This window comes from Poeciliopsis prolifica, unplaced genomic scaffold (genome assembly GCF_027474105.1).
Source record: "Poeciliopsis prolifica strain line A6 unplaced genomic scaffold, Auburn_PproV2 SCAFFOLD007, whole genome shotgun sequence".
Lineage (NCBI taxonomy): Eukaryota > Metazoa > Chordata > Actinopteri > Cyprinodontiformes > Poeciliidae > Poeciliopsis > Poeciliopsis prolifica.
This window is the reverse complement of record NW_026562382.1, coordinates 4,823,908-4,961,595: the sequence shown is the minus strand read 5'-3', so window position 1 is coordinate 4,961,595 and position 137,688 is coordinate 4,823,908. Positions and strand designations below refer to the sequence as shown.

Sequence of the window (137,688 nt, the reverse complement as noted above, 5' to 3'; positions counted from 1 at the left end):
TCCGTGTTCATTAAAATCAGGCTCTCTGTTGTTTCTGCTCATGATCTAATTCTGCATTTGCTAAACTTAATGGTGCCATCTTTTATTATTTGTACGGTCGATGTCGGCACGCTCTGTCACAAAAGTCTGGGCTGCATCCTGTCCTTTGCTGAGAGTTCTAGTGGACCGTGGTGAGTGGGTACAAATGGTAAAACACACGGCACACTGGCTTCTCTGTTGAGAGGACACAAAGGCCTCTCGGAAGTCCTCCACTAATTTGAATAGAAGATTGTCAATGATAAATTCTTTGTTGAAAGAAACTCAAAATATTTGAACTTCTTTCTATTCAAACTGTTCAAATGAGTCCAAAATTGAATTTCTGGCCTGCGTGCAAAACTATATTTCACACATAACTAACACAGCACACCACTCCAAGTAGCATTGCTACAGTTAAACTCAGCATCATGCTGAGGGGATTTTCTCCAAGCGGTGCAGTGAATGTGGTAACAATGGGTTATGCATTTAACTACATTCTTTGGACTTCACGGTTTCCCTGCAGCAAACGGTGGCTCTAAACAATCCCGATTCAGGGAGGCTGAATTTAAAAGCACGTCACACTTTTCAGATTTTCATTCATAGAAGATAATGGAGACCATGTATATATTTTTTCCTTCCACTTTACAAGTGTGCACTACTCAGCAAAATAAAATAAAATAAAAATAAGACACACAGATGTTTGCGGTCACTGTATTGTGGATTCGTTCACGAATCTAAGCTGGATGTGAAGATGTTTCGGTTTGTTTATGTTTTTTTCCTCCATCCCAAGCCACCCAGCTGCGAGCACAGACCAGCGCACCGAGCTTTATTATACCAATCTGACATTGCTGAAGTTGGGAGAGGAGACAGCTGCACTTGTGTGGCCTCGGGCGCACCCATCATTAATGCCAGCCTCCCTCGCCACTTCCTCCGTCCATGCCTCGCTCCAGATTGCCCTGCTTCTCTCCCTCCCACCTACATTGCTTCTCAAAACAACAACACACCCCTTTTTTTAAAAAAAATATTTATTTATTCATCTTTTCAACTCACTTCTCTGTCAGCTTTCCCACCTGTCCATCCATCCATGTTCAGACTCAAATCTTCACCTCCGCTCTTCTTGCCACTAGGATACCAGAAAACAACCTGCACTGCGTCGGCGGGGAAGGTGGAATGACGTATTCCTGCCAATCAGTTTTCTTGAATAGTTTTTTTTTTCCAAATTGAATTAAACTGGGTTCACATCTTAATGGTCTGTGTGGGCTACCGATGGAATCAAGGAGATAATCTGAAGAGTGTTTTAGAGCAGATTGTTAGTGATTTTTGTGTGTGTTTATTTTTGTTTTTGTTTTTTTGACAGTCTTCTTTCTGAAATCATTTTCTTAATCCTTCATGCGAAGCTTCACCTTGTACTTTGGACAATAAATAGATAAATCTTTCGAAGGTTTGATGATCTTTGTTTTAGAAATACCATCTCTTACATTAGTCCTCTCCTTTCAAAAGACACCTTCAGGCGTCTACTTTTTTTAAAGATAACCCCTTAAATGCCAGTAAAGCAATTTACATCTATTCTTTAAAAAACAAAAAAAAACAAAAAGTCAGTTTTTTCTATTTATGTCTTAAAATTGGATTATTAAAATTATTTTATGCTTTTCTGTTTCAGGAGTGGACAGGTTGCAGGTAATCAAAGCCAGCAAATGGCAACAACACCGATTCAGATAAATTTTTGTTTCTTTGAGCTAAATTTGTTGACAAATTTCACCATTCGGATTTCTGAAGCAAAGCAAACATGCAAGTGAAACGGGCTGTATCAGAAGATTTTTTTTTTTTTTTTTTTTACATTTGTCATTTAAAGAATGCCTCAATTAGCTACAAATATCATAAATATCAATGAATTTCCAAAAAATTTCAAATGTTAAATTGCAGTTTTAGTAATAAAAAATTGTTTAATAGTCGTTACGAATGTGTTTTTAATAGCTCGTGCAAAATGGTTTCATTATATGAAAAAAATAACGATCTGGTGGACACTATGAAACAGAAATCAAGCTGCAATAATAAAATAAAATACAAAATGCATTATGGTTGTAAGCCATACACAAAGCCAAAGTTAACCAAAACTAAAACAAATCGTACATAAAGGGATCTGTGGGGTTAATTTTTCTCCTCTCTCAAAGCCTACTTCCTCCTCTTCTTCTCTATCTCTGTAACTCTCTGTCCATCTACTCTGATCTCTCTGTGACACCTTAAGGCTGATTTCCCACTGTGCTTCATTAACCTTTTCACTCTTCTTAGTTAAACCCACTGACTACATTCTGCTTTTCAAGTCCTGGGCAGACTTGGGAAGCGTGGTGCGCTCTCGGCAGCATGGTGGATCCTTTCACCTGCTGTCACAGATCCGCATCTCCTCTCTGTACATCGCATTAGGAGAAGCTCCTGAATGTCACACGGCTCCTCTCTTAGCTTAATTTCACTGCCCGCGCGCAGAAGAGGTGTCGGTGAACATTTCTATAAACGACAGCCGCCTCACCTCTTCATATCTGCCGTGTGAAGTGAGCGGCAGACAAGAGTGTGCGTGCGGGACGCAGCCATTCGACGCGACTCTCTGTGGCTTCTTGATAAGATGCTCCCTGCCTTAGGATGATCCCCGAGCACACAATAAAGTCTGTCGTCTCCCACTAAAAGTGTGTCTAATCACAATGAGTGAGGTGTAATTAATGTTCCACTGGTGGGCTGCGTGTGTGCAGCCGAGGACCGTGGGTGAGAGGATGCAGTGCGCGGTCTCTCTAACAAGCTCCCACTCACCCCAGTGGAGGCAGGCAGAGAAGGCTGGAGTGACTGCGAGGCTGTTAGAGCAAGTGGGTAGGACGTGTCCACGGCTGTGTGTGTGTGTTTGCTCGTCTGTGGGTGTGTGTTACTGTGTGAAAAAAAAAAAAAAGAGTGCATGCGTGTTCTTTTGTGTGCGCTGTACTGGGATGTGGAAATTGAATGGAGCCTTTCAGTTCTGCTGCTCGTCTCCCCGGGGGTGAGAGACCGGTTTCCATGGTTATCCTGGAATCCTGCCGCTGATGGGTGGGAGTTTGTGTAGCTCTGGCAACCTGGCCTGTCTAGGTTGGAAGACGCGCATGCGCGTGTGTGTCTGTCTGTGTGTGTACCGGGTGGGGTGTGGGGGGGTGTGGCTGGGTGGAGGCGACGTTCAGGACACTGGAGGTCACATGTTGGAGAACACGAGCTTCTATTCCTTCAACACTGTGGTCGCCATGAGCGCATGCGTGTACCATAAATCTAACAACATACGTGCAGATGAGAGTCTTGTTGTGAAGCTTCTGTAATATTAGAGTTTAGAGAATTCAACAGAATTTGCAAACTTCTGGTGATGTTTCAGGTGTTCAGTTTCTGCCGATCTTTCATTTTTGGTAAAACATAATAATGTCTAATGTTTTTTTTTTTTTTTTAAAGAGAAATCATTTTATTGTGACTTTATCTGTAAATTCGCAGCAGCAGTGAAGGGGGCAACTATTGATGAGAAGATGAATTGGGGTAAAGACATGGAAAACCTTGGTGGGTTTAAAGGACTTAAACCCACCTTTTGGCACCACGGTTAGCCAGAGTTTCAATAAAATGGCTTAGATTACACTGGCCAAGTCAAAGTCCACATACAAATGGAAATAAGGGGTTTCATTTCAGTTCAATGAATTTCATTTTATATCACTGCCTCAAGTAGAAGAGATCACTTTTAGTGGTTTCTTGTTCGTGATTGATGGCAAGACGCAGTGAGAAAGGAATAGATGGATTGGCTCCTCGTCTTCAGTAATGAGGGCAGTGTTCAGCCTGCTGTGGTGAAGAAAGAGCTCTGTACTTATTGTTCTTTCTATGTCCCAACCCTTAAATTTCGTCACCAAATAGGGATCATGACCAAAAGAACAAGATCCCAGATGCAAGTGAATGAGGAAAGTTTTCTTTGTATATTTGCTGGATTCAGAGCTCTGTCATCCAGAGATGGTGGTTCAGGCATTTAATTGCGGTACCTTCTGGGCACATCCCTTTGGAGGTTTTCTCCACCTGACACTCCTGGGATTTTCTTCGGACTCGTAAAATGAGTTGGGTTGTGACACTGCTTAGAGATATTCTGGGTTTCTGAACTGGACCTGTTTAGCTCACGACTCAATCCCAGAAAATTGATCAATTTGCTTGTCTCCAGTTGTCCGGGACTTGTGACCGTATCTAGAAATCTGGTTTGTATCTGTAAACACGGGGTTTCAGATTTTCACCAGTACATTAGGTTTCTTGCTAACGCAGTTAGCAGAAAACGGAAAACCTACACTAAACAATTCAAAGACTTTTCACGAAAGGGCTGATGGGAATTTTAAAAAATTCTGCTATTCCAATGTCCTGTAGCAACAACATTTTTTGCATCTCATCATGAGACATAATGGTCATTGCTTGTTTTTTGCGCGACTGTACTGTTGAGTCAGGATGCTGCGTCTCTTAGCTCCTAGTGGACGATGCCCGAACAAACTTCCCGTGTCACTTCTTATCTCTAGTATGTTTTAGTTTCTGAGTCATGCCAGATCAGGTGATATGAGTGAGCAACACACTGATTGGGTAAGCTACAACGGACATCTTTATTTTCATTTACAACGGATTTCAGTTTCAGGTTATGGTTGACATATGGTTGGCTGTCTGTGAAAGCAAACCCATGACTCAGATTTGGCCAAGGGGAGCCACCAGTTGATTTGCTGCTGTAAATTAATATTTTAGTAGCCGTACATGCTCCATCTCAAGTCATTGTTTACTTACTCCGGAAAGCAGCTTTCTAACGGACATCGTAATGTTGCAGTGATGAAATTATCTTTCTGTTTTGCAGCAGTGTTGCAGAGGTGTAAACTATAATACAGTGAAACACTTAAAGCCCTGTGCTCATGTCATCCCCATCATCATCTTTTTGCCCTCAGGCAAGAAGGACTCTAGAGTTAGCACAGAGACCCCAATGAATGGAAAACCAGTGGATAGTGGATAATGAGAGCCTCCATACTGAGTACATTAGTTCACTAGTGGGGAGGATATTCGGCCACTGAGTGCACCTCTTACTGCACTGTTCTAGATTATACTTGCACACTCCTGTCCACCTCTACATTTATATGTTTAATTGTACACATGCATTTCAAATTTGACTGTTGGGATAACAGGAGGAGACATGGTCTGCAGAATGCGATGTGACCAGTTAATCCCGGTTTTCCCGATCCTGGTGCTCTGGTTGCATCTCTCCCTTCTTGTCACACAGATGTCTTGGCTACTGTTGTTGCAGGAGCGATCCGTTCGCTGCTTGAACCCCCACGGATTTAAACTTGGCCCAGGAATTGTTCTCCTCTCTCTTCCAGTCATTATATACAGCCAGTTCGCTTCAGCCTGGAAACACCAGGGGGAGAGAAAAAAAAAAGTCTTTTGTACGTTGTCCAGAAAGCATAAAAATAGAGAATAAAAGCACAAGGAATATTGTGATAACAATCAGGCATGATGGTCTCAGCGTGTTTCCTGGAGGGCATGATCGTATGTCAGGAAAGCTGCCGCTGACAAGGTCCACATGGTTTGATTCGTATCTTAATGTTTCGTGAAAAGGTACACAGGTCTCCTCAAAACAAACCGAGCAGAAGCATGAAGAATGTTGGCCGGACTTGTGGTCGAATCCAGAAAGTCACGGAGGGGGAGACGGGGGCAGAGGGATGTTGTAGACCCACCTCTTGCTCCTCAGGCCAGATTTGTGCTGAACGGTTACATAATACAATAAACACTTTAAACTCTGTTGAATCCCAGCCTCAGGCTACCTTACGGAGAAACAACAAAGTTATCAGCAGCTTCACTTCTGTTGCTACTGGCTAAATTTAGAGTCTTGTGAAAAAGATAACCAGCTATCACACATTTTGGCTCATGGATTTTATTTTCAAGGCTTCTGGAGGCGCAGCATAAAATACATTTGCATGACAGCTTGTAATATTTGACTGCGTTGTTGAGTGGATGTATTGTCATCTTATGTTATGCATTCCTTCCCATTGTGCTACGTCATTATCATGCGCTGAAGAAATGATGCAAGTATAACATCCACCCAGCGACTTTATGTCATTTCTCAAAACAAAAACCTTTGACCAGGCAGCTATATTGGTTTCTCCGTCGACCTCACTTTGCATGTTTCCCACCTCCCCCCACCCCCTACCCGATTCATTGCCTTTTTTGATATTTCCACTCCCAAGCCCAGACAGCCTCAGCCTTGACTCAGGGCCACCCCATGCTCTCACTGTCCAACTATTTAACTAACCACAGGGAAACAGCTTTAATTTCAGCTTGCTGCTCAGCCTGGCTGAATGCAAGATCGCTTGGGGGTCTTTCTGGAAAGCTGTGGTGTGGGGGTCCAACAGGCCAGGCAGGCAAACAAGGGAGAACAGCAGCTCTTTGCAGTTTGAGCAGAGACGACTCAAAGATCCATAAACTCGGTCAGGGGAGCCTCCTCTGGGAGTCGTTCGGTTAGTTATGCTCCTTTTAATTGCCTGTCCCTAACTCTGTTTTGCAGACGTTACAGTGACTCGACATACGCTGGATTTAAATCTCTTTAAATGAACTGCTGTGAGGAAAATAAATGTCTTTGTGTTGCGTTTAGCGTTTACAATGAAATTGCAGAGATTTGTAGGTCACTGACCTAAAATGACATGAAGAACCAGTGAGGGTGTATTCATAGAATATGCTTTTATTAATTTAACTAAAAAATGCATTATGGTTATCATATCGCAATACATGTGAAGTGCTATAAAATGTAAATTTCCTGTCAGAAGTTTCTTTAAAGACATAAATTAGGCCGTGACCTTAAGAAATTCAACATGAAAAACAATTATTAGTATTAATCTGCCAGGAAAAGTTTTTTAAAAAGCCATTTATCAGGTTTTGGAACTCAAGTAAACCTTTGTCAACAAATTGTGTAAGCATTTTTTGGGTGTGGATGGCTTGCCAAAATTACTTTGAGTGCATCAGCCCAGCAACTCAGTCAGGTGGTCTGAGTGGCTGATCTCTGTGGTTCCACAAGAAAACATTCTGTGAACTGACAAGATAGAAGTTGTTCTTTTCATAACTTGTACATCTTTTTCTGCTCTAACGTAAAAAGAAACCTCGGATATACATCTGCACATCGGGGTCGAACTAAATCAATTCAAAGTTGCATGAAAGAGTGAGTTAAATTTCCTTCACAGGGATGTAAAACTATCGTTGATGTCATTGTTGTCACCGGTTGAAGGCTGGTGAATATTCAAGCTATATATTCTTCTTGAACATGTAGTAGATGTGATGGAGGGGATAGATAATCTCTTCATTGATAGCCTTCTGGCAATAAACAAGCATGTTTTCTGTTTCCCCATTTATTTATGACATATAGAAAATAACATACATTTTTACCAGAAGGATATAATGACATAATGCGAATTTAACCAATTCACCTGGAACAAACCGTGATGCCTAGGAAAGACTGTCAAAAAATAAGTTATCATCAGACTGCAATACGTCGTTATTCCGCAAAACACACAAAAGTACATCTGCTGTTAACAAAGCCGCTTTGCATTGAAATGAAACGCTGAGCAGCTGCAAATTCCAAAGAAGAGGAGATCACACAACCACAGCCGAGTTCACCACAAAGAGGAAGGAGCATGAAAACCAATGAAGAATGAAGGGACAGCAACGAGAAGGGGATGATCGCTTCCACCCCACCGCAGATTAATCCCATGTTCGCTTTTGTCTTTTTTCCACGGCTGACACCTACAACTCGATACAGAGTTGTCTTCAGCACATCTCAGCTGGCTTCAGTGGCGGCATGGAGAATGGATGCATGAGTACAAAGCGGGAGCGTTGAAGAAGAGTCTAAACCAGAGTTAAGGTCTTTCTACTAGATATTTTCACAAGAGACCACCAAATCTAACAAAACAAAACAAAACAAAACTTGTTCTTGTTTCTGAGTAAGTGACTGAAGCCACCAGTCTTTTCTCCCAGCCTTGCACTATAAATGTGTGGAGGGGGAAAGGAAAGCAATTGCTCTCTCAAAAAGTGGCAAATTTGCCTATCAGCATCTTTCTTTCTTTCACAGGTCTGGTGAGTTTCTGCACTCTCTGCTGGTTGCCTAGAAACTAGTTTTGTGCAAAGAAAAGTTTGGATTTCTTTGCTCAGAACCTCCAACATGTCAGATATTGAGTTGTCGGGTTTTTTCTTCTTCTTCTTTCTGTTTTTCTGAATATGAAAAGCAACGTGGCATGCAGATGATCTCGGGGTGTATTACATGGTAGATCAGTTGTTACCTTTGGAGAGACTGTTTCTGGAGCATTAAGTTAAAAATACAAAAGAAAATCTATAGAAGTTTGAAGTTCTCTTTAATTGTTTTATATTTATGATTGCAGAACTATAACAGAATGAGAGGCTTGCACCTGAAAAGGGTGTGTGGGTGTGTGTCTTTCTGCTGACACAGTGGACTTTTTGATTTGTCTGGATGAACTGGAATACATTTATGCCCTTTGAGGGCAGAGGGCCCAAACTAGCCACCCCAGGGTCTTGTTATCCTCTCCTATGCCTGTGCGTTTGGGCCAACTTTAATGAACACTGCTGTTCCTCGGCCTCTTCTGGCTCCAGTCAGGCTGTACACAGGGGCTGCTCCTCCCCGCCTTTACCTCCCTGACTGCCTCTGCGACCGAGTGCGTCCCCGTGTCTTGCAGCAACAAGAAACGTCGAGACGGCGACTGCGAGGAGGCGAGGCGATCGCGATGAATAATTCACGTGCAGGGCTCACGTGGGAAGACCTGAAGAGTTTGTCGGAAGATACAGGCAGTCAGCGCAAACACAGCGTAAACAATAAACTGTACTAAAAAAGGAAAAGTAAATAAATAAAATTCATTTGCAAACTATAATGAAATTTTTGTCAACGATTGTTACACAAAGCCAGTTGGGTGAGGGCCAGTAAATGAATCAAAATGAGGAGGATTTTAGTGGTTCTCACTGTCTGGACTGCTAGCGGAGACCAGATATCTCAAATGTCTATAAGCGACAGGGAGAAGCAACAAGTGCTGGCAGACTTCATGAGTAATGGGAGATGACAGTGTAAAACTAACACAAAACAGGAGGCAGCAGCATGAAGAACTGCTACAACACAACATCTCACAAGTTTGGGGGCTGGGAGGGAAACAATAAAAAAATAATAATAATTAAGAAAAAAAAAAACTGCTTCCACAAATGTTCCCAATCAAAGTCACATGATGTCTGGCTGAACTCTATCAAGGAAAGGAGCACAGCTTATAAATTTAGTGGAGAGCTCGCAGTGAAACAATATTGCAGGACATTTTCTGTCTCTGCCTCTTAGACCTGGGAGTCAAAAGAATGTTAATTTTGTAAAACCTTCTCTGAGCCTCACTCCCCACAGATCAGCTTCAGGGAATGCAACAACTAAATTTCTAGTCAGAATTTTCCATATCCTCATAATGGGGCATTAATGTTATGACATTTTGGGGCTTTGAAGACTCATTTTAAAATTCCCACAACAATTTCACAAGTTTGAAACATTTCAAGCTTTTGAAAATGCACACAGAGTCCAAATGTTATCTACAGGCTCAAATAAATGTATATATATATATTTGGTACAAGGTGGGTCAGCAGGTTACACATTGCACACTGTTAGCCATAAACTAATTTCTGACATTAACTCTGGCCTGAAATCTGACTACTTGTCTTCTATTTTTAGCAGAGCTCAATTAAACATTTTGGCTCTTTGGCAACAACTTTGCAAGTTTTTATACATTTTTGAGGGTGAGGCCTTTTTAGAAGCCTAATGTTAACCTCTTTCTTTTTTTTTTGTTTTGAAATTTTTCCACAGACCAAATAAAACCCGGCTGTATTCAAGTTTCAGCTAAATTGAGGCGAAGATGTAGAATTAGTAGAGTCCTGATTCTTTACTGTTTTTACTCGTTTTTTTATTGTTTTTCTCTATGTTGTAACTTTACTGGCAGCAAAAGCACAATGCTATGACCTCCATTTATACGGTTCCTATGGCGTTCTTCGTTTTGAAAGTCCCCAATTCAGTCCAAATTATTTTTGTGTGGAATCGAGGCTTCTTCCTCAGTGAGTGACCTTTCACCCCATGTTGGTAGATGACTGGTTCTGCTGTGGAAAATGGGTTCATTTCGCATACAAATACCTCCATCTCTGGGACATTCCCAGCTTGTTTATGCTTGCATATTTGTTTGAATGAATGTTGACTCTTCAGGCATCTGGTACCCAGCGATGAACCAGATCTTGCTAGATTTGATTTGACTTTCTCATCATGTCGCATAAAAAAAGCGGTGTGACTGAGGTGTTGTCTTGAAACGCATAAATAGTTGGGTTTTGATTCCACTCAAATGTTAGGAAATAAGCATGTTTTAATGCTTTGAACTCTAAAGCTATAGTAATTGTATCGATGTGGACTTCTGAATAGGAAGGCAGTAATAAAAACAAATCCCTTGTTATTCTGCCACTTAGCAAATGAAAAGGCAATTTATGTGAAAATCTGGTTTCAGCCGAACGTACCCGTTGTTTAAACTGATTATTCTGGAATCTGCGATTGTTTACAAATGACTCCGAGGCTTCCCAAAATTGTGTAATCCCAGAAATTTTCTTCTTAGCTCATCACTTCCCATTGTTCTGGGCTTTGATCAGTCCACTAAGTACTGTCAGACATAACCTGCGCATGGACTGGAGAAAATCCACAATGAATTCCAAGTCTGCGTCCAATTGGGTTTCAAATTTAAATTCAATGCCGTTTCATGTTGTATGAGAACTGTTCAACATTTAAAAACCGTGGAATTAAATGATATTACAGTCTACAATAAGGTCTCACCTATTCACTTTGTAGCTGTGGATGTTGGAGGAGAACTGGAGCTTATCCCAGCAGTCAGTGGGTAACAGGAGGGGTACAGACTGAGAAATGTTTTCAATCCATCACGGGGGCCATATATGGAGTTAAAATTGTCAGGAGTTTCAGTTTATGGATTCAGAATGTCTCCTTTGTCAAAACATTTCTATCTTGCTCAGCCACGTTTCAAGATCTTGAATCTAAACACTTAGCCGTTTCTTTGTTCCAAGGCTGAAAGGCTTCCATCAAAAATAATTTTCTTTGTCCAAGTAGTTCAGATTGTTTAGATCCCGAGGTATAGTTAACTCTGAAGCCAGAGTTAGAAGTTTGTGATATTCAAGAAAAAGAGAGCATATTTATTTGATCTTTCGGTCGTCTCCTTTCCAGCCATCTCTGAAGTTTTCAGACAGTTTAATAAAACGAAACCATATGAGATGCTGAAAGATGATCATTTTCTGCATATGCAACTACAGCACTCTTTTTTTTAAGAAGCTCTAAGAAATCAGAGAGGTGGTAAGCTCTCAGTTTATCTGTAATCTATTTTAGTTTTTAGTTTTTACTGAAAAAAAAGGAAAAAAAAGCCAGCGTGATTTTTCAGATTTTCAGCCATACCACCTTCAGACCTGAAAAATGCCCAGGGAATATTATGAATAATTGAACACATCAGCTTGCCTTCATTTCTATAACAACAAAGTTAGCAAATCTGAAAACTTTTGATCAAATCATCAGTCTCACACTGGCTCTTGGTGAAATTTCCAAGTTCTGAAAAGTATTGCATTTTAAATTCACTTTTTAAAATCCCATTTAGTGATTCTTCCAACTGTCAGCAAATCCACCCCCCAAAGTTATTTATTTTATAGTGATAATTGGAAAGGGACTTAAAAAAAAAAAATTGAATTGATGTCCCTGAATTTCTGTGAGAGCTACAGTTTTCTGATGATGTTTTGTGTGCACAGACTTTATCAGCAATGAATAATAATGATGAAAAAAACAACAACAAAAAGAAATAGATGTTTTGCTTCAGTTAGCAAGATACTGAAATATTGTGATTGCATCACCAGTGACAGTGCAGATCATGATCATAAAACAAAATGCAACAACTTTAGGAAGACAACAAAAATGCAAAGCCTTGAGTTTAGTCAGATATATTTGGTGAATCTTCACAGAAATGTAATACTTAGCGATGAGGGTGTTATTTTACAGCAGATCCAGTGGCTCTCTCTAAAAAAAACCACACATAGCTGCTTAAATGCTAGGTTTTTTTGGGAAGTAAAAAAAAAATTAATAATTTGACAGTAATAAATAATTTGAAGATTTTTTTTTTACTGACAACTGAAGAACAAACAAATCAAAGAAACATGGTGCCACCACCATGTTTCACCGTGGACACTATGTACTTTCAGTGATGCGCAAAGTTGTTTTTTATACTATGAATACATAATCATAACTTATTGTCCCATAAAGTTTCAGGCCAGGCCTGAATGTTTCCGCCGATGGAAAAGTCGTCAGTCATCTGTCCGTACTCTGTAGCCAGACAGATGGAGAATACAGAAGACTGTTGTCGTCACATAGAAAACCTCAATCCCCTTCAGCCTTGTAAAAGCTTTTCAAATTTTCTGCTTATCATCGTGTTTTAGTAGTCATTTCACCCAGTGACGGATGACTATATTTATTGTACCTTGGTATGCAGATGTTGCTCTGGAACCGTTAGTACAGTTCGTTCTTTTAATCCTCTCCACAAACTGAGGCCTCGGATTAAAGATGCAAATGAGAACGATCAGCAAAATCCACCAAGTAAATATGCCCTTTATTTCAGCTTCATCAGATTCCAAACAACTGATGGCAGACGGGAAGAAACAAATACAGAAGTCTGACACTGAACAACAATTTTGGACCTTTTTTCTTTCTTTCTTGTTTTTTTTTGGGGGAGGCTGGGGGTTCGGTTTTGAACAAACTCTTAAACTGAAGCACTTCAGCAAATGTTCTTTGTTAGTTCCTATAATTGCACTGGGGCATGTAAACAACCCCGCAAGGGACAAAAGAAAAATTATAGCTTCTTTCCAGGATGGGGATGCCTGCATTCTTCAGTGAGGTAATTGCAACAAGAGCATGCAAAACAGAGAGAGTTCCTATAAAGAGACAAACACGTCTTTGGAATGTTTGGCCTGTCCTGTAAACAAGAAGTGCTTATCTCTACACTTTTTTTTCTGATTTGTGTAAGAAAAATGTTGCCAGTTTTATAACAGATCCCCTCCGCCTCAAAATTGAGTCTGCAACAGAGCAGAAGACATGGACAAAATGAAGACCTATTGAGCTTTCTGAGGGAGAGCGAAGTTTTCATTTTCTATCCTTAGGTCCAGGATTCAAATCCCGACTGCTTGGCACCGTTTTGTGCCTGGACATGTTTTGAACATGGAGGAAAAGCTCGGAAAAATGAACACCTCTGGAATGCCCCCTGCAGAGCGAGGACTCCTGGGTTGGATGTGTGTTTATGAGAGGGCTTTGGCAGGAAGACCCAGGGACCCGGTCCAGAATAATGGAGCAGCAGTGGAATGCAGTGCAGCGGGGAATATCCTGGGTCAAACACAGAAGGCGTTCCTGGGTTCCGAGGAGGAGCGCTTCTGCAGGCGAGCGACTCTCTGCAAACCGCTCTGTGTCATCAAGCAAGGTGGCGCGGAGCACGTCCTGCAGCCGTGGAGCCGACGGTGCTTCCACGGACGCCTGCCACCGGCATTCAGTCGACTCTTTTCATTTCACACCGCAGCAAAATTAGCAGACCATGTCCCGTGGAATATCTTTCAAACCTGTGACTCATTCAGTGAAAATCTCCATCCAAATGTGAGAGCCTCAACTGTGGCGGTGTTGAAGTCACAGTGAATATGAAGTGTTAGTATTTCTCTCCAGGCTGTGCATTAGGCCGGATGCCACGCACCTTCGCCCACATGCCTCCCACAAACCCGGCACCCGTATATAGAGGGCAGAATCTGAGCCCAAGCTGCAAGCAGGCAGATAAAGACAATCTCATTGATGTAGGAGCAGCTCTCTGGTAAAAAAGAGACATCTCTGACACAACCCTGCCTGCAATGGAATCAGATTAACTACCGCAAAAAAAAAAAAAAAAAAAAAAAAAACATTGTGCGAAGGCTTGAAGGCAGAGAGTCAGCTTTTTTATATGTTTTTTTTTTAAGCGCTTGTGATATTCTCTATATGGAAATTTATGTGTTTGCATCACCATAAACCTTTTGGTTCGCAGGGAAATACCTTTAACCCGAACACTGACGAACAGCAAAAACCCATCAGTTCCCCCAGAGTCCTTGCCTGCTCCTGTAATGACATAAATATGCGCCGCGGAGCCTGTGAATGGCATTTTCCACCCACAACACAATCTGCGAGTTACACCTCAACGATTTAATGGCTTTCGCTTCTCATAAGACAACAAATATGCACACAAAAGTTAAAAGATATCTCATATCTCGTCCTATGTATTTAGCTCAATCCAATTTTACGCCATGCAGTATTGTGAAAAAGAGTTCTTGTTTTTGCTTTTTTTTGTTGTTGTTTTCAAACCGAAATTGTGAAATATATTTTAATATAAGGCAAAGACAACCAGACCAAGAATGCAGTTTTACAAATATTGTTTTGATTTAGGACAAAAAAATCTAACTAATATGGCCTGGTGTGAAAACGAACTTACCCTAGTAACATAAAGGAGTTTGAAATGAAGACCATTGAAACTCGCTGGTTCTACCAATTATGCTAAGCTATTTAGGTTCTGAAGCAGAAACACAGGCCCAGAGCATGACACTACCACTACCATGTTTGACTGTCATCATGATCCCTTTTTTCTGCTGGTTTTATTGTTATATCTGTTATACCAGTGTTATATCTGGTTTTATTAATGCCAGATATAACACTACACACACTTAAAACATTCCTCTTGTCTCTTTACACCTCAGAATATTTTCCCAAAGTTCTTCTGGCCTTCAATGTTTTTTTTTTTTTTAATGTGAGATGGACCTTTGTGTTTTATTTATCCCCAGGGCTTATTACTGTGGCACTCTGCCGTGCACGGAGTTTTTGCTTAGTCTATTTCATATTGTTTAATCATCTGAGCCTAGAGAGGGCTTTAGATGTTCTTGGAGTAATTTATGTAGTAATTTATGCTTACCACGTTCACTGTGTTTCTTTTTTCTTGTTTTCTCCATTGGTGGAGAATGGCTCTCTCTGTGGTTTGAGTCCAAGAGCATGTGTAATCTTTTTCCCACAGATAGACATAAGTGACTCTGCTTCTCATCTGGTCATAATTTCCTTTGCATTTATACATCTTGCGCTGCTTTTAGTCAACTTGATATTGTCATACAGGTTCAATTTATTTCTTTATTCTTCTACTATAGTAACTGTGGCTTTGGATAGTCCCGCTGCCCATCAACAAAAGGAACCACCTTTTGAAAACTGCTTTTTGTAATTGTCCAGGTTACCACTACCTTAATTTTACCATCATGAATGAAGTATGAACATTATGGCAAACGCCTGAAAGATGGACCTGCTTCCTTTGGTGAATTACATTTTATTTTCCAGTCTCTCGCTCTCTCTGTGTGTGTCTTTGTCCCTTTACTTTATCTCTGCCAGACCTTTAAATTACCCTCCCGCCCTCTTCCACGCCTCCTTCCTGAAATCAACTCCTTGGCAACCGGTCACTGCGTCTCTACCGGAAAGGTAGACAGCCTCTTTGTGGTGCCACGGCAACCCATTGCAACATCAGACACCGAGACGTGCTACATTATTAACCAGAAACAACCAACCGGGGGTCTGGCGAGGAAGCGATAGCAGACGGAAGGGAACGAATGCAAGACTATGTGCTGCAAGCACTAAACTGTTGATTGTTGCTGTGCACCAGGCTTTGATTTGGGCAATCATGCAGAACTGTACAGATTAGTAGAGAACAACGCAAACAGGCGGCATGTTCGGAGAGTGTAAGGGGAGTTTGTGGCTCGGTTACATTCTACCAAATCCACAGGAGGTATGTGGGGTGGGGGGTCAGTGAGGAACATCTGGGTCTGGGGTGGACAGCGTGGCTTTTGTTTGCAGGCGGCTCATCGAGCTGACACCTCACCTAGATTCTCTCAGGGTCATCGTGCAAGAGGAGGGGTGGCGAAAGGGGGGTGGGGAGGACAGGGAAGAAAATGCTGGAGGTGTGAGAGGAAAAGGTGTTTGCTTTCCTGTAGGCAAAATTTCTCTGTTCTGTGGCCAAGGTTGTGTTACTGTGAGCTGTCTATTTTAAACGGAGACGTCTTCCTTTATTTTCATGTAGCATTTCTGTTTGCCAGCATTGGGAAAAGAAGCCGTAGCTTAAAATATCAAACTGCATTTAAGGGAAAAATCTAGAACACATTTTTAATTGGGGCACTAAAATGCCCACTAATAATCTTAAAGCGAAAATAAAATTCTTTTGGCATATTTGAGCGTTTGTTGACATCTGCACCACTTGTGCATTTGGATAGGAGTCCAACATTGATGGAGATGGATAGGAGTAGAGTTCTGGGCATGTGTGTACTGATGCATATTTCATCAATACACACATGTGGTCAGTGTTAATACTTTCTGTAATTATTTACTATGATGACACACTAATTTAGATTCAGATTGTGAGAGGAAGACGGAGTAACCAGAGAGCACCTTCACATCTCGCATTTCCTCGTTAAGATTTAATTGAAATCAGAAAAATATCTATGTACTTTTTTAATAGTGAACCATTCCGGAATATTTCTCTCCATGCAGCGATAAACAGCCTGTTAAAAAAGGACATGTGCACATTAGTTCAGTCATACAACTCGTCAATACAAGGCTTATGTACATCTTTTGTTTGGCTTTGATGCCAGCACTCTTTCAGCATGTCTGATGTGGCTGAGGTAGACTATTTGTGGAGCTGATGTGCAGCTCATGTTGACCAACTAAACTATCTCACAACCATCCATTTTATACATCACAAGGTTTTCCAGAACAGTTTTGAATCATAGACTCACACATACTCCCCTGGACCCTAAAAAAGGGGGGGATATGGTTCAGATATGATGGAAATTATATCTGGGTGAGACACTTAGCTTACTGCTGGAGAGACAGAGGTGGGTATACCTGCAGAGACTTGAGTTCAGCAGGGAGTGGTGAGTGGTGCTTGTTGGTAATGATTTCTTTGCCCTTTCTTCCAGGTGGAGAGGTGAGAGGCGGTGGAGTGTCAGAGGGTGGACAAGGAGGCCAATAACATTGGATGGCTGTATGGGGTTCTGACAGCATGATCCAGGAGCAGAGGTGTGCAGATTCACATAGCATGTCTTAAGTTGGGCTCTTTAACAAACTCTGACGGCAGAGAGGCCGAACAACGCGATCCAGGAACAGAGCTTGAACTGGGAACCTGTGCTTTCAGGGTGCAGAGACAAAAAGAGATGAGCATGGGACATCACAGTGTGTAGGAGCTGAGAAGTTGTAGGTCTGATTACCACTCATGGAGCAAAACAATCTGGCATCTGCCTCAGGTAAGTCCCTCGTCTTTAAGCTCCTCCTGATTGGGCTTGACGAGCTCCAGCTGCGAGGACACACCTGCCGGTCAAACCCTGCAATCAGAGGATCAGGATACGCACACACACACCCTTCACAAATCCCTCTAAGTGTGTGAAAGTACCTTTATATGACAAGGCATTACAATTGTCCCTTGGGGGATGATGGGTATAGAGACAGAGAAAAAAAACTGTTTTAGTGAAGCATTTTTCAATTTTCTATATCTATAAAGAAATATGGCTGTAAATATATGCACATATTGTTCCTCTGTCCTTATTTTGTTTCCCCAGCAGTTAATGCATTCATACTTAACGTCTGCACTCTGTGAGCACTTGTGAGCTGAAGTCAAATTCCTCATTTGTGTATACATTATTAGCCAAAAAAAAAGTTATTCTGATACTGATCCTAATAGTCTTGTTAGAGTTTTTTTTTCAGTACAATGTTAATCCTTTTGGCATTTTGTACAAGAACCAGGTGTGCTTGCTTATGTACAGTAAATACACATAATGAGAACTTAGGTAAAACTGATCCACATAATTTTAAGGATGGGGTTCAGGAGAACCTGTATGCTTAAATTAAAGTTATAAAGGTATGTTCAGGTCAATCTTGTGCCCAAAGGTCTAAAGGGAACTCATACTGAAAGGATTTTTGCATTAGCTGAAGGGCTCTTGCAGTATCATTGACTTCCCTGTGCCATGGAGCTTTAGAGAGCTGCGGGGACAAAAGAACAACATCATCTATTCTTCATCAGGTGTGCTGAGTCTTTCAGCCAAACCCACACCATGCTCCCGGAGATGAATGCACTCTCCTCAGACTGTTTGGCACTTTAAACAGGAGGAAAATACACAGATGTTGAAATGGAGAGACCAGAGTGAGAGAGCACAAATAAAGGCTTGGGACTGAGTACTGAAACACGGGAGGAAAAAAGATGAGAGAGGCTGAAGTGGAGAGGGAAAAAATAAAAAAAAAACAAAGCAAAAAAAGAAACCCACAGTGAAATAGAGAGTAGAAGGCAGGGTTAGTCAGTGAGAAAGCGAGGGGTGTGTTAGGGAGGGGGGGCAGTATGAGGAGGAGAGAGGAGAGGTAATGAGGCCAGTGACTGGCTTTACACCTCGTCTCTGTGGAAACTAATTGGGAGAGAGCTGGAGGGCACTAATTTGAGCACTCTGCTGGGTAAATGTAGTGCACCGAACTATGAAGGGTAAATCAATGTACTACCTCTCCACACACCTCACCTTCTCTCTTTTTACACCTCATACGCACCCCGACACCCCCATTATTGTTTCCTAATAAAAATTCTATTGACTTTTGGTGAGCTTGTGGGCATTAAGGTATTGACGAGAGTAGAGATCATGGCTGCTGATGAGGCACAGCTCAGCAGAGAGGAGATTGGTCAGTTAGATGAGGAAAGACTCTGTGTCATCAGAACATAAGGTAGAAGAATCTGACACCATGTGCGGATGACATGGAATCATTGTTCATGATGTGACTGTCAAAAGCCCTTGAATTGAGCTGGACATCTCATTGTGGCTGGAGCATCATGGAAACGCAATAATCAAGACTCAACAATATCACACCCTGGTTTACTACTTTAGCACATATGTTGGGTTCATGCTGTTTAAACACTGGGTGAGAAATGTGTCCCATTCCTTACAGGCGGCTTTTTTGAACTTCTTCCATGGCGCTCAAATAGGAAATGTTAGGATGGCAATGATATGCTGAACAGTCATGTTAATGTCAGTGAGCTGTTTAAATTACTTAATTTTACAGGCGAGAATACATTTGTGCATTTAGAATAACATTAGCCCAAGCTAGTGCTAGTTATGGTCTTTCACACTTTGATCAAAGAACTGAACATAAATTCAGTATAGACAGGAAGTATTTTATGAAAATGTATGCAAAAGTAAACATTTTGTTATTTAACTTGAAGTGGACAATATTGTTTTCTGATTTTATTTATTTATTTATTTATTGTTTTGCTCCTTTGACATGTTCATTATTGGTGGTGGGTATGTTCCTGTCGGTGAGTCTCCATTATTGTTTGCTACCTGGACTGCCTTGGGAATGATGTGAAATGTTGCAACAAATGTGCTTAACTTTCCAACAGATGAGTAGTTTGCACCAATTCACCAAATCGTCCGTCATGTTCTGCAACATATTTTGACTGCCGTAGCAAACATGTTTAGCACATGTTTAGCATTGACTATAAACTAAGGTAATTAATTCCATTAAAAGTGTAAATCATTTTTAAATGTGCATTTCTTAATTAGTAGTTTTGTTAATGCATTCTGCCACAACTGACCCTTTGAGGTCAGTCATGGTGTAGATGTGGGCTGGAATGAAAATTAATTTGACACCTGTGTCCTGTTGGATTTTAAAATACTACAAACTTAAAAGGGACCTATTTTACAAAATTAACATGGGGGGTTAGGGTTATTTTTGTAGTTTCCACTTGGGTCTCTACTACCTGTAAAAACAACCTCTGTGCCAAAAGCCAGCAGGATTGAGTTTTGGCAATAAGATCATCTTTATTGGTGAAATTGACCCGTTTCAAAAACCTCTGGAATGTAGCGTCACAAATCAGCAGGCACTGACCCTCACCGAGCAACCCCAGCAAAGCCTAACCCGTTATCGAGCAACCAAAGCTGAGCCACAGGATGTTTGGTCAGTTGGTTTTATCGTTGTACGCACTGTGTAATGACGACTGGAAAACACAAATGTTTTGTTGTTAACCTCTGCTGGGTAAATGTATACAAATAGGTCAGTGTGTGGTGGAAAGGCTACAGGGAGACACACACACACACACACATATTCTTGTTGGTTGTGCATGAGGTTCTTATGCTATTAAAACATGTACAGTTGTATACCTGCGCATCTGTTTGCCACCATTTACACATGTGATTGTAAATGTGGAGTTGGGTGCAGGAGGCGTGGCCAGCAGCTGCTAATTTGGATTTAAAGTGAGCAAGAAGTCCCAAAAACAGCTAATTCTGAAAGCAGCTCAAAGTAGGCAGAACTGAGCAGACTGAAATCTCATTATCTAAGAATGAGTTTGCACAAAAAATGTAATGAACCGGATAGGCCCATAGGCATGCCCCCACTTGTTCAAGGAAGCATGATTATACATGTGGATTAAAACCTCAAACCTTTTTCATGACATTGTTTACTATAGTTGATAATGTACTTGAATTGTGTATGCAAAAGTGAAGATAATCCGAAAGATAAAATCTTAAATACATATTCTTAAAGTGGTTTCTTTAGGCCCGTAAACGGGTAATAAATGGGGTATGAGCAGGAAAATTTAACTTAAATCACTAATTAAACTCATGAGTTATTTTTTAAATCCTGTCTTTGGTGGCTTGAGTGTTAGACATTAATCCCTTCAACCCATTTTTCATTTTGAAAACCTATTCCACTAAGCTGGGTGAAACCCTTAACCCAACCCCATCATGTTAATTCAATGTAGGAATGAATCGGTCTTTACTTCACCCAATGCTGGTTTAATAAATTAACCCAGATTTGTCCATGTTTTATAGAATGTACTTGCATTGTGTTAAGCATATGTGTGTTCTCTTTGAAGGAGATGAATGATGGGAAAAATAAGAAACAGAATGTATAGTTACCCCCTGCAGTGCTTCAATAGGGATTAAGTAGGAGCCAGATTTTGGGGGGTCTTAAAGGGGATTTATCTTCACATTCAGCCTGGGGAATACTGGACGCCTTTTTTTGGATTACATAAGACAAAATCCTTGCAACAAAGAGAGAACGATGGGCTTTATTAGACTGATGAGTTTCTGATCTCTTACAGCCATTTATTAGGTTCCTGCGTTCATAAAAAGAGCTAAAAAAAGTTCCTGGCTTAAGAGCGTTTGCCCTGTACCGAGTGATTATGTGCTTTTGCTCACCTCCACCTTTGAGTGTAACACTTAGAAGATGCTGCTTGCTCTGCTCAACACCATCTTCCCCCACCCTTCTCCCTCTCCGCGACAGTGCCTTGCAGCTCGACCCCCCTGGGAAATAGCTGTGGATAAGTTATTCAATTAGAGGAGCATTATTGGCCCTCTCTCTCAGAGGACAGAGCTGATGATGCTGTGATTATACCGCCCTGCATTCCTTTATGGCTCGGCAACCTCTACCTCATAGCACGTCTCCACACACACACACACACACATCCCCACCCCCACCCTCACACACACACATGCACGCACGCACACACGCATATGCATTTTTGTGTTTGGATTTCACGACTCACAACATATGTGTGTGGCCGCAAATGAACAAATAATGTTTGCAGGGTGAATGGATGTGGGTTAAAAATAAGGGGGGACTATCAGAGACGCTTGGGTGGTTTCAAATGGGCCCATTTCAATTTGAATTGAGACACACAGACGGACACACGCACACAACACGTACGGCTGACCATATATCAGTCCCTTCTGAGCAACCAGTCAGAACTAAATGGAGAGACACGACACGTCTGTCAGCCCTTCAGCTATTAGTTTATATTTTTAAAGCCTATTAAGGAACCCATCCTTGCCAACCGGAAGCCGTTATCAAGCCTTGATAGGACGTTTCCTGTTTTATACAGGACTCAGGGGATTTCTTTTGTCATCAAAAACAGAAGCAACACTGCTCGGTTCAAAGAAATACAAAGAGAGACATCTCAGAAGCACAGAGGCCCTCCACACCCAGTTCCAAACACTCTGACTCTCCTCGGACCAGCGAGGTGGTCTTTAAAGTGCTGCCACGATGGGTCAGCCCCTATCTGCCCAGCGCAGATCCACAGATGCCCTCCCGAGGGGACCGGCTAGAGGGGAGCAGAGCAGTGGGCCTGGAGCCTCATCTGCTCTGCCCAGAATACAAATAGGTCAGTGTGTGGTGGAAAGGCTACAGGGAGACACACACACACACACACACACACACTGACCATGAAATAGAAGGGGTCCTGCCAACTGAATTCCTCTATTGGCCATGATGGGAAGGGCCATCTGGTATCAATGTGGGGAAGTCAAGCAAGCTTGTGAATGTGCACACATCCATATTCACAGCCACACACACACTCACACGGAGAGCATGTATAGCCGTTTTCATGAAAGAGATTTATAGTAGAACCTGATCATCACCATGTTAGTGGCCTCTTGTGCACCGTTACCAGAAGTAAACTGTGAGGTGCTCGAGTCAATAAGTCTTTTTTTTTTTTTTTTTTTTTTGGTGAGGATATAATTTATTTAAATGTATTTGAAAACATACATTTACATACATCTTATGGAAAAAAAAAGAAATGTATTTTTAATTCATAGGTGCTCAGCTTGACATGTCCAGATTGTACCGTGCCTCTCACCCACTGACCACTGAAAATGGGCACGAGGATGGATGGATGGATGGATGGATGAATGGATGGATGGATGGATGGATGGATGAATGGTTGGATGGATGTACTCAGCTTTCCTCATTGCCAGACAAGTAAAAGACAGATTTCTCTCCTTTTTATTTATTTATTTATTTAATTATTTTTAGAGATTTTTTTATTACTTTCTTCAAGCTCAAAAGTTGACATACAACTAGTTGATCATGCCTTAAAGCATTTTGGGAAAACCCAAATGACGTCATGGCTTTATAAGCTTCTGACAGGCCGATTTAAAACATTTCAGTCAAATTTTAAGGCAACGCCTTGAGCACTCTGCTCACTTATGTGACATCATAGAAGAATAAAAGGGAATCAATCACAATATCAGGGAGTTAATTGTGGCCTCCACAGGCCTGTTTTATTCTTTAGAATATTTCCCAGATGCCTTAAGATGCAACATTCATTGGTCCAATAAAACATAAACAAGTATTATTAACAGAAGTTAATATTAAGTTAATGATAGAGATTTAAAGTATTATTTTTGGTTTCTGAATGAGTAGGACCTTCTTAAAGAGATAGAGGCCAATTTCAAGGTGTCAAACTGCAATGCCAAATTTCTTTTAGGTTTGATATTGTATATACACAATTTTTATAACATAGTTACTTGATTGTGCTCTAAAATGGCACTAAATGCCAGGAAAATACAAAACACCCCATCTTTAAATTGTCGCATTTGGCCATTGTGACCTTCCAGAGAAAAAAGGGTGAAGCTGGAAAGCCTGAGAACCCGATGCCAGCTGTGAAGCAGCAGCGTTGACAGCATCATGTTGTGGAGGTGTGTGGCTGCAGTAGAGACTGATGCACTTCACCAACAGATTCCATCAAAAGACAAAAAAAAAAAATGTCAAAATAGTCAAGCAGGTGGTTAAGACATGGACTCCAGTGTGTATTCCAAGACCCTAAGCAGTAACTCTTCCCCCTCATCTTTACAAAGTACGCTGATAAGAGTGAAGAGATACTGTGTGTACGGTTTAAAGTGGAAAAAGAAACAACAAAAACCCTCAAAGATGAGTTTGAAGAAGTAGAAACATAAAAGGCTCAACACACCAATGTTTCAATACATATATTGTCTAGATGTGCAGTATGTCAGTGTATGAGAGCTCCACCAGCAACAACACAACAACATGCGCCAGTCTGAGACCTGGAACAAGTCTTCCTTACAAGGACTTCTAATCCTTTCGAATGTGCTCTCCAAACATCTCAGCAGAATATTTTATTCCTGCTTTGACCCGGCATGTATGACTACACTTTAATTCAATATTTTGTTTGCAGCGCTGCGCTTGATCCTTCAACTTTATCCTGTTTAGGAAATTCCTGGAAGTAAGAAAAACTTTCAGCCAGGGTAAAAATAGAAATTGTGAAGCGGTGATGTAATCCCGTGACTGTGTTCTTAAAGTTTTTCTCCGAGACCAACATATGGCAGAGAAAGGGAACCAATTTATTTTGGACTAATTTCAGGACTCCGGCGCTGATGAGGGGAGGCTCGCGCAAAGTAAATCAAGTAGAAAATAAGCAGGGTTGAATTATTTTCAGAAGGCCGGAAGACAAATAAACTTGAGCGAGCCCGTGGCAGCAGCTGATGAAAGGAAAACATTTCAGGGTTTCCCGCCATTCCAGTTCTTGCTCTTGATATTAGCACCTCTTCCTGCACACACAAAGGTTCACAAGACCTATGTGGGGCTGCTGCACAAGTCAATGTGCCGCTCCAAAAAAGTAAAAATAAAAAAGAGAGATAAGAATCCAACACCATTAGCTGAATATCAGGGGCAATGGATCAGAAAATAAGAATTAAAGAGTAATAGAGAGATTTTTCTCTTGTACTTTGTGCTATTGTTTTAGCTGATAAACATCAAACTAGAAGGTTAAATTAGATCATTTTCATGTATTGATCATGTTTGTGTTTTCCATTTAGCACATCTTGCTTTCCAGTTAACCAGTTACCTAACAAATTTGTCACCATTTACTGGACACCAAAATCATATAATTCCTTACTCCTTGTTATACTATTGTTACTAAATAATTCAGAGTTAGAAATTATAATTTTAAATAAAGTTTGCAGACACTGTTTCACATAAAAGCTTCAATATTTAATTTGTTAAATTATTGCAAAGCAGTTTCCACATCAGTTGTGCGCATAAGTCAGGCATTACAAACAAAATTAAACTCCCAGATGTTTTTCAACACTAAATATTGATATGACATAACTTGGACTATCAAAAATGCAGGTTCTGTGTTCGTCAGAGACTCCTTCAAAGTTATCCCTTCAAAATAAAGTTAAATTTTTTTTCTTCAAAATGAAAAAAAGATAATAATGGGACTCTGTTAATACAATTATGGAACTTTTAAAGTCTTTCCTGTGTGTGCGCAACTGGTGTGTTTGTGAAGCCGGTACATTGTTGTTCTCTTGGGTCTTGTAAGCCAGGTGGGGGCCCTAAGCAGCCGCAAAGTGCTGGTATTCCTCTGCAAAGATAAATCTAGAAATGAACCTCCAAAATCCCATTTAGCTTGGAACAAAGAACTGATGTGTTTGCCAGACATTTCCATCCTCTCATCAAGACTCAGCTGTTGAAATTACTCATACTTCTTCCTTGCTCTCGCAGTAGATTGATAAGTTCCACACCATGGCTGGCACATATCTCAAGCATCCTTGTCTACAACCCACCAGAGCCTTATGCCTGCAAAGAAAATCATTTGTTGTGCAGCAATCTGCCTCTTTTTGATTAACACCCCCATTCTGTTTCCTTGGCTTGCCCCCGCCTCACCTCTTTCTTCTTCCATCTCTCTTTATGCACATCCATCTCTATGATTACTTAAACGGGTGCCAGAAAAACACTGTGACCCGTCTAATTTGGGCTGTGAGGGAGCGCAGGAAAAAAAAAAAAAAAAGAGGAGAGGGGCCCTGCGATTCTCCACACTCGCTTTTACCGAGCGGGGAAGTGGCGGGCGAGAGAGAAACTGTTGCCATGGCTACCTGCTGGCAGCTTCTGTCCTTGCGTTTGGAGAGCACTGGCTGTTCTCTCTCTCCCCAACGCCTGGAAGGGGAGGGGGTGGAGGTGAGGCGATGGGGTGTATAGGAGGTGAAGTGGGAGGGGTCCGGCCGCCGAGGGGGACAACACAAGGTCCCTCTGCAACAAAACCAAAAAAGCTGGAGGCTGAGAAAACAGCAACCAACCAGTAACAGCAAGGGCTCTGGTGGCTAGTTACACACTCTCACATCCACGCACACTGGGGTTAATGACAGGTTTGACAGCGGTGGGGGGGGGGGGGGGGGGGGGGTTTGCGGAGGAGTGGCAGTGGGTAATTGCTTTTGTGCTGCCATGCAATTCAGGTGATTTCCATTTCTGTATGAGCAGGCTATTCACCGACAATGAAGACATTAAAACTTTGTTTAGAACGACCAAGCCAGAAAAGTCATATTTGAATGTTCATACAGCTTTGCTAGTCTAGACACTGCAAAGTTTTCCCCATTCGTTTTTGCTAAATAGCTCAAGCTCTGTCTGCTTGGGTCGAGAGCATCTGTGAACAACAGTTTTGCAATTCTTGCAACTGATTTTTTTTTTACTGAATCGTGACCTGAACTCTCTCCTGGTCATAATAGCACATATTTATTATATATTTTGATCGAAACCATTGTATTATAATTCTACCACCATTATGTTTAAAGAAAGAATCTGAACCTCTTTGGTCTCAAGCCTTTTGCAGCCTCGAACATTTTTTTGTTGAGTACTGTGATGAAGGTGGTGATGACGATGATCAGCTCTTATACCAGCTTCTCTGATGCTACTGAAGAAAAATGTCACCACAGCTTAATGACACCACAATTTTCGGTATTGCGAGAGATGTGCTGTTTATTTTCCTCCCCATACAGCTCTGGCAAAACATTAAGAGACCTTAAAATGATCAGTTTTTCTGATTTTACTTTTTATAGATATATATTTGAGTAAAATGAACATTGTTGTTTTATTCTATGAACTACTGACAACATGTCTCCAAAATTCCAACCAAAAAGTTTTTATTTATATGCATTAAATGAGAAATGGTCAAAATAGCAAAAAAGATTAAGTGCTTTCAGACCTTAAATAATGCAAAGAAAACAAGATAATATTCATTCAGAAAGAACAATATTGATGTTTTAACTCAGGAAGAGTTCAGAAGTCAATATTTGGTGGAATAACCAGGGGATCTCTTAATTTTTTACAGAGCGGTATATCATTTTTAAAGCAGACCAACCATGTTTTTTCTTTAGTAACGTTTGACCAGCGTATTGACATGACACGTTACTTGTGTTCCCTACATGACAGCAAACAGGACTTCCTTCTTTCAGTTTCTGTTTTACAACAAATGTTTGTTTTTTTTTAGTTTGAATCACTTTCCTTTACTCCACTCTATTTGTGATTGCGACAAAAATCAAAACAGAATACATTAAAACTTGTGGCTGTGGTAACATGTGAGAAAGTAAGTATGTGTGTCAGGTATGGCTTCATGAGCTCAGGTCCCGCCGTGGGTTCAGCTACCCAGTAAGGTGATCCAGGTAACAGATAGCTGTGGAATGGACATAATGCAGAGTGAAGACACCGGTCTCCATGTTACCTTCCTGGCTTTCCCTTTCATACCCCTAACCTCTGGAAGTTACTTTGTCAAGTAATCCAAAGTGTTTCTCTTTGCATCTTTGAAAGGAGTCTATAAACGATTGCTGGTTTTCCACTTTTTCTCCGCACTGGAGTGGATTCTGGAGGTTTGCGGTCGCTGTTGGACACCGTGTGCTGAGACCCCGGAGGCCATGCTGCTGAAACACACCCCCATGCTCCACACCCCACTGGCAACCACCGCCCACCCCCACCCACCTACTGGCAGACAGCTGACCTTGGCAGGGGCTGACAGAGAACTGGCCTGGAGGGGGATCCACGGAGCTCCACGCCAGCCCACTGAGCCAACCCACTCAGTCTGTGCAGGTGTGCAAACGCCTGGACAAACACACGCACACAAACAACAGACACACATACACACGTACACGCGCAAACACACACGCTTGCATGCATGCATAACCAGCAAACCAGGGAAGGCCCCAGAGCGAGCAGATGTCCGAATGCTCCATATCTCTGTATTGTCCTGGATTTTTCAACATTTTCATTTTTCTACTGTTTTCTTCTCAGCTAATTTATTTTCAGCAATGTTTTTCTCCCTGTCCTTCATTTATCTAAAGTGCTTAGGTGGAAAATGTGAAACAAACAAAATAAATAAATAAATAAATAAAACAAACCTTGGGATTCACGACATGTATGAAAAAAAAAACTTTTTACATGAAGCAAAGTTTGAACAACAAATAAAATTATTCCACAAAAAATATTGAAGAGACAAGACACTGATTCCTGTCAAATTGTGACTAAGAAGTCAAAATATAGCTGCATAAAACATCATTATGTTAATTATATTAGATATAAAAGCAAAAAAATGAAAAAATATGAAGTTTTACCACTATTGAAAGTTTTCCCTCAAGTAACAATGTTATATTTCATCCTACAGAAATGTTCAAGTTAGATGTCTCACTTCTTTGAACTGGTTTCGTTTTTGTTTCCCTATGACTCAATGATATGTTTCTATTTACAAAATAACAGTAATAATAATAATAACATAGTCAAAATACCATTATTATCATAATTATTATCACTATAAAACAGATGTAACAAGTATATTACATTATTATCCCTAGAGGAGTGGCATGCTGGTGGTCTCCAGTACCCACTGGTGAGAGATCCGTAAGTATACTTTCATATTAGTACATTTACAGAAAAAAAAATACACATAGATTTAACCTGAGTAAAATCACGGTGACCAAATTGCTGTAACCATAACTCATTCAGGACTTGGGTACATATTTTAACAAAGTGGTAGTAGAGGATGCTGCATACTTGAGATATCTGTTTGAATAAATATTGTCAACAATAACATCAGTTATAGGTTTTGCAACGATGCCTCTTGTAAACAAATACATTCTAAGAGGGTTATGCCCAAACAAAAAGGGTGAAACATGCAATTCAAACATCTTATTGCTTTTTTTGTTATCTTATAATATTCATACATTATTATAAAGACAGCGCTTGTGTGTGGATTGATGAACCTTAATGTGAAAGCATGAGCTTGAGCCAACGACATCACACTTGGATGGTACGCTGTTGTGTGTATAGTTTTATTTAAAAGCATTGGGTTTATTTTTATGCTTAGACTCTCAGTTGTTGTGATTCACGATGGAAATTCAACCATCTGCTGAAACATATTCTCAAAATTACAAGGAATTATCTCAAGAACACAGGTGTTACATGATGTGAGACAAGGGGGGCCCTCATTAGAAACTCCGGATCAAATGGGAACGACATAAAAGAAAAATATGTTAAAGCACAATTACAGTTGTTGATCCCTTGATCGAAATCACATGAAAATATGTGTATTAATCAATGTGTGAAGGACATGGGCAGTGTATCATGCGTTGATGCCTGGGTCAATACATCTTCACAGCTGCAGCTCTTCAGTGATGTTCCAAGTCGTCAGCTGTCAGATGTTACCAAACATAGTCCAACAAAGAAAAAAAAAGTTGAACCAGTGAACAGTTCTCATGTTGTCTGATCTTAAGAAAGGGGTTTTTGAGCTAACCTTGCTGGAAAAATCCTGTAGAATTCACGTTGGTCTCCTGATACATGCTTACTTTCAATTCAAAAATAATGTCAGAGAAATACAGTTTTAAAAATACTGATGCGTTAAAAATTAATTTATACTGACAGACATGAATCAAGGATTAAACATTACTGTCTGCAGCCAAGAAGAAGGCTAATCGTGGGTTGGAAGCACAATGGCCACAGCTTACTTAAAGAAGGTACTGCTGGTGTTCTCACGACCTGTATGACCTCGTCAGATTTTCCTATCCTAGTCTTTGTAGATAGCTATATCTATCTGTTAGTAATACCTTTCAAAAAGGCTGGAACACCTTTTTTGGTTTCTGAATGATGCAGTCATGGTTGTTGCAAAGAAGATGAATAGAAAAAATTACTTTGCAGACAGAAATTCATGCAACGCAACTGCCTCTCTGTCAGCCCGGATTTATCACGTGTGTCTCCGCTCTGCTGCACACTTCGCTTGTGGAGTGGAGACATTCCTGACCATCCTTGAGTTTCAGTACGGTGCATCAGATACACAGTAAAGTTTCCAGAGTAATTGTCTTGAGTTTCAAAGAAGACAGGGTTCTAATAGACAAGGCAAATTACTTTTCAGGACCTCTTAAATGTCACTTGAAACAAAATTTAAGACCAACTTCACAAGAAATGCAAATAAATAATGAAATATATATATAAATATATATATATATATATATATATATATATATATATATATATATATATATATATATATATATATATATATAAAGGGAAGAATGGAGAATTTTGATCAACATAAATGTTCCCTTTACTGTAACTTTACCTTGACAACCTTCACTGGCTTGTCTGGCTGAGTTTTCCTGGTAAAATAAACATAAGCTATCCAAAAGTTCTTATTTGCAACCGTGTTAATACTTCCAGAGTAAGCTTACCAAACACAGACAGCAGGAGTAGGTGCACTTATATTGAACCAATTCATATAAACTTCTGTTACATTAAACACTTTCTTCATAAGTCATAGCAACTTTTCCATTTTCCACTTCTGTTGTGCCTTCAGCATTGTGAAGAAGGTTCTCAAGGTCGTCAGACTGTGTGAGACCACAGATTTGTTTGAGGACTTTCTGCTTATAGACAGTGGGCCACTTCTCCAGGAGCTTTGCAGAGATGGCTTCCCCAAACATCAACGTAAAATCTTGCTCAACCCGGAGAATAGATGAAATGAAGGTTTTAAAAATCACTTTGTGAAACTTTCTCACATCCACCTTAACTTAAACTTTGTTGGTTAAACTGAAGTGAAGATAAACATACCTATCCTCCTATGTCCAAGAATCTTGGGAACTATCCTCTGGCGATAGCTGAAAGTCTGTTTCATCTTCCTCATAACAGTTCCTTCATCAGCCGTGTGCTTCATCAGTGCAATGGCCTCAGAACACAAGCTATCTGTCTTCTTCTCTCAAACAGTCTGTCAGTTGTTGGTCCCCTACATGTTTTATTTCGTATTATTTATATTTTTTTATTATTACGACTCTTATTCTGAAAGTTTAAAATAGGAAGTGGAATCCAGCATGTTGCTAGGTAACCAGAGACGCTTCCTATATGAAAGCGTAGCTTTAGCAAGTGACTGTAGAAAGGTCATTTAAGTTTAAGAATTGATTTGATAACCTCATTTCTACGTCGAAAGGAAGGGTCAACCAGCGAGGTATGTTTATGTGGAATTTTTTTTTAAAATGTCCATATTGTATTCGTGACACCGTCTCACTCTTAATTGTCATGAAGGAGAAGAGGCGGAAGTGATAGCTGCTTTTAATCCCGCTGTGAGCGTGTGGTAACTGACAGCTACTGCATTCATGGGCAACACACGCGCTGTTGTTTTCAACGGAAGTAATGTGAAAAGACCCGGATGATGACGAGGAACGATCCCGGATGCTACTTCAACGTCATCACCTGAGAACGGCGGTGACGTCAAAAGGTACAAAGATATATTAATAGGAGCATAGTCATACTTCGGGCAGCACAGTGGCGCAGCCTGATGGCTGATGCCTTGCAATCTAAAGGTTCCGGGGTGGTCGGAGCCTTCCTGTAAGAAGTTTGCATGTTACTTCCTGTGCTGGTGGGTTTCCTCCGGGTACTCCGGTTTCCCCCACACACTAAAGCATGCCGGTATGTAAGTGTCATTTCAAATCCTTTTTTTAATCATTGTACATTTATGTTCATTGACAAGTCATGAAATTCAGATTCTTTGACTCGCGCTTTGCTCTCCAAGCAGTAAACTCCTCCCTCCTTCTTAGTTTTTTGCAAGGAGTGGGTTAGTGTTAGGAGCTTCGCTGGGCTTTTTTTTTCTACAATAAAATTAAAATTGCACATTTAAGTCCGGATCCTTACCGTGGAAGGCTCTGGACTTCACCAAAAAATTTTAATTCTTGAAGTTTTTATTTGAGCTTTTTAAACGTAACTTATTATTCTACTAATAACTATTATAGCTCTTCTTATACCATCTCTTTTTTGTGAAATAAAATAGGATTTGTAATTGTCTTGTGTGTGGTGTTTTTGTCATGTATTGATTTACATTTTGTTACATTTTTACCATCACTTAGATAACTGACAAATTAAAACAATGTGAAATAAAATTTGTAAATCACAGCTACTAGCATTCATGGTTGTCTTTGCTTTCAGAGTTTTAAAAACATTTATCATTCACCTATTTTTAGGAGCATTATTACAATGCAGAAGATGGAAATATACAAATATATATAAATGAATGCATTTTCTTTAAATCAGCTGTATCATCAGTATCATCAGCACTTCAATTCAAATCACATTGCAATTTTAAGTGGCAATGCAGTACTTAGTTTAGAATTATTTTTATATTACGTGACACACAGCGTCGCCTCTGTTTCCACTGCGGGAAAACAAGATGGTGGAAGAAACGAAACTAAAGGAACTTCGGTGGGTGTGTTCTTGTTTTACTCCGATACGATTTCCTCTACTTTTGTACTCCGATTCCATTGACCAATTGAAATGATTTCACTCTATAATGTAAAAACATGACTCTTTTAGATGAAGATAATGTTAACGCCGAAAGAAATACTCTCCTATTTTTCCTGTGTACTCCAGACTTCCAATCCAAAGTCAGTAGGTCCATGAATTTGTTGAAAAGCAACTGAACCATAATGTATAACCAGATCACATCATTAACATGGACAAAGTCCCCTTTCAAATGTAACAATTTTAAAAACATGCAATGTATCATCAGTACATATTAGAAATGTTTTTTTTTCCATCTGTTTATGTCACATTTTTGATGAATGCCACCAGTGCTCTAGACCAAGGTATAATCCCAAAAATATGGTATATTTCACTAGGCTGCATTTTACCAAAAGTATAAGGTACCATGATGTATTGGGAAATGTTTTGCTGAGATAACTCAGATACTGCTGTTCTTTCCTATAATGCCACGTCTTCTTTCTATATGACTTGGTCCAATTTTTTGGTGTTTAACCCAGTCTCCATTCTAGTAAAAGCACTTGAAGGAGCTATTAATGCAACTCGTTCTACTAAAGGAGCTACTGATGACATTAAATATTTGCATGTACTGGTCCTTCTGTGTTTTTCGTGTCTAGTCTGTTGTCTAAAATGCCCACTTTGGTGTTAGTAGGTGGTCTCTTACACTAAGATTCTGGCGGAGAGTTCTTGTTGTTAAACGGGATTTTCCTTTCCACTGTCATCATATCCATGTTAAGCATGAGGGATTAACGGACAGTTAATAACTTAATGCAATGAACTGTGCACTGTTGCTGCATTTTTCAAATTTGCAATGCTTTTCGTTGGAGGAATTGATTGTGTTTCACCCCTAGCAGTTGGAAGTCAATTCTGTATAACCAACATTAACTGAGAGTAAATAGAAAAACCTTGACTTTTAATGGTGAGATCACAAGTTTTTCATCTTGTCTTGCAATTCACAATCTGAGAATAGCAAGGTAGTTGTTGGCCATAAAGAAAAGCTCCAGGGTTGAGCACTTGATTGCCCACAAATTCCCATTTTGGTCAGAAAATTCAAACATGTAACAATACGTTCTTGTTCGTAGAAATTTCAAGGCTTCGAGTTAATTTTTCAACTTTGAGCTCTTTCATGGCCACTCCTTGTGCGTTTCATTCATGTTCTGTCAGTTGCACTGGAAGAAAACATTTCAAAGTGAATCATGATTTAGTTGACCTACCACTTAAATGGAAAAGAACCTATACCAAAAGAGTAAAAAAAGGACATTAAATGTGTTATTTGAAGCAGAATCCCCAGAGGGAGAGAAAAAAAAAGTGTTTTCTGCATTGGGCAACACACTCACATTAATTCCCAGCTTCCTTTGCATCAGTGAGATGCTCGCCTCCTCAGCATAGATTTCGCAGCGTGTGACTAAATGATGAATGGTGTTACAATAATTTGATGAGATTGGGTCAGATGATGCAAGGGAGAGGGGTGTAATCATAAAGCTCTTCCTGATGTCTTACAGCCTATTATGCTGCTCCAACAAACCATCTCCCAGGCGCCCACGCCTTCTTTGAACTACTCCCACCCAAGGGTGGCACATTTGCAACCCGCCTGGGAGATGTGTTCGGTTGTCAGGTGTTGAATAATCCCGGCGACAGGCTGAAGTGCAGTTTTCCACACCTGACCCCTTCACATATACCTTCCTTTGTGACTTGCTTTCTCCATCTTCACTGTGATCCTTCCCCTTCATCCGTTTCCTGTCATCCTCTCCCACTTTCCGTCACCGTCAGGCCTACCCCCATCTCGTTCTCCAGTTAACAATATTCCTTCTTCCACCTTGAGGCATCCGTTTTTACTCAACTTTGCCGCCCTCCCTTCAATATGCCCCCGGACTTTATTTAAAAGAGCTCCTCAAATTGTCATTACAGAGATTATCCGTGAAAGTGATGTTACATTAGCGTTCCATCACACACTCAACCTTTACAGCCAGCCCTCTCGTCACCCTCGTTTAAATATTTCTCTGATATTTATGTGTAAGGTCACAATAATAAAACTTAATGCTCATCATAACAGTGATAATTGCAAGTCTGGCACAGAGGTTAGATTTACCTTCTATTGTGGAAATTTTTTTTTCAAACCTTACTTGACAAACTGGAAAATTTGTGTTAATCTAAACAAAGAAGGACTCAATACGGGGTTCCTCAATGCTCATTTTCTGTACATCTTTTATTCAATATCTTCATGCTTCTCCCCAGCTCAGATTAGGGTTGCAATATTTTTACCATAAGTTTAAAATACTTGTATGACACCAGACAACATATAACATTGTTCCTTACTGAGTTAATGTGTCCATTAGTCCAAATATCTTGCACATTTTGAGAAAATTTGTACAAGGCTGCAAAAAAAAAACAAAACAAAAAACCCCCAAAAAGTAAATTTGGTGTTTCTATCTACTGGTTTGGAGCAAATAAACCAGGACAGACAAAGTTTGTGTAATAAACATAATGTATTTGTTGCAAATCAAAATACTTTTTGGAGCCCCCAACAAGCTTTTAGCACAATTCTGACTATGCATCAAATGGATTATTTGGCACATTTGGAAGAACAATATAATTTAATTTACTTATTTATTTTGTAATGATTTTTTGTATGCTCCTGGTTAGTCTATCTGTTGATTTTTTTATGTATTTGTGTTTGTATATATTTTTTATTCTTATTGATGGTGGGGTTTTTTCCACTGAATATTTGTTGCTATTTTTATTTTGGCTACACCTGTTTGGCTTTACGTGTGTGTCTGTCCCTGCTGGAGTGTGAGATGTGTCTCTGTGCCTTGTTCATTTGTTTTGACATTCAGGTTATGGATCAGCAAAGAGGTGCAGAAATATCTACATCTACACTGTATTTGTGTTTCATTTCAGGCTGGGTGTGTGTTGATGCTGGGATGACTCGGAGCTGCCGTTGTTTCATTTGTTTTTATCCTGTAGATCCCTGAGTTGCATATGTCGATACAAATAAGCTGCTACATAAATTTCACCCATAAAACCAATGTCTGGGGTTTATGAACTTCTCTTGCCACACTTACTTACTGGTAAAAAGTGTAAAAAAAAATGTGTGCCTTATATTTATTTGAAAGAATAACCATTTTATTTCTATTTTAAAGTTTTGAAATAGTATGTATGCTTTTGCAATATGAGAGGAAGGAAAGCATGCAGAGACAATGTGATGCTTTACATATGGCTGACTCCATTTAACTGAGTTCACACCAAAAAATGTTATTACTCTCAAAAGCAAATTAAATGACCTTTATGACGAGCTGTGTGAAGTCTATTAAATCCTACAAGGACATTTACGTGGAACTATGTGCATTGGGTAGAGGAGATGGAGTACGAAAAAGACCATCATGCCCACTTTCACGTTTGGACATGAGGTGTAGCTGTGAAACTGTGGGCCTTCCTCTTTTCCAAAGGCCCATGGACATTGTCAGGTTGCAAGGCGTCATGGCCCTAATGAATATATTGGTTTAATTTTTATTTCTTTTTAAATCTGGTGGCTGGTGTCAGTAAACTGAAAGCAACTCATCATTAGATTGTGAAAACAATAAAAATTGTTGTACCTGTAAAAATCCCAACTTCACTATACAACCTTTTCCATCCTCTCACATTCGCACTGTGATTTCATCCTGTACTGATGACAAATAAAAAACTTGTAGTATTTCAGATGAAGCAGAGGACGCCAGTAGGAAAAGGCTCACACTACTGCACTATTTGGACAGTTTTTTATTTTTTGTGTGTGTCCTTTGTTGCTCTCGCCATCATAACTGACTCCTTAAATTCTGAGGCTCGCACCAATTTAAAGTGGTACGAGTGCCATCAGCCATGCAGATAAGTCCCGCTTCCTTTACCTTAATTAGAGCTCCCTGGGGAGTGGGTCTGAGCATCGGAAGCTTCGGTCCCACATACCACAGAGAAGCCTTTCATTAAGGCCGGCAACACCAGGAGGAAAACTGACAACGGAACTGCAGCTCAGGGATTTCACAGAAGAAAATTTCGAAACTGTCATTATGGGGGGAAATATTCCTGGGTGTTTTTGATCATGCAGGCAGTTACACACAGCAGGCAGAAATGTGCCATTTGATTGCAGGAGCAGAAACTGCAACTCCAGTGAGACAAGTAAAATTAGGGAAACTGGTTCAAAAATGGTCTTGCATTGCATACGTAAACAGTATGTGGTAAGACTTCTTTTCTCTTTTATATTTCTTCTTCTTGAGTTTGTTACAAGGACCTCGAACTTTTACAGGACAAGTAATCTATCACTTACTGAAAGCTTATCTGGGGCAGTTTCTTAATCAAAAGGATAACAAATTAACAGGTTACAACAATGTCTAACATTGTTGTTGTTGTTTTTTTTTTTTTACTTATACATAAATGTGAAGATTTTCAGTTTTTTTTCTTTTCTGTCAAATGAAAACAAAAAAAACATCGTAAACATCTTTACGAGTAAAAGTACTCGTAAAGATGTTTCTCACAAAATAATAATACTTATTAAACTGTAGACATAGCTATTTTGTTCTTTGAAATAATAATTTTGGGTTTCATTTACCTTGGAAATCAGAGGTTTTGGACATGAAGTCTCATGTTCCAGTTTAATTATGTTCCAGCTGGAAGCAGCCCTTTATTGCATATGAATAGGTGTCGCACCCTTGGTTTTGCTGCTCATTGGAGGAAGTTTTGACCGGATTGAGATCATAGCTGCAGTAAGAAAGTTTACCATGTCGAGGTCTGCTAGACTAAACGGTATTTAGTCTAGCAGGCTACATATCCTGCTGGACTAATGGCAAAACCCACAAATTAAAAGCTTGTGTCTGCACTATTTTCAGCAAAAGGACTTATTTGGCAAGTGTAGCTAAAACGTCCCCTTTTTGTTTTCTAGTTTTGCTGACTGAACAGCCGAACAGTCACAGCTGCGATCCGACAAGGAAGTGTTGTTTTAGAATGGCAGTTATACCAAAAATATAAATAAATAAAATAAAAACAGAAAAAAACATGAATTGGGAACATAGTAAAATTATCATTGATGGATGAACATCTCTTGTGAATGGATGTACGAAGTTCTTAAAGGAAGTAAATGAAGGAAAGACTCAGCTGATTAGAATGAGAATAAAAACGTTGTCAGGAGTTTGGAGGGTTACTTGTGAAAATTGTCTTGAAACAAACTGTATTTTTGTCAAAAAGCCGTAGCGGTTTTTAGGCTTCTGTGTTTTGCGTTTGAATTATGTTGGTTATGCTGGTTTTTATGTTTTGTGGTTTGGTTTATATAGTTGTGCCCTGCACTTTATTCATTATTTTACATCAGTGGTTTCTAAAGTTCAGCCTTCAAGAGCAGTGTTCACATGCATCCCTTCTCTAATATACCTGAATCAAATTACAACTTTTTCCTACCGCTTTGTTGAGGAATTAAAATTCTTATTACTGTGCATTCAACCCCCTCAACATTTAGTGCTTTTGTGCTCATTATAGTAGCAGTTTCTCTTTCCTTCCAGCAAATTAATCTTTTTGTCACGCATCGCTTGCTTTCATAAAATTTCCTGCAGTTTCCTAACATTGTAAATTGCTTATGTTAAGTCAATCAAAATGAGATACAGCCAGTGTTGAATTATCATAATCATTCCACATACAGCTTGTCTTGATTGCTTTGACCTGCTTAACTGGGATCCACTAGTTAAGTTGCATTGTACGTATATGTTGCGCTTTACCAGCGTGGATCCGAAGCAAACAAGACTCAATAGAGGGAATTCCTTTTGCTGCAATGACTTTTTATTTTTTTTTAGCAGTATTTCAGTTTTCCTTCACAATTTTTGAAAAAAAAAAAAAAAAGTCATATAAATCAATAATTGTGCAACAAAACATTTCTGATTTTGGATCAAATTCTGTTCAAGAAAAATTATTTGACACAGCTTGTGCAGAAAGATAACAAATGCTATTAGCATGAAAGTGACGTAATGGACAACACCAGGGCTTTTCAAAGTGTGGGAAGTGTTTGCCCCCATGGGGGTTGCTACAGCTCTACAGGGCACTGAGTTAAAAAAATAAACCGGAAAAAGTAACAGCGAATATTTAGTCAACTTCACCCAGCCTCAAGCTGGAGACAAAATTGATGGTGAGTAAGCGCTCCCACACTTCTGGGCTACACTGACTGATAAGCAAGTGCTATGTTTTGTTGTCCATGATGTAATTATTGATTGAAAGAGTTCATACAGGTTGCCAGGTGTGCTGTTTGAAGGCAATATTTGCTTTTTAAAAAATTTATTTAGCACTTGTTAGTGTGTTTAACAAAAACATACTAGCAAAAAGAAAAAGACATACCACTTCAACCACATTTTAGACCTGTGTTAACTGAAAATGTGGAGTCTGATGAGGTGATAACTGCATCAAAGCAATCAAGAAAAATTAAGTGAATCTCAACTTTCACTAATGACTTTATTCACAGAGGTTGGGATGCGGACCAGGCCTAGGAGGTACAGAATATGACTTTAGGAAACCGCATGTGGAAAGAGCTGGAGACGTTGATAGATTGTAAAGTAGCCCGCTATAGTTATTGTTGACTCATGGTTGCTAAAACCTTTACAAGACTTCAGTGATTTTAGTGATATGGTGGGTGTAAAATAAAACATAAAATGTGCTACACGACTGGCTTTAGTTTCACTCTTACATTTAACTTTATGACACACAAAATTACAAGTGGATCGTCCATATTGCCTCCAGGTGTATTCTGGGTAAATACACCAACGTCATCATCGGTCACTAGGCAACAGATGGCGAACTAGCGAGAGCATTTCTACTAAGTTAACATGAGAGGAGGTCCATGGAGCGGCAAAGAGAAAAGGATGGAAAAAAATAGAGCAAGGAAAAGACAAAAACTGGAGGCATATTTTGTTCCTCGTCTTGGAGATGGACTGAACTTTTTGTTGGCGGCGATTCACACCCGCCAAAACTGGCAGCCCGGCGAAAGAGCCGCACTTGTTCCAGGTAGCAACTGTGACATTATTCACAAAGTGAGTTAACTGTAAACTGACTGTAAACTGTATCAGCCTAGCCGCCTAGCTAACATCCCCTTTTCTCTGTCGGTGGTACCAGCAGTGACGTCAGGGGCTGAAGGATGAGTTATAGTCGCTTTAACAGTTCGGGTTGAGCGCGTTTTTGAGTCAATACAACAGTATGGCGGATATAGTTAAGGTTGACATTGGAGCCGCCTGGAAGAGCATCTTGGTGTGAACAAACTGGACTCGGTCATTAGCCCCGCCCCCCGGCCAGACTCGGACTGTTCCGCTAGTCACTAGCTATTATACATGTTACATGGAAAATTGAGAACTTTAATTTCTGTGTTGAAATGACGTGTTCCTTTCTTCTGAACTTTGCTGAAAAAGAGTTTTCTACATATTCAGTTGCATTTATGATGCAGATAAAGGAAACATAATTAAGGAAATATTTGTTTAAATTGAAAATACTCCTGTATCTGTCTTGGTTTGAGCTAATCCTTGCAGTGGGAGTTTCTTTTCAACTGTTCAAACCTTTTGATTTTGAGTCCATAAAGCAAACTTGGTTGAAATCAATTCTAGCTAAAAATGTAAACAAATACAGATAACAATATGACAAGCAGCTTTTATTTTTTTCCCCTTCTAGGTTATGTATTGTTTCAAATAATCTTAGTATGGTTGTGTGTTGGGCGCAGTGGCAGGAAGAGGGAATTTTAAATAAATTTTAATGCAACATAATGGATCTTTTAAGGTTACAAACAAATTATGACATCAGGTGTTTGAAAAATATATTCAAATGTCAAAGTTACTGTTAATTCATTGTTAGTAAAGCACAGCCATGACAAATCATCTTAAGAAAGTTTAAGAAGAGCAGCCAAACAGTTACGGTAATAACTTGAGTGTATTTGCTTCCCCTTCCTCTTCGCCCCCTTTAAACGGGGAAGGTGCAGCGGCGCAGCCCAGGGCGCACTGAGGTAGTCCGGGCTGGCTGAGAACGGACGCGTCGGAAACCTCCCCGGAGGGGCCCCATGTAATTCGATGCACGCTGTTAAAGCTTAGAGTATATTGTCTTCCCTTTTCGCTTATGAAGCCTCCACCCACCGGCCCACCCTACATTTAGCGGATCATGTGACTCGGGGTAAGTCATTTGCAAGTACAACAGTTCTCTGTGCGCTCCCATTCATTTCCTGAGAACTGCCTGAGCCGAGCAGCTGAGAGGCAGAAGGGAAGGGGAGGGAGCTGCTCTCACACACACACACACACACCTACACACACACACACACTAACACTCCGCACATTCACGCAGAGTGAGAGGAGAGAAGAGGAAAGGGAGAGGAGGAGACGAGACAGAGAGGACTGTGGAAAGGAAAACAGTCTCCTAGTCTCCACGGCTCTGCAGCTTTTGACAAGGTATGTGCGTTTTTCTTGTCCTCCGCTCACAGTGTGTGTCGTGTTTCATTCGTCACGTTGTTGTGCTTTGTGGTTGTGAGCTCAGCGCACCTCGCTCAGCTGTCATTGCTCTGTCAAAACGGATGACATCTCAGATCACCTATGGCATTGTGTTTGGTGTCCGTCAGTGTTGGGGTCGGGGGAAACAAGAGACTCCCCCGCTCCCCTGAGTGATGGTCACTGGGCATGAAACCTCCATTCTCAGTGTGTTTTCGTGGGCTGTCATAAGTAGAGGAAACAGAAAAGTGATTACATTCGAGAGTGAACAAGAGCAGCATCCGGACTTCAGCTGTGCCGGGGCTGGTTGTGGTTCAGATCTCCTGCCTCTCTTGAGTCCGGATCAGCTCAGCGTTGCTCCACTGTAGTACAGTAACACTGGCTCAGTGTCTTGATGGGAGCGCAAAAAAAGTTTACTGCTGTTGTTTGCATCTCTTAAAGTTGTTAATGCCTGAGTGTGCGATTTCTCTGGGTGTGTGAGAGACCCGGCTTGTTTGCCTGAACTGCAACCAACCCAAATGTTAGCAACGGGTTAAACATTAGACGGCTCGGGTAGCAGAGGAAGGACGCTGGTGTGTGCGCGTGTGTGTGTGTGTATCAGTGTGTGTGGGGGAGTGTTGCAGGGGTGGTGTCTTGGATGTCATCGGCGGCGCTCTCAGTTCCAGGGCAATAGTCATTGGTATTGATGGGTGGCTGTCACCACGGCAGAGAGCCACCGGGCAGGGGAGAGTGGCCGTGGGCTGGCCCTTAGCTGTTATTTTCAATTACAGGGGTCCAGGGCAGAGCTGACAGCAAAGGCATTTGTACATCCAGAGAGGGAGGAGGCAGAAGAGGAGGTGGAGGAGAGTGTGGGTTGTGTGTGTTTGTGTGAAGGGGGTGGGTGGGCAGAGGAGAGTGGGTGGGTAGGAGAGAGGAAGGTTGGAGGGGGCTGAGACTCTGGCCTCTGCTCCTGGGTTTGATGTGGAAACTAAGCTCTGACCTCTGTGACTTTACCCACGCGATGCAGAGAGGCCCTGACTTGTCTTTATCTGCGCGTCAGCTGTCGGGTGTTTGTGCTCCACTGTTCTCGCATTCATAGAAAGTCAATTTGTCAATGCACTGTGCATAACTGTGTGAGTGTTTTCAGTGGAGGCTAAAATCTTCCATCTGCCGGTGTCGAGTACCCATAAATGATCCTGGTCGATTCAAGAGTCTGAATAAATGTTCCCTGTACGCTTAGTAAGAGATATATATCTATTCTTCTATCTCCACAGCAAGGGAGCGTGTGTGTGTGTGTGTGTGCAGAAGTGGATCACACCCCCCGTAGCTCTTGGATGTTCAGGGAGGGAGATTAACGCCCATTTAAAGTCTCACTTGAACCCATTCACAAAGGGGCCGTCTTCGTGCGCATGAATAAACATGCTGATATCATCACTAAGGAGTCAGAGAATTGATGCATTGCTCCAATATTTTGAACTGCTGATTGTCACATCAGCAAGAGTTTACTTTTGTTTGTTTGTTATGCTGTAGTAATAAAGATACATAGGGGAAATATTAAATTGTCAGCTGTCAACATCATTTATTGGTTGGTGCATCACTGACCATTTTTTCTTGTCAAAGGATTTTTATAGCAAAGAGTTGTCCCAAACAGGCTTCCATTAGGAAATGCTAAGCCGCAAGATTCTCATGGTATGATGACGTTGTTGTATTGGTTTAACAGTATGTTGGAACTAACCACAAGAAATTGGTCTTTCTCGAGAAAATCTGTCAGCCAGCTGACCAGCAATGCACAATGAAACGTGGTGGATGAATGTTGTGTAACTCCACATCTCTTGTAAGCTCCCATATTTCTCTGTACTTTCCCTGATAATCTACATAAAAGTAGGAAATGTTGGTGGATATGAAGCTAACAATTTGATACCAGAAACCAACTCATGCCTTGTCAACAAGGACCTCTAGTTTTGTGGTTTGACATGCCGATTTCAATGTTCTTTTTATCAGCTTTAATAACACACACTCCAGTCTTAGCAAGTCTCCTCGACGCAAACCTGGTTTTATTTGAGCAATTAAAAAAAACTCGTAAAATTTAATAAATGGCCTGCAGAGTCCTTTATGGATGTTTTAGTGTTGAATCCAACTAGACATGAAGTAGTTGCGACAAAGAATACGTCCCTCATTAAACTCAGAAGGGGACCATGGGAATTTAGTGTTTAATGATGGGTTTAAAGACCAAATATGTGCTGGTTTCCAGTTATAACTGGGGGTTTCTACCAAGATCTCATGGCACGGGCACAATATTTCTCATCAATGCGAAGTCCGTCCCGTAAAGCCCTGTCCAGTTGCTGTCATCATGTGACTTCCTCAGGTGGAACATGTGCAAGCTAGTATTACGAGCCCAATGTATGCAGGTCCGGGTGTTAAGCTTGACACCCTGCATCTAAGTTTTAGAGTCTTATTTTGAAATAAGAAAGGAGATAGTTTGCATGCGTTATGATAACAGCTTTAGCTGATGTTTCATCAGTCTTGCCAGCACAAGCATCTGACAAGATTCCACCACTTTTAAATTGTCTGTGGCCATGTTTTAAGTACCTGTTCTTAAAAGATGAGCATTTAAGATACAAGATACAAGTGATAAGTAAGCTCAAATGATAAAAATAGCGACAGTTGAGTCTTTTGTTTTTGCATAAAACATTTTACACCAATTAGCGTTGCTGTTGCTGTGATGTGGTAGTGCTTCTCTGGTGCATTCACTGGTCATAAACAAATTCTGAACAGTGGGTCACTGATCAGGGCAGCTCAAGCTGAAAATCAGTCTCTGCATCTCTATGATTGACCAGTGTAATAATTCAGCAGCAGATTAACAAATGCAGCAAAAGTTAATGTCGGTGTTGGCGCTTCCAATAGGCAATAATCTATGCATCATCTGATTACTTCTAGAAAAAAATCTAAAATTTGTTGGTTAAAGTTTTCTAAAAAGAAATAATAATCAAAGTTTGAGATTCAGGAAACCTTTTTTTCTGTTTTCAAAAACATGAAAAGGAATGGAACTGTGTTTTGGTATCAGGATCAGATTGTTTTAGCTGCTAATGTTGAAGTATTGAAAGAAAACAAAAAAACCCAACAATAAATCAACCACCAGTTGATTTATTCAAGTAAAAATTGGCCGATTGAACGTTGTTTCAGAAAAATCAAGCTTCCAATAGAGATCTTCTGTTTATTCAAAGAATTCTTTCATTATGAGGCGACAAAGCTGGGCGGCTTTCAAGGCTGAGAACATCACTGGCACATCTGCTGTGGTAAAGACGAAAACTGTTTAGCTTATAATAATTGTTTCTCAGAAGGCTGAGCCATTAACTCGGCAATCAATTAGCAGCATTTGCACAGGCATAAGTTTCGTCTGATTCTAGTGTGACAGCTGCAAACAACAAAAACAGCCCAAAACTGTTTCAGATAAGTTGTATGTGTTCAATAATGAGTTTGTTTGAAAATAAAATAATGTCAGGAACTGCAATTCACTAAACAGAAAATGCCTTGAAAAACCTTCACTGTGAAACTGATCTGTTACTTTCATTACATTATTTTTTAAGCATATCAGTTTCAATATTTGCTCAGGGCATCTTTTCCTAAATCAAAAGGTTGACAACACTGTTACTTGTTGCTGTCATTTTCATATCAGTAGATTCAATTAAACATGTTTGCCAAATTCCAGTAAAAAAATTAATGTGTTGTTGTAGGATCTGTAGCTTTACAAGATCACAATGCTACTGTAGTTTTTTGCAGAAATCATTTTCGTCCTGCCATGATCATTAATTTTTTGGGGGTTTGCATAGATATGAACTGTTCACTAATAGTGGAATCCTTGTTCAGCAAAACATTTGGATTAATTACAAACTAAAGTGTTAATTTAAGGTTAAACCAGATTCAAATCGGCTCTCCTGAGGAACGGGGATTTGTCTTTATTACTGCCAAATTGATATGAAGATGTAAAATATAATGTTGTTTTTATGAGCATAATTACTTACAGTTTGACTTCTTTGATAGTAGGTGTGTGAGCATCCTTTCTTCTGTGTCTACACACCAACTGGTCCAAAATCAGCAGTAACATTAATACACTCAGTTAACTTGAGGACTTGCTGTATATAATGGAGCTCGAAAGAGGTGCTAGTTCATCAATTGTGCAGGTGCTCCCAAGAGTCATATACACATTTTGTATCAAGAAAATATACTTTGAATATAATACCATGAACAATTTTGTTCTAATGTGTCAATATATTTATAGCGTCTTTTACAAACCCAGCCAACAGTTTACAAGTGTTTCATCTTTAATGCACATAACAACATTTCCAGATTTTGTATTACTCCCTAAACCCACATTGCAATAGTTTTCACCTGATGGATATATGTGAATAAATACGCTGATTTCAGTCAACAGCATGATGGCTTGCACATGTTTATAGTTTTTTTCCCACAGTCGCAACTAGCTAGCTGTTCAAGGACAACATGATAACAATCTGTACAGGTGTGCATGTGTGCCAGTTGTAAAAGCCAGTCTAAAAGATAGACTTTATCAGTCCATCAACTCTGTTCTGCCTCGGATGTTTAATTACTGGGTGAGATTCCTTCACTCAAGGCGTCCTCTGTTTGTCGCAGTTCACAAAATGCAAGTTGAGCTCCTGCTGACTGAATCTGTCAAGGAAGATGCTGTGGTTTGTTCGTGCCAACAACATATAGGGGCCATTTCATATTCATGGGGATTGAATTCCCCGAATTACCCTCTAATCAGCTGGGTTAACTACTGACATATTGAGTGACTGCTCATTGATCCAAGGGGGTGTTATGGAGCGTATCTGCATTGACTGCAGATAGAGTGCAGTGTATTACAGGACATGGCTGGATTCATGTCTAACTATAAGACAAGAAGAAAGAAGAAAGTGGAGTGAAATAAAAAGAGCAAGGGTTTATTGTTTACAATTTAGGGGCCCATTTAGAATAAGTATTAACAACACACACCATACAGAAATCATTCAGATATGACAGATGACAGATTTAGCACACATATCAATAAAACTTAATTACAGTTCATACAAAGTGTTGATAAAATCATAAAATATTCAGTCATTCTCCCAGCATCGGTTGACCCTGGCCTGAACATTCATTTTCTGAGTAAAAATATAACAAAGATGGAGAAGATCTCTCCGCTTTATTCAGTCGCATATGAAATGATAATCAATTTACCTGTGCTTATTTAAAATTTCCACAGGGTACAGTAAGATTTAATATTATTTGTGCCTTGCAAATTGGAAGTCCCTGAGCTGTTATTTCATCATGTCAGGAAAAGACAAAGTGTTCCCTCCCTTGGTGTTTTCTCTTGTGGATACAACCTTTGACCCGGGTCTCCAGTCCACGTTTGTTTACCAAATTGAGTTAAGGCTGTCCACAATGTTCTGTAGTGTGTGTTTTTAGGGACTGCGAGATACAGAGACAAAGTGCAGAAGGTGTTGCGCAACATCAAGTGATGTCAAATAGTAGTGAAAATGTGTCAAACTCTATCTATCTATCTATCTATCTATCTATCTATCTATCTATCTATCTATCTATCTATCTATCTATCTATCTATCTATCTATCTATCTATCTATCTATCTATCTATCTATCTATCTATCTATCTATCTATCTACTATCTATCTATCTATCTATCTATCTATCTATCTATCTATCTATCTATCTATCTATCTATCTATCTATCTATCTATCTATCTATCTATCTATCTATCTATCTATCTATCTACTATCTATCTATCTATCTATCTATCTATCTATCTATCTATCTATCTATCTATCTATCTATCTATCTATCTATCTATCTATCTATCTATCTATCTATCTATCTATCTATCTATCTATCTATCTATCTATCTATCTATCTATCTATCTAAAATCCCAAAACACTGATACATTTATTCTTTTTGTTTTCATTACAACATCTTCTCCAGGGCTGCACCGTCACATCTTTTAGGAAGCGACTCACTTTGCAGAGATCTTGCCCCTAGTCTCTGATTTAATGTTGCTTGACATGTTTTCATGGCTCAGATGGAAAGGTATGCCAGCTGAAGGGCCTTCTATCTGCAATGACATTTCCTCCCTGTACATGGTGCAGAGTTTTACTTTGACCAAATATGGTTGGATAACAAACGGAAGGAGAAAAGACAGAAAGCCAAAGAAGAAGGTTGTGGAAGACCAGTGAACTTCAGTATTTCCAGAGTGTTGTGGATCGTTTTACTAAAACAGCTTCCCCTAGAACCTTTGGGGAGCTTCCTCTCTTTAGCCTCAGTGCAGATGGCTTTTGCAGACCTGCGTAAGGAGGCAGCACAGTTTTCCTTTAGTTTTAGGTTACTGCAGGTCAGATGAAATGATGCACTAGAGATTTCCACTAGGTCTTTGACTTGTATCAGCGGAGGTAAACGTAGGTGCAGACTATGAGCAACGTTGTCCATCTCGCACCTTTTTTCAACATGGTATCAATGTGCTACAGTGCTGGCTTGAAAAGAGAGAGAGAGAAAGAAAAATAATCGAAGTGAAGGCGTGAGCGGATGAGTAATGGAGGTAAACGTAGCTGCTGGCTTTCGTGAAGTGGCTTTGGAGCTCTGGCACGGGTCAAACTGAAGGGAAAAACTTGCTGAGCGAAAATAACTGCATACACTCGGTGCAATAAGTGTCAGTGTGTTGGAATGTTTTGGTTGGTTCGTTATTGTCCATTTCCATGTGCAGCATGTTGGAATGGATTTGGTTGTGTCAGCACAAAGTAAGGTTAGATAGGATGTGATGTCGCATCGAGAGGAGTCTGCGAGGCTGTTGAACTCTAAAACGCCCCTGAGCTTGCTGTGCGCCTTCACGTTCAGCACTGTTTATATCACCAGAGATACAAAGTGAGAGAGAGAGGAAAAAAAAGATAAAGGAAAAGAAAAAGGGAAATAAAAGAGTTGATTTTTTTTTTCTCTGTGAGTTGTTCACAAGAGACGCTGTAGATGAGTCAGGGTATTGGTGTCTGCTCACGCCTGCATTGTACAGTTAATGTAGAACATCTAGGTCAAACTTTGAGAGTGCTTTTGGATGCACATGTGCTGTGATGCATGTAGACGATCAGGTATTGTGAGTTCTATATAACCGCGGAACGTATGTTGGGGTGGGTGGGGGATGGGAGATCGCAGACAGTCAAAGACGGTTGAGCGCAAGAAAGCACACATAAAGGATCAGAGCCTGAGGGGAATAAAAGACTAAAACCTGCTCTAAGAATCCTCTAGTAGGGCAACTTATATACCCTACTGGAGAGGTGGGGTACGAGGGGTGCTCTGCAGTGAGGATACTAAAGATGCAGCTATGTTTGCATCATAAAATGCTCTGTCAATATTTAATACTGCTTTGGTTTTGGTGTTTTTCCAACTTGCGTTAGTGTTTTTTTTTTATTTTTTTATCAGTATTAATACATTATATAGAATTGTACCTTCGATGCTGCTGTATAAGTTGGAGGCTGTTAAGTACTGCACTGCAGTCACCTCGGTTGGGGACCTGTGAACTGAGGGTAAATAAAAGACTCGTACTGAGTCACTGAGTGCATTTCTTATTGATCCACTGCAACTAACCTTTTTCTTCTTGTCTCTTGTGCACAGCTTACCTCAATAGTCTGAAAACATCATTATAAAGATGAAAGCGGAATAGAGTATCCTTCTGAAAAATGCGGCAACCAGGAACTCTACATATATTATTACTTTTACATGGCTTTAATAGGAGTTTGTCCATGCATCCATTTTATAAGACCGGACAATATTTCTGCATTACTTTTTTATGGAAAAAAGGAATTCACATAGGATGAAGCAGTATTTTAAAAACTGAGTAGCTAAAAGTAATCTACTTCAGGTTTGATCTGTCTAAGCACCGGCTAAGTCTAGCACTGACAGGAAGCTTTGAGGCAGATGTCTTCAGCATTGTTCGTAGCTAGCAATTAGCAAGTCAGTAGGACAGCAGGTGAAATGGAGATGTTTTTAGCTTTACAGCAAGTCACCACCTTGTGAACTTTCTCTGATTAGTGAAAACACCATACAGTGGCCCAGTCATGTCATGGTAACGAGACTTAAAGTGAGCTAATCGAAGTTTCAGTAAGGCATCTAAGTTTAATTCAGCGTAAACACAAAGTTGTAAGGAGTTATTTGAAAGAGACAATATTTTGTCTCATGTTTGTTGACTCATGTTTACTTATCATTCAGGATCAATTAGAGTCAAAGAGAGAGAAAGACTAAATAAAAATATGAGAACCTGACAAAAACTGAGATCGAAAGTTTAGAAATGATACAACTGTACTTCTAAATCTTTCCTTTCTTCGTTTGTAACCAAGTGGTTTGAGGCAAGAAGTCTTTATTAGCTGAATGCATGACCGGGCTCCTTCGAAATAAGAGTCTCAGACTCAGAAACAAGAAGTCAAGCTTAAGGAACACCTGGAGTTTATAACAAAAACTTACAGACATCTCAAGAGACAACGTCGTATGCTGAGAGCAAGCTGATAAAATCGGAAAGAGACATTCATTTACATTTTATTATTGTAAGATCAGGTGGCAAAAGATCTAGATTTTAGGACTTAGTGTTTATGTCCCTGCGTCCTCTTCCTTTTTTAGGAGTGAGGTTTTTGTGTCAGAGGCTTTTTTAGACACAGCCTCTAACTCTACAGCATTTACGGAGATGAGGTCAGTGTGTGTGTGTGTTGTGTTTCTTAGAGGTCATCAGACTATGAAAGTGGACCTTTCACTAAATTGTCTCTCTATGAAGTATTTAGCTGCATCCAATTGTCCTTTTTTCCAACTGTAACCATGCTAAACATTTAACTCATTCTTTCTTGTGCTTACATCAAAATTGTAGCCAATTGACCATAGACCATCTGGAACGGTGTCGCAAATTGCTTTGACTCGGAAGCCGAGGCTCGCTCGAGTAAAGCCACCTCACTTTAGAGCTGTCACAGTCACAGCTTGTTTAGCTGCTTCTCTGCTGCATTTGAGGCACATGATGCAAGAGGATGTCAGACTCTTCTGTTTACCTCTCTCTGGAGCACTGTGGAGGAGTGTACATGCATGTGTGTTTGCGCGCAGTTCGCGTGAGTGCGCAGTAGGTGTGTGTGGGTGGCTGTTTGTGTTGAATGGGCATCCATATTCTTTCATGGACAGAACTGCAATACAGAGGGGGGATGTTGGTGTGAATGCGTGAGTCTGTCTCCGAATCTTAGATAAATATGGTTTATCGTGGGTGCAGGAAGAGGTCACAAGGTTTGCAAGTGAGTGCGTGAATGTGTCTGGATGCGTGTGTGTGTGTGTGATTATGTGTGTGTGCGTGTTTGTGCCAGATTGTTGAATGCAGCAGCAGCTCAGGAAGTCAGCTTTGTAAGAAGTGCATTTGACACACAGACGGAGACAGACAAACCAGACAGTGACCGACTCTTCTTTTCACTTTGAGTGTTTCCTCTCAGAATAAACAGCTTCTTCATTTCCCACAGTTTCACAAGAGGCAGAAAATTGTAATGGTGGAGGTGGGGACCTTTCACAATGTCAAAAAGACGGGGAAAAGAAGAACTTATTTTTCAAGTGGAAAGAAAAAAAAAATAAAACCACACCACAAAAGTTTTTTTTTTTCCTTTTTTTTTTGTTGTCTGAAAAACTGTCTCAGGTAATGTGCTGTACACGCTATTCGGCGACAGGTTCCTTAATATTGTTCTGTCTGTGTGTGTTTGCGTGTGCATATGTGTTACGAGGATGAAGGCAGTGGACTTGAGCTGCATCCGGCGACCTCATCCCCCTCATCCTGACAGGATTACTGACACAGGATCCCCCTGCCCCCGGCAGAAATAGCACAGGCCCAAGGGCAATCCACCAGAATATGGGAACTTCCGTGGGCCTTACTGTTGTATAAGTGTGTGTGTGTTGTGTGTGTTATCTGTGAATTTACATGAGTATTAGCTCTATAAATGGAACTGCTTTGTTCTCAGATTCTCAGAGCTTGGTGGCTCAAACACAATCCATCACTTTGTTATAAGATGTTTTGTAATAGCTTTTTCTTCTTTTTTTTTTTTTTGAAAGTTACTCCCATTGTGTCATTCTGAAGAGAGAAGTAAACGACGACACTCCATCTTATTCCTCATATTACACCAGTTCTGTGTTGGACTGAAGCAAGAGCTTTACGGTTCTATGTTGAAGACATGTGAAGCACCACATGTTTGGTTACACATCTGGTAGTCTGTCTGTAGAAAATAATTTTAGAAATCCAAGTATTTTCTAGAAAATCAAGTTTAAAGAAAATAGTTTGTCTCAGTGTCAATAAAACTGTAACAGTGTTTGGAGTAAGCCAGTATTCAAGTCAAAGTGAGTTTAGATACGACCTATTTAGTTGGTGGCCTGTCTTTTGATAAAGAAAACTGTAGCTTTGATAAAAATGATTACAGCCATTTAAAGCCCTGCTGCTGTTGGCTTTTGCCATGTTTACTGTAGTATCACCACTTTTCTGGTGGTATAAGATGATGATTAGTTTATTTGAGCTTCAAGACCTAAAAGACGGATTTTGTCATGATTATAACTTTTACTCAGTAGAACTTTGCAGAACAAGCTACAGTTTGACCATGTAGGTAAATAGTCAGAAGTTTTCTCAAGGATGAACTTTATTGAAATAGAAGTTGATGCGTACTCTTGACAGAGGGATCGATAAAATCAATACTCATTTTTTTCACCATCCTCCCTTCAGCCATCCACACCCTGAGCTCATCTTTGGATCTGTCTCGGCCTATTTTGTGCGGTGTCTCTGCTTTAACAAATGCTTAGTCTTTTCATACACTTGGGATTTTCTAACCTGCATTTAGTCAATGCAACGCTTGACACAACAACGGCCTGGATTGGTCATAGAGGGCATGACCTGCTGAAAGAATGTGTTTTGCATTTTTTAAATTTTCCTGACCATGCAATATTGCAATGTTGAATATATTTTTGTATATAAACTGGACGTTTATCCCGTAAAGTGACATACTTTTTCCTGCTCTATTGAAGGATACCATTAAGTGTAAAAAGTTTTATGTGATTGGTAGCTAGCCTGGGGTCATCTCGTTAACAAACATGTAGCTTGTATCTTTAAAACATCTTTATTTCAGAAGGAGTAATGTGTGGTGCACCTTTTCCAGGCCACCACTGCTGATGTTTTTTTTTACCATGAATATTTTCAAACAGTTAGGTAAAATAGGCAGCAACAGGTGCTGAAACATGGAAAGTTAGACCTCAGAGAAACCTAGAAATCAGTGCCATCAAGGCAAAGCAAAAGAATGAGACCAGAAGTAGTCACCCATAGGTTTTTACACCTTACTGAAAATTATTCCAGAGATTATGGAAAATTTTTTGTCTGTTTAAATAGCAGATTCTACTGTTTTTACAACTTACCTGAACTTTTTTATTTTTTACCCAAATTATCCACAGATTAGGTTTTGTAGGATTAAATTACCCAACACATGATGAGTGAGTTCTCTCTATTAATAGCTGTGTTCATGTAGAAAGTTTGTCCTTTCTGGACTGCAGTGATTCTCTGAGGAAATGTCTTGAGTGTTTTGAGGTAAAAGCATCAGCTGAGTGCATATTTAAGGGGGTTTTATCCCTAAAGGGAAGTGTTCTCTCCCTCCTGTTTTTTTAACAGTGCAGTGCACATAAGCTGCAATTTGATGCCATTGGGGTTGTCATCTGATAGAGAAGTCCTCGCTTTTATAAGTAGAGGGATTCTGCTCTCTCGAGTCCTGTTCAGAAGTCTCCTAAAGTCATCTGAAAGACTATCTTGTTGCTCTTGCCAAGGAAAATACAACTTATGAAATGGAAATTATGAGACCATTCACAGGGTGCCAGGAATGATACAAAAAAAAAAGAGAGATGATGCCAATGTCAGTACATCTCTATGGGAAAACACTTATTGTCACAGAGGTGAGAGTAACAGCGGTGTTTACCTGGTATTGTCTGTCTTTGGCTGGAAAGCCATAAAAGGGGAACTCCGCCAGTTTCACATAAAGGTCACGTATCTCATTATGGGGAGTACTACTGTACTCAGCGTGTGAAAACAAATGCCAAGAACACTTTCTGTACCCCTGGAGAAAAGTTTACATGTCACATTATGATCCCTCGTGATGGTCCCTGACTGCTGGAGACAAATTTCATATTAGTCACTGTCAAATTGCTTTGATGTGAATGTGAAATATAAAACACTGATCTGCCACAATGTAGAAGTGCAAAGAAACCTATTAGTTGTGTCACAGGAAATGTCTTCTCCTTACACAATTGGGGTTTAATGCAAAAGGTTTAAAACAAAGCAAGGTTCTTCAGTCTCTTCTTGCTGCTTCTGAAGGGTTTCAGAGAAAGAACATTAAAGTCAGACACATTTTAAACCTGACATAATACTCCTTGTAGTGCCTTTAAAAAGTAACAACACATCTTAACCTGTTTCAGTATGTCATATTACAACCACAAATGTCAATCTAACCAAAAGCTTACACAATTTTCAGAAATGTCCTCCAAATAAAAATTTGTAAATGTATTGTGCTTTTCTCTTCACCCCCTATTATTTAGTTTATTGTGCAACCACCTCCTGCTGCAAATACTGCTGCAATTCCTTTGACATATGTCTCTACCAGCATTGCACACAAAATACTCACATGGATTTAGGCTTGGACTTTGACTAGGATATTCTAACTCAGAATGTATTCTTTAATTGGTAGCATTCTGTTGCAGCTCTAGCTATATGTTTACATCTCTCTTCCTGTTGAAAAGAGAACCTCCACCCTAACTCAAGTTTTTGCCTCTAACTGTGTTTCTGCCATAATGATCCTGTATTAATTATCCATCCACTTGGCTCCCTGTCTCAGTTGAATAGAAGCAGCTGAGGCATCCAATCTGTACTTTCTTTTTCGGCCACACTTCCAAAATGCAAATGTTATTGATTGATCAAAAGACCCACCATGATGTGTTTAAATTAGTTGATGACTTTGCCTTCATAGCTTTATTCCTGATCTGTCTGTCTGTCTGTCTGATCTGTCTGCCTTTGTCATCAGGAAGGTTCACTGATGTTCTCTGAAAAAACTTATGAAGCCTTCAGAAAACAGCTGGAGATTAAACACAATCTCTTTTTGAGGTTTGGTCACTTCTAAAGACACATAGCTTCACTGCGTTTTATTTAGGGTGGGTGAATGCAATAACCCACCACAGTATTTCAGATTTCATTTTGTAAGAAATAATTTATCATTTTCTTTCCATCTAACAATTAGGCACTACTTTGAGTTTGTTTATTACAAAAGACCCTTATACAGGGATTTTTCTGGTTGCTGTGTAATATAATTAGGAAAAGTTAAAGTCCCATGAATATTTTTGCCTCAGACTATTCATCTCATACGTTTTATGCCAAATTTATTTTTGTACACAAATTTAACCGATTGTTAAACTGTACAACAATTTTTACACCTTTTCGTGACGAAACTATGATTTAAAGAGATTTATAAAAGCTAAAGCTCAACAAGAGACCAACTGAAGCAAAACCTGAACATCAGCAAACATCCAAAAATGGCATTGGGCAACATAAAGCTTATGCAAGACAAAAAGAAAAACAGGAGTTATAGACATGAGGAGAGCAAAACATACAGATGACAGTCTGAAGTCAGAAAACAAGACAAGAGAAACTAGAACCTTGCAGACCATGACAGTTTGTATCAGAACAAATGTTTTATTAATGTGATGTAATAAAGCCTTTGGCTTTGCAATACGGGGAAGAGCAGGTTCAAGACTCAAGTATGCTGAACCTTTGACCAAACCAAGTACCAGTTTTTGCCTCAGTGAAGTTATTCTTTAAGCTTTAGCTTTGCAGGGAACTCCAGTATTTGAATAGCAGGGTGAGATACATGGGGCAGCAGGTAAACATGAACCATGATCAGATTAAAAAAGCAGATGTTTTTATCGTCCTGTTGCGTTCGAGACAAAAATCGGGTTAATTACATTTATTAAAACCGTATTTTACGGTATTGACAAAAATGCCATTCACGATGGTCTTCACTTTCCTTTGTGACGGGAGCGTAATTGTGAATGCACTCAGCTTTTCTAAAAGTTAATGTGCTCAGCAACTGAAAAAAGAAGAAGTAGAGTAGTGCGCGGGTGAGCTAGGCCAGTTATCAGGCCAATGTGTCACACCGGGGTGTCCAGGGGCTCAGAAGAGGGAAGTGAGCTGCTGCAAAGAGGCCAGCGACAGACAGTTCAAGCACAACACAGGAAATGCTCATCTCATATCACCCAACAACTATCTGGTTTTTATGCAATAGCATGAATAGCTCTGTACATGGTTTCTTCTCATTTTGTTTCAGATGAAGTAGTTTTATTTGCAGATTTTTCTCTTTCTTTTTGTTAGGGGACCAGAAAGGGGTTGAGGGGTGGGGGCGTCTGTTGACATTCTTGCACTGTATGCTTTGTGCTCGACCAGGCCTTGGCTCAGCTCCATATCCCCTCTCTACCCACTCTCACTTCTTTGACTCCTACCCCCTCCTCCTGCTGAACCAGCCCCCTCCGAGCCCTTTCAACTCTCCTTGATTGCTCCCCCCCATACACCACTCTTGCCAGCAACTCTTCAACACGGCCCCCACCCTCGCTCCTTTTCCTATCACCTTCCCTAATCCGTACTCATGTATCGCCCTGAACTCGCTGCGGCCCACCCTCTCCCATCCCCTCTTCCGCCCCAGCTTGTGGCAGCAGGTCCGGCCTCTGTGACACAGATGCAAGCGGTTGCTGTGGGCACTCAACACGGGAACAAAGCATTGGCGGGGGCCCTTCTGTTGCGCTGGGTTTGTGCCGTTTCTGTGCATAAGTACATTCACATGAGAGCTAGAGATAAGAGGGGAAGCAGAGACGGTAGAGTGCAGCCAGTTACTAAAGTCTGGTTTCAAGAGGTTGTTTAAGCAGTACTTTTATTTTGGCAAAAGTGTGTTTCATTTCTCTTACATGGGGACATCCTAAAGCAGGATCATGCTTGCATGAACAAACAGTGATGTTCACCACCCATTGCACAAGCTCTTTTCATCTGGTTATTTGCTTAAATAAACTCTTTTCTGTGTAATTCTGGTATAAACTAGCTTTTTTGGTCTGACAATGGGAGTGAACTAATCAGTGAGCAGCCAAAACTCATACTTTATGATAATAAAGCCAATAGGTGTGCACACTTGTATTCATCCTATTCTAGTGTCAGCTATATTGTTAGAGTCAGAGATATGCAGCCCTGCATGTCAGGTGATGATAACACACCAGCTCATCCACTGGCTGTTTAAATCAACAGAAGAATACAAAACACCTCAGTAGCTCCTGTTGGATCACAGGTGTGCACTACACATACAACCTTCTATTATGGATCCAGTCACGTTATCCACATAGATCTCTAGAGACCATAGGATGGGTGCACTTTCAGATTATGCAGCTGGGATAGCAGAATCAAAGGGTTGTGAATAAACCCACAGAATTCACCAGAACTGCATGCACGGGATAAGCATTGAGGGTTTCCCCAAAATCTAGCTGAATAGAAGCAAACATCTTTTTTCTCCTCCTATACTATGACCGTTTCTTAGTATAGAAACTGAATTACACTGAATTACATTTTGCTGATTGATATACTTACATTAGACGTACGCTGGTCGATCATCTGATCACTGCAGACTGTCCTAATGCATTTTTTAGCACACTTTTTAGCAGTCCCTTACGGTTAAGGGATTGCTACCACACGAGGAATATGAGGAGCATATTACAGGTGGACAGACAACAATTACCAATTGTATGTCAGAACCTTTTTGCTGACCTTGAGGAGTACAGGACATGCATATCGTGGAAAGAAGTGGTGCTCTTGAAAAGGCTGGGGATCTTTCACCAGACATTTTCCCGTGGCTTCCTTAAAACATCAACCAACAATGGTTGATGTTTTCTTATGCTGCTGGTGATTTGGATCTTGGCAAATCACTGTTGATTTATTTTATTGTGGTTCCTGTTCATTCTGGGTAGACCAAGCTAACAGAAACCTTATAATCCTGACTTATACAAAGCGCTTTGCTTAAAATTCTTTAGTGGTGTTTCAGCTGCCGTCTGTCTCCTTGACAGACATTTCTGTGGGCAGCATAGCAGGTAGAGGAGGTCACATGACACAGATAGTCAGAGAGCAATATCAGCATCCAACACAATAGTGTTGTCTCTAAAGGCAAAATTTATCTGGATTGTGAAATAAAAACCACCGGATTTAAAAATACCTTCAAAGTTGCGGACATAAAAATGATACAATCATTATTTCTACCCGTGACTTCCAATACTACTGACCTAAAAATTCCTTGATCGTCCCAGCCTAATTCAAGGCATCAGCCTGCAATGTCACTAACCTTAGCAGAAAGACTTAAAAAACCTCCTTGCGTGGAGCAATTTTGCAGCTGACATCGCCGCTGAGCCTCACCTGCTACCTTTAACTTCATTTTTTTCCCTCTAAACTATATTTGAGGGGAGAGCAAGGTTTGCTGGAGGGAGAAATGAGATGCCTCAACACTTCACTGCCCTTCTCTCTCCACCGACTTCCCCCACACACACCTGGGATGGCCATTTCATTTTGGAGTGGAGCAAATGGAAAGGTGATCTTAATCTACCCTGTTTCCTGCTGCCTTCCCTCCCACCCCCAACACTATCTCCCACCCACAGCGCTTCACGTCGCTGATGGACAACTCACTGATGGTTGCCTGAGCCTGCCACTAGCACACACAGAAAAATGTGATATATAACACTGGACATGCACTGGTTTGTCATCCTGTATGTAGAAATTGTATCCACTTCAGTCTTTTTTCTATTTCAGTCTATGTGATTCGGGATTCTCTGAAGGCAGAAATGATTCTTTTACAAGAGCAAAAGTTGTTGATTTCAAGATATTCGGGCCTCCTCTGTTACCTCGTTACGCAGTGTTGGGTTTCTCTTTACTGCTGTTAGCTCTTTGCAGTCACAAGCAGAGCTATGCAACTGCCATTGATTTCCTATGAATGGCCCTCTGCAGGCCAGTTCATTAGGAAGGTGCTTCAACGCCACTGGATTAACTGGACTTCCATGCGCTAATGGAAAACATGTTGCTTTCAGGAAATGAGCATTGGTGATTTGACAAAATAGGTTGAACATACAGCGCTAACATGAAAGCAAAAACTTTTTTTCTGCTCCTGAAAATAAGTTTTGTGAAGTTTCCCTTATAGAAAACCCCCCAAAACAAAACAATGCATGTTCTTTTAAAAGTGAGAAACACTTTTAATCGAAGAAAAACAAATCGCACTTTCCGCCTGCCTGAACACACACCCCCTTTTTATTTTCTCCTCAACACATGGCTTAAGGCTGGACTCAGGCTGCTGCTCCACCCGCCAACTGTTACTATGGCAACGCTATCTGGGCCTACCAAGACCTGAAGCCGAAGGACATCCTGGACAACAACACAATAGCGGCACAGCCAGGGTACCTGAGGGAGTTAGATGTGAGAGGCCAGCTCTGGTGGGGGTTTGAAGGGGCGGGGGGAGGAAGGTGCTGCAGATTGAGGGAGTAAATCCGCCCTCTTTCTCTACCTCCCCTCACGCACAAACGGTCAGGATTAGCCTCCAGCTTGAAAATCTGGGAAGAAAAGGAACAAACTGTGGCTCTTGATTATTTTTTTTTTTTTTTTGCTGCAACTGTTCTTTGGGATGTCTTTGATGGCAAGAAATGACTTTAAAAATGTGAAAGAACACCAGAAATTTCAAAAATGTGAGATGTTAGGTTATAAGAGGTGCTGTCCGGCAGATGAAGAAGATGCTTTAATTCTGCAGGGAGTGAGAAGATGGGCAGAGGAAGATAGATGGGGCTAAGTCTGTCGCAATAAGTAATGTGTCAGTTCACTGCATGATAAATTAAAGTAAATTCAATAATTTCCATTTGCGTGATTGTTTGTTGTTCTTGTGTCTCTTTCTGTCATAGACTGGATGACAAAGGGCTTCAGTCTGATGCATTGATCTCTACTAGCCCCTTTTTTGAAAGGCAATTTTGTTTACTTCAGTATCCATTTTTATTTATTGTGTCTGGTGTTTTGTTGATTTATTTTGGGTGTTTAAAATGTCCTCCTGTTTTAGTGTTAAATTGTTGGTTAAAAATTTGTTTTGACTTAGTTTTTAACAGGATGTACTTTTGTAGTTTTATGCCATTACCATTATATTACTTGATAATGGGTCTCCAAGCACCATTATTGTTTATCGCAATAACTTATGAGAAAATTTATCCAAAAATTGTTATCGTGACAGGCTTAGATGGAGCTAAGTTCCAAACCCCTCAGACACAATTAATCAGTGTTCAGTCTGAGACACCGTCGAGCGGAGAGTTAGAGTCTGAGAATGCTTGAAAGCATTTATCACTTTCCTTCCACTTCACCATTCTGCAGTCATTTGTGTTGGACTTCTACTTGAAATCTCAAGAAAACGGCAGAAGTTTGCCGTACGAAAATCTCCAATGCAACGTGCCACATGCAAACAGCTTAAATAGTCTATCACGAGTTTTACATTCGTGATCGCCGTGATCTCGTTTGCTGCTTACTCCAAAGGACGAGACGCAAACTCTGTCTGGTGGTGCCAGCAGCAGAGAGTGATAGAGATGTTTAGAGTCTATTTGTCTTTCTTGCATTCCTCCGTGTAGCGCTGCTAAAATAATAAGAGGGAGGGTTACCTCAGGTCGGCTCCAGCTGAGGGGATACGGCGCATGCATTGTTGTCATTGGCTCCATCTGAGTATCCCTCTTAAAGCCGCAGCGTGGAACTGTGGAGGCGGGTTGGGCTGCCTGCTTTAAATAACGTGACTAGGCAGAAGGGATGTGCAAATATTGTGATTGTGTGTATTATGCTTATGAGTTTTACAAAGGAAAGTTTTTATTGTATGTAGCCATTATGTTCTTTATCTTAATGGACTCTGATTCTGTTGTTTTTTAGATGATGTCAGTGCATCAGGTTGTATTCCAAAAATGTCTTGAGAGGTTTGTAATCAGTGTTATTGCATAAGCCTCACACCAGCAAACAAGGACATTGAGAATGTCCCGCTGCGTACGTACCGGCTTTCCACAGTTTGTACTCATCTTTGGTGTAATGACTTTCAACCCGAATTCATTCCTATTTAAAAACATGCCCATTTCCCATTGGGTGCAGACACTACATTGTAGATGTCCATGTGTGAATAACTGAGTGTGGGACCTGCTTAGTCACGCCAAAACACCCGTCTTACACCTCCTCTGTGTTCCTTCACAGGCAGCCTAAGAAACAGGATGTTAATGCTTGACGGAATGCCTGCAGTCCGAGTCAAAGCCGAGCCCCTGGAATCGGAACAAGGGGTAAGAGAGCAGTTATTTTCCAGACAATTCCTCTTTTTCTCTTTTTTTCCTTCTTCTTGTTCTTCTTCTTCTTCTCTGCTTTCCTTTTCTTCTCTTCCTCCTCCTGGCAGTGGGCTGATAATCACTCCCAGGCCTGAGCTAGTGAGTTTGGGGGCTACGAGGAGTGGTTGGGGAGCATGGTGGTAGGCAGAGGGAAGAGAGACGAACCATGGGGAGAGGAGGAGAGCCACAGCTGGAGCAGGAATGCAGTGGGGTCTTTTTGGGAGTCCATGCAAGCAGGGGGGGGATCAGTGCACAGATGTAGTCACTGCTCTGGGGAGGAGGGTTAGCATGGGAAACTCTAAATCTTATCTGGCTTTGTTTGTTCCTGTAGCTTTACGTTGTTCAGTTTCCCTTCATTCCTCTATTGCCAGGCCCTCTTACAAACACATGAATAATATTTGTTTCTTACATGGAATTGCACACAAACCTTACATGTTCTACTTCTTTTTAAAAAAAAAATGTTTAGATATTTATTTGCAGTTGGAGTTGGACATATATTACTTAAAGAAATCTATCTCTCTATCGGCGTTATTATCACCCAATACAAATTTGTGAGAGATGGTTCCTTTCACTACAAGCCTTCCAAGAGATGATGGTGATGAAGTTTGTGAATATTCTACACCTCTATAATCCTTAAATGTCAAACTTCACAATTTTAAGCAAGATCTATGCATATATAGCAAAATACTTCAGTAACACAAAACTGACGGCCTGAAGAAGGCTTTTTCCATTTCCATCTCCCTTATGCACAATTTACTCCGCCTAAATGTTTCCTGTAACTGTTGATCAGTCCTGGGTATCAGCTTGAAAGAATTTGAGCTCATTCATCCATGCAAGACCCCCTTCCAGTCATAACACTGTGTTGCTCACATCAACTTACTCTCCAGCATTTCTGTGGGATTAAGTTTGGGTATCCTGACTGGTAATTTCAAAACATTAATGATATTTGTGTTTGGGTCAATGGCTGCGTTTCCTTTGACCGTAAAATTGTGCAAGTTGTAATTACAAAAATAAATAATTAATAGAAGTAAGGTGATTTTTAAAAATACCCAAATTTTTCCATTAGGATGAGGTAGTTTTTCAGCTGTATTGAATTTAGTGTATCACACAAAACTGCAATTTCAACACTTTTTTGCATCATGAGTCATGTGATTAACAACCAGAAATTACTACTGGCGGAAAAACTAAAGAAGACAACAGGAAGTTGAATAAGGAGAATGTTCAGAGGCATGCTTTTTACTGACATATTGTGTGAACAAGCTTATTCACATGTGATTTTAATGGTGTTTATTATTTAATGGACACACAGCAATTTGACTTTAGTGGAATATCAACAAAGTTTTGCGTACATTCGTAATGGAAACACAGATGTTGTCTTGCTGTATTACAAACTTCTTAACTAGATTCAGATAGTGGAGTTTTGCTCTACCAAAACTTTCTGGAGAATATGCAGCAAATCAAATGCCAACCACAATAACAACCATGTACTTTTGCAAAATTAACATGTCTTAAACAATAAAAGTTTTATTAGGTACTCATCTGTCCAGAAAATTCTTCCAGCATTGCCTGGGAGTTCTTGTCTGATTTTCCAAAAACTACAAATGGACAACAATGGTGTTTTCTAGAAAACTTTGTATCCTTCTGCCCTGCCACGGATACATATGAAAAAGATAATTAAGTTTTTTTTTTTTAAATGACGTTATGTTATGTAATCTACAACCTTGGCATTTTAATTTTTTTTAGATCTAGATTCGTTGGATTTGGAAGCTGACCCAAAAAGGTTGTCTGACACCAGGACCAAAACAGATTCCCTGAACCTTTTCTCTGCCATCATAGTTACATTGGGTGGTTATTAATAAAAAACATTACAATTATTTAAACAGGAAATTAAGGTAGGAGGAATGACACCACTAGTAATCTTCCAATGAACATTCAATGGGGAAAGAAAATGTAAAGCATATCCAGTGAAAGTAGATGTCTGATATAGGGATATAGATGTAAACGATATAGTACTTTAAGTAATTTTAAAGCACGTTTCGGTATGTATTTCTGACTGGTGTCACACCACCTCCTATCTTTAGTTCCTGTGCAAGTAACCTTCTTAAAACTCTGGATTTTCACTGGTTTAAGACATCTAGTAAGTTATCTACTGGTAATGGTAACTCCTTAAAATGTTTCTACCAAAAAATATTATGAGCTTGAGTGTTCTCTCCATGTTGGTACTAACATTTAATGTTAGCTGCTAGTGATGCCAAGACATTCATAGATTCCCCCACTCTCTCAACAAAACCAATTTGATATCTTACTAATAGAAAGTTTATATTGAAATGGCCATCTAAATCATTCCAAATACTTACTTTGCCAACATTTTGTCCGCTTTTTTTCTCATAAAATAGCAATGACAGACGTGTGACCCCCAACTATCACTGGTTCAAGGATAGAAACATGATACTAAGCTAATTAAGTGGGGAAACAATGACAAAACTAACAGACTCCACAACCACAACCATCTATCTAGTTTTAGCCACTTAGGGTTTCTCTTTTTATCTCTTGTAATAATTATGACAAAATATGCTCTTAGCAACAATAAGTGTCTGAAGATCCATATGGGCAGGGGGAAGAGAGACGAACCATGGGGAGAGGAGGAGAGTTCCCCTAATTTAGGACTGCTGCAATGTACATATTGTGTTATTTCTCAGCATATACTGCCTTTAGCTTTGCTTTTATGGCTCATATACTGTACAGTTTCCATGCTCTCTGCTCTGACATACCTAGAAATGAAGTGGTCTTGTTATTGTGAAGCTGTTGCTTAGTAACCAGGCCTGTGTGGCTGTGTGTTGCTGCCACAGCTGTGTTCAGTGGGTGCAGACCACTTAATATTTCTAATCGTGATAAATTAGTGTTCAGACTTGATCGATTTACCTTCATAAAATATCAATCTAGAGATAGAGGCTACTGCCTGTCTCCAGGAGTCTTTGGGTGACAGGCGGGGTACACTCTGGACAGGTTGCCAGTCCATCACAGGGTATATAAATGATATTTTTACTCTTGATTTATAACCAACAGATTTCTATGGAAGAACATTGTAGCAATAGACGAATGCCGTCTTCTGATAAACCCTCGGGATATCGCGGATTTGGAGGAAAATTGTTTGGCTATAGGAGTCCCTATTGTTGATAAGAAATTCATCTGCCTCCCCACATCTGAGAAGTTGAGAAAAGGGTGCAGCAGGTGGTTGCTTTCCTGGGTGTCCTGCTGTCAGCTGTGGCTCAAGGCTTTGAGAGCTGTGCTCCCGCATTGGTACCTAATACCTGGGGTTTGAAGTCATTCTCCTTGTAGTGATGTCAGTCACAGACAGGATGTGAGCGCCGCAGCCCACACAGCTTTGAAGTGCTCCGAGATCCAATCTCGCCCTAACAGACTGAGCTTCCCCTTTAGATGGCAGACACAGACAGTTCAGACTGCTGCAAAAATGTGGTCTTCATTTGAGTGGCACGGGGCCAAGCCTTTGCTGGAAATGGTCTGCCTCGTTAGATGATTCGCCTGCAAGGGGCTGGAAAATCTGCCTGGCTAACCGGTATCCCCTAATAAAGACAATGCGTGAGGACAGAGGCAGACTTGCAGCTCGGGCATATCTTTACGTGTGTGTCAGCGTGTGTGCAGGGCCGAGCTTTGCACTTGTGTGTTTTGCATCTGTCAAATCGAGACTGGAGGTGGCTTCAGTTTTTCCATTTCTGTCGGTTAAGAGTTGTTTGTGAACCAAGCTCAAAAAGCACCAATTTTTGGTTTGTGTAACACAGCATTGCTATTGTTTACATACCCTATATAAGTGACATGGAAAATGCTCTCAGTACTCGCTGTTGTTCGGTCTTTCATAACAACAGAAGTTACTCTAAACCTCGAGAATAAGTAGTGAACGAAATAAATAAACAGCCAGACTTTGTTAGTCACGGTAGAGCCCCATTGGGAAGCAGGGTGGACACTTTTTCAGAGAACCCAGTTGAATTTTAACTTGCATGTTATTTGCTTGATTTCACTTACACAGAGTTACGGTTCCATTGATTTTTTTTTTTTCACTGCTTCACTTTATATAAGGCAAACTCAGCCTTGCCCAATATGTCCATTTATGGTCCTTAACCAGGAATGTTTTTTTTTGTTCTCATTTTAGTTCATGATTAACAAATACAGCCTACTGTCTTTCACTATTTTATCTTGGTGAAGCAGCTGTTTAAGATTCACCGCCTGGGTAGATTACCTTGGAAATTTGTTGGAGTTGGTCCTGTCAATTTGTATTTGTATTGTAAAACAAACAACGTAATCCCAAAAACACAACATTAATACCATAATGTTATTAATGGCAAACTGATTTCAGTTGTAGTTTCTGGTAGGAAGGAAGTGAACAAAAGTGGGGATGCACTGATCACAGATCTGTGACTAATTTGTGATTTGTGGTTTTATCTGGCTCTAGCTTTTTTAAGAGCTATGATCTAAGAACTTGTGGGAGTAGCATTCAAGGGGTTATTTTTCCAATTTTCCTGTTGTTTATTATTTTACAAGCAGAGACAATGTGTGTGAGAGACAAGCCTTTATAAAAGGCTTTTTTAGACTTTTCTAAGAACTGTTAGTATAGCTAGCATTACTAAAACAACAACCTTTATTTATGTTCCCAAGGTTATGCAGACCTATACCCTAATTAGTTCTGGGTAAATATACACCCAGAACTAAAGTGTTAAAAATCAAAGCACCATTTCCAAATCTAACGTGTTTCCTGACAGGTAGACAGGATAAAGCTAAGCAACTTTGTTTTCTTACATTCAGCCTTCCTGTTATCTGCTAAATGTTTTGGTCTCTCTTACAGCCTTATTGAAGTATTGTTACCTCTGACTTAATTTAAAGAAACCTCCACACTGCTGGAAATAGCCAACTTTGAGTTCTTTTTAGTCAGTAGTGGTGTCCGTAATGAGGAGTCTTGCTGTCAGGGCTCCCTGTCAGCGGCCAAATAATGTGTTAATTGACTGGGAAAAGATAATCCTGTTTAGAATTTTGGCTGACCAGCTGTTCAACAGTTAAAGCCAGTCAAGGTGGTTAACTGTCTGATTCAAGTCGTTAACCAATTTGAAACTAAAGCATTGAAATAAATTGTCTCTGCAGAAACTTGGTGCTACCAAGATGGCGCCAATGCAGCATTTCTATAGTAATGCCATTTGCAGATTTTCTTTGCCACCTTACCATCGTCATCACTGTATGTGGATGGCCAGAACAACCTGGGTCCTCATTCAGACTGTTTGCCACAGTTTTAATTGTTTTAAATTGTGTTATTATTTCTCTGACAGTAGATACAAAGCGGCTTACTGATTTGCTTATAGTCATATCCTTACTTATGAAGATCATCTGCTTTATGTGAAGAGCATGTTCTCTGAATATCTTCAGTGGCTGAAAGATATGGAGCCCTGTTTCATGTTATACTTGGAACTTGGAGAAGCAGGGAATCAGTGATGACCGAAAGGAAATTGAAAATGGCACAAACTGAATAAAATCCTTTAGTCTATTTATCTTATTTGAATATTGTTTTTGGTGTCAGTGTTTGGATAAACAGTTATTTCTTAAAGTTGCATTTTTCTCTCAATTAGATAACTGCACTCAAATTACAGACTGTATTTTTCAAAGTTTTTGCATGTGAGATTAATGATTCTGTGAAATTCTAGTGAGGACTGTAATTTTTCCGCAGTACAGTGAAAATGTTGATATAATGTTGCAATAACTTCCTATAAATTAGTAGATATTTCAAAACAGCCCGATAGTCATGTGACACATGCACAGTATTCACTCGCAGAGAGTATGCGAGTGAATACTCGCGTAATATTCATTACAGTTTTTCTAAAGTAAGCATGAAGAAAGTTCATTTGTAGAGTGACCTACAGCAAGTGGGTCTGTAAGGCTGCCAACTGTCTCTCATTATATTCCTGTGTGACTGAACCAATAACTCAAAGCCCTTTTTCCTTTTGTTTTTATTTATTTTAGTGGCCTCAGTTACACAAATTGCTTGTGTAAGAACTGCCCGGAGTTTTAGATGATTTCCAAAGCGTAATTGTAGCAGCTGTGCTGTTGCTGTAATTTTTCCATCCTGAGCACTTACAAATTTGTCCTATTGAAATTTAGGCTTGTATCTGAAGTTGACCTAATTATTAGGAGTGCCTTATTAAAAGGGGTTTTGTTTTCTCACTCAAATCTTCATTGATGTTTTGTTTTTCTGAGGGCGACCTCTCAAAGGAAGAATCTGCTCCACCCATTATAACTTAATAACTATTGGCTATAAATGGTCAACTCCTTTGGAGGAGCCTCTGACTGAACTGCACTGCTAAGAGAAAAGTTCTGCATAGGAGAAGAAGAGCGATACTGTCTGATTTTAAGTTTTACATTGTTTATGTTGTGCTTCTTGCAGAATAGCCCAACATAAAGTCAAGTAAGTATGGTTCCATTTAGAAGTGCATTGTGGGTGGTAAATATGAACCAGACCGTCGTGTACTCTGAATCTCGACCTGACAGCAGTGGCCCTGAGCTGAACCCCATAAAGGTCCTGAGGCTATCGGAGGGCAGATTTCAGAGGGCACCATTTGTTTTACAACTTGGGACAAGTTATGCAGCAAGAAGCTCCAGCAATTCAGTCATGCTGAAATATAAAAATCTCCACAACTAGTGCAGATCCTTGCAAAAGTATTCACACCTCTTAAACTTTTTCACATTTTGTTACATTAAAATCACACACTTCAATGTATTTTATTGGGATTTTATGTCAGGTTAACAAAACTGCTACATAACTAGTAGCAAGTGGTGTTTTTCATAGAAAAGGAAGCAAAGGATGCACAATTGTTATCATTTGTTGACAACTGGGTAGATTTTCCTCAGGTGTCACAATGCACTCTACCCAAATCTACCCAAATACAGCTGCCCACTTAAAATGAAAGTCTGAACCAAGACAGATAGCATTGATGAGGGAAATAACCTTAAATATACACCCAGAACTAAAGTGTTTAAAAATCAAAGCACATTCAATCCAGGACCCAACTCATAGTAAGAACATCATATGTAATGTGTATTGCAAAGTTGACGACTGTATGATGTTTTATGATATGAAGCACTTTGAACTGCCTTGTTGACTTGGACTCAAAAACTGCTGCAGAACACTGAGCTTGATTTGTTGACATAACAACAATTGGCAAAGAATTTAATATCTTGATGTACAATAGCAGTGTAGACTTTCCCCAAAACACTTCTGTTGTAAACCACCCTTATTAGATGTTAATTTGTAAAAAGAAAAAAAAAATCTTAAAGATGCTTTTTTTTCTTCTGGTATCATATAGAATCCCTATAAAATACATTGAAGTTTGTGATTTTAACATGGTAAAATTATGAAAAATGTCAATCGTTGTCCAATAGAGTAATGCATAAAAAATGCAGACACATCCAGCAACGCTATCAAAAGGATGTGTAATTCACCACAAGATTAAGTCATAACATTATCTACAAAGAAAGAAGCGTGAGTCTAAAAAAGAAAGAACGGGCTCACAATACTCAAGGCGAAGATTATGCTGCTTTGATAATTTTAAAAAGTTTTTAGTTTAAGATGCCACATAGCTTCTATATCGAACAATGTGACTCAAGACTATTAGTCACATCAGACTTAGAGGAAATTAATACGTTTCCTCACCAAAGCTGTGATGCAAAAGGAGGGGCTAAAACGTCTGGAATTTTATAGGAACAAATAAAAACACAGTGGGCATTGCACTTGGATTAAAACCGTTCCATGAAGCGGCCGTGTCCCAATCTGCTCGGAGTTAAATCAAAGATGTGCTGATGGCTCCTTCGAGGCACCAGCCTCGGCCTTTGGAGGCCCTTCGCCTGAGAGACACAGAGAGACGGTCAGGAAATTGAGCCCATATGATGTTTTTCCACAGTCGAAAAGGGGAGATTTAGGAGAGATACGTGGGTAGCCAAGAGAGCTGCATTTGAGTGGGAGTCATGGAAAACAGGAGGAAGAGGGAGAGAGCTCGGCCCACGCCAAGAGAAAAGAAAGACTAGAGGAGGCGAGCGTGAGCGACACTATCTTTGCTCTTGCATTTTATCTTGCTTGAGTTAATGCTGCTCCTTTATATATAAATGTCACCGCATATCCCTCTTCTGACATCGCTAACATGCTAAGTAATTATTTCTGGAGAGGGAATATCGGCAGAAACAATTATCTTTGACCCTAATTCGTTAATGTGCACCTTTTTTGGCCTCACCGATGGGTGAGAGATAAGATTTCAGCTGGCTTTTTATGCCGACAGTTTTGCTTGTTTTTTTTTTCCCTCCTGTGTGTCACAGGTTAATGCATTTTTACGGCTCTGAAATAACAAAACTCTTAACGTCCTTTTTGTTTTCACTCCCACAGTCACCTAAAGTTCGCCCTTACTCGGCGATGGATGGCATCCCCTTCTTCCTCAGCAGAGTAAAGTCGGAACCCCCCGAGGATCTGCTCGCCCATGACCTCCACTTCCACACGCAGACAGAACCTGTGGACCTGTCAATCAACAAACCCCGCCCCTCCTCTTTGTCTACCACCACCGCGAGCATAACCTCCTCGTCGTCGCCCCCCCACAGATCCGCCTTCTCCCCGTCTTCGTTGTCGTCCTCCTCATCCTCCTCGTCTTCTCCGTCGGTTATCACCTCGGCTTCCTCGGTGCTCACGCCGGGCCCCCTGGTAGCTCCCGGAAGCGGGGTGAGAGGTCAGCCGTATTTGCACATCCTGCAGTCCGTTCCGCCGCCTCCGTCCAGCCCCCTGAGCCTGCAGGGAGCCGGGAAGCTGGCTGGCCATGTTCACCGCATCCCAGTTGTGGTGCAGTCACTGCCCCTCATGTACACCACTGCAGTGCGATCGCCCTCCAGCCTCAACAACGCTATCATGCTACCTCTACTGGAAGAGGCCAAAAGCCAGGGCAAAGGTGAGATCATGCTCTTAGGATTTATTACATATTCATGAGGAAGACTTTGTTCTTTTTAGAAAATAAGAAAAAATGAAAAAAAAAAAATCACTGTAATTTTCTTGCAGATATGTAATCAGAGATCCCAGGAAAAAAAAAGAGTTTTAGATTTTGTTCTGCTACCTGATTATTAAATATTTATTGACTTGGCAAAACATTAATGCAGTGTAGAAATTTTAAAGCATCCCTAATTTCTTTCCACTTTGGTTCCAAGAAGCAAACATCCTTGTAAACGTTTAGAACTGAGTCAATATAGGTTGAGTCTCGACCAGTTTCTTCAGGTTTTTTTAAGGGCTTTCAAAATACGTGGTTCAACCTTGGCTGCTTTTTCCCCTCAATCTCAAAATTTAAAGCAATGTTATTACAGAGAATTTTGATTTGTTGCAATAAAGTCTCACATCATGGACGCAAATAAAAGAAGAAATGGTGACTCACTTCAGACTTTTGCATAAAAATGTCCTAGCTTTTTTCGCAAAAGCTTCAACTAGCAGCTTTCAAAGTGACTACACAATTTGCTAAATTTCCAGAAGAGACTGTCAACCGTATATAAAAGTGCTTGTGACAAAATGTGTGAAGAGCTTTAAAATAAATTAATGCGTTCTTGCAGTAGCACAAACCCACACTGTATGTTTTTTTCAATCCTTTTAAATCCACCATATTTTCATTTCAGATCAGTGAATTGCACTCTGATACAAACAGGCCCACAGGATCACAGATCATATTTGAAAGAGACCAGAGATTTTATTTTATTTTTTCACATGTTCATCCTTCGTTCTTTAGCAGACTTTCCTGGAGCGTTTAATGTTGAAAAGATTTTTCATTTTTAGATCCATCTTACCAATGAAAGCCATACTGCCCCAGTGAAAGTTCCAGCACAGTTTAGCAAACTCCACGTTTTCGTTTGCTATAATAGGTTAGAAAAGGGCGTTTTTTTTTTTGACAAGACAGTGACTCCACTAAAGACAGAGCGTCACAGCCAAACATATTAAAGGAAAGCTTTGTGGAAGGAGAACGGATTTCAGATAAAGATGGAGAAAAGATGAGTTAAATGTGAACCAAAGGTAGTTGTGGTTTTTGAGTTAAATTTGTGAAAACATATTTTCCATGATATTGTGAGGTGCACCTGTGTTGTGAACCATTATTCTGATAGACAATACATATTGCACATACATTAGTCAGATTCATTGTGGGTCAGAAAGCTATCAAGAAAAGGTCACAACAAATAGTGGATTGCTTATCTGAATATCCTAATCTGAGGTGTGCAGAGGTTTCACTTCTTCTCTGATTTTCTGCAGTCAATTCACTGGCAGATTCAGTGCTGTGAACACAGCTAGTTTCAGAAATGTCCTCAGATGGAACAATTTTGCACCTTCCGAGCAAAGATAAGGTTTATGGATTTAACTTTTTTTGTCTATCTTAAATAGCCTGCTTCTTCTCCTCTGAAAAGCGGATATCTCAGATAGTGCGAGTATTAGACTTCTGTGGCACAGCCTCGACTGTGTTGTTGGTTTTTCTCTTTGGGTGTGGTTTTACTGCCAGCCGCTGGAAGAAAGCCTACAGGAGGTGTTTCTGTCCAAGTCCGCGCCATACACAGGGCAGCTTCTGGTTGCAAAAGAGGTCACTCCTAGTCACTCCCAGCAGAAAATGGATAGACGCATTTAGACTTGCACTCACGCCCATGTACAGTATGTTCTGTACATACAGGCAAAACAACAAAGATGTGTAATTAGAGCATGTGCTCAGACAGACACTTGGCTGCTTGGGTGGGGTGGTCCTCAGAGATGGGCGTTTTAAATGCCGTCTATGTGCTCTCTTGGAGAGCAGAGGAAAAAAAAAGACGGAGGAAAGGATAGAAAAAACAAAACTTGGACAAAAGGGTGTGGATGTTGATGGATATTGAAGATGTGTGGCACTGAAACAAACACATGCATGCACACACACACACACACATGCATGCACAGTTCAGTGCTGCTTCTAATAGGACCAAACAGGGAAATAGGGGGGAATCAGTGCTGCGTCTCGGGTGTGGTTGATGTTGTAAGCCACCAAGACAATTAAACCATTTTGCTATTTTTACATAATAAGACTTAATGTTGAAAAAGTGAAATATCCAACAGCAAAGTGGATAATACTGTGATGAACTACTGACCTATGTTGGGTGTACCCTGCCTCTGGCCCAGGGTTTAAGTGTGAGCCTATTGCTGCAAATAGGCTCCAGCTCCCATGCAAACCTCCAAAGACAAGTGGCTGGGAATGGACGATGTTTGGATGGATAATAATTTTTAATGCATTAGAGATGCTTTTCTGCATCTTAAGCCTAATGCTAGTTTTCTGAAAAAAAATTACAAACACAACCAATCTTGGTATCTTTCTGTCAAAAAATATGTCTGTGTAAACCAGGTACATCTCTGAATAAAGTTGGGGTGTTCCTCAAGGATGGGTCTTGGGACAACTTGTAGATAAAGGATTTGAATTCCATGTTACTGACTGCTAATTTTTCTTTTCATGCAAAACTACCCCTGATGCATTCTGTCAAATCACCTCTTTACCAGGCATCATGTCCTACCTTAAACATTACTGTAATCAGTAAAACTTTGTGAAACTCCAAATTAATTTTGAAGATAAAAGAACAATCTAAATAGATATTTTTATAACTGAGGTCTCTGAAGATTTCTTCTGTTGCTGTCCTTTGCAGAATGAATTAGAAATCAAACAGTTGGTACAAGCTCCTGTTATCTAACTGACTGAATCTGGTCTTTTTTCAGACCAAGAATATCAGCAACTTCCTCATCTTTCATTGACTATGCAGCTTTAATTAACATAAATGCTTCGTCATATTGCAATGCTTTCGATATAGCTTATTATGTGTCGAGATACGTAACAAATGTGTGTGTATATATATATATATATATATATATATATATATATATATATATATATATATATATATATATATATATATATATATATATATATATATGTGTGTGTGTATATATGTATATAAATGGACTCATGAGTGTTGATCAGTCTCCTTTGTATTGGCACACTGGTTCATAAATTCTTTCAATGCATCTGACCCATCATAAACAATATCTTATGATGTGGTAAAACTGCAGGAATTTATCAAATTCATTGATATAAACAGTTGTTAATCACACTAATATTCTTATATTGATTTGTGGAAAAAAGAATTGTAACTTTCTGGCTCACACTTGTGAAATATACTCCAAAATCAGCAGCATATGAATCAACTTGTGTCTGTGAGAGCATTCGAAGAACTGTATGCATCAATATCACTTGGAATATAAATGTTTTAACTGCTGAGTTTCCCAATAATTGATCTTGACTCACAAGTGTTTTTCTCTTTGGATTTATTGATTGTATTTAATTATTTAAAGTTCTTCTTGTATACTTTATATATTGACTCAGTTTTAGTGCTTTTTTGCTTTGCTGTCAACTTGATCTCATCACTCCTAAATAATATTTTCGATTGTAAGTTTTATTCACAATCTAAACATTGTGTGAATAAACAAATCCCACTTAGGAGAACTTTAAAGTCAGCATCGTTCTCTTTAAGTTCTCAAGTCAGACGTATGGACGCACACACACACATGCGCGTGCACACACCCTCCTGTGCAGACGCACACAGCGCAGGTTGGCCACCCTCTTTCAGTGAGGGTGATACCCTTTTCTTTCACTGCTGTCTCCCTGTCTCCGGCAGGAGGTTTCCATGGAAACAGGGCTTGACTGGAAACAACAGGAGCGAAAGAAAGAAATCCAGTGCTCTGCCCACCTCTCCACCACTCCTCCTTTGTGTCCGTCATTCAGAATGACCCCCCCCACACACCCACTCCCACCCACACCCTTCGCTCTCCCCCCTTCCAAGTGATGCATTTCGAACTAATTACAGGTTTTTGACGGGGCCGCTGACCACTCTGCATGTCTTCATCCGTGACAAGAGCACAAAACCTTTAAAAGCAAAAGTCCAGCAGAGTTGAGCATTATTTTTTTGTGCGCCCCCCAGCCCTTATCACCACCCACCCCCCCATTCCCCCCTCAATAATAACAGCATGTCTGCTCCTAACTCAAGACCATTATTATGAACCATTATGGCCACAGTCTCAGCTGTGAGGGCAGAGGAGGTGAAGTCCTGATAGCTTATAAAAGCCCAAAGCTTCACAGCAGCTAGACATTAGTGAACAGCACTGTATATGTATCACCATATATGCTCTGTCTGCTGGGTGTTTTATCTCCAGACATAAAATCTTATGCCATGTTATTTCAGGATTGATTTTTTTCCAGCTTAATTGTGAAATTGCTCCAATCCTGCAGATTTTAGCACCTTTCCTTTGACAAGTACTCCCCAGCACGTCTGTATTTATGTTTTTTTTTTTTTCTGACAATGATTTCTGGAGTACTCCAGGATGTTCTCTGCTTGTGTCCATGGAGACAGAAGGGACAGTATCTCTGTGAGCTTTGGAAAAGAATCTGAATTTCTCGTCAAGGACAACTTGGCACAAGGATGTAACTTTTTTATATAGCTCCACAAGTTTAATTTCAGATTTTGCAGACGTTTAATCATTTTAAGTGTGAGATCTTACCGATTTAAAACGACATACTTCAGAGACTTACTACTTAGAGTCTAGTAAATTAGATTACTGTGTGCTTCCCTCAGGAGTACAGTTACTTGAAGAAGCATTAATGCTGCATGATTGTTTTCACATTTTGTCACATTTTATTTTGCTTTTGTGTGACAAACCAACATTAGCGCAAAATTCTGAAATTCCGAATGCCACCGTTTGTTGAAATTACAGATGCAAGTTTTTCTTAATTTGTTTGTGCAACAGACAGACAAATTTGTGTTTGTGGTAAAGACAACAAACACAAATTTGTTGTGTTTGTTGCCATACAGACTAAAACTTTTGCCATTTTCTCAAACTGTGTGTAACTGTGTCTTTCCAAGTTTTTCCAAGTTTTTCTAATGCATCTCTGTTTTGGGTTTCTTTTTAACATACGACCATACTTTATTATAAATTGTTGAATTTTACTTCCAGCTGTATGTTTTAGGTCATTAGTGATTTTGTTTGGTTTATCTTCATCATGTCTGGGCAGTTTTCATGTCACTGCATAAATAGATTGCTCACAGCATACCATCATTATGTCTCACTGCTGGAAGCATAATGATGTTTTTACCTATGCCTGTTGTCTTAGGTAAAAAGTAATTTTTTTTATTCAGATGTGATCAAAGCACCGTCCACATCTTATTTTTGCACCCTACAAGGTTGCAAATTGGACTTCTTCCACCCATAGAACTGGGTGGACAGCAAACACACCTGTTTGCTACTTTTCTTGGTCTTTATGATGCTGGTTGTTCTCTACTGTTCTCTAATAAACTTGAATACATTGTTGCATTGAAATTTTAGGATGTAATGTGACAACCTCATAATTTTCAATGGGTATGAACATTTTTGCAATAACTTCATTCTACATGCCTGCATTTTCTTGTTAGATTTATTACATTTTTGCACTGGGACAATGACAGATTCGTTAAATGTTTCCACAACTGCACTAACAACCAAATAGTGCTCCCCTCTTTCTATCTCCCAGGGTTTAGGCTAGCATAGATTGTGTGTGTGTGTGTGTATTTTTCCTGCGCTCCCTTTATTCTGTGAGTGTGCAGCCGCTGGGTTTAGTGTCATGGTTGGCTGCTCTGTCCACAAGTTGGGCACTGGAAATATACCAGGGCTGAGGACACAGTGGCTCTGCAAAAGGAATACATTTTCTATATCAGTACACATTTTGACAGTGATAAAAAAGACTCAGTGTGTTTAAACTGAAAGAAATTGAATTATTTCATTACACTTAGTAATGCTTTTCACGACGATGTGATCCGGCTTCTAAGTTTACAGCTCCAGTGTCATGTCTGACTCCTGTGTGTGTGTGTTCGTGTCCCTGCAGTACACACAGACCCCAATGGCTTGTCACCGAGGCAGATCAAAAGTGACAGCGATGACGATGACCTGCCGAACGTGACCCTGGACAGTGTTAACGAGACCGGCTCAACGGCGCTGTCTATAGCCCGGGCTGTGCAAGAGTGAGTATCGCCGCCTTGTTTGATATGTGCCGTGCAGAGCTCTGCAAAAACCAAAGGTGAAGTCAGTTTAGCTGTTTTTATTTTTTATTTTTTTGGGAAGGAAGAGAGCGGGCAAAAGAGCAAACAGCCACAAAGGAAGTTGAGCCAAGATAGTGATGACCTCAGTGCGAACCTGCTCGGGCTTGCCTGTTGTTATGACCCTTTTTTCAACTGTCTTTGTGAAAGAGGTGCATCACATCCCTCACAGTTTCTTAGCAACCAAAAGTCATTAAGAATGTTTCTAATGACACCATTTTAACATCATATAGATGTTAAAATGTGGTGGCTTACAGATTTGTTAGAGGCTTTCATCAACTATTTGAAAAATGTATTGATGTCAAATGTACTTTTCTCTTTACCTTTTTAATCAAATAAGTCGTGCCTTCTGGTGTTTGACATAAAATGGACATGAGCAATGAACAGTTTCATTTTCCTTTGTTACTTCTACTCCACATTTCTTTCAAATTACATTTTTAACTCCCGCCTTTAAGGTGAACTTTGACTCTCCCTAGCTGGTTGTCCATTCTAACAATAGTTTTTCACAACTTCAATAACAACAACATTGTTGCAAAGGGAGTCTATTGTGTCATGGTTTCTTTCTTTTGAAGCTGGTGTTTCTTCACATCACATTCCTAGAATGTGTGGCATCAAGTGTGAGAGAAGTAGATTAGAGAAATAAGAGATTCATTTCACCCTATGTGATTCAAAAGAGAGTACACCCTATGTAAATTCTAGGGTTTTATGTGTTTTCTTTATCTCAAGTTTTAGGGTGTACTTAGTTTTTTGCAAACCTTTTCACAATGGCCCAACTTTAGCTTCAGAAATTTTGACTTGACGTGCAACGAGTGGTGACTGATTTTGTACAATTAACTAGATAATTACAGAACCTGGTACAATAAAGTCCTAAAGTTGCTTTTATCATTTTGTCGAGAGCTACATTTCTATCACAGAGGGTAGTCAGAGGTTTGACTCCTCAGATCTCTTCCACTGGGGTGTGTGTGTTTTTTAAATGGTGCTAGACTCAAACAAAGTCTTCAGTAATTAGCCTCGGTTTACAGCATTACAACCAAGTAGAGATTGCACTAATAAACAACTTTTGGCAGATTTTAAATGGTTGTGCACATCTTCTTGTTTAATCTGGTAAAAATTAACTGAAATTAGAAATATATAACCATGTACAACACAGACAACAACTCAGATTAATGTGCAACAAGCTGCAACAAAAAACACCTTTTGTGTTTTTCGGGTCTTCAAACCATCCAATCGGTAGTAGCGACGGGCGGTGTGTACAAAGGGCAGGGACTTTGTACACACCGCTTATGATGATAGTTTATTATGTTATTTGATATTTGTTAGAAAATATTGTGATATCTGAAATTTTGACTCCACAAGTCAAAATTTCACTATGTCTAAAAAAACATCAAAAGTTTGGAATGTACACCTTTTAATTAGTTTATCAGCACGCTGTGTCAGCTGGATCCACAAACAGCATGGCTAGCTTCACTGAATACAAACACAATTCTCTGTGTATTCATCATATTCAATGCAGACCATTACCTTCGCTTTATGATTTCCAAAAAGATTGTTAATGATAGAAATACTCCTACTTTAACATGGTTACCCTTTCAGGTATGTTGAAGTCAAGTTTCTATTTTTAGTCAAAATCCTGCCAAATAGCTGACTCACTTGGCTTCCTGTTGTCGCTAAAGAAGTCCTGTGTATGTAATGACCATCACCAGTCAAAGTCTATGTCTGTTGTAGCAGCCTGAATGAACAGCTAACATATCTTTCAATAATGTACAACTTTCTGTTATATTACAAGTTTTGTGCTTGTGTTTAACATAATTTTTAAACTCCTAAAACGAAAACCCAAAAGAGCTATATTTGAGTTTTCTTCATTTAGTACCAGCAGCCACACTCAAAATTGTTGTGCTACCTCGTGGCACTGAGTTTGTTGCATTCACTGATCAGAATAGACTGAGTTTTTGAGCATCCAGAAGCTCATTTTGATCACCAGTCAATTTATGGCTGCAGCTCTAGAATAAAGAGACAGTTTTTTTCAACAGGATTTTTTATTTATTTATTTATTTTCCTAAATAATTTTATCTTCGCAGGACACAAAAACTTGAACTTCCGTAGAGTTGTTGAACATTTGACTTGCACAAAAAATAAATATTTTCAAGAAGACTAAAATGTGTTACACACTAATACATGTCAAACATGTATGGCACACTTAAAAGCAACAACAACATGTACATAAAGAGGTTCCCCAGTAGCTTAAATGTTTTCCTTGATAACCTGCAGTCAGAGCTTTAACTTCACGACCTGCTGCTCAAGTGCTCCTCTACTTTCCAATGCATCTGTGTGGGTGTGAATCTATAAAACTGAATACATATGGCTCAGACATACTTTGTGCCCTGTTCGGCCTGCAGACATCAGCTCCTGCAGTGCCAGTCCATCTGTGTCGAAATGAAAAGACTTCCTCTCCAGTGGATGACAGCTTATAATATTCTGATCCAAAGCAGGAAATCAGAAGCATTCAGATGCACTTGGCTCAGTCCCGCCATCCGCCGCCGCCACTGCTGCCCAGAAAGCCTGAACAGTCAAAACTTCCAACCTAGTCAACTCCAGGAGCATTTTCGCAGATTAACCACAAGGAAATTATTGGAGGAGGGAGTGAAAATTTGACTAATGATGCAACATCATTAGCAAGGCTGAAGCCCAGCTTGGCTTGTTTTTTCGTGGTAATGCTCCAGCTTTCAGGGTCGACATTTGTTTGTACACTCGCTCTATTAAAACGTACACTAATTAAACCAAATGAGCTTTTGTGCGACACATTAGGATTTAAAAAAAAAAAAAATAGCAGGGTCACTTTGCTCAGAAGAACAGGTTGCCATTTCTCCGATGCACGCAGGGACTCACTCTAGGATTCGGGTTTCAGTGCAGGTTATTGAAAGGGACAGGCGTGCCCCAGAGTGCCACACGTGGGCACTGGTTTGGTCAGAGGACAACAGAGGTTGGCAGAACCCAACCTTGCACTGCTCAAGCTTTCACTATGGAGATAAATCACCACCCTGGAAAAGCAATACCCTGCCAGGGCCTGCCCACACACTCACTTCTCTATGTGCAAAGTGCAAGCTGTGTGGAAACTGTGTGCATGCTGTGTGTATGTGTGTGTGTGGTGGGGGGTAGGAGGGGCTGAAAAAGTATGTGCGCACACTTGTAAGTATTCATCCCTGGCATATGTGTGTTCTGTGCCGTTGGCGTGCATCTGTCTCTGCACGGTGGTCGGAACAGCTGGTTCCAGGGGGTGGTCGGCCATTGTCAACAGGAACACAGACTTGCGTGTTTGTCTGTGAAAAACAAAGCAGTCTGTGGCGTTCTTGAGTTACATGCCGGCCTGGTGACAGGAAAGGAGAGAGTGTGCGCTGCGTTGTGACACACCACACGAGCTCCCTGGACATCTTCACAGCAATCGAAGCCGGGATATTACTCCGACGTGTCGCTATGTTTCCTGTTTTCTACACTTGTATAGCTTTTCTCTTTTTTTTTTCATGCTTTAATTTGGCCCCTGCATTTACACAAGCGGCCCGCTCAGAGTGCGTCAGGGAGGAGAGGTGTGAGGGTGGAGGATGGGAGTGCCTGCAGCTTCCAATCCAGGTATCCATAAATAAATAACTGAGTGAAAGGAGAGAGTTACGGTGTGTGTGAGTGGATCATGCTCTTCTAGGGCAGCCTCCTCCATATTCATGCGTTTCCTTGGGGACGGCTGGATGGGCTATTGTGGAAGAGCGAGGGTGAAAGAGGAAGAAGGAGAGAAAAAAGTGTGCGACTGCGTGCGTGTGCGTTTGGGAGGAGTAGCCTCTGCTGAAGCCTGGCTGGTCCCCAAGGACCCAGTGGCCACACAACAGAGCAGGTGGATTGTTGAGACGTGGGGTAGTGTCCTCCAACAGGTACGGGAATGCCCGATGGGCTGTCTCCCACGGCACACGTCGAGTCAGAGGCTCCTTTTTCCTGTTTTCCTGATAAATCCACAACTCTGTTTGAAAAGCAGTTTGTGTGTCAGGGCTGTTTTGACCTCAGCTGCCCGTGAAAATCCTGAAAAATAGGCGCCGTGTTTGGGTTTTGAGTATTCAGGTGACAGGTGAGGAGATGAGGGGGTGGAGGGGAAGGGGAAAGTTGGAGAAGCAGATGAACTAAAGCAGAGGTCAGTTCTGTTTGCAATCAGTTTCATCTGCACTTCCTATTTTTCCCTCTTCTGCTTTGAGTGATGCAAACAGACACATTCATTCAACCAAAAATGTTACGCTGACACAAGTTTGGAAGCAGCAGAGTTTGCCTCTGGAATCTCATAAGAAAATAAATCAAATTCATGTTCCAAAAGAACTGCAATTTAACTAGAATTTGAGACGGAAATAGAAAGACAATTATATGGAACTTATTTTTGCTGCTTTGCCAAAGTATTAACACCCCTTGAACTTTGTCATATTTTTTTCATGTTCCAGCCATAAAACTCCCTGTGTTTTGCTGGAATCTTATTATTTGGAGCAAAACAAAGTGGATAACTGTTCAGCTTTTCCTCCATGATTGACGTTTGTTTACCTCCATGCATCTTTCCATCAACTCTGACCAGTTGCTGATGTAGTAAATCGTCCATGCAGCATGACGCTTCTACGACCATGAAGATGGTGTGTTCAGGGTCTGGTTTTAGATTTCGCCTCAACCACAGTGTTTTGAATGTAGGCTAAGAAGTTACAAATTAGGCTCATTCTCCTACATGACTTTTGACAAACTGTAAACTGGACTTGTTTTCTTTTAGGCCATATTTGCAGATTGAACTAGTAGCAATAATAGTTAACAGATTCTCCTACATGAGCTGTAGATTTCTCTAGCTCATACAGAGTTTCCCTTCGCCAATTCTCTGATTAACCCTTTATGACCTAAATTCCAACTCTGCGCCCAAATATTTCTGCTTATTTTAATTGTACACAGTTCTTTAAATGTCCTGTGAGTAAATATATTTACCCATTTATCCATAAGAACTGGGACTTTCAATGTCTACCAAGTTATTTGATCAATTTACTGTTAATCAAAAGAGTGCACCTCAGATTGATTTCACTCCCTGCTGCAGCAGAGGTGACATTACCGTAACAACCCAAATATTGGTTGGAATCCTTTTGAATTTTTCAGAGTGTGGCAGAATTACGGTACGGCAAATTTGGCTGGATCGCCGGCTCTCTGTTTTGTTGGAAAGGTTAATGCTCTTCCTACTCAGTAGAGGTGTAATGCTTCAGTTTTGTCATGACCTTCTGTTTTTAGAACTATCAGGTGAGTTGGATCTAAAAGTGGAAGGACACCAGCCCTTAAGGCAGGAATTTGTACACCCCAGACGTAAAGTCATCAGTTGATTCCCTTTGAAGACGTTGTTTGTTTAAGCAGCGCAGCTTTTCGTGATTGTAGCGTCAACCTGCAATCACGAGTGTCAATGGTTTGTCAGACGTGCTTCTAAACTCATGCAGTGACCACAGACTTGAGGCACTGTACATGCCTGCTGCTCAGTTTGTGACCTCAGCCCCTGCTTTTACTAAATCACTATTGTTTCATTACTAAATGGTTATTCAGTCATTAAAATTCCCAAAATGGGTTAGGACGTGATCTGAGATTGTGAAATTTTGCTTTGAAAATTATTAAATGAGGTCATAAAAGAGCAAAACAAACCATCCTCATCTTTTTTTTTCTCTCTGTTGTATTGCACAACGTCTAACGTCTTTGTTTTTTCATCAAGCAGAGTACGTTCTTGTCTGGCCAACAGTAATGCTAAGCTATTAAAATGTTTTAGTTTTCATAATGTGAAACAGAAATTGGGAAGTTGTCAAGTTTGTAAAAAAAAAGAAAAGAAAAAGCCACTTTCTTTCACTACCACTGTTTATGCAGTGACATTAAGTGCTGTTGTGTCTACAAGGACTGAAGTATTTTACAAATTTTCATAAATACCCAAAATGAGCACACGTGAGCTTTGTCTTCAGTAATGACAGAATCAGGAGCAGAAAAATTGCTCATTAATGGATGTATCTGCTTGTTGTAAGACAGAGCAACCAGAATAGAAAGATTTAGACTTTTTGGGATGATATTATAATCACGAAGTTACAGTCAGGATGAAGTCAGAATGTAAACATCTGCCTCATCTGTTCGGTGTCTGAGCCCAGAGTGTTTCCATTGTAAATCCTGGCGCTCTGCTTCACTTTTCCCTGGCAGACACATTTTCTCATACAGTCCCAAACACTTTAGATTGTGGCCTGCAGTGCCTTGCAAAAACTATTCATACCTTTTGAACTTGATTAAATTTGATCACGGAGCACATTGAGAAGAGGAAGGGGAAACGACAAGCATATTTTTTAACATTTGGTGCAAAGAAATTCTGTATGCATTAAGCTTCCTTGTGTCAGTACCTTCAGCTGCAGCTGCAAGTCTGTTGGTATGTCTACCAGCTTTTCACATTACCTCTCTATTAAAATTGCTTGAGAATCTTCATTTTCAAGTCTTGTCATAGACTCTGGTCTTTTTTGACACATAAATATCGGTTGATTTAAGTCAACCGGCTGTAGCTCTGACTGTATGTTTCATGTCATTTGAGGCTCTAACGGGTTTTCTCCCAGGAATGTTTTGCGTTTAACTTAACATGTTTTCATATCCGATCAGCTTCCCTCTTCCCACTGAAACAAAGCAACCCCACAGCATGATGCTACCACCATTCCTCCACACCTGGGATGGTGCATTCAGGGCCAGCGGTTTTATGAGTTCTGCAACACAGAACATTTTGCATTTGATCAGAGCTCCTTCATCCATGTTCGCTACGCTCCCTTCATGCTTATGGCAAACTTTAAACTTTTTTCAAACTTTTGAAGTGCCTGCTTAGTTGTGCTTCTGTGCCCTTATGAATACAATCTGTTTAGGTGACTTCTAGAGGAAATTTTATGCACTGGGTCTCATTTAAAGGCATCAGATCAAAGGGGCTGAAAACATAAAATGCATAAATTTTCTTTTGCTTCACAGTTAACCACTGCTTTACGTTTTTCTATCACATAAAGTCCCAAAGAAAACTAAAGTTTGTGATGGTAAAGTGAAAGAATGTTTAAGTCTTTCAAAGTGTACGATGACTTCTGCAAGCCGATGTAAGTTTACTAGTTATTTAACTAGATGGCTTATGAAAAACAATAAATTCATGTGATTTATCTAGATGTAAAACTTTAACATCCGGTTGTTGTGCTGTTTGCGAGCTAAGAGAGAGCAACAGAGCAAGAAGGGGAGAGGGAAGTATGAGTTCGCTTCATATCTGACCCGTGTGCTCATTTCCTGTACGGCTTCTGGTTGGTAGGAAGCCAATAGTAACAGGTGATTTGTAATCATATGCGTGTGTGTGTGTGTGTGTGCGCATGGTGCATCTCTGTGATTCTGTCTCTCTGTGTGTGTTTCTCTCTCTGTAAGGTTGTTCAGTACCCCCGAGCCTGTGTTTGACAGCTCATGCTTTTGGTGAAAGACAGCGAGACGGGAAGTGGGTTGTGTGTGGCGGAGACAGTTCACAGGAGGGCCTGTCTGGCAGCCTCTGCTCCTCTTTCAAATCCCTTTAACATGATCAGAGCTGTTCTTCTTCTGAAACACCCACAGCTCCCCCCCGACCCCAATCTCTGACCCCCTCACCTTTTCCTCCGTAAATGCAGCGCAGCAAACTCCACCGCTGCTCTGAGAGCCCCATTAAATATATTTCACAGATATTACTCCTCCTCTTAAGTAAACAGAGATCCTCTTGTTGTTTCTGCGTAGCGTATCTCCTGCCTCTGGGCACTGTGCTGGGTGTGTGATGCAGTCATGTGTTTATCGTTTCATGAAAGGTGCTCCCTGTTCTACCGTCAACAGTCTGGGGTGAGGCATGAAGTCCGCACTATTACAACCCCTGGGTTCCTCTTCTTATAACTTTATTGTTTCAGGCGAGTTCTGATGAGGCCTGCAAATAATAAAAGAGGACAGTTAGACAGTTTAAAACTTTGCTCCAACTCCATTTACTGACTCCCTGGGGTTTCCCATTTTTGGCCTCGAGGAATCATAAAATCAGCACTTAATTTAGTGTCATGAGCTAACTGGGGAATTATTGTGATAACTGGATAAGACTAAGAAAAAGAAATGTTTTATTTGCCAAGTTCGGATGATCCAAAATGCCTCTCTGCTCAGCTGCCGCCGCACAGATACTCTTCTGTAAAGCTGCACTGCCACCTGCTGGCAAAGTTACGTTTCTGCTGCTTTGTGCCATAAAATGTACAGATTTCCTGTCAGTATCAATGTTATTGACAGGTATCATTGATTATTTTGTCTATAAAAACTATTTTTTATGGTAGAAAAGGTTGCACAGGCAGCATAAAAATAATTAAAATAAATGGCATATATTGTTTTATCAACTTATTACTCTTATTGGTACTTTTTAAAGAAAAAAGTCAATCTTAGCATGCATATTAAAACTAAGATAAGAAAATAAAAAATAAATTTTATAAACACAAGTTTGCTTGGTGAATGCAGTTTTTTCTATGTAAATAAATAATTTAAATACACTTAAAAAGCATCAGGAAAAACCACAAAGCTACCTGAACTCATAACTTCTTTTACTCACAGATTCATTACTGCTCTGTTGCATCAGAAAGTCACTTTGAACAAGCTTTTCTTGTTCAAAATTTCTCAGGACTGTGGCTTGGCTCCTCCAAAAATGTTGATGTTGCTTCCATTCCGAGGAAACGGGTTGAGAAAATGGAAAATTAACTTTGAGCCAAAATCTTCCAGCTGTATGGATACATTTAGGACTCACTGTAGGAATATTCATTCTGTGCAACGGTGAAAACGTCAGCCTGGCATGAGCAAAACTGGAATGGGTTAAAACTGACACATGTCTACTGAAGCTGTGAAAAGATTACCTGAGAAACATCCAAGAAGCAGCTGGAAACATTCATCAATATGTGCTGTGCAAAGACGAACAAAGGAAAGAGAAAAAAAAACACTTTAGTCAGATCAACAACAGAAAAGAGTGCAACCGACTGAAAGAAGACGGAAAGGTCACATTTGAATAATTGTACAGTATTTGTATACATTCTTACAATCTTCATCGCTGTAAGTTATGCAAAATATTTCAAACAGAATGTGTCAAGCTCAGTTTTCTGTCAATAATAGCAACATTGTACCCACATTCTGTCGCTTTGGTCATCGTTTGAGCAACCAAGTTTCTAATCCTCAGCGCCTAACACAAGACAGCCAGTGAAATTAATGTCACTGTTGTCAGGACAAGTTTTGTATTTTGCTGTTATTTTGGTGTTATTGTCACAACTTCATATTTCTTTTATACTGACGTCTTTTGGGCCTTGTGTCTTGCAGCTCCATGTCGCCGTTCAGTATTGACAGCATCCGACGCCCCCGGAGGTCAGAGTCACCTGACTCGAAGAAGCGAAGAATCCACAGATGTGACTTTGAGGGTTGCAATAAAGTGTACACCAAAAGCTCGCATTTAAAAGCACACCGGAGGACACACACAGGTCAGTTCTCTGTGTTTGAAGATGTTGTTGTTTTTCTCCAGGCAAGTGAAGCTGAGATATATTGAGGCTTCATGACGCTTGTGGACATTAAGTCGCATGAGAAGAATGAGAAGTTCTTATTTTTTCCATTCCATTTAGAAATTTATGGACAAATATTGAGAATTAAATCAAAAGGTTGAGAAAATATCAGCATTTTGATAAAAAAGGCAAAAGGTTATACAATGTTGAAAGTTGAAATCTTAAATAAAAACTAAACATCTTGAAGGCAGTGTTGAATTGGTTTGTTTTATAGAACTTAGTGATTTTAAGGTTGTTGTTTTTATTTCCAAGTATCTGGAATTTATCTTCAGCATTTGGACTTTATATTTGGTCTTTCTCCTCGTCCTTCCGTGTTTTTACAAAACCCGTCTTCTTTCGTCTCTATCCTTTTTCTCCTTGTGACTCTAACGGCCTGTTATCAGGAACAGAGTTTCATAGAAATAGAAAAAAGAACTATGTCTCAAATTTGTGGCCAAGATAAATGAGCCCCCGAATTAACAGGAGAGATTACTGATAACTAAGTAAAACTTCCTCACACTCAAAAAGTAAAGTAAAAATGTAAATAAAAACACTTTAGGTATATTTGTTTTTGTTGGACTTATCTTTACGGAATAAATTCTCAAATTAGAAGTTGGATTTATCAAACGTTTCAGTGGAAGATGATGGTAAGGCAGTAAATAATGTATTTATTTTAAGTATTGGTACACATCTTAACTTTAACTTTAACTACACTCCACGTATATTCAACCAAAGATTTCTTTCATTGTTTTCTTTAAACAGTTTTTATTTAAACTGTTGGGAAGTTATTTATTATCCAGTTGTAACAACTTCTACAGAAAGTGGGTCAGAGGAAGCTATCCTCGTAAATTATTCAAGTAGCCCGAGGCTTTAAAAAAAAAAAAAGAAAAAGCATTTTCAGAAATCTTACGCACCAGTTCTTTTTCTCTTTGGTAACAAGAGTGTATTTTTCATTTGTTTTTACGTGATCAAGAATAGTTTGACACATTTTTCTGACATCTTTGCTAGATGCAAACTCCCGTCGAAACATTTTCTTTAAAAATGACCTTACAGTATTCTTCCCATGAAAAGTCCATGCAGAAAAAGATGGAAACTCATAAACTATTTAGCAGATCAGTGGATCGGTTGTATTATCTCTGATGGTCTGGAAGATGTGACCCATTCGTCTGCTGTTGTCCTTCTGCAGGGGAAAAGCCATACAAATGCACCTGGGACGGCTGCACCTGGAAGTTTGCCCGCTCCGACGAGCTGACGAGGCATTACAGGAAACACACGGGCGTGAAGCCCTTCAAATGCGCAGACTGTGACCGCAGCTTCTCCAGATCCGACCACTTAGCCCTGCACCGACGGAGACACATGCTGGTGTGAAGCACAACGGGAGCGACTAAGAGAAGATGTCAGCAGAACAGACGCAGCCACACACATGCACACACGCACGCAGACGCACGCAGGCAGCCTCGGGAGCGGGATCTCCCTCTGAATGTTTTTCAGCTGGCCTGGATGCCCAAACTTATTCACGCATACACACACGCACACACACACAAATTGGAGATGGAGAAGCTGGATGGACGGTCGGAGCAGAAAACAGGGTGACTTCCAGATCCTCTCTGGATGGGAAGGAAGCGATGGCGGGATCTTTCTCTGTCATCAGATAATGATGGGAAACTGCTTTTAACAGCACTGTTTGTTGATGTTTAGCTTTGATTTTTTTTTTTTAATTTAGGATGAAGTGGCACTCTATAAATTTGGATTTTACTCACTTTACATTACAGCTGCTTTTCCAGCGTTCATAATGTGAAAGACCCCTTTGAAATCAGAGCGGGAAGTTCAACCTGGTGTGGATTTTAACAGGAAGAGACTTGGCCGGAGTTGGATTTACAGACAGTATTGTTTTTTTTTTTTTTTGTATTGCCTTCCCGTGAGTTGACAAGCAGAGGGCAGTGTTTGATCACGGAAGGTTTACTTGGACTTGGACCGTCACATCTAAGGCGTTTTCTTCAAGGCGTTGAATGAGGGTTGGACTTTCACCTTTTTTTCCGAAGCCAGCAAGTGCAAACAACTTCACAAGGATGGATTCATTTTTACCCGCTTTCTCAGCCATTGGCTGCAGGGACTGGACACACAAAATCATCATCACACCAGCAAAGAAGCCCCACATTATCATACGGACTTCAGAAAAACCCCATTCTTCATCAGTGCTTTTCTTTATTTGAGCCTCTTTAAAGCATTTTCTTAAACAAATCTTATGTGGATTTTGAGCTGTGATTAGCAATCAGTAAAGTGCAATCTTAAAGAATATATATATAAATATATAAATATATACAAACTTTCAGTATGAAAATGTTTTCTTTATTGAATCTTGCTTCTTTTTTTTTTTAAAGTACCAGCTTATCGCATATGTTTGATTCTGACAAATACCCGCTCATGTACAGTGAATCTTGAAACAATCAGAGGAGAGTATGTGGGAAAAATAAAAAAAAATAAAAACCCAACAGAGGCACCTTAGAGACTTTCATGCTGTCAACATCTACCTGTACGCATCAGTCAACTCATTTTTCTCCTCTGAAATTGAGCCAAAACAAGGAGTTTTGTGTTGTGGTCTTTGTACGGCACGGCGGCCCTCGACCACAGGCTGACTTTACGGAGACAAACCTGCACACACAGAAGAGCAATACATACTGATCAAAGTGTTTGTTGATGTCCAAAATCAAGAGTCAAAGGGTCAAGGTCAGCCTCGCTCTGTTTCTGAAGCAGCTTCAAGTCGCGTTGTGAGGTCTCTCAGCTGGTCATTCACTCTGCAGCATCTTTGTTTCTTTGTTAGTTTTTTTTCTTATTGTCTGCTTGTTTTCGTTTTTTTTTTTTTTAAGTTTCATAATCATCACTTGAAATGTTCTCACCTCACTTTGGGCGGTTTTGTGGGTTATCTCCAGAAGTTTGGTGATTAAAATGCAGGCGTTGCACACCTAGTTACATACATACGCCGCTTTGCAAAACTGTTCATCCTTGAACTATTTGACATTCGTTGTGCTACCATGACAAGCATAAATGTATGATCCTGGGATTTTATGTGGTAGACCTATAGCAGTAGTGTGTAGCTGTCAAGTGGGAGGACACTGATACATTTCTATTTCCAAAGCAAATGAGTGAAAATCTGACTCCCCTGAGTCAGTACTTTAAACGTCTGACCTCTTTGCAGAACAGCAGCAAGCATCCTGAAATCCAGGTGGACTTCTTTTAAAAGCTTATAAATTCACTTCTCTTCATTTAGAGGTATCACAGTAGAGGGGGACTGAAAAAATAAGCACATCTTTTTTTTGTTCCCCCTCCACAACCAGGCACTACTATGAAAATCCCCATAAAACCACATTAAAGTTTATGGTTGTGACATGGTGAAATGTGAACAAGTTCAAGGAGTCTGAAAACTTTTGCAAAGCACTGCACATAATACAGATATTATTATGAAATTGTTGCATTATATCACAGAAGATTAAGACTTTAGATGCAGTTACTGGCAGAAATGTCTCTCAGAAAACATCACACTTGACCTCAATCAGGGAATTCAATTAAAAGTATATTTTTATAGTCCTGAAGGCAAATGTCTTTTTTTTTTTTTTGTTGCAACTCTTTCCAGCACTCTTGATGCCGTTTAAAAGCTTCAGGCTTTAGGTACCGAGCCAACCGATATTATGCGATCTACTGCTGCCAAATGCAGTTATTGGGCAGAAGCCAGTAAAAAGACACATCAACCTTTTTTTCCTGATTAAGGTATCGTGAAACCCATATGCTTTTACACTAACACACACACACACACACACACACACACACACACACACACGCACACACACACACGCGCACACGTCAGAAGCTCTCACTTTTAGTAAAGAAGCCAAATCCAGGGAACAGTTTTTCACACGTGCAGAGTTTGTGCGGCCCTCTCGTATGTTACCATTATTTATGTATATTGTTTGTGCACATGTCATTACGCCCAGTTGTATTATCGTTTTGGCAACAAAAAAAAAACATATTAGCACCTTCTTTGTTTATTGAGATGATTTTCAGATAATTTTATTTCAGATGTCAATTTATAAACAAATATTCGTCATATTTTATCATCCGTATAATGTATTAGGACATTTTTTGTGTGTGTGTGTGTGTGATTGAGGGGCTCTTCATGTGACGGCTTGTAACTCTTTCTCTTATGTAAAAAAAAAAAAAAAAAAATACTGTTTCTTGGATTTTTTGAAATGTTGTAATATATGTGATAGTGGAGATACAAAGCTATTACAAAGTTCTACAACTTGTACATACAACGGAGAAATAGGGCTTTTGATTCGTAGACGCAGGAGATACATTTATACGCGTAAAGTCTTTTTTCTGAGACCGTAATTTATCTAATTTGATATACAGCGAAAATGGGCTAAAGGTGTCCATCATGTAAATGGTCATTATGTGATGTTATATAACAGCTTTTTCTTTACTATTATTATTATTACTGTTCTGGTTCGGGGTTCAACAAGTTCACGATCAAATGATTATTGTTTTATTTTGTAAGGCTGCACCAGTGTTTGCTAGAAACAACAAATTATTTATATACACTGACCGTATTAAGGTACTTGAATGCCTGTGTTGGTATTTTGCTATTTTACAGTAGAAACCAGGTATTTACGCATACATACGCATATTTTGACTCACTTTCTGATATTAAATATGATCAAATGTTTCCTGTTTTAGGTCAGTTAGGGTCAACATATTATTATTATTTTTATTTACTAAATGCCAGAATAATGAGATCAGTATTATATATTTTTTATAATGACAATAAATCAGAAACTCACTAAATTTTTGATTCCTCTCCGGAAGCTTCTTACGGTATTCTGCTGGAATTTGGTCCTATTCCTGACAGAACTGTTCTGATTGAGTCAACACACACACACACACACGCACACACACGCACACACACACACACACGCACACACACACACACACACGCACGCACACGCACGCACACACACAACTTTTCAGCTCTACCTAAAACGTCCCATGGGACTGTGGTCAGGATTATGTCACTGTAACACTCCAGAACATTGACTTTCCTGATTTTGAGTTGCATCGTAGCTAATCTGGTGGGACGCTTAGAACGATCACCCATCTGGAGGACACATTTGTACCCGAGCTTTAAACTTTGAGGCTGATATCTTGAGACGTTGCTGCAGTTATTTCCGCACATCTGCTTTGTGAAGTGCACCGATCCTTCCTGCAGCTAAACAAACCCGCAACATGATGCTGCCAGTCCCATAAACTTTTCCAGAAAACATGGCAGTAGTCGTCGTGGTCAAACACTTCAATCATTTCAATTGTTGTTGTTTTAGTTAAGAAGCATTTTTGGCACGCGTGGCCTTTATTCGGCTGCAATCTGAAGGGCCTTTCAGCCCCGTTTGATACAAGACTAGTTTTCACAAGATTCGGCTGATTTCATTTGATTTGGCCATGATGGTACAAATGGAAGCAGCACAGTTTTAGTGCATGTAAATCTCAGTATTTAAAGAAAATAATTATAATAATAATAAAAGAAAACATTATTCTGGAATTTAGGAAATGGAAATAACTCTGGTAATTCTGACTTTCCTAAAACAAGTCAAGTTTTGTCTGTCCAAATCACAGAAGGTGAGGAGAAAAACGGTTTGTCTCTTTTTAATACAGTGTATGTAAACATCTGGTTTCAACTGTACCTGAACAACAACAATGAAGGAAAAAAAAAAATAGACAAATCAATCACATATCAACAAAACGCGCTCTTTTTTCAGTATATCTACATTGGATGCCTTAATACACCAGTGTTTAAACAATTCAGTCAGACTTGAAGGTGACATCTCTATGGAGACAGGGTGTTATCGTATTCCCCCAACCCCCCTCTCTGCACACCGCATCTCTTTCCTCATTTTGAAGCATAATTTTGTTACGGTAACCAGGGTCAAAGTTATGCAATAATGATAAATAGTGCCTCATATCACAAACTTGTAATATCACCTGCCCTGTGCAATGTTTCGATTCCAACATGTGTTCTTCAATTGCTACTTTTCAAAAGGGGAAATAATGATTTCTTTTTATTATGGATGTTATTTGGGAATAATAATAATAATAATAAAGCACAGACAACAATATGCAAGTAGGACCTCTGACATTGAACCATCTCTTCGCACTGAGCCTTATGTCACGGTGTCAAACTCACCGCAACACGCTCACCGGTTTGAAGCACACGTCATTACTTTGGCTGCAATAAGTCCTCCTCTGTCAGGGGGATAAACCTGAGTTACGAAGGCCTCTGGATGTTTCAGCTTCAGCACAGTGATTTCAAATTAGGCCACCAGGAATCAAATCCACAGTTTGGTAGTTTATGCCTTTGTTAATGATTTGAGACGTTCAATCAGATAAAAATAAAAATACATATGTATTTTAATTTCTGTTTAACATCTGATTTCTGATTTTTTTTTTTTCTCTCTCTTCTGGTTTTGAAAACTTAAGTAGTGAAGCCAATGCCTATGTTTCAAGTTTGCTAATATTACGTACAGTAATTGTTGTTTCTGTATTTATGTAAAGTGAGTGTTGTGTAAATATATTCAGATCTTTTCATTCTTACCGTGAGGACAAAAAAGAAAAAAAAAAATGTGATTACGCTTCAAAAGGGAGATTCTGCTAATGGGGAAAAAAAAGACATTTTTAACCCTGGTATTTTTAAAAAGAGTAATTTTAAAAACAGGTGTCCTTCTGTTTTCTCTTTTTTTCCTGTTACAGTTTTATTTTCTCCAAAAGTTGTTTGAGTAACAAGTCAGTGTTTTTTGCCTTTTGTTTTTTTTTCTTGTACCTTTTTTTTTTTTTTTTTTTTTTTAAATGGATGGAGCTGTGAAATTAAGATAAGTTCAAACATATACGTGTATATTGAAATGAATGGAGGCATGAAGGTTAATAAAGTTGCATTTTGTATGTAACACTACTGGGATGGAGCCCCTTTGCTATCTATGATTGGGATGGATGGAATGTGGTTTCGGTGACACATTCGAGTGACATCTGAGAACCGTGCTCACGCCGGCATTCGGAAACCTAATCTGGATTTGGGGGAAACCATTGGTGTGGAGCGCAGCTAGCGGGACGCTAGGGCTGCAGGGCCGCCCCCTGAGCCAGCTGACGGAGACAAGCAGCTTCAATCCACAGAAAATCCACAAAGACAGCAGCAAAATTTACATTAACAGTGTTGTGAAAAAGCGTTTTCCACTGTACAGATGATTTTTTTCCCAATTTCATTTAGTTCCCTTAGATGTTCCACATCTAAGGGATGTGAAACATCTTATACCAGACGTATACTGGTATAAGAAATAATCTGATACCAGTATCAGATTATTTCTTATACCAGAAATAAAAAGAAATAAAAACTGTTTTGAAATCATCGTTTTGATATTTAGGACAAGAAAAGTATTTAAAGAAAAAATCTGACCCTATGCGAAAACATAGCTGCCCTCCCCACAGTTCACAACATTCAGCATAATCTGAGTTGACTTTTAATTCCAGACTTGGACTAGGCCATGCCAGGACCTACTTTTTTTTTTTTTTTTAAAGAACTTGCTTGTTTACATGTTCCATCAACTTACTGTACATTGTCCTGAGACAGGAAACCAGTGCTTGAACATCATGTTTGAATGTCTGCATGATGTTCTTCTCCTGAATTGCTTTGTTCGCTTTACTTCAAATATAAGAAAACGCTCTGCACTGTACAGTGTGTTTGTCTCGTCTGTTCACAGAATATTTTTGCACTTAGCTTTTCACGGTACTTGTTAAATGTGCAGGTAGATCTGTTAAACAGGTCTATGTGGGCCCAGTCCAACTCATCTCCTATCAATGGTTCTGTAGCAGCAGGAAAAAAAATAACCCAGAGATGAAAATGTCAAATTTACGTGTAAATATTACTCCTACTAACAAAGAAGCACCTTCATTCAGGGCGTGTGAAGCTACTGGTCAGCTCAATTCAGCTTACCACTTCAAGTCTCATCTGAAAGAAGTTCCAATCACAGTTGGAAAAAATTAACAATTAAAAATGCTTGAAAACACACACACACAACAACAACAACAAAACAGCTAAATTAAATATATCAGTCACCATGCAAAATACTGCATTTTAAATTTCAGTATTGAAATTGGCAGAAGAAAATCGGTCCACTCCTCGTCACCATTTCCCATGACCCCAGGCCTGTGCCACCGCAGGCCTGAACAGAACCACTTAAAACCACAGCTGAGGTCTGGTGTACTCTTTAATGTTTTTAGCATTTGTCCAAAACACGTCACAGAGTCACATTCTTACTCTGATTTCATTCAAAGTTCCTCGTAAAACATCTCAAAATAAAAACACATCGCTTTGTTTCTATAATCCGGCAACCAACGGAGAGTGATATTTTAAGCTCTGGCATGCTCCGACACAGCATGAAGCCAATGCAGTTTCTAAGAACAGGTTACAGTTTAGAGGAAACACGCTGAACATCATGTACAGTGTTCCATCATAACTGGGTCTGGATGAATGTTTTTGTCAGCTGCTAAAGAATTCATGTGATTACAAGCTATGCCCGCTCCACTACAATTTTTGTTTTCTTTGTCTGTATAACGTCACCTTTGAGATTTATCACTTCGAATGTAAAGGGCAAAAAAAAAAAAAGTACATTAGGTAGTTCCTGCATGCAGGTAACCTCCTTTGCTCTCGGGAACTAGCTCAGGCACCTTCTGCGGTTTCAGCAGACTCTCTTGGCACCCTTTGTCGGCACCTTCTCTGTGACTCATGTCACAAACGTACACTCTGCGAACTGTAAATAAAGACAAGAACATCTTGTTTTGTTTGTCACAATTACACTAAAACTGGTTCTAATGATGGTGTACCTGCAGGACTAATTATCGAATTCCAGGTCAAACGAAAGAGACTTGATCAGACAAGAGGATGGTGTGTGCTTTCAGTTTTACTCAATGGAATTCCAGGTAAATCCCAGCAAGGTGTCACTCTGTTCACATGAGCATCACAAACTTAACCGCTGGACTCTTATCAGATCAGGTAAGCAAAACGGCTGATGAACAATCACAGCGTATTAAGATATGACTTGTTTTGCAGCCAAAGGCAACTTACAGCCGTTGACCCTGATATTAATTCCTCGATGCAGCAAGTGTTTAAAAGATCGGTGGTGCTATCTGTGTGACAGCGAGAGCCTCCCCCAAAAAGCGGATGCTGTAACAGGACAGTAATACCAGACAATTCATGACTGAAATGGAAGCAGCTGATAAGAAAAAAAAAATTCCACCGGGTCTGACATGACGATTCAATCAAAGCTTCAGATTCCCCGAAGATTCAAGAGACCCCTGATTTAATTCCTGTCTGACTTTTAGTGGAAACGACAAATTGTGTTTAGACTTGGCTAAGCTAAAATGAGGATGGATTTCCAAGTTATGACTGTGACAGTTACATTTTAGTAAAAGACTAATTATTGCTAAATCTGAAAGAAAATGTTCAATGAGCATCAATTAACCACAAACATAAAGTCCTCTGCCACCATGTGAAACCGAAATAAGGTCAAAGAAAATACTTCAATTGGCTGAGCTCCAGAAACTACTGACTCAAGGTGTGTCAGTGCAGTTTTCACACTCTGCATCTGCATTTTGGTTTAATTTTGCTTTGAAATGTCACAACGTGTCAGCTAAGGTTGAATTTTCCTAATTGTAAAATGTGCTGAGAAGCAAAATAATTATTAAGCATCTGCAAATATCTTACATATAAATAATGCTCGACTGCTTAATTTAGTTTCTGAGAAAAAACACACACAAAAAAATCTCCAAAATGTTTACTTTGTTCTTTTGACTCAATGTGAAGCTTCAAGAGTTTTTAAAAACTGTTTTTGACATTGGTGTCTTAAGTAAAAACCAACATTAGGAATTGCTTCTTTTATTGCAATGATCTACAATAAAAAATAATGTGAATAAAAAGAGACAAACACAAAGGACTAATTGATAGCATATTTTTTGTTTGTTTGTTTTTTAGTTTTTTGGCTTTTACGTATTTTCTTATTGTTTAATTTTGAACTGACTTTAAGGTGAGTGACATGTGCAGAGTTCCAGATATTGCTCCGGGTTCTCTGGTGATCTGGATGAAAAGCTGATGAGCACTTGGGGGGATTTCAGTCCTGAAACAGATCCACAGCTGTTCCACGTTTCCCTCATTTGCAGATAATGGCTCTGACTGAGATTAACTGAGGTCAGAACACCTTAGAAAAGGCTTTGCAACCTTGTCCCAGATTGATATTATGCTAATGACCTCGTTTCTCATCTGTTCTTAGATGTCTTTCAGGAATGCTGTCACGCCTTTTGAGATTTATTCATTTATTTTCTTTTTGCCAACTTCTTGCTGTCAGACTTGATTTCTCAATTCTACAGGTTAGGGAGCAGTCAGGATTGGGTGAGGCTAGTGAAATTAATCCAAGATAATGCAGCAACATAGCACTTAACCGTTCAGTTCTTTTGATGTGGAGTTTGCATCATTTTCTGCTCTAGCATACATAGATTGTCTCTGGGTACTTCAGCTTTCACTCAGCCAAAAAATATAGATGTTGGGTTAATTATATACTCTAAATTATCCTTAGAAGTGTGTGTGGGCATGAGTGGGTTGGTTGTCTTGTGTGTATGTGTGTTTATGTGCTGCGCTGTGATGAACTGGAATAGGAGGTACTATGCCTCTTTCCGATTGACCCATAGAGATTGGCAGCAGCCCCCCCATGACCCTGCTTGAATAAACAGCTATAAGCAATGGATAGATGGATGAAAACCAGCACATCATTTGAAAAATGCCCTTTGTATTTACTTAGCTTGTCTTTGTCTAATGTTAAAATGTGAACAAAAAGCAAAACAAATCTGTAACGGGGCTAATATTCCCCCCCTTGTAATCGTTGTGCTTTCTAAATGAAGCAATTGCCACCTAAAAATCAAACAATCTTTTTATTGCAGAAAAAGGAGAAAAAAAACATGAACAATGCTTTTAATTACAAGTATCATAAACCTGGCAGTTTCAAAGTCACGCTATAAGCAACGCCTTGACCGCATGACACAAACTACCTCCTACTTTCATCTTAAAAGTGCAGCTTTTCCTGATGCTCTTCTGCAGTTTGTATAGACAATCACGCTTTGACCTGCAGGCTCAAACAACATCCTTTTCCCTTCAGTTTTCGCATTTCATAAATAAACTTGCACGATGCTGACAGGATCTACACAGCCGACAGTTCAGATATAAAAATTGTCAAACGTTTATATGTGGTGTGCCATCAAAAAAAGGCTTGAAAAAGGACAAATTTGGTAAAATAGATTGAGCTGATACATCTGCAAATATCTCAAGTTGATGAGAAAGTAAGGCAACAATCAGATTTAATGTTCTTACAATAATAATAATAACAATAAAAACATTTAGGTCAGAACATCAAACTGTATCCTTTGAGAGTAAATGGAATAAATTGCAGTCTTTCTCTCTCTCCCAGTACTTTGCCGGTTTTAAGAAAAAGCTAAAAAAGACCGGACAGATACAGCGGAGAGGTTCCTTAGCTCTGGTGTCTCTTGGTGTGCAGGGCCAGGTGGTCAGAGCGGGAGAAACAGCGGCTGCACACGCCGCACTGGAAGGGCTTCACCCCGGTGTGCTTCCTGAAGTGCCGCGTCAGCTCATCGGAGCGAGCGAAGCGCCACTCGCATCCCTCCCAGGAGCACTGGTACGGCTTCTCACCTGCGCCGGGCAGAAATCACAAGGTAAAGCTAAAGCGGACACCCACAACTTTTTTGTTGTTGTTTTTTTTTTTTTCATGGATCTACACCCCACCCGTTCTCCCTCAAGAACATCATCTAAGAGTCTTGTTCAGAGCTCATATCTAATAAAAGAGTTTGGAAAAGGAGGGAAAAAAAATGGATAGCTTGCCTCATCTGCGGGCCATAAATCACTGCATGTTTCTACCCAACCCCTCCGCCCCACTTTCTCCTGCTTTACGAGAGCTGAAGAGTTAATGTGATTTGACAGCATCTAGATGTGAGCCAGACTGAACGAATATGCAAGCCAAGAAAACTTCTCTGCCTGGCAGCATCCTCACGTTCACCCCCAAAATAAGATGTACAACTTCAAGAAGTTTACCTGTGTGGGTTCGTAGATGAGCCTTTAGATGAGAGGACTTTGTATATACTTTCTTGCAACCTTAAGAAAAAGAAACAAAACATCTTTTAGGCATACGATCTGCCAGCTTTTATCTCGACTGCCAGTCGTAGGGACTTGTAGTCGCACCTGGAACATCGCAGTAGTGAATCCTCCGTCTTTCCAGATCAGGGTTGTTCCTCCGGTTGTATTTGGCTGGAGCCGACTGCGCCAACTCCGGAGACAGAGGTCCGACGCTTGGTGTGGTCTGAGCTGGTGAGGGCAGGCTGGAGTCCTGAACCGGTCCGCCGAGTGGACATTGAGTGAACGTAGGAACGTAAGTTTGGTCGTGGCTTTGAATCAAAGGATCGCTGGAAGTCTGTCTGGGGTCAGTGTGGGTCTGGATTGTTGTGTTACAGGCAACGCTGGCTTCGTAGGAGGGAGGAGGGGAGATGTTATGAAGGATCTCCTTGCCCGTGTCTGGACTCGGGGGCTGAGAATTTGGCGGAGACGGCGGCAGATAGGTTGATCTAAACTGATGGCCAGAGTGCTGGTTGAATGGAAAACATTCAGTCTGTGAAGAGTTTGGTAGCTGTCCCACGTGGGGATTCCCGACTGGAAGACTTAGTGGGGTGATAGGGAAAGAGTTCTGCTCTAAATCAGTGTTCAGCATCTGAAACTGGGGGATTTCTTGGAATTCTGCCACTTCCTGTTTGATGAAAAAGCTACCACCAGGAGTGTCAGCTGCTTTAAACATCCCTGAGTACTCTGGGAGGGTCGTTGGTGCTCCGTTGCCCTGGCAGGTGGAGTGCATCAGGGACTGTGGTGGCTCCGCTTTGATTTGCCTCACAGTCTGGCAGAGGCTGGGTTGCAAGTAGGAGGCATCGGGAAGGAGCAGGCTCATGTTGACGCTGTAAGAAGTGCCGAAGTCTTCAGGGAAAAGTGACTCCAGCATGGGAGCATTATCCTTGTCAAACATTTTTGAATTCACTACATCATGAAGTAGGTAGGTGTCCATCTCAGTTTTACACTGGCAGAAAGAACAAAAGGGAAATGACTTGGTAAATAACACAAAAACTGCACAGTTACCTTCACAACTCAAATGACTGGCTTACGCTGTTTAGGTGAAAATTTTAAGCTGAACCAAAAATTGTGACCCAGTTTTTTCAAAGAAAGACTGAATCAGGCAGCCATTTAGAAATATACGACTTATTCTCACTTAACTTGACTTTCCACAGGATCAAATAGAAAATAGTAAGCTTGTGAAATGATGTTGTGTGACAGTGTTCACAAAGTGTTAAAGACTTTGATTCACAGCAGATTTGATCTATTAAGTAGTTAGCGCTGGTTCCTGCTGGTCATGGTTGACATTCACACTTTCACCAAAGAACTGGTCATTAAATCAATATTGATAGGTAATATTTTGCCGATCTGTCTTGACCTGCTCTGACCATTTCCCAATGTTGCAACTTAACCGCAACTAGCTCACGCCAACCACAACACTCTTCGGTGGAGAAGTTTTTATTGTGGGAAGAAGATTCAGTTAGTCATTTTATCTGGGATGTGTTATACTGAAGCCAGAGGGGACACAGCGTCCAGAGGGGACACAGCGTCCAGAGGGGACACAGGGTCCACAGGGGAGACAGCGTCCAGAGGGGACACAGCGTCCAGAGGGGACACAGCGTCCAGCTTTTCATTACAGGAAGCTAGACAGTGGCAGGTGCTGGTCATTTCACTCCTTTCCCATTTTACACGTTTGCAGTGTTGGTTGTTTCCTACCAGACTTTTTTGGGTAAGAAAAGGAATTGTCTGCCACATGACTTCAACTCGAAATGTCTTGCGGACATTTTGCCGAACTGGCGAACAGAAACATTGAGCCAAAGCCCGAGTCAGCAGATACCAGAACTGGTAAACAAAGTTGAACTGTTTTGTCTTTTTCAGTTTAACGAAAATCTAAAAAATAATGACAGATTAAAATAAAAATAAAATAACAAATGTTTTGAATGATGCTCAGGATAGTTCACTAACACAAACTGGAATCAGGGTGAAAAAAAATATACTGGCAGGTCAAACCTGGCAATAGGCTGAGTCTGATCAGGGCACCTCTAGTATGAAATTTGGTATTCAAATTCTTTTTCTTTTTTGTTTTGGTATCAAATAGCTCATGTATTAGATAAAACGAAACTCATGACTTTATTTCTTTGTATCATCATAATGTTTTAGGCAGATTTAAACCAAAATTACAAATAATTTTTACGCTAGCTCCATTTATGTCACTTATTTAGCCATCCAGGTCTTTTGTAACTTTGGTCGGTTCTTTGATTGAAAAGGCAACCCACACATTTCACACAGGAAGAAGTAAGTGGCATATCGCTTCCTACCTTCATTTCTTGTGTGAATCTCATTGAATACAAATGTAACTTCAGCTTAAAGGTTGGTTGAATTGAATTTGCATCGACCACCAAGCGGTTTTTGAGATGGTAGATGTCAAGTTTGGTCTTTGCCCCTCTTACCTTCGGCCTTATGGACCAACTGAACAGTATTTATGCTAAATTGAGATGGAAAGAGAGTTCTGTACCTCAGATAAGATAGCAACTGTCGTTAACCTCTTCACAGAAGCCCATTTCCACAAACTCTCAATTATCCAATAAGTGAGAAAAATTGGTCACTTCAACCCATCCATTTGTTTGGATTGGCAGTTTCAGTTTCAAGAGTGAAGAAATTGAATCAAGCTCCTAATGTGACTTAAGTCTCAAAATTGGTATTAAGAGTTTTTGTTGTTGTTGTTTTAATTGCTTCTGCATTGCTGAGGCCGATGTTTTGTTTTGTTTCCTGCCTTGGACTTTGCATCACTGGTTGCACCACATGCCATTCTGGACTGTAGTTCCACTTTGGGGATGCATGTGTACCAAAACAACAGAAAATCAGCCGAACCTACAGCTCCGACTTACAAGCAGCTCTGTGCTTCAGGCTTCAGGCTGCATGTAAGCTCTTTCCAAATGCACAGCTGAAATTAGAACATCCAGCTGCTCCACAGGACTGTGCAGCACAAGTTTCAGGGACGGGTGCACATCCCATTCATCCCCAACACGCCATAGTGAATGTCAGCATCAGCGATCTTAAAATTGCCTTTATTCACCATTCTTCTCACAGCAGCCGTCAATGCTGGGATCAGACCCTTGATTGAAATGAAAACAAATCTGTTCCCAATCTGCAGGCAGCAGAAAATTAAATGGTAATAAAGATGAGATAATAATTACAGTGAGACAGTGATGGTGAGAGGCAATGCAAGTGCAACCCCCCCCCCCCCCCCAAAAAAAAAAAAAATAAATAAAAATAAAAATAAAACAACCAATATGTATATATATATAAAACCAGCCCTACCAGATTATAATCTGGGAAAGATGAAATTCCCAGGATGGCGTTGCACAGCACTTCTCCATGATCCTCACCTCTCAGACCGTCGGATGATGTCAGCGGCGCCGCTGGCTGGTTTTTGTGGAGAAACTGCGCGTCCTGCCCCGGAGCAATCCAACGCGAATTCGTCACAGCTGCGGCCATTAAAAGCGTAGATAGCCTTATACTCTCGTTCGATATTGTAAAAAAAATAATAATAATAATAACAAAAATTAATAATAAAATAAAGTAAAAATGCCCGAATTAATCTGAATTGTCGTTGCTGTCGAAAACAATCCCCGGCGACCCAGCTGTCAAACGCTCATCCTCCTCTGGTTTCTGCTCTGGCTTGTCAAATTACGCAACGGCGTAATATCAGCGCGTCTGCAGGGCGGCGCCGAGCGGCGTGCAAAACAAACAGGACAACGAGGCGGTACTTAACACACCGAGAGTGATGAACGCTGCGGATTGGTGATTAAGAGGAGAAATAAACTTGAGGTTGGGATTGTATTTTGTTTTTTAGTTTGCGATGAGTCTATCCGACTCAGGGTTGTTTGTTTGTCATCAATACCAAGAAATAAGGCGAACAAAAAGTGATTTGGTTCTATTATATGTTGCATGACTTTGTGTTCTTGTGTTTATGATGTAAAGCACTTTGAAATGCCTTGCTGAAATGTGCTATACAAATAAAATTTGATTGATTAAAGATATATATATTTTTATGATTCAATTCCCACAGTAAATGTGGTTTTCTAAATTTAGCCCCTCGTTTAAATCGGAAAGTTTAGACCTTAAATATCCACACAAACTTTTCAGTTTGAAAAAAGGCTGTTTGTTTCCTTTCCTCTGACAATGTATTTTTGTTTCTCACCAATATTATTAAGAATTCAAATAATTAGACAGACAGACAGACAGACAGACAGACAGACAGACAGATAGATAGATAGATAGATAGATAGATAGATAGATAGATAGATAGATAGATAGATAGATAGATAGATAGATAGATAGATAGATAGATAGATAGATAGATAGATAGAAAAGTTTGGGTGTACACATTTATTTAGCTCCTTTTAGCTCCTTAGCTCTTTGAAATAGAAAAATAAATAAAAACACATATTGTGGCGGAGAAGTGACACTTCACATGAACATCTTCCGCAACATGAAGCATGACAGTGGCAGCATCATGCTGTGGGAATGCTTTTCTGCTGTATAAATGAAAAGATGATCAAAGTTGACAGGAAGAGGATGGAATTAAATGTGGAGCAACCTTGAAAACAAGAAACTGGTTATGAGTGCAAAAAAAAAAAAAATTGAGAGTGAGGCAGAGGTCCTCCATCCAGAAGGACAACAGACATCCATACAGCCATAGGTGCAATGCGAGCATTTCGGTCACAGCATATTCATGGCCTAGTCAAAGTGCAGATCTAAATACACTTGAGAATCGGAGACGAGATTAGAAAACTGCCTGGTTTCATACAAGAGAACCTCACAAATTTTATGGCACTGAAGAACTTTTTAAAAATCATTAACACACCAAAATGTTAAATTGTTAAAGGAACTTAAAGGACTAGAGATATTAATTTACAATGATATTTGCAGCTTTTTATACACACATATAGACATATGCATAATTCATAAATAAATAAATTCTTTTTCAGTAGGAGCCGAGAGTTTCACTCTTTGCTTCTTCATGTACTTTCTATTGGTTTCGTCTTGTCCACATTACCTACAATTAGAACAGTAGAACAACACTCTTATAGAGGTTAAATCGTGTTTATCTACACTTTTCTTTTCTTTTTGGCTCATCTTCAGGTTTTCTTTTTGATAATCCAGCAAGCCTCGGATCCCTTGTCTGGCATGCTAAAAACGCCACAGCGGTGCAGCTGTCTGTCATGGCTGCATACTTGATGCCAGCATTCCTGAGCCTGCAGCGAAGCTCTCATGCAAATACACGGAGTTTCATTCTCACATTGATCCGATCTGATATGCGTCTGCAGTTGTTGGAAGTTTGTCTTTAAATGAGTCCCGCTGAACAGCACATGATGCACTCAGCTTTTACTGACTGGTGTGAAGAAATTCTCCTCATGGAGTTTTCTGTTTCTCAGTAAAGAGCCTCTGTTCCTACTTGGATCCCACTGACACGGGTTTTGAAACTTTGAAACATCATAACAAAACAGAATTGACTTGCGGTTCTTAATGTTTTTTTTTCAAAAACAAAAGTGCACCGTGTGTCAGCAGATGTTAGTGTAACAATCTGGAACGGTGTGTCCCAGTGAGGGAAGAATGAGACTGAGCCAGATTTCATTGATTGGGTTTACATGAAAACCCGGTGTGTGTGTAAGATCTTTTTCATGAGACATTTATACTGCTGCTCTTAACCACATGCGCCTCCGGGCAGTTCTTGTCCTCTTATTAAATCACTGTAACTGCACCCACTGTGGGCTTGAATGAACATGTTTCAGATATCAGTATCGCTGCAGTTATTTGAGGTCAATTGTACAAACAGGCAGTGGGAGAATAAAAATCAGAATTAAACTAAGTGCTCAGTTTTATCCGTGAACTGCTTGGGGATGAGTCGATTCATGATCTCTTTTTAAATGTTCGATGTTGCCTTTCAAATCAACAAGTTTCTTTTTTTTTTTTTTTTTTTCCCCAACTAATCAGATCTGGTACTTTTATGACTTTAAAATCTATTTCATTTTCAAGTTTGAAGCAACAGTTTTTGATAATCCAGCAAGCCTGGATTGTTGTTTTGTTGTATTTCCTTCTAATTCATGCAAAGAACTTTTAATTGCCTTGTTGTTGAAAATGTGCTTTATAAATGAAGTCGCCTCACCTTAGCCACGTCTGTGACACAGCACAAGAAAAGAGTTTTTCCTGGAATATGCATCCAGAACAAGCTGCAAATTCCCAGTAGCCAAACAGTCGTTTTTACTTATTTTCACTCCTCCCTGCTGTAAACAAGCATTTAAGAAGCGTCTAAAGTGTCGCTCAAATAATAACACTTATTTGTAAGCACTGACAAACAGGCAGAAAATGTTAAAATGCCAAAGGTTGTAGTAAAACAACATTTATGAAACACTGAAACGGACGAGGACAAAATAATATCGGAACTAAGTGCACCTTTTTCTATGTTGTAATTATGGTTCCAGACATTTTGACATCACCAACAACACAAGTGACATTTTTTTAAAGTAATCATTTAAAAGGTTCTTTGCACCTGGCAGCCTTACAGTCTGTTACAGTTTTCACTTCTACTTTAACCCAGATGCTGAGTTTATGCTAAGAAACATCACAAACTATAATTTGACCAGATATTTTAGAAAAAAAAGTATCTGACATTCATCTTCCACAGGACGAAACGATAAGATGGTAAAATGATTTGTGTGTATTTATGTTATTGTCAGTGGATGGTGTTAGTGTCTTTAGTTCACCTAAGACAGTCAAGCCTTTTGTATGCTGCATGACTAGCACAGGCTATTACACTCATACTCAACATATTGTCATACTTTACCCAAATAATTGGTCAATAGGCATTATTTTGTATGATGTCACATGGAGATGACCAGAGATCAGCAGGCAGAGAAGTGAAAATCTCGATCTTGTCCCAGTCAGTAAATGCACCATGAGATACCAAGTTGCTATCTAAAACACTCTTTGATATGAAAGTTATGTTTGTTCAGGCTCAAAGCTAGCTAGCTAGATTTGATGAAGCTGGAAAGGTGGAAGAGGAACCTGCTCTACGACTGTTTGGCTACTGGGAATTTGCAGCTTGTTCTGGATGCATATTCCAGGAAAAACTCTTTTCTTGTGCTGTGTCACAGACGTGGCTAAGGTGAGGCGACTTCATTTATAAAGCACATTTTCAACAACAAGGCAATTAAAAGTTCTTTGCATGAATTAGAAGGAAATACAACAAAACAACAAACCAAAGTAAACAGCAAAAGAAGAAAAATGAAAACAAAAAAGTGTAACCCCATGTTTGAGAATAAGTCTGTGATATATACATTAGTAGGGGTTTCTCTGGATTCTTGTTCTGATAATATTGTAGGTAAGGAGTAGTTTTTCTAGATAGGCCAATAAGAGTTTTTCTGGATTCTAAGTTTGTTCTACTTTCTGAAAATATAAACTAGATGCTTCTGTCATAAGTATATGTAGTCCATAATTTATGAGCTAGAAGGAGTTTCTCTGGTCAGACTAAAATGATGAGCTGTTTAAAAAAAAATGTTATGTAATGTAGTTCTTGCTCAGTGCAGAATCTCCTGGCCTGAAGTTGTTCTTGTCCTGTCAGCCTCAGGCAAAAATAATATATTTCCCTGTTCTTGAAATTGGGATCATCATGTCAAAGCTTTACAAAAACTGGTCATCAGAAATCTCTGATTGGTGCGTCTACATGTTGAACATCAAATGAGTTTCTCAAAATTAATTGTTCGTCCATTAATTCCCTATTAGATATATATACAGTATATATATATATTTACTTGTTCTTTTTAAAATAAATAACTTACTTTAATTTAAAGTAAAAAGTTAAAATTAAAATAATTTTAACTGAAATTTATCTTATGGGTTATTCTTTTCAGCTCACTCTTGAAAAGCTTCATTTTACTGCATTTTCAGTTAATTGTCTGCTTTGTGTTGTTTCACTCTTTAAAATCTCTTTGTTTTTATCATTTCTTTCACATGCATACGTTGCATCTGCATGCCAGCTTATTGCGTCCACTGAAATTCCTCACCAAAAGGCTGCTTCGTAAAACAACATAAATATTTCTACCGAGTGTTTGGCCTTCACCCACAGACTCCTGCTTGGTTCAAGCTGAAGTGTTAGATCGCAGTAAAAAGCAGCACTCTGTTCAGGCTGAAGCTTCTCACATGTCTTATCTGCTGCTATCTCCTTTTATCTTGCTTTTTTCCTCACAATTGGCAACATTCACAAGTTTCTCTCCTTCGGTTTCTACTTGGCAACGCCTCGGACGGTTTTATTGTGACTCTGAAGCTCACAGGCTGTTGACGCAGGCGTTTCTAAGAAATGCAGGCGTTAACACATTGCTTTCACAATGTGTACGGCCTTTGAATATTAGCAGTTTATCTTTTTGTTTGTTCCTTGAAATAAAATGAACACACTGTTCGGGTTGCCTTAGTCGAACTGTAGAGTGCCAATAATCCCTTGAATGGCTCACTCTAATTCAATTTATTAGCTTTCTATGCTGATGCATTTTTGCTGTTTGGTGCCAACTTTCGTCATCGAACTTGTATGTTCCGCTGATGTTTGCTTAAAAATTCAGATGTGTGAGTGCTCTACATTGTGAAGCTGAGTCTCCTTAAACAAAATGTTTACACTGTATGTTCATATTTTCTCATAATGGAATGAAAAAGCAATTTGCAAGAAAAAAACAACAAAATCCCCTCGAGTTCAGATGTCCATGTTAGAAGCTGACTGATCGCCGCGTCATGTGTTGACCTTTCAGAGTGCAACTTAAATCCACGATCGTCTCAACTCCAGGAGAAGCAACTGTCATTCTTGGCCACCGCTCTTTCCTGTACGGCGAATGTGACTCGATCCCTTCTCCATATCTGCCCCGCGCATTAAAATCTCACAATATGCCCAACAACTGCACAGCAGAGGAGGGGGAATGCTCGGTATGTGCTTACAGCATCAAACCCGTCTCTCCTCTCACATGGACTAATATGGCCGGGCCAGAAGGGGATTGGACAATAAACACGGCCAGCAGGACAGGAAGCCTCTACTTCTGCTGTTTCTTCTTCTAAGAGGGGACAGTTAGAAAAACAAGAGCAACAACAACAAAATCAATAGACAGTGTAAAAAAAAAAAACACAATTTATTGAGAGGACTGAAATCTTGATTTTTTAAGTGGCTTATTGAGAGAACGAGGGACTTGAGGAGAGAAAGAAAGTTAAAAAGAAAGAAAGAAAGAGATAGAGAAAGGAAGGAAGAGAGAAAGAAACAAAGAACCAAGGAAGACTAACTTACTTAACAGACCAACTCAAAACGTTAACAAAAAAATAAAGTACAAAGAAATGAATATTATGAATAAAGAAAATAGATGAAAAAATATACATCATTATTTTCATGAAATGAAAAATGTTATTAAAAATTACAAACTGGACACAAAACTTGCATAAAATATCCAAAGTTGTACATAAATGAAAGCTGAACAAATGTCACCACTTCCCAGCAGATTTAGCTTTAAAGTAATCTTCTGATTTGTTTCCTCTGACTGTAAATAACATTTTGTAGTTTTGGAGCGACTCAGCTTGAACACGATGGAGGTAGATAAAGATCAAGCTGACGGGAGGAAAATCCTTTCCAAACTCAAAGACATTGAGCTCTTCATGAAGGATAAGTTGCCAATGTACAAGCAGGAACATGAAGAAACCTGATCAGCAGCTGTTTGATGTTGCTGATAAAGATTAAATTTTTTTTTATTGATTACTGAGAAGTGCTTTAACATTTATTTATTTTTTTATGATTAATGACTTTTTTTTATTATTAATTTTTTTAAAAAAAATTATCACTAGTTTTACATTTTTCTCTTCTGATAAATATCATTCTCATTTACTGTTGGGAACAAATCATTCTCATTTACTGGTGTGAGGAAAATAATTTTGTTTCTAAATCCACTAATTCGAGCTTAATTACAGGAAGAAAGCTAAAAAAAATCTTTTTGTCTTGTTTGTTTATGCTGTAATGACTCTGATCCTCGCTTTTCACTTTGTTTTTATCTTCAGCTTTTATCATTTTCTTAAACTATGGATGAATATTAGAGTCGTGGGTTGGGGTTAGGGTTTGTTTGGGGTTAAGGGTTAGGGTCAGGGTAAGTTTTTGTAACAAAAAAAAATGAAGAACTGTCTTTCAGTACTATCAATCTTCCTGCAGCTTCCTTTCTCCTCCAGCAGAGGGCAATAGTCAGCTGCTGGTGACTCCCTTTCTGCAGTTCCAACTCTTCCTCTTGCACAGAGAGACGGTGAACCAGAACTGTTACATGTGCTTCACGGTTTTATATTGAGTATAATTACCTTCTATAACTACTAAGTGTGCACATGATGCCGTTTTATATAAGCTCCCTTCAAAACTAATGTGCCTCCGCGAGTCAAACAAATTCATTTTAAAGCGCTCATTTTCAATATACATTCACATCAGCACTTACAGGTTGATCCAAGGACAATTATGTTTTGAAACCTGCTTAATGCATATTTCATCTGGCTTTCTGTGTTCTCTGTAAAACATCAAGTAGGCACTCAACATTATAATTCATGTGATGTCAGTTTTACAAAGCCTGCCCTTGGGAAGGGGGGAAAAAAAAATCCCATTCAGTGATTTCTTCTTTATAGTTTTTTGTCTCAAGTTTTTTGTTTGTTTGTTTGTTTGTTTTTCTTGCTGAGTTACAAGCTTGGCTCTCAGTATTTATCTGATCCGACACCGTTTCATTAGGCATTAGTAATCATTTCAATTGCACACAACACTAGAGCACTCCTGTTTGTAAAGCAGCAGATGAGGCTAATGCCGTCCTCTGGGGAGAAATTCAATATAATCTGTTAATTAAATGGAATAATTTAATTACAGTAACTTAGAAAGCATTCATCAATATAATTGTTTTTGGAGCCGGCATCATAATTGAGGTTTAAGTGAAAACAAGTCCGTTTCTAATGCTGGTAATGTGCTGACATAGTTCTCCCCACCCGCCATTTGTTCCTGTCTCTGATCTTTCCACCGCGCAGTGTTTTTTTTTTTTTTCTTCTTCTTCTTTTCTTTTGGTAGCCGGCCATGCCGCATCAGCGGCACCAAAACATTTATTACAGCCATTTAATTTAACCTCTCTACAGGCAGGGACAAGAAGACGGGAGATGATACGGAGCCGCTTTGAAAGACTCTCGCTGTTCGGCCTCTAATCTGATCCTCTCCGCTGCCCTTTCATAACGACAGCAGAGTATTACCCCCTGACTCCAAACATACCTCCGCTGTTTAAAACTGTCTTGGATTTCACCACAAAGACGACCCCAAATAGTCCAATTCATTCGTCGGGGCCCGAAATAATAAAACATAATTTTAGGTCTAATCTGCCTAAAGAATGTCCTCTGTTTGAAGTTGACAGTGCAATATCTTCTCTGGAGGGAATAATTGGCTTTTGAGTACAGAAGCAGGGGCCACTGAGGTAAGCCCCGGCGAGGGCCCGCACCTTACAGGTGCGTCCTTGGTCAGAACAAGCTCCCCGTTGTTCTCGGGAGAGAAGGGGAGGCCGGAGGGACGGTTGGGGGGGGGTGTTGAGGGAAGAGGTGGTCTGGAAGAATTCATCTGCCCAGGTGAAACTTTACAAGGCTCCCCACACAGCAGCACTGCTCAGATGGTCGAGGGCCGAGAGTGAAATGAACAAAAGAGACGGTGATCTCCAGTAATTCCTCCTGTCGGCTGCGGCTGACAAATTCTTGTCGTTAAACTTTTATCATGTTGTCGCCCTGGTTTGTGGAATTGGTCTGCTTGTAATCTGTTTAATTCCGATGGCTGTAAAGTGACAAATGTACTGACAGTTATTGTCCGGAAATGTAAACGCTCGGATAGAGCGTGCTTTGTGTGCCTCAGTTTGCTCACGTTACTGCCAAGATCCTGTGCGGCCATTGATCATCGGGTTAAACATTGATCTCTCCTACAAATTTTTGGGTTAAAATGTAGCTATTTATTGACTACAGGGTCTTGCAGGAGAATACACTGCAGTGTTTTACAATTTTTTATTTTTTTTTAAGTGTGTTATCAGCAACCATTTCAGCTGCTAGATGATTGGAGTATCTCTCTACCAGCTTTTCACATGCGAACTCTGATCCATGCCAGCTGAAGTTAAATCTGGACAAATGTGCTTTGACCAAACCTCTCCATTGGCTGGAAGGTCTTCCTCCCACACATGGCCTTTTCTATGCACTGCAGGTGTCATACTTTGATTTCCTCTGACCAGCTCACCTGCTTCCACATGTTCGCTGAAACCTTAAGTCACTATCTCACGAATATCTCACAACAATGGATTTCTTTTAGTCAGTGTTTCAGGGTTGGGGCGTTGAGAGACTCTTCCACCTGAGCTGTGGATCTCTGCAGCTCCTCCAGAGTCACATTGGATCTCTTAGCTGCTTCTCAGTTTAGTCCTCTCCTTTCCCAGCCTGTCGGTTAAGGTAGAGGGATTGGGTGGCTTGAGCTTGAGTTGTGCCACACTGATTCCACTCACAAGCTATGCACTATTTTATGTTGGCTCACAAATTCTCCATGAAATCCGGCGAAGTTCACGGTTGTGATGTGAAAAAATGTGAAAACGGCTCAAAATACTTTTGCGAGGTAATGTAGACGTGACGGGTCGGACTCTTTCCGAGACAAACGGCCTTCTCGCCTCATTTTTCAACTTCCCTCCAAATAGCACAACCAAAAAATAAATAAATCATAATAATAAAAACAATAATCAAAGGCAAAATTTAGTCACAGATATAAAACTTTTAGAAGTTTTATTTCTCTAAATTAGTTGCTCTTTCAGAGTGGCATTCATGCAAGACCCAGCACTCTTTGAAACAGCATGCTTTCTCAGTGTCTGTGACTTCTAAATATGTTAACACTTGAATTCTTTTTTTTTACCTAAATATGTTGATCTGATGTGGTTTGAGGCGAGGGCCCAGAAGACATTTGAACCAGATCTCAAATATATGAATATATAGCAACTCAGCAAACCTTGTCATTTTTTTGCCCTCTCTTAAGTGAAAGGGTAGAAACATGAGACGCACAAGACGGTCCTGTTCACGGGGTGGCAATCTTATAGTGGCGCCTTGGTGCCAGCACTGATTTTTCTAACAAGGTCCCGTTAATAGAGCGGAGAAATCTGTCCCTTTCTGAGTGTGGCACCGAAAGCCGGCGAGCAGCTGTCCCAGCTCCCGAGAATCATATGGAAGAAGGCATTATCAGCCTTGTCTGAATATTCCCTCCGATTTGGAATAATCAGGCGGCTATTCAGCGGCGAGATGGCCGTGCACAGATGCCAAAGCACAGCTGAGGGAAGCACAACGGCGTAATACCGCAGGAACACCATATAAAACCGTGGAAAAGCTGAATAATGCAGGTGTGTCTCTCTTCTGCTTGGTGTGCTTATCATACATAAGAGCAAGGCGCCTTCTTTCGTTCCTTTTATCTCCTGTTTTTCTTTCTTTTTCTTTTTCTTTTTTTCCCCAACTTTTATCTTGCCCTGTTCAAGGTGATCCCAGCTTTGCATATGGCTGATTAATCTTATTGCACAGTGGCTAACATTGATCAGAGAAATGATTAGAAATGCATTAGTCAGCAGCCTGTTTGGAGAGGCTGGCTTTAAGTGCTGGTAGTGCCAATGCATTTTCTATAAGGTGTCCATGTTTTTAATTTTGTTATAAGGAATTTTGCAAATGGATGCACGTGTGCTGCCCAAATACAGCATCAAAGCTTTAATGCTTACAGACATAATTTAATCTCCTAGATGGCGGGCCTGATGGACAGTGTGGTAAAGGGATCCCTGCTAAATTCATTACGCTAGAAGTTGCTAGATCTCACCAGCTGAAAGAAAACGCAGCACAACCTACGGTATGTTTTGATTTGGTGCTCCGTTAATACGATTTGCATTTTTGCACGGTGCACAAGAAGGCAACTCTTCTGTCTTTAGGTTTTTATTTCAAGTCCTAAATTTTTTGGTTTGTTTTTTGATTTACAAATTGTGGATATGTTGTCACACTTACAGTTGTTTTATTCCTCGGTGATGAGCTTCATCCATTTGAGAGAGTTCTCGTGGACCTGTGCACATAAATGACTTTTCCTGCCTGCATTTAAGATTTAAAAAATGTGGGTTTTTTTTCTACTGGAACCTGTGTGTTTCTGAGCCACGACGCGATCAATGAAGGGTTTAGCAGATCCAGGTGAATGTTTTAGATTCATTTTTTTGTTTGATCTTTTTATTTATACGAGTTGTCTCACTGAGATCCAGGATCTCATTTACGAGAGAAACGTGTTTGTGATAAAAAACACAAACACAACAACAAAACAAGTAATCGACTCAGTTGAATAAGCTAATAAAACGTGGCATACTTCATACTCGTTACTTAGCCTTTGAGTGTGTGTCACTATTAAGAAAGAATATAAATCTCAAAGCTTTAACTGTGTTAACAGGTATTAACAATAAGCACACTTTGGAAGTTGTTCTAAATCAATTTGCAACAATTTTAAAAAATTGACAAAACATAATCTATCCAATCGCATTTGAGAAACACTTCATAGCCAGTTATGCTTTTTTCTTTTTAATTACCTAAGTTTAATCTCTTCTGCTAGAATCACTGCAAAAACATTTTTTTAAATACATTCTTACTTAATTTTTATTTTGTGAGCACAACTAATTAAATCTGGTCACTTACCTCACTACTCCTCAGAGTCTATAATATATATAAAAACTTGCAAATTAGACATGGCCGCCATGAGGCAGTCAAAGAAATAAACAAGAATTCATTTATTGCTATTTACTTTGTAAATAATATGAAGCAACTAATTACTGGGTGAAAGAAAAATGCATATGGTCATACTAATTACATTTTTGAATGACAAGTAAATCATGAAAATGGATGTGTTAAATCTATAACACACAAACAATTCAAAGTGGTAAATGAACTGAGCTTAAACAAAGCTTGATGACTACATTCATCCATTCACACTGACAAATACACACGCACCTGTACAGCAACATACAGAACAACTTGTGGTTAAGAGTCTTGCCCAGGGTCACATTGACATATGACAGGAGCCGGAATTGAACCGACAACCTATTGTTTCCTCGTCACACTGAGATGTTAGGGTTAGCGCTGGTGGCTGGTGTTTGTGGTCTTCACTCTGACTCAAGTTCTGCTTGGCTGTGCCTTAAAAAACAAACCCAAACTTGTACTTTCAGTTTTGATATTCTGATTCCTCAATATAATTTAAAATATTATTTAATCTAATTTATACATTTCAAACAGAAAGAGTAGCAGTTTTCTTTATTCTGTTTATTTTAATAATGGTATAATTGTATAGTTTTTGCAGGTCATAGTGGAGTCTTCTACCTTCCTTATATATAAATATATATACAAAATGCTAATATTGTAAAGGTCTAAGTGGAGAAACTTGTAAAAGGAATGAATTGTTCGTTTTGTGGAACTGAATTCACTCTCTACATTTAAATTTTGTTTGACAGTGTGAATTTGTGTTTCGCCTTCTACAAGTGTCCCTGAAGCACGAGGTGTAAATGAAACAACCTTCACAGTGAACTCTGAACTCTACTCAAAGCACTGAACGTTGCACAGAATTAACACGGTGGTTCTGATCATCAAGGATAATTTTCCACATTGCAAGAACATAGTTTGAAAGCCAATAAAAATCTTTTTGCCATGATCAGAAGACCCACCAAACTCAGTCGTAGAGCTAATTCTTCTGAAGCATCCCAATAGATTTTACCATTCATTTCCAAGATTTATAGTGCGGCCGCATCGAGTTGCTAAACCTTCCTTTTCTTATTCAGCTTTTCTTTGCCTCACTTTCTGACAGACAAAACTATACCTGAGTTTAAATGGAAAGTTACAACTTTCTGTCTTTTCTTCTTTCTTTCTTTCTTTCTCTCTCTTGCTTGTGGGTGATGACTTTGTGCAGAATCCTGACACAGATTTCACACACATATTTTTTATTTTTTCCACCAGAGTGTACAATTATTCTCTACAACTCACTCAAATAAAAGCGTTGATATCTCACTGGTGTCACCTCATGATTAAGAGGAAAGTGCTTGTGAAACCTGGTGTTAATATGTGTAAAAAGTGATGCTGCCATCTAGTGAGTCAACTTGAACGGATTTGTTGTTTCCCAGAGAGCAGCCTTTTTTGAAAACCGGTCTTGAGAGCCAGCTTTCTTCCCCGACTTCAACGAAATGAATGCCATATCTAGATTTAAAGCGGCTTTCCGAAGCCATTTTCAGACAGCGCTTTCTCCGTTTTCCTCACAGCTCACAACCTTCCTTTAATCATAAAACAAAGCACTTCAGGAATTTCCTTTGTTCTTTTTTTTTTTTTTGTCTCAGAACATGACATTAATCCATTCTGAATGCTATTGAGCTTTTTTTTGTATTTTTCAGTATTGCACGCATGCTTTAATTTGTTTTTGTGACACCTGCTGAAAACGACTGAACAGAGGAATGCAAATGTCATCATGAAAATCACCCAGCAAAAACAAAATAAAACAAAAATAAAATGTCAATAATTTCCAAACCGACATCAGGAATACAGTTAATCAGGCTTAAATAAATTGTTTTGTCCAGTTTCCAAACAATAAAATGTGGCTGATTGCTTAGCAAAGGGACGCCTTTACAATTAACAAGTCTAGCATCCTCTCAGCAGCAGGAGAGCAACTCACCAAGACAAGCTTTGCCACATGTTCAACACTCCCCATTAAAAACCTGGGGAAATTAATGAGCTTCCATTGGCACCCTCACAACAAAGGGATCTATAAAGCAGCCTTAATGTTCTCGGGGAAACTTTACTCTTCAGTAGTTCCCAATCAACCGGTAGCAGCAGATTTTGTTTTATTTCCCCAGTAACCTGCAGCGGGAGCCGCAAAGTGCTGCTCGCTGCAACTTTGCATGATTGTAATCCTTGGCTGCTCCTTCTTTACTGAGGGTTTGTTAATAATTAACATGTACAGGTGCATCTAAATATATTAGAATATTGTAAAAAAAAAAAAAAAAGTTAATTAATTTCAGTGATTTAGTTCTCTCTCTCTACACCCATTGATATATCCCGCTTGTTTACTTTTGGTTCATTTCAAATGTATATGTTGGGGGGAATCATGTGACATGTATTTTGTACAGTAATGTGGACCTATTGAGACGTAAATGCGTGTACTGTCTGGGGAAACTTTTGCATTGACCACTGCATCAGTGCAGCGTGGCATGGACGCAATCAGACTCACGGAGCTGCAGGCTCCGACTTCAGAGCCACGCCTGGTGAGCCGACCCCAAACTCCTCAGCGGGCTTTTCCTTTGCAATCCTGTTGCTTGCGTACATTTCTCTATGTCAGTTTTTCCTTCCAAACAACTTTCTATCAATATATTTAGACATCTCTAAACAGGCATCCACTTTAACGAGAATCTTTCGCAGGTTGCCCTCTTTGTGGAAAGCATCTGACGAACAACTGTCAATATATATATATATATATATATATATATATATATATATATATATATATATATATATATTATATATATATATATATATATATATTTTCATTTCATTTCAATTTTCATTCATGTTTACATTTTATCTAAGCCATATTCATAAAAAGGAGCAGAAATAAACACTTGAATGTGGTACATGTATCACTAAGTATAGAGAACATTTTCACAATGTTGTTAATGTGTACAGATGCACCTGTTATGATGCATAAATGCAACGTGCATTTTAAATATAAACACGTATTTTGTTATTTTTAGAAGGGGGAAAAAAGAGGAAAACCTCTCCATGCTGCAGTCATGGGTTTGTACCTTCTACCTTCCTGTGCACAATTACAAACGCTTAGGAATCAAAGAGCGCCGAGGTTTTCCAGAAAGGTATTAATTAGAACTTTATTTATGCACATGCTTTGTGAATTTGCATAAAAAGCAATCCCACAGATGGGTTTATGGCAGTAATGACTGTTCCAGTCCGCAATAAAACATCTGCTTAATCACAACAGAGACAGCCAATGGCTGCTGTGAAAACAGGCTGTCCATATCAATGAAAAGTACATCTCAAACAAAGTAGTGAGGTGAAAGAGCTAGTGTGAACAGGTTGGGGAAGAGGGGGCTTGGGGGAGGGGCTGAAGCAATAAAGAGAGTAAAAGAACATTTTCAAAAGAAGAGTTAGTTAAAAGAGATGTACTTCTACCAAACATTCGCTCTGAAGTTGAGAAAAATACCCTTGTCGTGTTGGCAGAACAATCCACTTACTGTACTGCGTTTAAGAGAAGAGAGAGTTCTGTTCTAAGTCGAGCCAAGTCTTTGTCTGCGTGTGCCAACTATTTTCAAAATATTCCACTTTGTGTCTTTTTAATACATGAAAGCCACACATGGATTCAAGCATGTTAAAAAAAAAAACACAAAAAAAAAAACGCACACTTACTTGCTTACTTACTTCCACACACACACGCGCACGCACACACACAGCGGTGCGGCTACAAGGTCACTCCAAGTATTGATAAATCACCCAGCTGTGATTCCCTCCTGACAGCTCAAACTAACATCAAGCTGGATGGGGGAGAACAAAAGACCATCAAGCGGCCCTTTTCCTGACACTTTTATTCAATCACGGCCAGATTGCTTACGACAGCACCAGCAGCTGTTTCGTCTTCATCTTTCCCCATTTGATAAAGCGTGTCAAGTCATATTTCTGTAAGTACTTCACCTCACCCCATACTGCGCCGATCCACGCCGATTCGGCATATGCACATTCCACATGAGGGGATCGTCAAATGGGTCAGGGGAGTAATGACACCCCTCTGAAGGTCGCAGAGCACCAGGCTGGGGAGGTGGGAGCAGGCAGGTGGGTTGACGGGTGAGGGGTGGTGAGTGTGTGCGTGCGTGTGTGTGTGGTGTGGGGTGTGGTGTGTGTGTGTGGGGGGGAGAGGGAATGGGGGTGGGGACAAAGCAACAAGCTGAAGGTCAAAGATAAGAACAGCCACAGAGATATCAAAGATAACCGGCAGAAATTAAACAATGAGGGAAAGGCAGTAAGGCTTTGATTGTGTGATTGTGTTTTAAGAGAGGTGGGGGTGGGGGGTTGTTATTTTTGGGATCACCATCCCATTTGGAGCTCCTCTGTTGACCTTGTTCCTCGTGGGATGGAGGCTGGTGATAGGACGGAGAAATATTGCAGATGTCTATTGTTTGTTTGTGATCAGACATCAGCCCACAAAAGCCCAGAGAGGACGCTTTTTCCATTCCGCAAACGTCGTTTAATGTTTGCTCTTACAGCGCCTTCGCAGCGCTCCCGTTTTCCTGTGCAACTGTCTGATAGCAATTACAGGTGCCTCGGTTTATTCTCCCGGAGACGAACGTCCGACCTGAAAACAATCGGAGGGATTTCTTTTCTCCTTTTATTTTTGCAATTATTTCATGCAATTAACCTCGTGTAAGTTTTGACTCATTTCGTTTCACCGCCGGGACATTTCACGGATTAGTTTTCAGCTTCCTAAATGAAAATGCTTTCAAAAAGTTGAATGTTTTCTGCAGTTGTGACAACACCTCTACAATCCTGCAAAAAAATCTTGGTACATAACTTGTTTAAGACGGCCTAAATCTCTGTTTGTATCAGTCGTTAAACGTTTACAATCCAAACTGATGACCCCACCAAACGTGGTAATAAAAAACCCTAAAGCTTACCTGGAGTGAAGAGTTTGCAAATCTTTACTAGTGGTGTCAATGGCTGCCGGATGGTGCAGCATTTTGTTTTCCCATGGCTTGCTTTCCAGTTATTGCATTCAGTCAGCAAAAGTGTTATGCATAATGGCTTTGTTATTATTTTCAAAAATGGCACCGGTTCCTTGATAAACTGCCTGATGCAGTAAAAGTTCTCACCAGCTGTTGTTGAATAAAACCATCATAAAAATGTGTCTTTAGGGGAAAAGGATCCATTTTATTACAACCATCATTAGAAACCTTTCCCTGACCCAAACTCAGAAATACAATGTATAATTGGATTTTCAGACCCTAGTAAAAAAAAAAAAGTAAAATAAAAAGGATTTTCCCTATTATGATCAACTTTAAATGCAATTAAACCATTTATTAATGAAGCAAATACAGACTAAACAGTGATAGAAATAAAAAGTTGACCCGTTGAAAAGGTTTTGACAGTCAAGAGGGCAAACGTTCATTTCTCTCCATTCTTTCATCCGTCCATTCATCTGCATCCGGCCAGAAGCATAAGCAGACACTGTGGCTGTGATATGTGGCATCGCATCATATTGCACCACCACATCACTCTGCACCGTAATACATGATGTTATTACACATCACAGCACATCACAGTTTACATTATTAAATCACAGGGTATCACATGACACAATACTGCATCTCATTGTGTTTTTGTAAATTTTTCTTACCATATTGTAGTACTGTTTATCTAATTTTATTGTATAACATTACAGGCTGCTGTCACACATTGTGCTATCATGTTTTACCTTGCTATAAAAGTTAAGTTGTATCGTAACTGGTAATACTACATCACTTTACTTTATCTCCGTTTAAGCAAAGTCAGCGTAGAACTTGTGAGCTAATAGCTATTTCTATTCACGTCTGAATAGAAACAGCTACTACTCATCTGAAAATGACCTTAAAAATGACAAACAGTCCATCAATTTTCAAGTGTTTGGAGGAGGGGAAAAAAAAAATCCAAAAAGCTGCACTCAAGCTTTTTGGTAAAAGCGCGTCACAGAGAGAAGACACAAAAACACAGCTGGACAAATCCGCTCTTGCGCGGCTTCATCTGATATGTCACGCAATCATCTTTTTAGCATCCTTGTTCTGAGAAACACCGGATCTTCCAAGTCAGGTGCACCATATTTTGGCCTGAGCGAATGTCCGCTATTTCTGCGGGAAAAAGAAAAGAGAGAGAGAGAGAAAAAGACAGACGTGAAAATCAGGTGGAACGCTGGTATCAAAAATGGGACAGCTCACTCCACTCAGACTTGGCCTGGCTCCCAGGAATGCAGTTAGCTAGCACACAATCACAGCCTATTCATGGTGGCACAGCTGCTGTGGACATATGTTCCCCACCACAGAGGAGGACATCAACCAGGCACACCTTGAACAGGTTAGCAGATGAATGCCGTTCAATCCTTTGACAGTCTGCCCTCGTCTTCTTGTTTCCTGTTCCTTTCTTCTTGTTCAACAAATAAGTTTCCCCAATTGTAGCTAAACTTTTTGCATTCTTTTATTTATCCTCTCGCCTCTGCCCCAAAAAAAACCCCAATAGGAGTTAGGAAACCTTCTTAATTGATCTTAAATAAATGACTATTTTTTGATTTAGTTAGTGTCTCATCAAACCTTGAAAGCTGACGATCATCCGCAAAGCAGATTGATAAGCAAAATGCATACGTGGAGACTTTTTCTTGGCTCTAAGCTCAAACCAAATGCGAGAGAAAAGATTACATTTATTCATAGGTGCCTTTCATTAAAGAGGCTTAAAACCCAGACTTCAAATGTGACCCCAAATTATATGCAGATTGAGCTGACCTCTTTCACCTTTTCACTTAAAGCCACGGAGGGCGATGTGCAAAGACCCCCGCCGATCCCTCGGCTCGTCATTTACACGATTTCAGCACTTTTAGCATCTCGGCTGTTGAGGAGCGATCACTTTGTTCAGAAACCGCTAAAAAGGAGGCTTTCTTTCTTTCTTTTATTTCCGCATGAGAATAGAAACGAGAGGGAGGTGGAAGAAGTATGTAATTGTGTAAAACTTAGCAGAAATAAATAAAAATGACAAGCAATGTGGCTCAAATGAAAAAGTCCTATTTTTTCCCCCACCTCTCTGGGAACTCTGGATAAGTCCAATCCTTTTACAACATTAACCACTGTTAACCCTCATTCTTCTGTCGACCCGTCTGTGCAGCCATGACCTATTAGCTCAGCTGAAGTGCCGTGCGGCCACAGAACCACACGGAGGTTGTTCGCCGATCCAGCAGAGCTATTTTGCAAGAGCGAGACTCCAGAGCCGTGCTCTAATGACTCCATCAGCGACACTGATGGGGACAAATGGCGCCGAGAGATTCAAGCACGTTCCCGACACTTGCATTATATTTGCTCGACACGCGCATCCGTGCACTTTGTAAAAGAACTTGTTTTAACAGAACCTTTGTTCTTGTTTAGTAGACCTGTTTGAGCATTGAATGTCGTACAGGATTTCAGCATTTCTTGGAAAAAATGTGTGTGAAAAAAGATAACTCCTCAACAATTGAAAATGAAATTTTTCGTAAAGAAAACTCTTAAAATTTAAAAAAAATTGAAAAATTCAACCACAACTGATCTCATTCCATAATTAGTGGTTTAGAGATAATTGTGACTCAAAGCATTTCCTGTGGTATAAATACCTTATTACATAACTTACGTATATTTTTCCTGAAGTTTAGCCAAGTTTCTTGGACATTTAAATGAGCAGTCCATATGTCATGTCATATTCCTGTAGGCATAAGTACGATATGACACAGAGATCAGCTTCTCTTAGCTTCCGCACAAAATGAGAGAAAAAAAAAAGAGAACAAGTCTTTTCAAACAAAGTAAGGCATATTAATCTTCATACATCAGGAAATAGCAAACTAGCTACTCATTTAAAATGAATGATTTTTTTGGAGTTAATCAAATTTTTTTTCACCATGTCTCCAGGGCTCCCAAAAACTCTGAATTGCTATTATATTTTTACTGTACTTTATTTCATACATGGTTCAAACCAAACTTATGAATAAAATGAAGAATATTGTATCACTATCATCCAAAAATAAGCTAATTTTATCCTTTTTGTGTGTGTGTGTGTGTGTGTGTGTGACTTGTTCAGAGTTTTTGCATAGCTACAACTATTAGTAAATCTTTTTCCATCATTTCTATACATCAAATCTAACTGATGCAGTTCTAGTGCACGACCAGACAGCCCACTAGTTGTATAAGGGGTGGCAAATATTGTTTTACTGTTAATCAGCAATTTCCTGTTATTCAGTAACAAAGTCCAATTCTCTTAGCCACTCTGCAAAATTCAATAGATGAGAGAACATTGTGTTTAAGTGAGGCAAATATGTATAATTTCATAAGTCAGGAAAAAGCAACCGTAACATTTCTTTTCCCTGATTGGCTCTGATTTATTATCAGCAGGTTTAAGTGCAAAACATTATTTGTATTCTGTTGAATGGCTCAAAACAGAGAAACCCTCCTGTGTTCAGGTTACCACACCTCATTGAGCAGCAGCTCATCCTTTGATGCATATTTTTTGAGTTCAATAAAATTCAGAAGAAGGTGAAAGATTCATATGTACTCATGCGTATATTAGCAGAATCTCACAACTCCTTACTAAAACCTTTATCTAGAAACTTGCAGTACTGTTTTATTTTTTTTTATATGTTTTACAGATAATCAGAAGGTCAGGAATCCAGAAAACTGAAACGTCTGTATGTATGATATCACATCCATTATAAGTTTCTAACACGCCATTAAATAAACGCTTTCAGCTTTGTTGCTTAACATCCAACCTCAGTATAATTAGCATGATTTCCAAAAGAAGCGGGGACGATCCAGCACCTCAGTCCAACAATTACAGCATATGTAAGACAAAAAAATTAAAAAAAACAGTATATGTGATTTCCTTTGTGAGAGATACTGTGAAGTCACAGGAGTATTCATTAAGGCCTTTTGTGTCTTGTGTGAAATAGTGCTGTTAAAGGCTTTAGCTGTGGGCATCTCTGTGGAAGAGACATAATGATCCTCCAATTAAACACGGAATCATGAGACCTGTTTATTAGTACTAATTCTTCTCCTCGTTGTGCTGAGCATATCAAATACCACGGAGGAACAAAAAAAAAAGAAAGGAGATCAACATTTCCCTCCACCATAATTACAGATCTATTAATAGTTTCACAACAATGACAGGCGACGCCATTCACATGAAACTACTGTCAAGAACAATGCTGCGGCGCTGTCACTGTGTCCATTAAAGGCTGCATTTATAGCGACTCGGTGACATCCCGCGTTTCAGAGATGACTGCGTGCCTCTTCAGATCAATTACAAATTTTCATTAACAAGGCCGCTTTTGGTATTATTAATTCTAAATGGTTTTTTTCTGACTCCTCTCTGTTTGCAGCTTATCACAGGAAAGCAGGCCACTGTGGGGCTGTAAAGGTGTTATTTGTTTTTTTTTTCCCATTTAGTGAAAGATGAATAAAATAAGCCTGCACTGTCAGGGAAAAAGGATTCCGTGTTTTCAATACGTGGAAATGTGAGACGGCGACATAAAATAGGCACGATGAATTATGTGAAGGGAACGCCTTGCAAAGCTGCTCGTAAACAGTTGTAATTTGTGAAAAACGGCTGTTTTCAGAGACTTCCTCAAGTCATAGATTCCTTGAAAAGTATTTATTGAAACACACCGGAGAATAAACGAAAGGGGAAAAAGTGAGAAGATTATTAGTAGTATTATAATTAATATTGTCTAAATTTACATAAAGCTTAAAGAATCTTATGGTGATTTAATTAATTGAGATTTTATGTCATATAGCAACAAAACTCAGTCTGTAATTGCAAACTGGAAGAGACAAGATCCTACTGTTTAATTTAAACTCACAGTCACAAATTGATAAGAATTTAGTTCAATTCCCCTTATTTACATAGCACCAATTCACTACAAATGGCAAATTAGTTCAATGCGTGTAAACACTTGCAAAGCACTGTGAATGATAATTTTAATTAAGTCTTTTTTAATCATTATTTATTTTATTGTATTAATTTAGAATTTACTTTTTTTTAAATCATAAGTAGGCTTCGTACTTTATGGAATGGCACCTAAACGGCATATCAAAAGTGTTTTGTTTTGTAAGAGTTTCCTGGCCAACAGCTCAGACCAGCAATAATTACAACAATACATATTCATCCACTCAAAACAATTATGTGCACACCTCATGTTAAATCAACAACATCAACACGATAAAAAAAAAAAAAAGAAGAAAAGAGTTAAAACGTGCCAGGGACCAGACTAATCACGGAGTGAAACAATGCTATCTCAGTTAGAGCAGCAGAAGTCAAATTTCCTGTTGGGCCTGATCTCAGTTCTTCCAAATTACATTTTATGCGTCGGTGGAATTCGCCAGCCCTTCAGAGTTTCATTTGCGCCAACATGTTTGTGCATTCGAAAAGACATGTGAACCACGGTGGAAAATCTATTGCACTGGACTTTTGGAAACAACCAAACAAGAAAACCCTGACATGTTCCTTTCATCTCTAAGATCTTTTCGTCTCAGTCGATTTTTGAATAAATCTGTTAGCTGAGAAACATTTTATTTTGCTTTCAGCTACATTCTGACATTTTTGCCCCCCCTTTTTTTTTCTCTCCCTCTTGTTGCATTTAAACCCATTGTGACTGACCCGGTGACGGTTCAGGAATGTGGATGATATTATGAGAGACAACACATCAGTCTTACATAAAGAACTATTGGTCTATTTGGATGAACTACTTTGGATCCAATTTCAGCTAAATGAATGTGATTGGAAAATCAGCTCTAACCATCGATGTCACAACTGACTCAAATAACATGTTTATTCAGGTATGACCTGTAAAATGATTGAAGGTGGTTTAACTTAATTTGTCTTTTGTTGTTGATTTAGCAACAAAAGAACATTGTTTTTTTTTTAAGTTCATTAATCTTGAATTGTGAGGTTTAACTTAATGCTGCAATTTAAACCAAATAATTGTTTCACAATATGCAAAAAAAAAACTTCCCTCACCTAGTTAAAGTGGGATGTTTTCTTTGACTTTTACACATTTTTCTATTATTTTCAATCAGAATATCAAATTAAAGTAACTACTTATTTTACTTTAGAGTCATTTAAATTCTTGTTCCAAATCAATGCAATGCACTTCCATCTCAGGATACAGCAACACGGCGCTAAGCAATCTGGGAAATAGCTCCCACTCCTGTCTTTTTTTTTCTTTCAGTTTTTTAGAAACTCTAGTTTATTCCACTCTTAGAGGTCTGACAAAATAAAAAGTTAACACAACTTACTGTCGTAAGTTTATTTTTCACAAACTCACACATTTGGGCTCAAAATCTAAAACTTGCAACATTTATTTGGCTGAAAGAGTGAAAGTTAATAGATGCAACTAATTGCGACTCAAATGAAAGGGGCGGATGTCGTCAGCAATGACACTCATCGGCGCTGCAGAGTGAATTTGTACTGAGTGGCCAGAAGGATGCCAAAGAAATATTCTAACATCAACTGAATGCTTCAAGGCAGAATGGAGTCGTGCTATGTTAGGGTTTACACCACTTTATCACTAAACCATCTGAATGGCGCACCTGAAACTGAGACTCTTCGTACTGGGCAATATGTTTTTGTTATTAAACCACTGATTGTGAATAATAATACCCACAGATCAGCAGTTCTGGAAATACTCAAACCGGCATATCCGGTGTGAACTATGCCACAGAATCACTTCAGTTCCCGTTCTTCTGTGCTGAGAACTTTGGCAGGTCGTTTTCACCTCGCCCACATGCCCGCATGCACAGAGTTACTGCTGAGCGACTGACTGATTCAAGCAACTGAACAGATGTACCTAACAAAGTGGCCGGTAAATACGCTGAAAGTGTCATTTATTTTATACGAGCACTTTAGCAGATGTAGGTTTTTTGTTGAACCACGGAAAGCCAGCGCCGGCTGAAAGTAGTGATTATAAAATTGGATTTTATCACATAATGTGTCACAGTGACCACAAAATGAAGACGATGTAACACCCACAGATTTATAGTGAAGGGCAATGAGCTACGGCTTTATATTTACAGCATGCTATCTAATACTGCTGCAGTGTATGAATTTGTTCATTTCTCACTCACGCTGCTGCTGACAACTGCATCTTATTTATTCAGTTGTTCATGGATTGCACACCTTTTTCTATTTTACCTTTCTGCCAAGTCATTCCTATAATGATGGACAAGTTTGTAAAGCATTTTCCTTTCCTGCTCTTTTGCTTACAATGTGTTGGAACTAAAACTGAGAAAAGAAAATCAAATTAGATTTGATACCGTATGTGTTCATGCTTAAATCTGGCATGCGGTTTATTATACCGGCTTAATGGGAGTAGATGCAATAACTTTACAGTGCAGTCAACATGGTGCGCTGTGTACAGAGCTTTTCCAGCACAAACTCTCTACTCTCGAAGCTGTGCATATATTTGAATATCCAAAAATAACACGACGAGGCCGCTGAGAGGTAGGACGGTGCTTGTTACTTGATGAAACGATGTCTTGGTTTTCAACCGGAAAACAACATCATCAGCACAACACTCAGGATATGAGAGGCATAGTGACCCATTAAAAACAGCGTTAACTCCGAAACTTTCTGAAAGTTTGGATGAAGTTCATCAAGTCCTGTGACCGGAATATTCATTTACGGAATGCCGTATTTCCTGTTCCGCCAGATTAAAACCACACATTTCAGCAAATTTTAAAGATCAACATAAAGTTGATTACGAAGTTAATTACGAAGTTAAAGGGAAACGCTGCACTCTTCCTTTTCAGTAAGTTGTCACAACAAGAAATGGAAAAAGTTTGGAGTGCATTTGTGTTTCGATACATTGCAGAACCACCTTTTTACTACAAGACAAGAAAACTCTCAGTTTATGTTTGGCAAAGGACTGTTTACTCAAATGTCCTGAACTGAATATCATTTATTTACTTATTATAAGCTGTAAGTAACTTCAGTGCTTGTAAGTGTTGACATGGAGTACCCATACAGTCACAAGTGGTGTAGTAGGAAAAGTTATTCATGAATTGTTCAAGTTAAATATTCTTCAGCAGATTGACAGTGTCTGCACAATAAATGTGTTTAAAAAAGAAAAACAAAGCACAGCAAAAACAGTGAGTGAAAGAGGAAATATGTGTTTAGCAGGTATCTAAGTGAGATATAGTGAAATGCTGCTGTCTTCTGGGGACAGGGCAGCTCTACTTTGGATAAATTAATCTCCAGCAAAGATGACTTAGATTAACTTTGAAAAACACTGAGATGAAAACCCATAAAATGATTGCAAACGGCGGCCAGAATGACAAGTATTATCAACAAAAATTAATCAGGTGCATCTTTTCATGAACTCAATTAATAATGTGCAACAACAGGGCCTTTTTTCCCCTGGAATGAAAATTAATTAGTAGGGGAAGGTCACTCGGAGATGCTGACATCACTCATCAGGCCGCCGTGGCAGTTCTAATTATTTGTCTTCCAGGCTTGGCTGATCAAAAATTATTGCCATACCTGAGCAACATTTAGAAAAAAATCTTTGTTTAAAGCGCTTTTAATTAGACCTTCTATTTGATTAATGCAGTGTAAGCGCTCAGGATCGGCCCTCTTATCAGCATTTCTGACAAGTTTGCTGTGTATTGTTGTGTGAAAGACGTTTTACTGACGCTAAGCGACTGTTTAGTATCTAATTCGCTCACTTTAGATGCAATTAAAAAGCTATTTACCGTGAGAACACTTGTTGATATTAATATAGATGTTGTTAAGTTTGACAAAGCACTTTGTGTCGATGTTTGAAATAGATGTGGCATTAAGTGATAATAGGAACAAAAACGTTCATGATGAGGATCATGTCTGCTAAAAATTGTACGTGGTGTCCTGAAAGTGTTCAACCCCTCTGTTCAAAATGACAGGTTTTTGTTGGATAAAATAATTTTTAGAAATGATCAAAATAATGGTTACTAAACACTAAAATGTCACCATTAATATATTTTCATTAAGCTTAGTCAGAAAAAAAAAACAAAAAAACAAGCAAAGAGAAGGTCAAGACATGAAAAAAAATTAAACACACCCTTAAAGCTGCAATAGGTAACTTTTATGGAACAAACAAAAAAAGTTTTTTGACACGTTTATTAAAGCTGTCGCTCTGAGGCCACTGCAGCGGCAAAGAGATAAACTATATACGAAGGCCTCAGGCCTCTGCACAGCTGTCGTGGGTTCGAGACCCGGCCTGATGACCTTTGCCGCATGTCTGCCCTCTCTCTCACAACCAGGTTCCCGTTTTCCTGCCTGACCTCTCTCAAACAATGGACACTACAGCTGATAAAACCTTAAAACAACTGTCACTACCCTGATAGGTTAACATGAGACACATAATGTGTGAAAAAATTTAAAATAAAAAAATAGAGCTCTCATGGTTCCTTTCTGTGCACCATCTGCAGAAATACACCACTCTTCCTTCAGAAACAATTAATGAGAACTGGGAGGAGGGTCTTACCACTGTCAATCATGCTTGTGTTTGTGCTTCTCACACCCTCCCCCTTTGACTTTGCTGCTCTATGGTTCCTAACCCACAGCAAAGTTTGTCGTGGATGTGCAGGCTGGACAGCATGGGCACTGTTGGCGCTGGAAAAACGGTTTTTCTGTAGCGTTAGGCTGCTTCTCCACCATTAGTCAGCCACAAACTTTCAATCTCGAGCTCACGCTGTCCTGGGAAGGACAAATCTGACTTTTCCTGACCTAAACAAAATCTCTGGAACACTTGTGGAAGACTGTGTTATGGTCTGATGAAACCAAAATCATTAAAAGGTATCTTAGAACAAAAAACACCACAGAGCATCACAGAAATAAAACACGATACCCACAGTGAAAATTGGTGGCAGAGCTTTGGGGTAACGTTTCTTCAGATGGATCTGGTGTCAGGATCAGTAGATTGTTGCTTTTTTGGTTTTACTAAATCTGTAGGGCCACTTGAAGAAGGTTGTAGGCATGAGATGTCTTTACATTATGATAAATTTGGAAAACTTTTGCCAAAGTAGTTTGGATTGAAATCATGATTAGATTTGGACAATACATCAAATCACAATAGTCATTACGATAAAAATGCGCAATATTTGCAATTGTAAGCAATGTTTGAATGCAATTGTTGGTGGTATTTATGCATTTTGATATTTTTAAAGGTGGCTGGGCGTTAACAGTCTTAAATGTCCACACCTCATTAGTAACTTAAGAGGCTGAGATACAAAAAGTTGAGTAATTGTAACTGATGCCACCACTGCAAATTCTAGCTACTGTGTCACAGTTATCCTGCAGTCACGGTCGATGTGTGCGATGCTCATAGACTCCTGGCAAAAACAAAACTATTTTCTGAAGCTGAAACAAAGTGTTTTTTGGGTTTTTTTTAATGAAACGGTGTGCACAATTATACTCCGGGGCTTTTGTTACATCATGTAAACGTTCCAGGGCAGATACACTTCTGAGATCGGGGCAATTCAAACTGCTTTGCTACTGACAGATGAACATTATTACACACCCAAGCATGTTAATGCCAGGAAGTGTGCAGTGATCACAATAGACGTTCCCTACACATCCTCGGAGGAAAAAAAGTGCAGCTCTTTGGTCCCAGAATTTATTGCGTTTTTTGTCAGCTGTAATTAATAACAAAAGGCAAAGGTCACAGTAAGCCGACATGATTACCTAACCCCTGCCTGATAACATATCTGGCTGCTGCTGGGTCCCCTGGTCACAGAAAGAGCTGAGGACTTGTCACAAAGCCGTATTGTGATCGAGGCTTTATCAAGCCCTCACGTTTTTCCAACAGAGTTACATATTGTGTTGACTCATTGCCTGAACTATCTCCAAGCCTTACTCCATCAATTCACATTACCTGCAAATTAGCAAAGTTCTACTTTCAAGCTCGCAGTACATTTGATCCAAATAGACTCTAAATGCCATTTCTGTTCCTATTAACCTACAGATCGTTGTGGCAGATATTTTCATGAGGTTGCTGGGGGAAAAAACACGAGGCTAATGGCTTGGTTGTGACAGCGCTATTCATGATGATTTATGATTCTGTGTTTAAGTTGATTACTCCACTGCTGACTCGGAATACTATTTCAATTAGTGCACTGAAGGTCACTCCACGAAATCCCTCCATAATCTATTCCTATTAACACTAATGCGTCGAGTATCCATATCTGTTCACCCTTGTTGATTCAAATCATCCCTACTCCTAACGGCCAGCTTGTTTACCAGTTTACTGGTTCGGACGTATCCTAGATGGTAATTTTCTCTCCTCCGTGTATCATTAATGTCTTCAGTCCTGACACATGGCTGGAAGGGACATCTCAATAGAGCTTGTGCCCATTTATGGCTTTTATTATTTCTAATTTGTTTCACAGATCAAGCGATATTTATGCTGAATGAAATTGATCCTGAAAGCCCTATAGGCAAACACGGTTAATATAGCGGGTTTGCAAAGCAACAGCCCGCTATTACTTGTCATGATGAGAGCCAAAATAGCCTCACCGCGATCAAAATTTTAGAGGTCTAAATTAATTTTACATCACTTTCATTCATACTCCCACTCACCCATGCAGAGGAGGAAATTAGCTACCTGTATTTAATCTAATATAGTCCCACTGTAAGCGCTGGTAGACATGATATACTTAATCACTTCGCACTGAATCAAAATGCTCACCAGTGCTTGGCAGTGAACAATGTATTCACTCAGAAAGACACGTTCGCAGAGTTTACCGCACACAATGGTGTCCTTTTTTTTTTTTTGTACAAGATCCGGCAGGTCAAAGAGGCCCAAGTATCTTGTTTAACTGTGTTATATTAGAAATGCTCTGTCTGATTTGACTGCAGCCACTGTTAATGCACATCTATGAAAACCAAAAATAGCATGCTTAAAATTCTTTATGTTTAAATTATGGCATCAACTTTGAATTTATAGCAGTTATCAATCTTAAAACATGAACTCTACAAATAAGAGTAAGATGGACAGATGAAACCTGTGCTGGGTGTATTCTGCCTCTTCTCCTTTCTGGCACAAGTGACCCTGGGCAGGACTTAACTGAGATGGAAAATGATTGATATTCAAGCTGATTGGAGAAGCAGCAAAGCATTTATGTCTTTAAGAATTAAGACGGTCCGCTTCCAGAAAGTATAAAAAAACTGGGACGGCTCTTATCTGGCACCACAGGCCTTTAGGCCCGAAGACAAGAAGCATCCTTTCTTTGAGGGAAGGGTGAAAGTGCTGACATTGTCACCGGTTGATGGGACTCTATCTAAGGGATGGGTGAAAACACTTGCGCGCAGTGACATCAATTTTCAAGATGATTTAACTCCGTGCTCTTGTGTTGGAGGAAAGAAACTTCAGATCCCCTGATTTACCTCCGGTGACAGCCACGCGGTCTCCCCGAAACAATGTTTCCAAGGCTACTGGCGAATGACGAGTGGTCACGTCTGTACAGCCGTCCCCATTGGTTTGATTTATGTGACCGGGATCCAATAAAAATGGCAATCAAATCAACCCAGCCACTTTACAGGTAGAGGGTTGTCTGATTGAGTTGTCGAAGGCATGGCTGAGGCTCAGAATGATTATGCTAGGAAACGCGGAGGGGTCCATCTCTGCGCATCCAGCAAGGACACCATACATCTCCCTGTGCAGCTTTTCCCGCTCCGCTGTGAAATGTATCCAAAATAACTGCACACCTACTGCTTCGCCTGCCTCTTCCCTCTGAAGGTTATTTGTCGTCTGAAGGACTCTCCCTGTCAGCGCATGATGAATACCATGTACACAGACAAGAGCGGCGTCAGGTGCAGGATTAGCCGGAAAACTCACTGATCTGTGAATAACCTAAAAAAGAGGAGCTGAAGATTAGCAATGATGCTTTTAGGAATGATCCATCAAACTCAACTACCTCAGTCGCTCAAATGAATCATCTCACTTGATTCTTTAACGCAGGCAAAGTACGAGAGACTTGCAGCGCTACCTGCAGGTCACCGAGATCATTTCGAGAATGTTTATTAAATCAGTGCTATCAATTTTCTTACTGATCATCTTTTATCTGTCCTGTCCTTGGGGATGAGTCGAGCGCACAGCGATGTTAAAGGTTGGGGGATTTGGCGTATGGCGTTTGTGCTCAACCTCCGGAACTCCGATGACAATATTGAATTAGAACCACTGCCGCCGCCGCCACAGTGTGCAAGCTGATCTGTGCAATATGCTTTAAATTTAGACGGCCTGTCGTCTGCATTAACTCACCTCTGTTAACAGAGCTCCGTGAAAACAGCACAAACAATAATCATGTGAACTATTTGCCTTGGCTTTGAACTAACGACAACTTAGGCAGGCCTGTTTACCGCGCCTGAGGAAGCACACATTCGGGAAGTAAATTGGATCAAAGTACAAGCAGCTGCTTAAGCACTTACTCGCTTCGATAAGCAGAGTGAAATCACCATCATTGTTGCATTAGAGTGACTTGCTTCAGTCACCAACAGGAAAGCGGGCAGGAAGAAGAGGTGGGGGCTGATAGTACCAGCTCCATGTGTCATGAAGGAGTCGTTGGCTAACAGCCAGCTTGAAGGAGAACAATTGAACATCGTCGTAGAGCCATTCTGCACTGGAAACATAATCACCTTGCAGGAGAACACATTGTACAACAGGTACAAACACATCCTTTGGAAAAAAAGGTGAGTGGGAGGAATTCAGGCAGTCAAGGACTGTGTGCATTTCAACCAAACCTGAGGGGCTTCCAATATTGTCTTTTCGAGGTCAAGGCCAGGGGAGTCGGAGGAGTCCAACTCATCCGAAATGACATCATCGGGAGTTTCTCTCTGAAATCCGAGGACCTTTCCTCTCCAGCGACGAGGACACACAGAAAGTTCAAGGATTGAGCAAGTCAGTCAGACTAACACACCGTGGAACAGGAAATAGCCATCCATTGATTTTGTGTGTGTCCAGAAAGATCAATTTTATTCTTCCTTTGTTTTCAAACTACAATGCACTAAAGCTCCCGCAGCAGCAGGATGTGTTTTGTACGGGCACGGTCCAAACGAAGCTATAAATCAAGTGTCGGAGCAGAAACACATAATGTCATCCCCTGTAGACCGCATACCTCCAAATCCTCCATTCTGCTTTGAGTCTGCCTGTGCAAACATCCTGACAATGTCCGACAATCTAATTAATACGACTGTCAAAACGGCTTTTACTGAGAGAGAGGGAAAAAGTCGACCAATTCAAAATTCCTCGTGGAGAACTTAGCTCTGGTTAGATGGTGTTATTGCATTTTGCTCCTTTCTGATGGCTGTTATCTTGTTCAACATCTTTCTGTTGTGAGGCAGTTAAGTGATTAAGTGCGCGTGCAGACGCGTGCAGACGCGCACGGACGCGTGTGCGCATAAACTGACAGTTCTTTAATTGTATTGCGCCCGCGCTATCTGCTGCCGGAGTTAACTCGTAAAAGTGAAGTCTCAAGCAGATTCCCAGCGACTGCCTGCTTAAGATTCATAGAAAAGACCATCGGCCCCAATCAATATCTGCTCCAGATTTAAGTTGCATTATGTGTCCCCTTCACAGGCATGATTTAAAACATCAGCACAAACTATTCTTAATTTTATTGCCTGCCGTAAATTAAAATTAATGACGCTGACATCCACAATTAACAATGAAAAATGCAGATTCTTTATAATTACTTTAGCAGTAATATTGTCTCAGCCCGGGCTCAAGGTGCTCCTCATGTGCTCTTCAACATTCAGCGAAACACAAAAAGACAGCTTCATTACATTTTATTTGCTATAGGAAACAAAAAAAAAAAAATGAAGGACTCGAACAAAAATCCACAGCTCATTTGGGAATATCTCGCCATGCATAATTAAGCAAATTTGATTGGAATTAAGCATGACTTTCTTTTGGTTGGGTTTTAATGAATGCAAATCAGGCATCTACATCCCTAAGATTAATTTCAGCCAATTAAAAAACAAAGCTTGTTGGAAAGTGTAAAAGTGTTCAAAGCAGGGCAGCAAAGCCGTTTCTCTCTCTAACCCGTTCCCTCTCTCTCCTCATCTCATCTTCATAACTTGCACTCAGGAGAATCCCCCCCCCCCTCCTCACCTCCCCTGCAACTTTGATCATTAGCATGAAGTTACAGGCAAACAGTATGAATTAAAATGTACCAGAAATGCCCGGTCAAGATCTTTTTGCCATTTAATCTAATGACTTTCACCTCTTAATAGATTTTTTGTTGTTGTTGTTGTTTTTTTTTCTTATTTTGTGAGAAAACACAAGTTAGTCTCAGAGCTCAAAACAAACAGGGCCGTATGTAGAAGAACGTGGGCCCCAGGGCTTGAGTCCATTTTGGTGCCCAATTCATACATTTTTTTTAAATGAAATGTGCAACAAATTGATGTGAGGTCCATGTGAAAAATGTTTTCAATTGTGACCTTGGCGTTTGGTATCGCAAACGCGGATCCAAACAAATGCAGCATCTCTCTGTATAACAGGATGAGGTTGGAGGTGGAGCTGTGAATTATTTCAAATATACCGGTTATCTACTTGGAAATGTAATAAATTAAAATATGTTATCATCACAGTGAGGTGTTATGTAAATCTGCAAAATAATGTGTTGGTAAACCATGCATTCATGAAAACAACATGGGTGCCTCCAAATCCAGTCTAGCTACAGCCATGTAAGGTTTCACTTGCTAGACTCAGGTTCAGTTCATCCTTTCAACAATCATCATTTCTTACCCCAACTTTAAGAAATGAGCCAATAAGTAGCTTTTCATTGTGTACTTATTCTATTTTGTCAAAGTGTGAATGTTGACCTTGCATTAATTACTCTAAAGGTACCATAAGTAAATAATTTTGTTTTCCAGTGTAGCAGATTGAAGACATTTACATTTAATAATCAGTTGCAGAGGCACATAGATATATCCTTACATACGGTCAGAACATAGAGGACTGCTAACATTTTGTACAAGGAAAAAGTTCAAGTTAAATCAGCTACATCCACAAAGGTACCAAGCACCAAGGCTTATTGTTTGTGTTTCTTGCGCACCGAGCATTAAATGTGTCATCGTTCTGGCTTTTGACAAGGCAGAATATGATAATTATTCTGCATTAGTTTTGCCACAATAATGTTGGTCCAACCCGAAATCAACCTTTATCAGCGCCCCAAGAGCGTTCAATCCATCTGACTTAAGCACTCAGGAGATCTCATCATTGTATTTTCCATGTGAAGGCACCGTTGCACACAACACCAGTGACAAATAACGCAGCTCAAACTGTTTTAAAAAATGCCTGGGTCTGGCTGAGGTCTCATTTTGACAGCCGTTACACTTTCCTCCAGCCCAAATGGTATGCTTGCCTTTTTTTTGCACCTATCAAGTAAATGCTGCTTATTTGGAGAGTCACATGTAAATGCTAATGATTGAGGCCGAGCAGGCACCTTCAGGCTAATGCTAATCTGCCTGCGCTTTGCTCCGAGAATGGCGTGTACATTGATTTGATCTCTCACATCAAAAGACAAACAGTGGTGCAAGTCAGCACTTCCCCAGTCAATGTCATTCCTTGAAGTGTTTCCCCCCGCCCCCCACTCCATCTACACGTGCATCTTTATGGGCCTGGGGAAGGAGGGAATAGAGAATTAGGCAATCAGATCTATTGGCATTTCTTTAAAGAAGATTCATGGAGGGAGGAAGGAGACAGAGTGAGGAAAAGTGTTTCTCTATTTACCTGCTGGCCGGAGCTAGTTGTGAGAGGCTTCCTGTGTTTAGACTGCATTAATCCCTCTGTCTCTACCTGTTACAGAGCTTTCATTAATGTTGTCTTTTAACATCAAGTCTCCTGCAGAGCGAGGGAATAGGCCGAGGGTGCTCAGAACTCCTCGGAAAGTTCAAAGCGCCACAAGAAACCCTTTATGTGTTCCCTTAATCATTCAAAAAGGCCCCATCCTAGCATGCCACTTGTGTAGCTCCTCCATATGACGAGAAGAATTAATATTTGGCCTCTGATGCGTTGCTTTTTGAAAGAATAAAAGGAATGTGAAGGGAAGCATTATCTATTCAGGGAGCGCGGGGGAATACTCTGCCCGCGTCTCAGTTCTGTTGTAGCTGCTGCGTCTCATTTTGTCTGCGGCAGATCACAGGGCCTCGCAGACTGCTCCGTTTCCGAGGGAGAATGGAGAGTGGGGAAATTGTTCTGTTTTATTAGAACCCTGTGGGAGAGTTTTGTAGCGGCAAGCATGTCATTGAGCCTATTTGCATCATGCCAGCAGTGAATAGATATGATAATATTGGGATATTTAGAGTGTGATAAATTCAGTCACACAAAAGTGGTTTCATGTGATAATGATTTCTTTTTCTCCCCCTCTCCCCATCTCTTTGGTTAAAACCCTTTGGCAGAACTCACAATATCAGTCCTCTCTGCAGTTTTCCATTCATCTGCTTTTTCCCCAACAATCGGAAACTACAGGACATTGCAAAAGTGCTCACATCCCTTGGTCTTTTCTGCACTTTGTCACAATACAGCAACAATAAACTTCAATTTATGTTATTGCAATTTTAATATATGGTGAACTAACACAAAGTAACAAATAACTATGAGGGAAAAAAAGAAAAAAAAAAAAAACTTTTAGCATATTTTTCCCAAATAAAAAAAAATCTGTTTTGTATTCCGCCTCTTTCATTTGCACATTTGTTTTGGTGCAAACTGCGATTAGCAATGCAAGCTGGTAATAAAAAATTCACATTTTCGTAAGTGTTCAAAACAGCAAAGGAACATATTAACAGTTTTTCTCACACTATGTGACACTGGGTTAATGAAAAATGAACTCTCAGATGTGCTAATAAATACTTTACATTTAAAACTGACCTACATTAGCGATGCAGCCATATTCAGGGGGCTCCGGGAAACACAAGTTTATGAAGGACATTTTATTATCATTATAGTATTTTCAATTAGAAGCATTCTATTTGTATAAACAGAACGTACAATAATATGGCAGATGGTGGTGGCAGCATCATGCTGTGGGGTGCTCTTCATAAGTCGGACATTGAAGGTGGTCAGAGCAGATAGGAGCATCGATGGAGTTGTGGCACTAAATGCATGGTGACAATTATTTGTTTACCCCATTTTATGTAAGTGTGTATATAAAAAATATACATGTGTCAATTTGAAAAAGTATAAGAACTTTCACAAGGCCCTGTACAAAATACTTCTCAAAAACATAAAGAACACTCTTTATTCCACCACTGAACAACTCATTTAGCTCGTTTTTTTTTTTATCTTTCCGTTCCTCTCTTGTGTTCTTGTGTTAATGCCTTAGGCTTTTCATTTCACCCAGTAAAGCCTCCTCGCTATAGAGTTGGCATTATGCTTACTTTCTGCACCAAGAATCACACATTCAAGTTCATCAGAGCAGACCTCTATGCGCTTTTTGAAACATTTGGACCGCGCGCTTATAAAACTATAGTGTTCATACATTCGTAACTGCAATTGCAACTCAGCCAGCGGTGTCAAATTTGCCATTCCAAGTTTTCCCGAAGGCAATAAGATACGGAGGGCGGGGGAGGAAAACGTGGGTGCACCTTTGTTTTCACACATAATCACACGACCGAGATTGTTACTCCGGGTTTTTCAGAGCTATTCACTGCAGTTGTTTCACACTGAAAACTTGAATAATGTGCGCTGTGTTTGAAACCCACCACCATGTATTCAGCGCTTGCCTTTAAAGACATTTTGATTAATTTCATTAAATTGCACTGAACTATTTATAAAGAGGGTGTTGTGTGTGGGTTGGAGGAGGAAAAAGAGCCTGTCTTCTAGGTATAGGGCTAAATTGTGTGGAGTGAAGAGATGTTACTGAGAGAAGGGAAGCCCAAGGGACAAGCAGGAGGACAATGCTGTCTCTTGGGAGAATTTTATGCTGCTGAAGTGAATTTGAATATATAAAGGAGAACTTGGGTAAGGAGGAAAGGGGGGGATTCAACACTGCCTGTGTCGTCCTGGTTTCTTGTGTGGGAAAGGAGGCAGATTGGCCCACAAGTTCCCTTTCCCCCACTCCTATTCTCATTGTTCACTGCCACTAATTTTGCATTTTAAGCTTTACAATTGTGGCATTGGTGCTACAGTGTCTTGCAAAATACAAAAAAAAAAATAAATAAAAAGTATTCCTGCTCTTTGAACTTTTTCACATTTTACTACTTGAGATTTATGGAGATTTATGTGATACAAACACAATGTAGCACAATTACAGCTACAAATCCACACAGCGAGAGTCCAAAACTCATTATTTCTTACAAAACGGCTCAAGCTGAGGCTGACTGGATGGGGGACCATTCCCGAACAGCAAAATTTAAGATCTGTATTAAGTCAAGTTTTAGATTTAGATTTGACTGGTCCACTCTGAACACGCTTTAACCTGAAACATTTGATTGGAGATCAGGATGTATATTTAGGATTGTACTGCTCAAAGAATCTCCAAACCAGTTTCAAGATTTTTTGTTTATTTATTTATTTATTTATTTATTTATTTATTTATTTATTTATTTATTTATTCCTCTGACCTTTCTTCCACTTTTACTTTGTAATTTATAGGACACACAAATTACAGTGGTTCTAAAGAAAAACCTTTCCACAGCATAATGCTGCCTCCCAGGACGCAGCATTTTCCCAGGATGAAGTGGAGTGTTTTTTATTATTATTATTATTATTATTATTATTATTATTATTATTATTATTATTATTATTATTATTATTATTATTATTATTATTATTATTATTATTATCTCAGCTAATTGACTCACAAGCTGAACAGACTTTTCTAAAATGTTGAAACAGACATCAAGTAAGTGAGTTAAGGATTGTGTAGAACTTAAATATTTTGTTATTTCTGAAATACGTTACATGTTTAATATCTTCTGGAAGACATCTCTTATCTCAAGGGGAGTAACCTGGTTAAATAAAAGTGAAGTAAAAAACATCAATGGGTTTTCTGTGGGACTTTTGCAGCAGAAACACACCAAAACCCGAGAGGAATGCGACAAGTTCATATCTCCACGTTCTCATGCTTGGACAGGCAACGCCCCGCACATTCTCCCGTCTTAGTTTTCCTGTTTGGTCTGCCCTCTTTTTACTTTGTCCCTTATCTGAGCATCATTCATTCCTTTGCTCTGATCCTGCATTTGGCTGTAGTCTCTGCGGCTTGGCATCAGCCCATTTTCTTGTCCATGCTACCAAAGACACTGGTTCGCTCTGTTCTTGGAATGAGATGGAAAGCAGAGTTGTTTTACATTTTACGTCACCCATTTTCATCTTCTTTAAGGTACCCATGTGTGCTACGCAAGTTTTAAAATT

At 39.8% G+C, this 137,688-nt stretch overlaps 2 protein-coding genes across 7 annotated transcripts; one reads left to right on the top strand and one right to left on the bottom strand.

The window, feature by feature from the left end:
- Window positions 1–31,133: 31,133 nt before the first annotated feature.
- Window positions 31,134–92,979, top strand: klf12b (Kruppel-like factor 12b). 5 transcript variants are annotated; one of them, XM_055031810.1, is made up of 8 exons: window positions 39,323–39,529; window positions 40,488–40,675; window positions 40,844–40,947; window positions 60,310–60,392; window positions 68,866–69,415; window positions 75,413–75,548; window positions 84,999–85,156; window positions 86,400–92,979. In XM_055031810.1, exons 4-8 carry the CDS (start codon window positions 60,327–60,329, stop codon window positions 86,579–86,581), a joined length of 1,092 nt encoding a protein of 363 aa, XP_054887785.1. In that variant the 5' UTR covers window positions 39,323–39,529; window positions 40,488–40,675; window positions 40,844–40,947; window positions 60,310–60,326; the 3' UTR covers window positions 86,582–92,979. The 5 variants fall into 5 exon arrangements, with proteins under 5 accessions (XP_054887782.1, XP_054887785.1, XP_054887784.1 ...); XM_055031809.1 differs by having other exon boundaries at window positions 40,482–40,675; XM_055031808.1 differs by having other exon boundaries at window positions 39,323–39,555; window positions 40,482–40,675.
- Window positions 92,980–96,207: 3,228 nt separating this feature from the next.
- klf5b (Kruppel-like factor 5b) lies at window positions 96,208–101,143 on the bottom strand. Of its 2 annotated transcripts, none has more exons than XM_055031805.1 (4): window positions 100,779–101,143; window positions 97,545–98,424; window positions 97,398–97,457; window positions 96,208–96,998 (listed from the first exon to the last, which is right to left on the bottom strand). In XM_055031805.1, exons 1-4 carry the CDS (start codon window positions 100,953–100,955, stop codon window positions 96,820–96,822), a joined length of 1,296 nt encoding a protein of 431 aa, XP_054887780.1. In that variant the 5' UTR covers window positions 100,956–101,143; the 3' UTR covers window positions 96,208–96,819. The 2 variants fall into 2 exon arrangements, with proteins under 2 accessions (XP_054887780.1, XP_054887781.1); XM_055031806.1 differs by having other exon boundaries at window positions 100,847–100,934.
- Between the last annotated feature and the right edge of the window lie 36,545 nt (window positions 101,144–137,688).

What these genes read in the sequence shown, in the direction of transcription:
- klf5b (XM_055031805.1), bottom strand. Translation starts at nt 100,955, where the DNA reads ATGGCCGCAGCTGTGACGAATTCGCGTTGGATTGCTCCGGGGCAGGAC. An exon ending in CTTTCCCAGATTATAATCTG is followed by an intron (nt 98,425 to 100,778) that starts GTAGGGCTGGTT and finishes TCTTTCTGCCAG; the next exon opens with TGTAAAACTGAGATGGACAC. An exon ending in TCATCTACGAACCCACACAG is followed by an intron (nt 96,999 to 97,397) that starts GTAAACTTCTTG and finishes TGCCCGGCGCAG; the next exon opens with GTGAGAAGCCGTACCAGTGC.
- klf12b (XM_055031807.1), top strand. Translation starts at nt 31,445, where the DNA reads ATGCTACTTCAACGTCATCACCTGAGAACGGCGGTGACGTCAAAAG. An exon ending in GGCCAAAAGCCAGGGCAAAG is followed by an intron (nt 69,416 to 75,412) that starts GTGAGATCATGC and finishes GTGTCCCTGCAG; the next exon opens with TACACACAGACCCCAATGGC. An exon ending in ACACCGGAGGACACACACAG is followed by an intron (nt 85,157 to 86,399) that starts GTCAGTTCTCTG and finishes GTCCTTCTGCAG; the next exon opens with GGGAAAAGCCATACAAATGC.